Source organism: Python bivittatus, unplaced genomic scaffold (genome assembly GCF_059951505.1).
Source record: "Python bivittatus isolate LINGU-HERP-01145 unplaced genomic scaffold, Pbiv_v1 ctg000410_np1212, whole genome shotgun sequence".
NCBI classification, from domain to species: Eukaryota; Metazoa; Chordata; class Lepidosauria; order Squamata; family Pythonidae; genus Python; species Python bivittatus.
In genome coordinates, this window is record NW_028277067.1 from 7,277,821 (window position 1) to 7,421,999 (window position 144,179).

Consider the following 144,179-nt stretch of genomic DNA (forward strand, 5'->3'; position numbering starts at 1 on the left):
CAGGTAAATTGGCTCTCGGGATATAATCCTGTAATGGCTGCCTTGAGAAAGGCAAAAAAAGACATATTTTATCTTAAATACTGGTTCTTCCATAGCATGTTGTTGCCACACAGTGGGGATTTTGGAACATAGCAGTAAAAATGTACCATTCTGGAGTCTGATCTTGGAAGATTTGTGGGAAGGATCTAAACGCCATCGCATAAAGGGAGCAACTGAGTCCCAGCCCACTTAGCCATTGTAAAATAAGTAGGAGAATACTGTATAGGAGTGAATCCAGGCTTATTCAGACCCAGTTAGGATCTAAGTGACTTACATCACGAAGAATGCAATTAATCTATGAGTAAAGGTCCTTCCACACAACACTCTTTCCATATCCAGTCACTCCAAAGGATTTTCAAGCCAGCAATGATGATGATCAGTCGTTTTCTTTCCTGGTGAGGTAGGGATGTTCGAATAAGCAGGGAGCACCATAAACTCATCAGTGCCCCCTTCAGCTGACCAATAAGAGAAGGCAGAAATTAGCATTCAGTCACTGCCCTCTGCCTAAGCTTTAGCAGCTCCTGGAAAAACATAATCCCCCTTGCCCACGTTCTACCCGGAAAGGAATAAAAATGACTCGCTAGCCCTCTTCTTGTTTCTGGTAAATGTGTGCATTTGTCTGGGCACTTTGCAAAAATTATGAGTTTGTGAGTACAAGAGAAAGCTCCCTGGCCAACAAGACTTTGCGCTTCCTACATATAAATTCTCACTGAAAGCTGGGATGATGGCAGGACGCTGCAGTTTTGCCATGGGGAACTTTTTCAACAGCTTCACCACACCACCACTATCTGCACTTGGAAAGGTGCAGAATGAGAAATGGCTCTCTTAAGACCAAAGGCTGGGAGACGGGGCGAAGCAAAATTTGGGGCACGCTGCTTATATAAGCAAGGAAAATCAAGCCAGTTTCTTACCAAATTGTGGAACTTGCCAGAAGATTGAGACTGAATGTGCTGATAAGCTGCATATAAAACCTACTGAAGAGCTCCATGGAAGATGGGGTGAGGCAATAGCACCCCAAAATTGGAAAACAACGTACCATCATTCTGCAGGATTCCAGCAGCGTCACAGATTTAAAAGCATGTTTTGTCATTGCCAAAAACTGCTATTACTGAACCAAAAGAAACCATCTTAGATGTCAAAGGGGGACAATGCGGGAATGCAGCAGTTCAGTGCCAGTACTGGACTGGCAGAAATGTTGCAGGCAGAAGGCCCTGACTTGGCCTCCAGCCATTTTAATTTGGGCCTGTATTGTTTTCGATAATAAACACACTACCCATGGACATTAATAAGGGAAGGTCTGAAATTTGATTCCCACCAGAGTGGAATCATTACAAAGTGTGGGGTTCAGCTGAATACTCAGGTCTGTTCATCTTTCTTTTCAAATTCTCTATTTTGGTTCTGATTCAGTAACCACTTTTTTTAACTTGGTTAACTAGTCTGGACAGAAACATATCCAGTGCTGTATAAAAGTATTAGCTCCTTTGGAATTTTCTGAATTTTTGAATTATTTTGCCACTGAATGTTATAAGACTTTCATGTGGGTCCCAGTGGTTATTGTATTTCTCTAAACAAAAAATGGGGGAGCCCCTGCTTATGGTTGGTTGGTTGGTTTTTTGGTCTTCTGAAAAATGAAGAATAATAAAATGTAATTAGTGCTGCCACATTTAGAATACTCTTCAGTTTGGATTACCTGCTTCCCAAAAAAGGCATCTAATTCAAAAATCTGCACAAAGGCAAATTGAAATGGCATCAATGTCTCCATTCAGAAATTGAGAAACAAATTATGTTTTCTTCAGTGAGACTTTCTCCCAAATTTAAACAAACAAACAAAAAAAGAGTGCAGGATAGATCCTTGATGCCAGGATGGCATGAGTCCCACTTTATAATTGTCTATTTAAAAGTTGCCTCACCAAGTTTAAAGATTAAAAAAAACTAAGAAGAGAGAAAGCAGAGATTTTGGAGCTGCCTATCAATACAGAACATCCAGGCATTATTTTCTAATGATAGCAAGCATCATTATTTTAAATTTGCATCTATACATATCAATCAGCAAATGGATTTTTTTCCTGCAAATTTGCACTTTCTTTTGTCCTTTTGCTCAATCATGTGTAAGTGGCTGTCCTACAGATAAATCTATCAAATGCTCTGGCAGTTTAATGGATGATTCCTACTGAGGAGATAGTATATAAGAAATTTGATTGCAGTTGACAGAAACTAAAACTGAACCTTGGTAGCCTTATGTGATGAAAAGGCATTTCAACTGTCCTTGCTTTCACTTTTACCAAAATGACCCTGATGGATAAAAAACCAAAACAAAACCAAGTAAAGGTCAGTATTTATCTGTTTGTTCAAGTCTTGCTTGCTCTCTGTAAATGAGTAACATCTGAATAAAATTCAAGATCGCAATCTGAGTCAGCCAGGCTTTCCTGATACATGACCAGCCATTCTTTGTGTCATCTGAAATTGATATTTTTTAATTGTTCAATTCAACCCACAGTTATTAGCTTTACTACTTCATCTGAGAAAAAAAAAAACATTTGGACTTGGGATCAAGTGAATGGAGGCAGCAGGATTATTATTGGCTCCAAAACACTTCTCTTCCACCTTTCTGATCTTCAACATCTAATGGCCTTGCTGCAATTTGAACTGCAGGGAAAATGGGAAATAATGTTCCCCACGTTTCTGCCAGCTGTTATTTACCTGTAGTGTACTTGAAATGGTCTGGAGACTTATTCAATAAATGACTTCCTTACATTTGTACCTCAGCCAGAGTTAAGGTTAAGCATTGATAATAAAAAAAAAAGTCAAGCTGTCAGCTGCAATGGTGCAACTGAAGTTCTGCCTATTTTATATATGTGATGTACATAAAAAACAGAGCTCTGATAGCATCATCATGGCTGCCATCTTGACTTTTCTGACCACAGCCTGCAGACACTCTTGACCATGACTTTTTCTTGTTGCCAAACATCCCTCTGATGAAGAGTTCTGGGGAACAGAATTTTCTTCCTCTAGGCCCCACCTGTATTAGCCTGACCCACTGCTACCTTCAGACCGATGCACAGAAAACCAAATGCTGTGACCAGCCAGTAAAGGTTGTCTATCACTGCTTCAAATGTCCTCTTTCTTTCTTTTTTTTACAATTACAGGATGTGTAACACCTTTCAGGGTTAACAGTCTACTCAAAGTGCCTTATGCACAATATGTGCAATTGTAAATAGAAGCACAATAAACATTATTTTAAAACAATATCTAGAATCCTTCTCTCAGGGCAGCTGGTAGAAATGGCTGGGCGTGGGGAGCAGGGAAGCCACCTTTGGCGATGGTGGCTTTCTTCATCTTCAGTGTTTCTTCTTTCTAAAATCAGAGGGGGAAGAGATTGATCCCTGCCCTAAGTCTCCATCTTTTGAGGTAAGCCTCAGTTTGTTCAGAGGAGGTTAGGGTTGCGGTTTAGAGATAAATCCATGGTCTTTGTTTTTAATCAAAGGACCTCCCCCATTTTTTGTTTAGAAAAATGCAATAATCACTAGGATCCACATGAAACTCTCATAACATTCAGTGGCAAATTTTGCAAAAAATCGGAAAATCCTAAAGGAGAAAATACTTTTTCACAGAACTGGATATGTTTCTGTCTGAATGAGTTCTCAAACTTAAAAACCAAATCAAAATAAAACGTGTTACTGAATCAGAACCAACATAGAGAATTAGAGAAGAAAGATGAACAGACCTGAGTAACCAGCTAAACCGCAAACTTTGTAATGGGTGGAATCTAATTTCAGAACTCCCCTTATGATGTCTGTGACTAGGGCATTTATTACAGAAAATAAAACAGGCCCAAATTAAAATGGGCTGGAGGCCAACTTAGGGCCCTTCACCCACAACTTTCACTGAACTGTGTTCCCACATTGTCCCCTTGGTCATCTTGCAATAGGATTCCTGTAATTCTTGCTACGTTCAGCTGCCCTTGAAGACCATTCAATACCTGCAGTAGCCGATGTGTTTAATGGACTGTCCCATCACTGTATGTTACACCACTGCTATGGGAGCTGCGTTGGCTACTGGTGTGTTTCTGAGTGCAATCCAAGATGCTTGTCACTACCTATAAAGCCCTCTATAGCTTGGTGCTTGGGTAGATTGTCTGTCTAACTTGGGTGACCAGAGAGCACTTGCTGAAGGTTCCCCTCCAGAAACAAAGATAGCCCCTACTCTTAAGACCTTCCAAAGGATAGTGAACCCTGGCTCTTTTAAAAGGCTTTTGGAGGTGACTGTATACAGTACAACCATCAGTGCTAGCATGGTTGGTTTTTATGGTTACTGTTGTATCATTATTATACTGTTATAATACTTTGCTACTCTGTTTGCATTTTGTGCCCTGTCCAAAATCCTTGGATTAGAGAAGCTAATAAATCTTCTAAGTAAACAAGAAGAGGGATTCCCTTATCATATTAAGCCATAGTTTGTTTTTAATCATTGTGTGCTGAACAAACCATATTGATCAGCTACATATAATACTCAAAGCCATACACCCCCTTATATAAACTCAGAGCAGTTTTCAAACATATGGCATGGCCTAGTTGACTTGGAAAGCCAGACAGTCACTGCGTGCCTGGACATTTGCAGTAGCATCATAAAGATTTCCGGAAGTGTTATCTCTCAATCCATCTGCAACCATCAGTTATTATGACAAATACTTGGAAGATGCTTTAAGAGTTTACTCAACTTCTGTAAATCTAGCATTGCTGAAAGGTATCAGTGTGTGCAGTCTTAAATGAGTATGGGAAAAGCTAGTAGGACATAGCTCAGAAGGGCAATGTTGGCTCAGGATGGTGGAAATCATAGTCAAAGAGAATGCCTTGGAATGGAGAAGGGTATTTCAGAATAATCCCATGTAAGATTAAGGCTAGACCTCTTGATATGTCAAGCTTTGCAAGGTTTGTAGGAGTTGGTCCAAAACATCTGAAGGATGCTAGTTTGCCTTAATTCCTAATGAAGCTCATGCTGAAAGTTATCAGGCTGCATGCACAGGTTAACCATACACATGGAGATTGGATAATATTCAAAATATTGAAAGCAAATTTCAGGTGTGAGTGTAGTAGTAGTAGTAGTAGTAGTAGTAGTAGTAATAAAGAGAATATCATACCATTCATCTGCACACAAAATATGTACTGACTTGCAGTGATCTCAATATCTCACATAATATTTCTTAAATTCCTTAAAATGTATGGAAACGGGAAGGGGCATAGCAGAAAACGTAAAAATAAGATACAACAAAAGAAGAGCTGCATAAAGTTGGAAACTTTTCAGTACTAAATGTTTCTGTCCTGATTCAGACAAATTAGAAAAGGCAGAGAAGAGATTTAAGGAAAAAATGCAGTGAGGAAATAACAGCGAAAAAGCTGGAAGGAAACTGGACTACAATTCCCAGGAGGCAGTACGGCCAGCCCTCTCCGCCTTCGCACCTGCTGGAGGAGAGGCTTTGTTCTAGGGAAACAGAAAGGAAGGAAGAAAGAAAAGAGGAGGAAAAGTTTCTCAATGTTCCTTCTGGGCTGTATTTGCCAGTTGGTCTTGGAAGGACGAGAACATCAGAGGACAAAAGAAGTTCAGGTAAACCAGATTTGCCTGCAGTTGGCTATGTGGCAAAACAAGTAACTTGAGAATTCTGCTTGGGGGGCCGGAGAGGGATGCTTGTTAAAAGAGAGGGAGAAGGTGCGTTGCATGCTGACATTTTGCGAGTTCCTGCAACTTGGAGTCTCCTGTATGTTGTTCTTTGCATTTTAAGTAGGATCGTCTGCCTTGGGGAGCTTCCATGTGGGACAGAAATACAACAGGTGAAGCGTTTTGGGGGGTGGGGGGGGTACAACTCCATGACAAGCCACGAGATCTCTGCTCCTTGTGGCTGCCAAAGACGTGGGAAGTTATTTTCAAGAGAAAATGTGGCAGCCTCTTTAGAATGGCTATATTCTCAATCAAATTCTAAATAAAATTTAGAATGGCTATATTCTATATTCTAAATAAAATTCTGGGGATGGATCTCCCTTCCATTCTGGGGATGGATCTCCCTTCAGCCTCAGATTGTTCCTACTCTTAACTTTTCCTTGCAGAAGGAGAACAGAAGGCTGGGGGGAAACAGAATATATAAGCTTGAAGGGATCAGTTTGGCTTGGCTGCCAAACCCCAGAGCTGAGCTTCCATCCTTCCCTCCCTGCCCCCCAGCACTGCAGATTAGCTTGTCTATTTCTCCCTTTTGTCCCATGGAGAAATGGGGACCAATAAAAACGGGAATGGATGAGTCCCACAGTATTGTCCCCCTGCAAATTAAAACGCGGCTTTGGTTTTTATTTGCCTGATTCTACTTTTGAAAGAGGTACAGGAAGGAACGAGCCTGCTTCACTTTCCCCATTAGCTAAAAGTTAAATTAGCCAGGGCATGGTTAATAGCTTTTCATGGTTCATTAGTAGCATTCATAATCAGGCCCCCAGAGAAATACAGCCAGGCTTGCGTGCCAAAGGATGTTTCTCCAATGGCGGTAGAGGAGGAGTTGGAGGATTTTGGTGGTCTCTCAGCCTTACCGGCAACAGCTACTGTTTCCCACAAACCTGAATCCTTGGCTGTGCTATGTCAGACAGTGAGGCTGGAAAAGCATGTACAGATAGGTCTTGAGTAGTGCGGTTAATGAATCCCATGAAACGGTCACGTTATTCGAATTCGCCCTATTCAAACTGATATTTCTATGGAAAATATGGTAATTGCTTTCAGCTTGACAGAAATAGGCAATGAAAAGTTTTAAACATAAATGTTTATATGTACAGTAATGAAATATTACAGTAAAGGATAAAAAGAATATACTTATAACTTAAATGTATGGGTAACAAAGTCACAGAGTAGTCATAAAAAGCAACATAAAAGCAAAAACATTCTAGCGCAGATTCAGACATTCCAACTTCCCATCCTATTTTAGCATTGCTAAAATGAGTTGACCAGGTTCATCTCATTTAATTACATCAAATTTTTGTTCTAATGTAATAACAAGCCTGTTCTTTTTTAAGTGTATATTGTTTTCCTTGGTCAGCCTTACCAGGTAGACCAGACAGGAAACACAACCAGATAAACTAATTCTACTTTATTGTAAATTGCATTAACAGAATCTTCTTGCAGGTCTGAAAGTACAATTCTCCTGCCGTCTCCTTTACAGCTGGAGAAACTAGGGAGGGTCCCTTGTGAACCTCTTGACCCTTCCAGTATCCAGTTGTGGGATGCTGCCTCTTATCTGATCATTCCCTAGGCAGCATTTCTTGTCTCTGTCTCTCAAGGTCTTTCTCACATACCATTATATCCTCTAGCAGAATTTTCCTTTTCTCTATTTTGCACGCACGAAGATTAGCAGCGTCTGAAACTTCAACTGCAAATGCGCACCCACTAGCCTCTCATTAACTGAATTTTGGATCACATTAAACATGAACTGGTATCAATTTACAATTCTCACTAAATTGAATATTTGAACTCACACCAGTCACGACCTACTTGTAGTAAATCACAAATCACTTAGCAAATGCAGTTCATGTAAGTCTGGATTCTGCAGGGCATGGGAGATGTTAGTGAAACATATTTGGAGTCCCGAGACTTTCTTCTTTGTTTCTAGCCATTAGGGGATGGCAGAGAATCACATTAGTATCTTGTAGCAAAACCAACAGAAAATTGTGTTGCATTTTCAAGATTAACAAAACTATTACGGGACACATTTTTGCAGGTGAGGGTCCACTTTATCAGATTGATAGAAAGGTACGGTAGTGATCTTGCCTTGTGCGATCTCAGAATCAGAGTGAGGTTAAGTAGGATCTTCAGCAGACATGGTGGGCTTTCAGTGCACTATACAACTCGCCCTATTTTTCATCTTTGTTAGTAACTATCTAGACAAACTGTTGTTTTCTCACCCTCCCCGCTGCACCATTTCTTGTCCTGAGGTTTACAGTGTCCAAACATTTTGCTATGGGTGCAGTCAGCTTGCTAATGAGCAGTTGATTCCTAAAGTTGGCACTGAGACTGCTCTTTGGACACAGTAAATTTGGTTAAGATCAAGAAGGATGTATATTGAGACATCCTTGGGCTTAGTATAACATATCAGGTTAGCCCTAGGAGAATTAAAGACACAGGTATTAGAAAACATCATGTTCAGACCAATCTTGGCTAGTAAGCGACTATACAAGTTTCAGCAGTATAGTAGTTTTCTTCAGCAAAAGTTAAATCTTGACTGTAGAAGAGAAGCCAGCAATCTGGGTCACTCCATGTGTGTTGAACTCCCCAGTCCTATCAGCCCCAGGCCTTCATGGTTGATGGCAAAGGACTGTGGAATTGGAGTCTAAAATATATGCCTGCAAGCCTGCAAGAATTGAAAAGCTACAGCAGCTATTTCAGTTGCTTCAGTTGAATGATGGTCTGAAATCTTGTATTAGCTTGTCCCTCAGAGTATGGAGTACTGATTGATTAGATTCCTTTACAGTTCTGGTATTCTGTCGTTTGGTGATTAGGGTGGCCAGAACAATTAAAATGCAACTTTAAAATCCATTAAACAGTTAAAAACAACAATACAGTGGTACCTCGGGATATGAACGCCTCTACTAATGAACTTTTCGGGTTACGACCAGCTCCGGCCGCAAAAATTTACCTCGATGTGCGAACTCCGCCTCGGGGTACAGTCATTTTTCCGCCCTGACACGTGGTCCGCGGCCATTTTTCCATCCCTGACACATGGTCCGCGGCTGTTTTCCCGCCACGCTGCGCGGCGCCCGGCCGTTCTCCCGCCGCGCAGTGCCTGGCCGTTCTCCCGCCCCACTGCGCGCACCACGCCCGGCCGTTCTCCCGCCGTGCCGCGCCCGGCCTTTTTCCCGCCGTGCCGCGCAGCGCCCGGCCATTCTCCCGCCCCTGACGCGTCGTCCGCGGACGCCAGAACGGATTAACGGTAATTACATTGAACCTTATGGGAAAATTTGCTTTGGGGGTCGGCCAAATTCGGAGGGCGGAACGGATTAACCGGATTTACATTGAACCCTATGGGGAAATTTGCGTCGGGTTACGACCAACTCGGGATACGCCCAGAGTCACGGAACGCATTAAGTTCGTATCCCGAGGTACCACTGTATAACTAAAACCATGGGAGATGCCTTCAAGATCTTACGTGCAGTATAGCTATTTGACAGGCTCCCTATTTCCATGGCATCCCCAAGCCTGCTGATATGTCTGTTACATGTTATATGACATCTAATGTGTTATATAACATAAAACATATATAATATTTTATATATTATACATACAGGTAGTCCCCAGGTTAAGAACGCCTGGTTTAAGGATGACCCATAGTTACAAATGGAGCCTATTGTAGCAAAATTCAAGTTAAATACACAATGGTTCAAGTTAATTACACAGTACTAATTATACAGTATTATACTATAATTCTGTTCCGGTTTACATACAAATTCGACTTAAGGACAGACATTGGGAAGGGAACTCATTCTTAAACTGGGGACTACCTGTATATTGTAATATATTATGCCATACACACACACACACACACACATACATATGGCATAATATATTATATGACATGTTCGTCTTTTCAAATTAATTATTTCTAAAATTCCATCCATACTTTTAAATTAGCAACTCTTTCCAATTAATAATTTATTTCTGCTTCTCTAATTTTTTTTCCACAAAAGGTTTAATTGCTTTGGCCCATTTTCTCCTCTGGCTCAGTCACTGGCCTCCCTCTCCCAGCGTCTTGCTTAGGAACCTTACAGTATTCAGAGGCTGCCTACATGTCGGCCTAGTGCTAGTCTACGGCTAAACCCCACCAGCAGAACCTCTGAATCTCTACAGTATTAGCTTCCAGTTAGCTGTTGCCAAGTCTTGTCACACAAACTTCTGGTGACCAAAAAACCCTAATCAAATAAGCAATTCTGGGATGAGCCTTGGCCATATTGCTCTGTCATATGACTAGAACAGTGTTTATGACTGAATGAAGAATGGCCTGCCTAGTGTATGTTTCCATAGTCTAACCCCTATAATCCCCCAGCAACACAGTCATGATGGTGAAGATGATGAGAGTTCTGTTTCAAATACCTGAAGGTAGGTATTTCAAACACCTGAAGACTGAGGAAGGTGGGTGGGAGTAATCCATTTTAACAAATCTGTTCAAACCAAATAGCTGTGGAGATAAGCTCTGCTAGTTTTTTTTGAAGAACCAGGGAGATGGTGATGGCCAAAGTCTATATTTTTGGCTTTTGAAACCATTTGTTAGATAACAAGGGTATAAACCAGTGGAAAGTTTTGCACAAGCAATATTCTGATAATTAAGAACTGCAAAAGAAGGCTCCATTTCGGTAAGACCTATACAGGAAAAGCCTTCCAGCTAAACTGCAGAAGTAAGTCTTAATTGAGTTGTGTGTTTTTTTTTTGCTTTTGCCTGCCTTAACTGTGCTGAACATTGGCTACCTTGCCTCGCCTAGGCTTATGACAGGGCTGGCTCTCTTCCCAGACAGTTACTGTGCCAAGTGGGGCCAGATCAAGAAAAGCTGCAAAGCCACAGTAATTGAGCTTTGAGAACGGACTCGCTGAAGCTACAGGATATATGGAAAGGGAATCTGTGTTCTTCCTTCTCCTTCTGTGATTAGGGAAGGGGGTTGGAGATGGATGATGCTAAAGGTGTGTAATTAATAATTATTATTATGTGTTGGGGTGGCCAAACTAGCAGAGATAACTGCAGCTCAGGCAAGGGATTGTGTATGTGAGTTGCCAGCAGCTAGCTAAGATCTGGAGTACCCACATGGACTGCTGGCTTCTTGAATTATCTTTCCAGTTCATTATCCTAAATGTCCTGCATCAAAAGAGGGGTTGGCTGCCAAGCATTCTAGTCAGAGGTTATTTGGGACCTGCTTCAAAAACGGCTGCCTCTTTACCACTGTTGCTGTGTTTGAAGACAGGGAATTCAAAGGAATGCTGACCTGCTTGCTGCTTTATAGACTCTTTTGCTGTGGAGCTCCCTGATCTTCTTGGAGGCTTCTAGTCCTTGGAAGGATGTGGCTGGTAAGGTCTGGATTCCCTCAAGGGCTGAAATAGAAAAAAGTGAATTTTCAGTGGCTTAGAACGTGTGCACTCGTGTAATGCAGAAACAGGGACACTATGGTCTTCCCGATGTTACTGGGTTTCCTCTCCCATCATCCAGAGCAGGCATTGTCTGTGATTAGGGACAACAGGGGCTGGAGAGCCGCGTGTTCCCCAACTTGGCTATGAGAGTGCAATATATGCAGATACAGAATGTCTGTATCCAGATATAAGCTTTCTCTCCTGTCCTTGCACAGGTGTAATTTTTGCTGCTTCTGCAGCTACTTTGCAGCACCCACACAATTGTCGCTGTGATTTTTTGCGAAGAAATCTACCGAATACCATCCACATCAGTGGGCTGATTTAGAGAGCTATTTCACTCATTTCAGTTCTTTCTCACTACGCCCTACTCAGTCCCACGGGCAAGCCAGTGGTGAGCACGTGCACACAGATTTTGTGCACGTACAGTCTTTTAAATAGTTCAACAGAAATTCAGAATTGAAAAGCATTGCAAGTGGTCAGCATCCATTACAGAGTCCTTTCATTATAAGACTGTTTCAGTATTTGGTATTTCGTAACAGTGAACATTGTTCTTTGCAACAAAGTCTTTTAGCACAGCGTTCTTGAGATAGAGGAAGCAGATTAATTGTTCAGATGTTATCTGCTAAAAAGTTGGTAACTGCTTTCCATGCCTTCCCCCTCTAAATATGGGGATGTAGTTCCAGTGCATTTCCAATCCAGTCTGCTGAATAGAGCTGTGGGCTTCTCCATAATAGTTTGAGTGTGTGTTCAGTGAGGGCAGAGTTTCTGGACTTTGTAGGTTTTTTTGCTGCACCTTCATAGTTGCAATGACCCTCCCTTGTGTATCCATTTTTCTTTCACTCTCAATACCATTAACAGTTCTAGTTTGATGTTAAATACAGAACTCTAAGGGGACCGTGCGCACTGACCAGGTCCCTGGTGAGCATCACATGAACTGTTTTGCAGACAGTGTTTGGAATATGTGTGTGTGTTTGTGTGTCTTTGTGTAATGCCCGTTTTTTAAAAAATTTTGCCTTTGTTTCTGTTTTTCTTACATGGTGTCACAATAGGTGGTGTCCTTGGCCGTGAAAGTGGCAAGAGTGTTGGATTTATCTGGGGGTCTGTCCCACTCATTGGAAAGGGTGTGAGAACAGCTTAAAGAGCAAAATCTTCTTCCTGTTCAGAGTTCATCTCCCTGAAATTTCATTTCTTGAATTCACTTTCCCCCAGATGGATTCCAACCTTAGAGACTTGTCTGGCTTGGAAAAAAAGTGTTACTGGGAAGTAATTATAAGCATGGGAAATTCATTTCCTTTTACCTTTTACTTAGATCTCTTTGCCCCAGACCTCAAATCTTTTGAATATACAGTACGTAAGCCTTACCTCATCTTGTAAATTATTCTATTTCTCTTTGATTTGTTTAGGTGAAGATTGAGCAACACAGTCTTAACCAATCTTGGCAACTTTAAGTTGTGTGGATTTCAACTCCCAGAATTCCCCAGCCAGTCCACACACCTTAAAGTTGCCAAGACTGAGAAACACTGGGCTAAGACATGGGTTTAAAGCAGGCGACCCCCTTTTTCAGCCTTCAGAATTCCAGATAGCTGCACCACCAAATTTCAGCACGAATTCTGAAACAGAGCTGCAGAGCTAACGCTCCTCTACCCGCTGCCATGCATTATTTTCACCTTGGTCTCCTTTCTGTCCCTGATGCAACCCGTTTGCCTGCATGTTTGCTTGTAAATATGTTCTGCTGACTTTAGTGAAGTACAGGAGAATATAGCCACGCCAGGCATTTAGTGTGGAATTGCCACAACTTGTTGATTCATTTCTATGAGGCATCGTTACAACCTGTGAAACAAGCCCCTCTGAAACCACTGAGGCTTACCTCTGAATATATATACCTCAGATTGTCCTGTAAATGAAACAACGTACAATAGTTGGTGGAAACCCAAATATAAAAACTCAGTGCTGTTTCTAGTCACTACCATTTTAGCAATAAAGTTGTTTTGCTTATGTTTGTTTTAATTAAACATTTCTATACTTCTAAATCAAAATTACTATTAAACAGTTGTACAGTAGGCATCGGGGGAAAATGCATTTTTCAAACCAGTGCTATAGTGTAAATTAAGCGTACAATATGTTTTTAATTGGTTGGGATTGTTTTATGTGGCTGTAAGATGAATTATATTTTTCTACTTCTGCGGCCAGGCTAAACCCACTAATGTGGATGGAGCACAGCAAGACTTACTTCTGGGGAAAGCACAATGCCTTCAAAAGGGTGGGAACTTAATTGCCGTTCCACTTGCAGAGGAAGAACAATTATTAAATGATGTTAAGAGCTACTCTTCTAGAAGCGCCTTTGGGACTGTGGATTTAATAGCATTCAAACATTGCTATTTGCATAACAGAAAGCCAAACTCTGCAACAGTGAGCGAAAATAAGTAAAATAAATGGAAAACTACCAAAAATTCAAGTGGGAGATAGTGTTCCTTGGTTGTTAAATAATACATCCCACATACAGTACATCATGGCTCTGAATGGAAGCCAGGAAGTAGAAGGAGAGTAGGACAGATGTTAATTTAGATCACAGAGATACCAAGAGGGCTGCATAAGTGGCATATGTCACACTTGCACACTTCTCTATCATGTGCTTGTGCCAAAGGAGAAAATATCTTCTAGGGAGTTGCCCAGTTGCACTTTCTGAGATATAAACAGGATATTTTATTGCACTTTCCCAGATATAAACCTGGTAAGTGCGTGGAGGTAAGCACGCTGTAGTTCAGGAAGGAACCATTATACATTTTGGTGGAGGTTTTGCTTTGTGAAGTGGGAGAGACGTCATTAACGGGCCACTGGATCTGAGGATCTAGAGCTCTGTTAGCTTGAACATTGGGAATGATGGGAACAATAACTATATACATGAAAGAGAAAGGCAGCAGTCCCCTAAAAGCAAATATCAGGTTTGATGGTCTCCTTTTACAGGGCATTGGAGTTTTCAGGATCTCAGCACTGGAGCCTTAGATGAGCTGATGCCAGGTGTATAGTACTGTGTTGGAATTCCTGTACTGTATTGTACTCCCACCAACCTTTTTTTTTTTTTTTAAATGCCTGAAACCTAAAACGCTTTCAGAAAAACTTTTTGGTAACTCTGTTATGATCAAGGCCCAAGAGATGTTGCTGCTTTAGTAGTATGGAAAGAATTCCTTGGGCTTGGGGAATGGATTGGCCCCTTAACTCTGAGCTGAAGAGTAGACACCACCAGCAGCACAACATAGAAACAGCAAGCATAAGTTCTAGCTTGGTTTGGATAAGGACAAGGAAGCTGGTTCAGATTATTTGTCCTTCTAGCCCAGTCTCATCTGCTTTGACTGGCAGGAATTCTCCAAAACCCAGTCATTTGTTCCCTCCGTTCCCCTCTACCTTATTATTTAACCCACTCTTTTGCAGTCAGGAGACTACATGTCTTTAACAACCAAGGTTTGGCCTTCAAGGGCTACAAGGGAATAGTGGTGATGTAGGTGGCATTTCTGGGAAGGGATCACAAACCAAACCAAAAAGAGGGGGTTCGAAGGCGGTCCGTACTTGATTTAACTGGAAGAGCCAGGGATCAATGGCTCTGCATGTTTCTTCTGCACAACTCCTTTACTAAGGAACTCCGCATTAAGCGCATTAGAGGCAAGATGAAAGACCTGTCATCCAAAATCTAGAAACTACACAATGGAGAGATTAAGCTTCCCTAATAGCCATTCCACTGTTTGCCCACTAATGAGCAAAGGAACTGGCATCCCTAACATCTCTTCAAAAGACCAAAATAAGGACACTGGTTTACCATAGAAAGGAAAAATTGTTCCTGAGAAGTAGAGACAGCTAGAACACACAACATCCCAAAACACCCACAGGCCTATCATGCTTAAGCTCACTCACTAGCTGGAGTTTACTGTTTCCATCAGATGTTGCTTGAAGCAAATAAATATTGTAGGCAGTGTTTCTCAACCTTAATAACTTTCTCTTCTATTAACAACTTTCTCTTTTATTTTATTCTCTTTTATTTATTAACAACTTTATTTATTAACAACTTTCTCTTCTATTGTTAACAACTTTAAGATGAGTGGATTTCAACTCCCAGAATTCCCCAGCCAGCATGGCTGGCTGGGGAATTCTGGGAGTTGAAGTCCACTCATCTTAAAGTTGTTAAGGTTGAGAAACACTGCTATAAGGGGACAAAAGCATTTTGGTTTTAGACTAGAGTCTCAGCTCTTTCAATAATCCATTGTTACAAAGTCATAGAAGAGAGTATTACATTGGTACCAGCAATGCTTTACCCCAGTGCAACAGCAGCTGCTAAGTTTGGAGGGGGCACAAAAATGGTCATTTGTAGCAGGGAGAAAAGGGTTAACACGTTTTTCTCACTTATTAGCCCCTAATCCTGATCAGCTCTCCAGTGGTAGCCGTATTCAGGTAAATCATAGCTGGCTCCAAAATTTGCTATACAGATCCTATACCACCATAAATTAAGCCGTGCAACCAAACATTTGCATGGAATTGAGGGAGTCAAAAACTTGGGGAGGTCCTTTCCATGGAGGGCACCAGGCTGAATAAGGCTGCAGTTGTTCATTGAAGGCAACATTTTCTGTCTTTTGATTCGGATTATGACGCCACACCCTTGAGATCTGGTGACCAAGGGAACAAAGTTCATCTTCCTTCTGTGTGGCCACCTGGTGCAAACAAGCTGGTACGTGTTGTTTTACACATTGCATCAATCTTCAGGTGCACATGATACTATTCAGTTCCATTTTTCAAATGAAGCAAGTCACATGAGGATTGAGGGAATAAGCTCCAAGTAAGTGGTGAGAGAGATTTAATTATTTAGGATTTCTGGATCCAGCTATGGACCAGAAATGGAGTCTTAGAGATATTACCTTCCCAAGACATTTTGTGGTCTGGCACAGAGCAGCAAATTGTGCCCAGCCCCCATCAACGTTTATAGTATAAAGCCAGTGATTTACTTTGGCATGTAGGAGAGAAAATCCCACAAGTATTTTTTCTCTTCTCCAGCCATAAAAATGTGGTAATATCAAATAATTCTGTGTTGCCTGAGGCAGCTACTTCGCTCTACCTCATGGTAGGGCTGGTTCTGCTTTGTGAAGTAGGGCAAGGAGAATAGAACCAACTAGAAATCAAGACTTTTAAGATTTGGAGCTTTGTTATTTAAAACAGGATTATTTAGTTCTTATTCTGCTTCTGATAGGAATGCCTGCTTTTTTCCATCCAGGTGTGGTGCAGAGTTTGAATCCTGCTCCATTCAAGGCCCAGTGCTGTGTTTTCTGCATGATAGCTACATCGTCCCTGTGACACCTGCCAAACTGGACACAGCAGGACCAGAACAGGCACACGCAGGCTGGAGCCTTTCTAACAGCAGCCATCCCCTCTTTCTTCTCAAGAAAGAGCCAGCTACATCTGCCTCAACCTCCAGCAAGTTTCAGAAACAGCACGATGCCACCACTCTCACTGGTGAGTATTACTTTACTACCTGAAGACCAAGTTCAGCTGTATCTCCTGAATACCCGTCTATACTGTAGAACAATGGAGTTTGGTAGTAATTTCCTCTCCTTAGAAAATACTGGGAGCCATAGTCCAGCAAAAAGGGATCTGACTTTCAGTAAACTCCCAAGAATTCCCAAGATGCTCTAGAAGAAACTGTGGGGAATTAAACCCTGCAAGGTCAATATCAAGCTGTGGTGTGTAGCAGTGCCCTAAAACAGGAATGAGGAATCTGTGGATCTCCATATGTTGCTGAACAATTCCTATGAGCCCCAGCCAGTGTGAAGACTGCTGGAGGTAGTTTAGCAATATCTAGAGGGCCACGGGCCCCCTATTCCTACTTTTACAGATTTTAATATTTACATCTGAATTATGTAAAACCAAAATTGACTCCTTGTGGATTCATATTTGATTCCACAATCCTATAATGTTTATAATGCTATAATGATTTCAGAGGTTAATTTCCAGGTAAGAGTATGTAGGAGCCTTCCCCATCATGACATTGTCTCAATGTGTTGGGAAAAATAATGTATGGGAACGATTTAATTGTTATCAGAAATCAGAGTGCCTCTGATAATCCTGTTTTGAATTTCAAAGATCCTTCCAGTTACTTTTGCTGATTTTTAATATAGAATGTCCATAGACAAACCATGAATCAGCAATTAAAAACAAGAATGTATGCAAATAAAACTATCTTCAAAACAGCAGAATAGCAAAAAAAAAAACCCAAACAAACTAATCTGGTAAAGTAAATTAAAAAACGCCTAATATTAAAATGAAAAATAAATAAGATGGCATTCTAAAGATAAGATTGTGTCTCCATCAAAAGGGTTCAAAACATGGCCATGTTACTGCCAGGATAAGATGGCTCATCTTATGTAGCTGGTTTGGGTTATAATGGTTGAATGGCAAATAATTAATTATTTATTTTATTGCATTTTTAATCCCATTTATGAGACTGTCTGTTTTAGGTACAGAAATGCTGATGGGTAGCAAAGAAAAGTTAAGTTCAGTTTTCTCCAACAAAAAGAAATGTGTTCCATCAGGCAATTGTGAAAAGCTGATTGAGACTAATAGTTTAAGACTCAAGGGATGCCTTATTGTATTTGAATGAGCTTAAAACTCCAAGTCCAGCTGAGCTGCATCCGAGGATACTGAGGAAAATTGGCAGTAGTCTGGTGGAATGTTTACATACTATCTTTGAGAAATCCTGGAAAATTGTCTCAGTGTCAGTTGGCTCCATATTCAAAACAGGTGAAAAGAAGGACCCAAGAAACTACAAATCAGTCAGTTGGACTCCTGTACCTAGGATCATCCTAGAGCAGATAATAAAGAAAATAATCTATAAGCACTTTGAAATTAATACAGTGATTACCAAGAAGCATGAATTTATCAAGGAGTTGGCCGAACTAGATATTTAGCTATCTAGTAACTTCTTTAATAGATTGTGGGAAGGTTATAATTGCTATATATCTCAATTTCAGCAACACATATGACAAAGTACCCCATGACATTCTGATTTGCATGACAGTTAAGTATGGGCTAGATGCCATGACAATAAAGTAGATACATAGCTGGCTAGATAATCTTATTCCAAAAGTGTTTATCAATTCTTCTTCAAACTGGAATGAAGTGTCAAATGACATTCCCTAAGGTTCAGTCCCACGTCTTTTACTCTTCAATACTTTTATTAAACAGCTTGGAAGAAGAGGTGGAAGGAATGTTTATCAATGATGCAGATGGTATAAAACAGAATGACTAACAAATATCCTAGCTATAAAATTAAAAATAATCCTGATGGGGGTTGAAGAAATGGGCTGGAAGTAAGAACAAATAAAATTTAACAGAGGCAAAGTTATTTACTTAAGACCCTGAAATCAAATATACAAGTATGGGGTGGCTTGATAATAGTACTTTTGAAAGACAACTTGGCATATTACCTTTCACTATAGACAAAAGCAGAAGAGCAGGAATTAAGAACATCTGAAGTGTCTGAAGATTCCTTATTAAGGAATAAGGCCCAGAAGTGGGGTGTTGCAAAGATGGACAACATTGAATACCAGTCTGAAGTCAGCTCACTCTCTCGGAGCCCCAGAAGTATGGTTAGACACAAGCTCTGGGGAATCCGTGTTTGTACCCCCTTGCTTCCTCTAGCTTGAGGAAAGGTTTCTTCAGGGCTAGGCATAACATCTTTCCATCCCAGCTATTATTTGGCAGGTGTGCCAATGTTCCCGTATATCAGTACACATTTTACACCCACTGTTTGCTTTCAGGCTCAAACCACGAAACCGCCTACACCAGTGTTTCTCAACCTCGGCAACTTTAAGAGGTGTGGACTTCAACTCCCACTGGCTAGGGGATTCTGGGAGTTGAAGTCCACACCTCTAAAAGTTGCCAAGGTTGAGAAACACGGACCTACACAGTAGCCAAAGTTATTGTTGCAGCAGCTAAAACAAGGCAGCAATGAACATCAAATGTAACTTCATATTGTAATCTTTTCTCTTTCATTTTCATTCAACTGTTTATTTCGATGTGGTTGTTTCTGTTGCTGATCTTTGATTGTAAATAATGAATTTGATTGATTTATGCTATTTGTATGCCACCCATTCCCGAAGTCTCTGGGTGGCCAGAGGTCAAGGCCTATATTTTGAAGGATGCCTATAAGCCAAGGAACCCTCTTTGAGGGGGCTGAAAAGTAAAAAAAAGGATTGAAAAGAACAAAGGACACTCTGGGGCCAAATCAATGGCGGCAATCCTTTTCCAACTGATATTTTCTGCTAGCACCTCAATAATGTTTATTAATGTTTATCAAGTTAAAAATAAGCAAGACCCGCTTTATCAATCTTGCAAATTAGAGGCTGAGATAAGAATAATTTGCTTAACATTTGTGTCAGACCTGCAGCCTCCAGCAGGGATTTCCTGGTTCACAGTTTATTTAGCCTTTAAGTTGCATCATTCTTTCAGGATACTGAGTTAACTACCAATAAAGAAATAGTACATTATTTTATGGAGATACTGTACAACCTTTCTGTCATAGTAAGGACAATGGTAAGTCTAGCTCTCTACCTTCTTTAGCCTAGATCAGGGTTTCTCAACCTTGGCAATTATAAGATGTGTGGACTTGAAGTCCACGTGTCTTAAAGTTGTCAAGGTTGAGATACCCTGGCCTAGATCCTTTTTTACTTGGGATTAAAATCAATATGTATCATTTGTGTGTGTGTGTGTGTGTGTGTGTGTGTGTGTGTAGCGACTGGGCTGGTAGGGTTGCAGTGTAGTGGAGGTTAGAGTTGGTTTTGGATGTCTGGAGGTTGTTTAGTCTTTTTTGGAAGGTCCTCCTGATTATCTCAGTGGGACTTCGATGGTTGTGGCTTTGGTGCTGGGAGTTTTGAATTCCTGGCGGAGCTGGGCTGCTAGGACCCTGGATTGGCTCTCCAGCTGCTTTTGATTGTCAGGACTGCCTTCGGTGCTGGTGCTGATGATCAGGCTTTTGGGGAGAGATGGCTAAGGTGGAGCTGGGGTGGACTGTGCTGGTGGCATAGCTGCGCTGCAAGTAGGGCTGCCCTTCAGTTGAGGACTCCTGCCACCACTGCTGATCAGCTGTTTAGCTCTGGTGTTCACTATGGTGGCAACGTGGCAGCAACTCCATGAGACTACTTTGGGAGGCGAGCGAGTTGGAGCAGCAGCAACGATGGTGGGGCTGGTGGTGTGATGTCAGCGCTTTGAGGGAGACCAAACTTGGAAACCAAAGTTATGAATACTAAAACTACTGTTATTCTAGAATCTTGCAAGTCTGAAAGTGCCTCCCCTCTCCCTGCCTTTATCTACAAGAGAACTAGGGAGGGTCAAGTCTGGGATGCTTTCTCAAATTACATTTCTGCTTTGGACTCAGATTTCTCTTATCTGAATGTTGTCTTGGTTGCAGCTCTTCCTCCTCTTCCCCAAGGTTATTCTCACAACACATTACATGCAGAAGAAGCAACAGTGGTGTGTGTGGAGCTGCTGGCTGGCCACTGGGGAAATTCTCCTTTTGGCTACTTGGTGATACACCTTTCATGGTGGCCTCAAAGAATATTCTCCTCCATGCATCTGTCCGCTGCCCAGCTTGAGGCAATCATCTCCCACATTGTCTGGTGGCTGAACAAGCTGGCTAGTCTCAGCTAGTCTTTGGATGCCTGGAAGGCTGAACATGGATGAAGGTGGCATCGGTCTGTGTTTGGAGACTATGAAGCCCTGGATGGGAAAAAAACAAGTTGCAGCTTAACCCTGCCATGCCTGAGTGGCTGTGTATTCTAGGTCTCCTTGATCTGGGAACTGGAGTGTTCCCACAATTGGTTCTGGATGGGGTGGCACTATCCTGCCCCGACTTGGTGTGCAATCTGAGGGTCTTCCTGGATTCAGAACTCTTGCTTGAAGAGCATGTCGCAGCTGTGACCAGGTGGGTCTTTGCACCACTGCGTCTTGTGCTCCAGTTGCACCCATTCCTGGACCAGGAGGTCTTGCACATGGTCACTCACTCCTAAGTCACTTCCTGATTGGACTGTTGCAACATACTCTACATGGGACTGCCCTTGAAGACCATCCAGAAGCTTCAGTTGGTCCACAGTGCAGCCATGCGGATAGTTATGAGTGCAGTTTGTTACACCCATGTGACATAGCTACTGGGTCGCTTTTGTAATGCTTTGTAATCATTTTTTATGTTTATTGTTTGTTTTTGTTGTATGCCACCGAGAGTCATACTGTTTGAGTTGGGCAGCCCTATAAATCTGTTGAGTAAATAAATACCCTTGAAAGCAGATTCCATTCACCTGCAAGAAGGGGGGTGTTGCCAACTAATAAGAATTATCACCCCCCCCCCCATTCTTGATCTGAGCCTTTTACAGCATCTATTGAATGCATTTGGTGGAAGGAATTGGTTGAAAAGTTACCACTCCCCACTGCGGAATGGAAGACAGCCAGGCAATGAGCTAAATTTTCTTTAAAAAAAAAAGCTACGAGCCCAGCCAATTTAAGGACTTACTTGTCACATTAATTGAAAAACAGCTAAGCTCCAGGACCATGCGCAACTGAATGCCTTTTGATTTATTTCTGAATGGTAATGTACAGGATTGCACTGTAAATTTGGTTCCATCCATACTGTTGGTTTTTAATGGAGTTTGGGAAACAATAATGGGTGGAGTTTCAAAATGTATTAAGCAAGCCACTGCTAGCTCTGCAAATTCTTGGAGATAATACACCATTTCTGAGAATCTTGCCATTTGTTTTGCTCATGTTGGGTGAAGCAGAGGAAATGTTTACAGTAGTCCATTTGGAAGGAGAGCCAATTTTAAAAGCCTGGGCAATGCCTGTGGGATTGCCAAAAACCAAAGCAATCTAAACAAAACTTCTGGCATGTCACCACTTGGTGCAGTTCCTTTTCTTTAAGGATACCAACTGATATGAAGTCTAAAAGCATGGCCTATTTGTGGGAAGAGAATAATTGCAGCTTTACTATCCACTAACATCTGCTGGTGAAAATAAATTGAAGCCACGCAGAATCTTGTGGTGTATCAAAAACAGTTATGTAATGGGATAAGCTTTCTGGACAGTAATCTCTGGGCATTTTATGGATAGTAATCCACAAAAGCTTATGCCGTAATGAAGTTGTATTTAGGATGCTATAAAACTCTTTTATTTTTTTCAATAAATATAGCTACTGCTCTTGTAACCCCAAAAAAGCTGCCAAATGCAAAAATATATTATTATTATTATTATTATTATTATTATTATTATTATTATTATTATTATTATTCCTCCTCCTCCTCCTCCTCCTCCTCCTCCTCCTCCTAGAATATTCTTTTTTATTTCATTGTTAATTAGGTGCCAACAGAGACTGATTCCTGGTGACTGCACAGTGTCCAAGCGACTTTATAATTTCAGCCTCCTACAATGTGGTGTACCTCTTTGTGTGTGCACAATTGTTGTTGTTGACACCCCTACTAGCTCCCCAAAGCAGAAATTTCACAGGCTATTCTCCCTCTACAGAGAAATTCAATAATGGGGAGATTTCATCTATTGCATTTCTGCCTCTTATGTATCCATTGGCCAATAATAGAGCTTTGTCAAAATAAAAGGAAAAAAAAGAGGGGGCAAACTGGTCTAAAGGCATGGAGTTCACTCAAAGGTATTCCAAAAACTAAGTTCTAATAAGACTCTGTAAGACAAGTTGGCATGGACCATTCTCTTTCACGAAGAAGTTACTTGAGGTCCGTGTTTTTCAACCGTGGACATTTTAAGACATGTGGACTTCAACTCCCAGAATTCCCCAGCCACCATGCTGGGAGTTGAAGTCCACACATCTTAAAATGGCCAAGATTGGAAAACACTAACCTAGCTGTTGAGCACAATCTTTGCAAGTACAGGCCTGCAGTTCTCCAGGAGATTGGAGGGTGCCACTCCCAGGAAACAGATTGCTAGCCAACTTTGAATTGAAATGAAATAACTTGCACCTGAGTGGAGCCAATTGCAAAATCTTTCTGATTGCCCTTGTGGTTAGTGCTGGATGGCATCACTGTAGGTTGAGCTGACCTTGCATTTGGCTTCTAGCAAGGGGTGGGTAAGCTTGATTGGTAGTGTCCCAACAACTATTTGTTCCTCCTTTTTCTCCTAATCTTCTGCAGCTCCAATTATTTGGGTACTTCCAATCATAATATAATATCAAAGAACAGAATGGGATCTTGGAAGGTATCTACTCCAACTCCCAACATTGCAAGAAATACAGAAGCTGCCTCAGCTCTTTCTGAAGCCTTCTGGTGGGGGAAGATCTCACCTCTGCTGCTTATATTCCTTTCTCCAGGGTCCAGGCTGAATGCACATTTCTTCCGTTTTTCCCATAGGATTTGTTCTTCATATCCTTTGATTGCTTCCTTCCTTTCTTCAAATTTCCAAGGAGTATAGAGGACTCTTAATGATAATCTCTTATTCTTTATGTCAAATGCTCAGTAGAATAAGAAGTGTTTCGTATCTTCACCACCAGGAACATAATCTGACAAGGCAGAACTACTGCCTTCACAACTAAATGCTTTGTCCTCCTAAACTTATTGACCTGTGAATGCTGGCTGGAAATTTGGTCCAACATAACTGGGAGATGGCAGACAAAGGAAGGCTGTCTTGAAGCCAAAACGTTAGCCCATTTACTTTCTCTCTTGGGAACCGAGTCGCCTTTTAGAGAGTTGGAAACTGTTTAAGAGATGTTTGGTGTATGTTTCTTTTGTCCTGCTGTTGTTTCTGGCCATTCTTTTTGAAAGATTATCAAATTCTGCAAACCCAGTTTACTGGAATATACATGCAGTAACTCCTTATTCAAACCGAGAAAACCTCTATTTCTTGCTATGCTTATTTGCCCATGGAAATCCACAAGGGGGCAGCAGAGCTCTTTCTTTGCAAGAGCATTGGTGCTAGCTAGGCAATTCTGGGAGTTGAAGTCCACACACCTTAGCATTGCGAAGGTTGAGAAACACTGGTCTAGATCGTTTCATGATAGTGGTGGGATGAGCAGAGAAACAAAAGTAAATTCTCTTTGTAGATTAAGTTGAACTGTTTTAAGAGGGCTGTGTAGCTATTTGCACACAAGCCACCCATCTGGTTTTAAGTAAAATTTCAACTTCCAGTGATTTCATATCCATGTCTATATATTTTTTATGGCAACAGTACAAAAAGAGCTTCCCGGATTTTCTTCTTAAATTTCCCAGACCTGGTATTTCCTTGAGCTCTTATCAAAAGTGGGCAGATACAATTATCTGAAAAATACTAAAATTAATAATAATGGGCAAACGTAGTAGTTCAAATCACTTTGTTGTAAGCCACCCTGTTTTTTTTTTTTTTTAAAGAGAAGGTTAACAAATGATTCAAATGCCTAAGAGATCTCTAATTTTAACAGATCTTGTTTTTGATTTCCCATTACAATGTTTTGCAAATGTCTTTTAAAATAATCAAGTTAGAGGTGAATAGTGTTGTGGCCAAACCCTGGCTCATCTAAAGCAACCAAATCACTTTGAAGATACAACATAATTTTACTAGACATGCAAATAATACAGTGTACACTGGACTCCCAGCAAAGCATAAGCAGCTTGCTGGGCAGACCTGATCAAAAGCAGAACCACAACCTATATACCTTTGGGCTACAGGTAGTCCTCATTTAGCAACCACAATTGGGACCGCAACTTGGTCGTTAGGCAAAGCGGTTACTAAGTGAAACCACAACTGTGCTTATGATCTTACTTCAGCTTTTCTTTGCTTTACAGAGCTGCAAAGGTCATAAAAATTAGGATTGGCCATAAAGTTACTTTTTCATCACTGTTGTAACTGTGAATAGTTGCTAAATGAGGCAGTCACTAAATGAGGACTGCCTACTATATTTCAAAGATAAGACGAAGAAAAAAGACAGACACAGTGTAAATTACAGCATGATGTTGGAATGTTTTTGATTAAACCCATCTGTGTGACCTTATTATTTATCCCTCCCTATTAGGTCAGCTAGCTATACTGTCTCTGAGGTATAGCCAGTGAATATAAACAGTTTGGTTTACTGGGCCACAGGTTCCTGACTAATTCCTCCTCCTAATATGAAATTGGCTTAGTTTCCCTAACATTCAAGTCATGGTATAAATAGCACGCTGGCTGAAGTAGTGCAACGTGGTAAGCCGAAATCAAGAAAATCCAGTGACATTCTATGACTAGGCACATCTCTGAGGCAATTCAGCTTCTTGAGACAAAAGGCCTTGCTTCACTTTCCCCTTTGCTGATCGAACCATCTCTCTTTGTCTCTCCCCATATTTTCTCATCAGAGCTCTGTAATAGCACCAATGTGCCTGAGGTGGAAATCATCAGCCTTTTGGGGGAACAACTGCCCGTGTATCAGCTCCGGGCAGACACAGTGTTTGGATATGACCACAGCGATTGGATTCACACACCTTTGGTCAACTCCGATGCTGCTAGTTGCCTCACACCCAAGCAGATTGCAGAGACCCTGGAATATTTCTGTAAGTAACCTTCAGGGGAGAAGTCAAACCAATCTATGAGTATAACAATAATTCTTAGCTTTTAAGGAGCACTTTTTCTGAGTCCTTGGAGTAGGATGTACCTATTGTTTTGGACAATTGCAACTATTATATGAGATGGACTATTATTATCTGTGTGGTGCAAAAGGAGGAGAAGCTGGGTGTCAGCTGTGAGATGGCGATTTGCCTGCGGTTGTGCCCAGGAAATTCTCAGAGAACTTCAGCAGAGCATTTCCCACTTCCTAATAGCTATCCTCTTATGTTACTCAGAGTGACATATCTCTAGGGCAATTACAGCACTCAACTGCTGGGCTTCTTGACTTTGTGAATCACTGGCATGGCATATGTTACTCATGCGTATTTAAGCATTTTTGCTGTACTCAGAAGGACTAGCTCCTTGCCAATCCTTTTTTATTTAATTAAGCTTTTTTTTTAAGTCATTGTGATAAAAGAATGGGAAATGCTTCCCATGATTGTTGTTATGATTGGGAGTGTGTTAAAAGAACAAGAGTAAGACCTGATTTTTTCACAAGGGGAGGTAAGACTGCATTATATATATTTCTGTGGAAATAATTCCCACCTTGTCCAGAAAAATTTAGGAAATTGTCTAAGTTCCTAAATCTTCCTTAGGAACTTGCATACTATGCTAGTCTGCAAACTATGAGTACAAACCTCAACAAGCATAGTCAGGTTGGAAAGACTCATCATCAGCGAGCCCTCTAAAATTTCAGGCAGCCTTCACTACCCTTGCTCCAAGGTGCTGTATTTATGGGGCAAAGACTGTCATAAGGACTTACTAACCTCCTTCACTTGGTTCTGAATTGCCCATTTACTAAGAGTGCATCATATGTTAAATCATAAGGAAACTAAACACACTAAGTTTGCATTACGCATGAAGCCACAAAAAAACGGATTATTTGTGATATTTGTGTTGTGGCTAGCAAACCATCACAGCCACCTCTGCCCTGCTGCTTTGTGAAAAACCGTGTTTTTACATGGTTTGTTTTGATTTCAGCCTCTGAGTGCTAAGTAAACCTATGAAGATGCTTTCTAGTGAATTAAACGATTGAACTGTTGTTTAGTCCAGATTGATCTTCTGTGGGGAATAAAGAAGCCAGGGCCTTTTCTAACCTGCGTTATTTGAAATTTTCCAACTCCTCCAGAGGTGAACATTTTATGATGTACATCATTGTTTTTACAATGTTTTCAATTCTTTTGTATTTTACTATGTGTGTATGTATGTATGTGTGTATATGTGTATGTGTGTGTGTGTGTGTGTTTAATTTTATAGCATCACTTTATTTCGTGTGATAAATTCAAGATGCCTCACTTGGGTTTTTTTTTTTCCTTACCTACCTTTCCTTGCCCTGTGTCACTTTTGGGGATTCTGGCAGGTGAGCTTGACCTCTGGAAGAACTGAGTTTGGGGACTTGGAAATTTTCTGCAACAGTGATTTTTTTAGCACTGAAGGGGACTTTGGCCTGTCTCCCTCAAATACCTCTCTGCACCTGTGGGAGCTCCTTCAGCACCCACTTGGCAGGATGTCTAATTTCTACATTTTGAGAATTAAATTAACTGGAATTACTTCTAAATTTCAAGGAATGCACTATTTCTATTCTCCCCCCCCCCACCATGTGCCTGTTGTTTATCACTCTCTTTTGTGTTCACTGTTATACAATGGGGACACCCAGGTTCAAGGCCACACTCAGCTATGGAAGTTCACTGGGTGACTTTGGACCACTTGTTCTCTCTCAGGCCAACCTATATCACAGGGTTGTTGTTGCTGTGGGAAAAAATCAGAGGAGGGAGTGCTATGTACACTGCCTTGAGCTCCTAAATGAAAGATGAGATGTAATTCTAACAAATAAATGAAAATGTTTTGGCTTAAGATGTTGAAACTCCTCTTCCTTCCTCACCAATAGATGACTTCCTTGCCAGCTCTGCTGGCCCTCAACCAATATCCTTATTTCTCCTCTCTCCCTTTACCCTCAAAGGTCTCTGTGAGTTAATCTCATTTTAACAGATCAGCTCAGGAGATTTCTAGACCTCTGTAGAATATACTTGTATCTGAACACCAGAGTTTTCTTACTGCCCTGTTTATGCTCCTTTCTGTGTTTCTTCATTGGAAGACCTGAAAGACCAGGTTAGGGACAGATTGTCATGGAGAAAATCTATGTGGTCACTAAGAATCGACAATGACTTGATGATACCTAATCTGTGTATCCAGCTTCTATAAGCGACTCTTGTAATGAAGGAGGCAGCTTCATTCTTAAGGACAGTTTGACAAGCAGCTCCCTCCTTCTCAAGTGTCTTCAAAAATAATTTTTGAACTAGAAAGAGGGAGTCAAATCCATATTCATACTGTTGCTTTGGGAAGGATGGCCTGATTCCCAATGAAATGAAATGAAATTATCTATCTATCTATCTATCTATCTATCTATCTATCTATCTATCTATCTATCTATCTATCTATCTTGTAGTGGTTAGAACACCGCCTTTGATGCAGGAGACTGGGGTTCAAATGCCGGCTAGTGCCTACTTTACCAGTAGGGGTCCTTGGGCAAAGACCCCCTAACGCTTCACCTGGCTACCTCAAATATGAGAGTGACATGAACTAAGAGAGTCATGCTGGCTTGGACGCCACCCGGATTAACAAGGTCCGCGTCAGATGTTGGGGAATCAGGACAATCTGACGATAAGTGGGCTACTGGAACAAACCATACATGGACGAGACAAGAGAACTTGGAATTGATGGAATGCTACAACAGCAGACCTAATGAGAGGGGATATATGAAACGTGTGAGGGTACTATGGATAGACAGAAGGCCTACATCCACACTAACTGAGAAACAACTGGTTACCCAGTGCTTCAACATAGTGAAGAGGAAGCTGCTCTCACAACTTGAGATAGAACAACTCCACTTTACAACCGGGACTCAAGCAGACCTGGAAGAACAACTGGATGTGCAGCCAACACCTGAAGCTGGAATGTCACTGCCACCCCCTCCATTACAGAGCACAGCAGCTGATATGATTCAGAAGATCATGGATAAACTAGTTACAGTCAACCCTCGAGACCAATTACCAAGGCTCAGTGGAGAAGTACCATTGGATAGTATGCTAGAAGATGCCAATAGAGCCCTCCAGACAATCCCTACTATCACCATAACTCAAATCAATGAACTGGTATACGCTACAGCCACTGTAATCCTGGAAATGCTTGGCTACATGATCAAGAAGAACAGCAGTACATACCCCCCCCCCCCCCCCCCGGAAAATGAGATTGGAGGCTAAGATCAAGGCAACTTGGAGAGAAGTCAGTCAGCTGGTGGAACTACAGAAGGATAAGAGTCGGCTACTGAAAAAATATATGGGCCTGACTCCATCTGGAACCCTGGAGACTGCTAAACAAAGGCTCACAGCACTGGCTGCCAGACTAAGGAGATACACTACAGAAGCAGAGGCCAAGAAATTAAATGCCCTGTTCTCCAAAGAACCATCCAAAGTGTACTCCCAACTGTAGTGCAACCACACAGTAACAGCAGAGCCACCAGCAGCGGAAACTGAACGGTACTAGAAGAACATGTGGGAGAAAGAGAAGACACATAACACCAGTGCAAACTGGCTGCAGGACCTGAAAACAGACCACAGGAATCTCCCAGAACAGGAACCAGTCACAGAATCCAGCAGTGGGTCAAGAACATGAAGAGCTGGACAGCACCTGGTCTGGACATGATCCATACTTACTGGCTAAAGAAACTAACAGCAGTGCATGAATGCCTAGCAGCACAGATGAACCAGTTGCTAGCAGCAGGCTCCCACCCAGACTGGCTAACACAAAGAAGGACAGTGCTGATCATGAAAGACCCCCACAAAAGAACAGCATCCAACTACTGGCCAATAACCTGCCTCCCCACAACATGGAAAGTCCTATCAGGTATCATAGCTGCCAAGCTATAGGATCGTATGGGCCAGTAGCACAGCTCAGAAGGGCATTGAGAACAACACCAAAGGCTCAAAACACCAATTGCTCATAGATAGAGCAGTCACCCAAGACTCAAGGTCTAGACAGACCAATCTGAGCACAGCCTGGATTGACTACAGGAAAGCCTATGATTCAATGCCACACACATGGATCTGGGAGTGCCTGGCACTATACAAAGTCAACAGAGCACTAAGGACCTTCCTCAAGAACTCAATGGAACCGCGGAAGACAACACTGGAACTCAACTTAAGACATCTTGCACAAGTGGCCATCAAGTGCAGCATATACCAAGGTGATGCATTGTCCCTGCTGCTGTTCTGCATAGGCTTGAACTCCCTCAGCCACATAATCACAAGGACTGGATATGGATGCAAGTTCAAGAGTGGAACTATCATTAGCCACCTCCTCTACATGGATGACATCAAACTGTATGTTAAGAGTGAACGAAACATTGACTCACTGATCCACCTGACATGGATCTACAGTGAGGACATTGGAATATCATTTAGACTGGAGAAGTGTGGCCAGATGGTAGTAAAGAAAGGGAAAGTAGTTAAGACTGATGGGGTGGAACTACCAGCAGGCCACATAGCAGACATACAGACCAGCTACAAGTACCTTGGTATCCCACAGTCACACAGGAACCACGATGAGGAGGCAAGGAAGACAGCAACATCCAACTACCACCAAAGGATAAGACAGGTCCTGAGGAGCCAGCTCAGTGGGAAGAACAAGATCCACGCCATCACACATACACCCTGCCAGTCATCAGATACCCTGCCGGTATAGTGAGCTGGCCAAAAGAGGACATGGAGGCTACTGATGTGAAGACCCGGAAGCTCCTCACAATGTACGGAGGTTTCCACCCCAAGTCCAACACCCAGAGATTGTATACCAGCTGCAAAGAGGGTGGGAGGGGTATGATGAGTGCCTAAGCCACTGTCCTGGACGAAACCTGGAGCATCCAGGAATACAACAGTAAGATGGCACCCAAAGATGAGAATGCCTCAGGCAGCAGCAGACATGGGAGGAAGTTCAAGTGGAGGAAGTACCATGGCAAGACAAGCCCCTGCATGGGATGTACCATCGACAGATAGCTGAGGTGGCTGACATTGGGAAATCCTACCAGTGACTGGAAAGGGCTGGACTAAAAGACAGCACTGAGGCACTGGTCATAGGAGCAGAAGAACAGGCACTAAGCACCAGATCCATAGAAGCAGGGTCTACCACACTAGACAGGACCCAAGGTGCAGATTGTGCAAAGGGGCTTCAGAAACAGTCCAACACATAGTGGCAGGGTGTAAGATGCAGGCAGGAACAGCATATACTGAACGGCACAACCAAGTAGCTGGCATTGTATACAGGAACACCTGCACAGTGTATGGGCTAGACCCCCCCAAAGTCCAGATGGGAGATTCCACAGAAGGTTGTGGAGAATAACAGGGCTAAGATCCTGTGGGACTTCCAGATCCAGACGGACAGGCAGGTACTGGCCAATCAACCAGACATCATGGTAGTAGACAAAGACCAGAAGACAGTGATAGTGATAGATGTAGCAGTGCCAAATGACAACAACTTCAGGAAGAAGGAGCATGAGAAGCTGGAGAAGTACCAGGGCCTGAAGGAAGAAATAGAGGGGATGTGGTAAGTAAAGGCCAAAGTGGTCCCAATGGTGGTAGGAGCACTCGGGGCTATGACTCCCAAGCTGGGAGAATTGCTCCAACAGATCCCAGGAACAAGAGCAGAGCTCTCTGTGCAGAAGAGTGCAGTGCTAGGAACAGCTAAGATACTGTGCAGAACCCTCAAACTCCCAGGCCTCTGGTAGAGGACCCAAGATTGAGGAAGACACGTACCATCCATGGGGCGAGAGGGGAATTTTTATATATATATAAAATTTTATTATATATACATATACATACATACATACATACATACATATATATATATATATACGTATACATATACATATACATATACATATACATACATACATACATACATACAGTGGAACCTTGGGTTACAAACGCTTCTGTTAATGAACTTTTCAGGTTACGACCAGCTCCGGCCGCAAAATTTTGCTTCGGTTTGTGAACTCCGCCTCGGGGTATGTACAGGATACGTGGCCATTTTCTGCCCCTGATACGTGGTCCGCGGCCATTTTTCTGCCCCTGACACGTGGTCCGTGGCCATTTTTCCGCCCCTGACACGTGGTCGTAGGGAGGGGGACTCTCCCTCCAAGCAATAGCCGCCTCCCTGTCCTCCATGCCAGAACGGATTAATGGTAATTACATTGAACCTTATGGGGAAATTTGCTTCGGGTTGCGACCAATTCGGGCTGCGACCAGAGTTACGGAACGAATTAAGTTCGTAGCCCGAGGTACCACTGTATATATATATATATTATATATATAGAATTTTATTTTATATAGAGAGAGAATTTTATTTTATATATATAGAATTTTATTTTATTTTATATATATATATATATATATATATATATATATATATATATATATATATATGGTCTATGCCACTTTAGATAGCAAGTAGATGTGTGTATGTTTAAAGCTTATGTGCCATCAAGTTGTTGTCAACTCCTAGTGACCACACAGATACTGTAGTTCTTCTCCATGATGATCTATCCCTAACCTGGCCCTTCAGGTCTTTCAATGGAGTGCCCATGACCACTATAACTGAGTCCACCCACCTTGCTGCTCTCCTTCTCTTTCCTTCCACCTCTCTCAGCATTAGATCCTTCTCCAGAGAGAAGGTGCATAAGGTGTCCAAAGTAGGACAATTTGAGCCTGATGATTGATGGTTACTGCATTGAAATAAAAATTAATAAAAGTCCTTACTTATGTCAGAATTCTTCCTGACCTCAAGATTTCTATGTGCGGGGGCCTCTTTGTATATAAAGTCTATATAAGGACTTCTGGGGAAAGATGGTAGACTGATGTCTATTCTGTCACAGAAGTTCTGCCTACCTGCCATTTGAAGTTAGTTCACTAGGTGTAGCTGCAGTCCTAGGAACCCTTGTGCTTGTGAAGACAGTCTTTCCCAACCGTTGGTCCCTCAGGTATGTTAGGACCTCAGTTCTTAGCCAGGATTCAATCCACTTGAAAGAACAGACTTTCAGTCCTGCGTTTGGGTCAGCGGGAGTAATTGTGATCAGAGGTGCTGCAGTCAAAATTGGCCATGGCTCCATCCTTGTGACTGAAAGTTTCTAAAAAAAAAAAAAAAGGCCTAATGCTGGCCAACTCAACTTTTATTTCCACCCATTGTTTACTCACTCCTTTGAGCTGCATCCAGCTGCCATCCTCTAACTCTATCCTCTTCATTCCCTTGTTTTGTGCTTTTTGGAATTCTTTGGTGTGGAAGGCCAAGAGCTTTACCCAGAGGGCAGATGTTTTAGACCCCCCTACACAGAGAGACCCCCATCCAAAATACTGTTCAGGATTTATCTAGTGAATCAATTGTCTTTATTCAAGGCACTTAAATAAGTCAAAAACACCACTCCAAGAGTTCTTTCACTTCTTTGAATTGTCCCACACTTTTCTATTTACTGGGCCATTGACACCAATGGATAAAAATTACATAGGATTCAATAGAGGAAAGATTGGAGGATGGGGCCAAAATTGTCATTTTGCTCTCAAGTCTTCAATTCATAGAAATGTCCTGGAGAGGACTAGAATGTGGAAGGATGGTGTTCAACTGTGTAAATATGTGTTCAGTCATGGCCCCTTTCCTAAACTGTCTTGAGATCCCCTGGCAGGGTAATCAGATTATGCCGAAGGGAGAAACCAAAGCAGAACAGCTCATTTCGGAAGGCCAATGGCATGTGCTAATGTAGAGGGAAGAGGAAATGGAATGGCCTTGAAGGACAGGAGGAAGAGCCACTACCGAAGCAACAGTCAGATAAGCAGGGCTTAAGTCTGGGCCAAGAAACTAATTGGAGAAAACATTTCAGACAAGCCTCTCCCTAGTTCACAGCACATTCAGACTTGCAAGATTCTGTTACTATACCTGTTTACAATAAAAGTAGTCCTGACCTACATGGCATTGGTTCTTTAGTCTGGTCTACCTCGTAGGGCTGATAGCTATAGAGGACTTTCCTTATTTACTTCTACAGCCAGCTCAACAATACATGTCATGATTACAATCACATAACTTTCTGAGTCTCTTGCTGAGGGTCTCTGACCCAAAGGCAGCCTAGTTGTGGATCAAGAAGCCAAAGCTCGGGGGTAGTGAGCTCCGGATGCTATTCAAGGCAGGAGAATGAGAAACAAACATCTGGTTATTCAATTGTTTGTTTTTATTAAAGTTAGTATACCAGCCGTTTACAATCAATCATAAAATCCATATTAAAATCAGACGCCTGTTTAAAAAGATGTGGTTTTAGGGACTTGGTCCTTAGAAAAGTTCCCGTGCAAATTCTTGAAATGAGTAAAAACTGCAATAACCTTGACAGCTGAAGTTCAGGATGGATTGAATTTTTCAGATTAGACTACCACACCACTAGGGTTTTCTGTCTCTGCCACTAACCCATCTTACATTACCCTTTGCCTGGCATGTGTGACAGATCTTACCAGCATCTCCCAATTATTCACAGCCCTCTCAAAACCGAGGGTGCCCCCTAAATGACAAATACTGGTTTTGCTCCCTCTGCTTTGCCTTTTGTTAGCAAAAGTGCTCTTTGCACCAAAACATTCCATTATTAAAGCCCAAATGTCATTTATTTGCAGCTACCTTTAAACGTTTTTCATATTACCTGAAATGTCATGACTGCTAGAAATTTTGGCACTGCAGAAACATATATTAGGTGGTTCCATTTTCTTGGTTTTGCTTAAAAAACAACACACTTACCCCCCGGGAAACTTTTACATATTTCATTCATCCCTAAAGGCAAGATGATTAACATTTGGCTTTTAATAGCACACTTCCCATTTTTTTCTCTGCTAGCCGATCCATGTTCGTGAGTTAAAAAAAAAAAAAGGAAATGCTAATTCTTCGGGCTTAATCCTGAGAAAGAAGAGTGCGTTGGAGAAATGGCTGAAGTTGCGCCAGCCACCCTCCCATTCAAAAATACTGCAGAATGCGGGAGCTGGGATGGACCACTGAGCTGCATAACAATAGGGGGAGGCTAGCTTTACCCCCTCACCCACGACACCTTTGCTGTTTACATTTCAGCTCTACTATCGAATCCTAGCCTTCGGCTCTCCTATAAAAACCTTTCACCTTCATCACTTCCCTCTCTTTCTTACCCCAATATTGCGGGGTCAAGCTATTCAGCTATTTTTTCCCCCCATTCCTCCGTTTTGCCCGGGAAGGTGGATTCTTCCCAAACAGGTGGACCGCAGATTCTATAAATGTATGTAGGGCGCTGGTGGTGCGAGCGGAGGCTGCAATGCAAATTAGCGCGCCGGAGGAGAGCGAGGGTTTCTGAGCCGAGCGAGACACGCGGCTTTCTGACGCAGCTGATAGGCGTCTGCTCGGCTTCGCCTGTTCCTCCTCTCGCAAGGTGAACGGGCGAAGGGACCGGATCGCTCGTCCCGCGGGGTTAATGTTGCCCACCGAGGCGGAGACTTTTCTGGGCTCGCCCGGGATGGAATTCTGGATCAGCCCCGCCGCTTACGATGAAGTCAGCGGGAACGCTGACCTGGGCGGTAGCGAGGATCTCATATCCCAGGAATTGGAGGAGGGTAAGGAGGAGGAAGAAGGGGTGCTGTTGGCCTGGGCCGCGGTCTTCTCTCGCCCTTTCCTTGTGGAGGGAAAAGCTGCCGCGCTATCGTGTTCCTTTTTATCTTTCTCAGCTGTACCTCTTGACAGAAGCACGGCGCTTGGAAGGTGGTGTTTCTCAACCTCAGCAACTTTTAAGGTGTGTGGACTTCAGTTCCCAGAATTCCCCAGCCAGCATGCTGGCTGAGGAATTCTGGGAGTTGACATCCACACATCTTAAAGTTGCTAAGTTTGGGGGGGGGGGAACTGCTCTAGAGAACTTTCTTTTCAGCAAAGTTATCATCCAGGTGTATCAGACTATAATTTCCATCATCCTCAGCCAGCACCGTGTCTAATCTTGCAGTCCAGAATATTTGAAAGGCTCCAGTTTAAGAAAGGCCAGTCTAGACCTGCTGGTGAAATGCAGTGAATGCTCTAGGAAAAGAGGCAGGTGTATGTCTGGGGTAAACTCTTTGTAACCCACTTGCAGGACAATGTCCAGGTGAGGCTGCCTGCCTGGCTGTATAGAAGATTGCCCTCTTGTTTCTCTCTGGACTTGCCTTTGTAGCTTTGATGATTTACCCAATGTGTATAGATCTGCAGATTGCTGCTTTCCCCATCAGTTTATTTTCAAGGCTGTAATATTTTTCTGTTTGCCAAGGGTGTGATTTAAAAAAAACCCACAACTTGTTTAGGTTGAAAAACTGGCTCCCAACTCTGTTGATTTAATTGAGTCTGCACAGGATTGGTTGGAGATGGTGGGAATTGTAGTGTAAGACCTTGGGAAGGTACCAGCTTGGGAAGGACTGTTTAGTACTGGTTTTTTCCATCAATTCTTAAGCTGTCTTATCAGAATCTCATGGTCCTATATAGACAGGCACAAGGAAAAGAGAAATCTTGGACCCCACCTCTTGACTGTTGCATTCCAGCTGTATGAATGTCCTGTCTTCAAACCTTGTTTGCCTTTTTAACCTATCAAAATAAAACAGGAAATAGTAATTCTTGGAAATAAGTCCAAGCGTCTTCTTGAAAATTAGGTGAGGAGGCATGTGTGTGAGAAAAGCTTCATTTTTATGTTATTGCCAGCAAGTATGACAAAGAATAACAAGGCAAGTTGTGAGATAGTTTGATTGTGAAAAAATTTTAGAGAAAGGGAGCAGTAAATGCAAGAGTTTAAACTTTCTTGGCAATTATTGGAGGGATTCTCCTAGACAGATAATCTTGCTTCTAAAAAGGGAGAGAGGATCTAATGTCATTTTTCATATGTGCTCATCTAACTTAAGGAGAGGGGATGGAAACATAGAAATAGTTGAAATGTGCAGAGATTAGTCGTATAAGAATATTACCCCTTTAATTTTAGGGCAATCAAGGATGAAGCACATTTTTCATTTTCTTTTACATTTGAATGGATTTTCTTACAATCTGGGCCATTTTGAACTTTGCAGATTTATGTGTGACCCCAATCGTGTGTTTGGAATAAGTCCAGAAATGTGCATTATATAAATTGGCTTCCTGCAGTTTTTCTGTGAAGTGTACATGCAGTGATAATGTGTGCATGTTGTTTTGTTTTTGCTGTGCAATATGAAGCTCTTAGTTCATAGGAATGGATCCATATATTAAACTTTTGATTACTTGCCATAGTATTAGTTGCACCTAGATGTTTGTCTTTAATTAAAAAAAACAGGCAATGCAAGTAAAAGCTCTTACGAGCTTCTGATTGAAATGGTTCATTGATACATTCAGTACATGATGATATTTTGGCCTCTGAATGCTGAGCACACTCCTGCTGACTTGCATTTTCATTGTATGTTCTGTGATCCTTTAAGAAAGTGGACTATAACTGTTCCAGTTTAAGAAATATTCTGAAAGAAGGCTGACATCCTAACTATTGTGCCCCCCATGAGCAAGTCATCTGTTCATATGTGGGACAAAGCTCCACTGATTCTGCTATGGGGCCTGAGGATAATCTGGTAGATTACAGCCTCCTGAGCAAGGTGGAACAGCCTTAAAATAAATCCAGAGGTGATACTGTCTCCTAGCAAGATGTTCCTTCCATTTGCCTATATTAGTAATCATCTCTGGAATAAAAGAGGGAAATGTGTTTTTAAAAACAGCTGTTCATCACAAGCTCTACTTGTTTCTTTCAAGATACTTTCTTGTTGAGCAGGTTACTGAAATGTTCTTTTACCGTCAAGGCAGGGAACCTGTATAGCCATCTTATTTTTATTAAACTATTATCTCAGGATTATAATTGAATACATTTATTATCTGAGCATAACCATGTTATAGGAATGGCTGTAAAATTGGTTGCTTTTGTTTGTGGAGAACTGTCTTAGCTGTTTTCATAGAAAAGTAGAATGCAAAAATACCACTACAGATGTAAAATGTTACTTTTTATGGGGATGCCTAATAAGGCCACACCTATAGATCATCTTTTGGTGACCTGGCATATGGACCTGCTGGCTGGAGGTGATGGGAATTTTAGATCAGCACATCTGGAGGACACTGGGTTTGAAAGGCTGATCTGGAATATCCACCAAACCTTAAGTCAGCATCCCATCGGTTCCGTCTCCTGTAGTTTTTCTTCTCTTGGTCCAAATGTTTGTGTCTGAGAAACCTGATGCTGCTTAATAGGCTAAGTTTTGGATTGATTGACTATAAAAAAAGTGATCAGCGATAGTATATCACACCCCTATTTTACTTTGTGACAGATGCCCCTTGTACCTCATTTGCAGTGAATGTAATCTAAGAGTAAAGATTTTAAAAAGTCCATCCTTCTAAAGTATCCATGAGCTATCCATGCATTGTTGTGATGGAAATTAAATTCCTTTGAGAAAGATTCAATAGCTCCACTCTACTGCCATCATATATGGGGCACAGAGGTCACTTTCTCCCAGGTCACTGTGAATTGAGCTAAAGATTTTTTGGTTTGGTTTGTCCTACCATCTTGGGGGCTGTTGTCAACCTTGCGAGGGAGTCCAGACAAGAAGCACACCTAGGAGTACCAGCTCACTCTTTATTATAAGGTTACATTAACAGAATCTCACAAGTCTGAAAGTACATCTCTCCTCCCTCACCTTTACAGTCCAAGAAACTAGGGAGGGTCCCTTCTGAGACATTTGCCACACCCCCATTTCTTCTGCGGGCTCAACTGCCTCTGCCTCATCTGACTGCCTACTTTGTGGTTCTTCCTCCTGTCTCTCAAGGTCATTCCCACATACCATTACATATACTGAATGTTATATGGTTTGTGTGAAATATATGGAATTGTCTATTCTTGGGTATGGCTTTTTCGATGTAGTCTTGAGGAATTATATGTGCCTAATTCTGTCCTGAGACATGACTTCATTTTACAGACTGAAGGTTTTCTACTAAATCTACATGTCTCCCAGAGGCATCATTGCCCAGGCCTTGGTGGAACATTTAGTAAAATGATGTTCCTTGCTAATTATTTCTTTAAATGGCATTTTAAAGAATGGCAAGTGTTTGTCTTTTACATAGCTACTTCTTTCAAGAGCCTTGTGAGGTCATGCCTCTTCAATTCACATATAACAGGTAAGAATCCTGAGGATGATCTATAGCAGCCTTCCCCAACCTGGGGATGTGGTGAGATTTATCATGTCGGCTGGGAATTCTAAGAGTTTCCAACATGAAGGGCACTTGGTTGGGGAAGGCTGGCATATAATAAGTTAGCCTTCCCATAGCTTGGGTATCCTACTCCCAGAATTCTCAGCAATATACCAGCTGGCTGGGGAATTCTGGGAAGTTGATCCACACACTTTGGAGGTGTCCAGATTGAGGAAGGCCATAATAAATTATCTGCTTACCTTGTTAATGAAAGAGCATGATCTGGAATTATGTAAAATGAGCAGCATATAGTTACAGTGTGCAAACTATCTTCTTCCATGAGAATGAGAGCAGCAAAGTAAGGAATTAAAAGCATATTTCCATAGACCTTTGCTGTAGCATTTTCACTGAGTTCAGTGCAGTTCCTGTCCATAGTACTGTATTTATTCAACCTTATTCCCAGTTACTGGATGGTATAGAAAGATAACATTCTGTATAGAGTTATTAACCTGAGAGACATTCAGACAGAAACATTAGTTTAAACAAACCAGCAATTTCTCCCACCCCCCACCCCTTATTTTTATTTCCAGACTGAACTTGTTGGCCTTGTCTGAATTGGAAAAGATTGAACTGCCACCCCCTTTCTGAACTTTTGGGGCAGAAACAAAAAGGACAATAGGAGGGCTACCCATATTGGACAGATGCTCTGCATGGAATAGCCGGACAAAGATGGCTTCTAAAACTTGCATAGCTGCTTTGTTCATCCATGCTTTGCTGGAAAACATTCATGCTCTAATTATTTCCAATTATGGTTCAGTTGGATGCTCACTAGCCATATACATCCCCTATGGAGCGAGGGGGAGGTCTATTGACATGCAAGCTGGAGGACTGTCACGGTGTCTCTGTATAACAGGGTTGTGCCAGTCAGCACACAAGCAGAAAGGGAAGAAGGATTAGGTGGCTTGTTAGAACTGCAAGTGGATGGAATAGGACAGGATGTTCTGTTGACCTCTAGGACTGGGAATCATAACCACTTTGCTGTGACTTGGCTCTGCATTGCATAACATTCACCTCCAGGAACCACATAATAAGATTTAATGTCATAATTGATCTATTAATCTACTTACTACTCATCAGATAAGTAGTGATGGGAATTTTTTATTTTGCTGTATTTGTAAACTGCCCCTATCAATTAAGCATCTGGGCAGTGAACAGCAAAGCAAAATGGAAACAATAATAAATACGAACAACAGTGCAATGCCATCCAGGATGAATGCCTACAAGTGAGCTGAATGAACATTGGAATACTACAGTTTTAACTGCCTTGCAGAATGCAAGGAGAGAAAGGACAGAAATTGCCTCCAGAAGGAAGGGAGTCTCAGAGCATGGGAGCTACAATGAGTAAGGTTTGCTACTCAGCCCACCCTCCATACAATTCTCACAGGGAAGGGAGTCTTCACAGGCCATCTCTAGCAGTGCAGACCAGTGTTTCTCAACTTTAGCAACTTTAAGATGTGTGGACATCAACTCCCAGAATTCCCCTAGCCAGAATGGGGGAATTCCATGGCTGGGAGACTATGGTTGGGGGAGTTCTGGGAACTGAAGCCCATACATCTTATAGCTGTTGAGGTTGAGAAACACTGGTTTAGACTGTATGGGGACACTGAGTTCTGGTAAGGCCATGTCTTATGTGACCCAGTGCTGTGCCATAACAGGCTTATTTAGCCTTTAAGAGGTAGAATTAGGTCTGCAGATAATAAGCAATCCTTGCTAATCTATTAACCAGCCCTAGCTTTGGCTATGGGAAAGGGAGATCTTATTTAGGGTAATAGCTAAATCCCATGAGTTTTGGCTCTGTGATATTCCCCAGCTGTAGTGTGTTCTATGTGAAAACTGAAAAGAGGTTTCAGATAATTTTTTTCCAGAATCTCAGTGGAACACTTGAAAGGGTAAAAGGCCACATGACAGTCTTAGCAAATTCTACTTGAAAAAATTGGAGAATTAGACAAACTTTTACAGCCTAGTCTGGTGGCAGTGGTTGTTGTTTATTGCTTTAAAAAAAAGCTGAAGTAAACTGAAAAGTTAGAGATTCTTAGATTGTTGCTTATGTTCAATCCATAACATCTCCAGTTATTGCTGGGAAAGACTTCTGTTTGGAGAAATCTTGCCAATCTATGCCATTAATATTAAGTGAGGTGGACCAAAAGTCTGATTCTTAAGTTGTGCTTACCACAAGTCAGAGATAGATTTGCAAATCAGCAAAGTAACTATGGCTTGTTCTGCCAATTCTTGGTTTGTTTTCTCTATTTCTTCTGCCAATATCTGGAAGAAATATGGAGAATGCAAAAGCATATCAGTATTTTCGGTTTGGAACTATATATAAAATGATAAGCCATTTTACAAGGAGACAGGATTTGCAAACCATGTTTTCAAATTGTGGATTGAGGCTGAAAATATTTCTTTCTTGGGGTGGACTCATATATCAAATTGTCACTATGGCTTAGTGTGAATTTATAAAAGCTTCCTAATATTGCTAGCTTCCAAATAAAGTTTATATATAAAACTAATAAAAATGACTAAAATGTATATATCTTTCCATATGTAGGACCTTTCAGAAGGTCTAGTTTATGAATGAGAATTCGTGCTGAGATTTCAACTAGCTATAAACTGAATATTATTTTAAAAATTGGGTTGAATTTGGAAAGTTGTGATATGGGTGTTAGGCTCCTTCAGCATTTTAGAAACCATCAGGGTGGTAGCTGTTGCTTTTGATAATGTTGAAATGTTGGTTGATTGTGCCTGTACCTCATTAAATTACCTTGTTTACAAAGAGCCAAATTACAAAGAGCCAAATCTGTTTCTGAGTTAAGGAGCTTTGGACACCCTGCTGGGGGAGGGGGGGGGAGAGATAAATTATGAACATTTAATTGACCCTGACATCTGTCCTTGGAGGATAAATGGGACAAGGATGATGGCATGGTGTAGCTTTCTGTCCCCCCCTCCCCCCAATGTCTTTCTCAATTCTGTCTTACTCTGGTTGTGTTTTTCCTTTCCTTCTTTTCCAGCTTGAGGCAAGGTGTCTTTTGCTCGGTCTGAAATGCTTGCTCAGCAGAATAAAGCAAAATTTATCTTTGCCAGGAATTAAATTTAATTAATTAAATTAAATTAAATTCAGTGAGTCTCACAGTAAACTTTTTTTTACCTAGCACTAGAAACTCCATGGAATATTTTCTTAAGCTGTTAAAATATTGTTAATATTGGATGCCAAGTACTAATGGTTGAATTGAATTAATGTTCTACTTAGATGGCACTGCAAAGATGCAAACACAATTTTACAAGTTATGTTGAAAGCCCCTCAGAATTTCTCATCTGTAAAATCTGGGTTCAAGTCCATTTAGTGTGGGTCATCCTGGGTTCAGCATTGTACTCATTGTATTTTTTCAATGAAACATAATTGGCTACGTTAACATAACACACTAAGCCATAATCCATGGTTTAACAAATTACAGTGGCTGGTTTCATGCAGCAAAGGGAGCCAGACCAACAAACCACATTAGGATTTAATGTGATGTCTAAATTGACCCATGCGACCACAGAGCTAAAGCAGACTTTTTCGCACTTTTTCAGAGCTTGGAACCTGTTAGTTAAATATGATCAAGAGGCAAAGCTCTAGTGATAGAAAATTGGCTGTGATTATTTTCCCCTTAGTTTCTTGTGGAACCCTGTGGCTTTCCAGACCACAGTTTGAAAATAAACGCTGAGCTGCAGCGGGCGTTGAACTTAGCATTTTAAGAATCTCTATTTTTTTTTGTTTTCTTTAGTACTGTTTTTAAACAAATATTTACCTATTATGATATAGATATAAAATATGCTAAGCGCCTATTGAAATCCCAGTTGATTAATTTACTGTATACAATGCGGATGAATACAATGTTCTTATATGTACATGACACAGTTGCAATTTGCTTCATATCAATGGAATATTTATTCAACTCTTTTTCTCTTTGTTTTTCCATAGTACTTTGCTCTGAGCGAGTTGGCAGGATCACCAAGACATACCATGATATAGATGCAGTTACCACCCTGCTGGAAGAGGTATCTTTCACCAGTTGTTCTTTCAGAATCTTGAGTCAAAACATTGTGCAGCATGCTAGAGGTGGCACCAAACTCAAGGCTGTTTTGGGCTTTCTTAACAGCTGATCCTTGTGGCTGTTGATTATGGAATGGGCAGGAAAAATTCCACAAGGAGGGGCTTGGTTTAGGGTGGATGTGGAAGACACAAAGAGGAGAAGAAACCAATTACGGAATGGCAATCATTGAAGGATCCATGTTGTTGAGATGGTGATTATGGTAGAAACCAAAGCAGGTAGTATGTGTGATGAGATGGAAACCTGCCATGTGAATCTCTGCTTCCCTGTCCTCACAGAAGGAGCATGATCTGGAGTTAGCAGCCCGTATTGGGCAGTCATTACTCAAGCAAAACCGGAGCTTGTCTGAACGCAATGAGCTCTTGGAGGAGCAGCTAGAATTAGCAAAAGAGGAGGTAAGGAAGAAGTATTTTCTGCATGTGCTGTTGAACACAGAAGAAACAAATAAGGATTGGGGAATGGTAGACTGAATTCTTTTTTTTAAAAAAGAGACATTTGGAGAGCCAAGTCAGGGGTTATTTGAAGCTGATTCAGATTCTGAGGTATCCAGAGTAGCTGAATGATAGTCTAAGGTTTTATAGGCCTCTGTCTTGTTGTTTATCCTCATTCCACTGTTTCTCCCAGAGTTTTGGGCAGCCTATTGAGTTCTTCCCTGTCTCAAATTATTTTTACAATAGCTTGTGTACAGTTTAAGGCAGGGTTCCTCAAACTTGGCAACTTTAAGATCTGTGGACTTCAACTCCCAGAATTCCCCAGCCAGCATGGTTGGCTGGGGAATTCTGGGAGTTGAAGTCCACACATATTCAAGTTGCCAAGGTTGAGGAACCTTGGTTTAAGGTGAGAAAGCAGCTGGCTAAAGTCACAGTCAGTGAGGATTTGAATTTGGGTCTTCAGGTTCCTAGTCCAATATTCAAAACTAGTCATTTCCAACCTGTTGGTCGCCCAATGTGCTGGCTAGAAATTCTGGGAATTGGAGTTCCAGCACATTTGAGGTGCACCACTTTGGGGAAAGCAGGATTATATGGCGTAGTGCTTCAGGTGTTGGACTGGCACTGAGGAGACCCATCCTCATCCACAGAAGCTCCTTGAGTGAGTTTGGTCCATTCACTCTCTCTCAGTCCAACCTGCCTTACAGGGGTGGTGTTGTGTGAAACATGGGAAGAGGGAGGGCTGTGTGTACTTGTATTCCTGAACAAAAGATGGACTATAGATCTAACAAACGAATGTATGGCATGTTCAGAAGCAGCACAGGATATGCCTTCCACAGGAGTGTGCTGAAGTATACTTTTCCCTGTGGTTGAGTAAATAAAAATATTTATCTGAACTTTTTGTTGCTTCCCCCTCCAAGATAGCTCAGCTGAGACATGAAGTATCAATGCGGGATGATCTTCTCCATCTGTTTACCAACAGCACTGAAGACAGTGAACCAACTTCCATCATTTCTACCCCGTGAGTATTTAGGCAGGGGGGTAGGATACCTCCTCCCTCCACCACCCTCCCCCCCCCAAACCCAAGCCAGTTGGACTTGATAGCCCATCATCCTGCCAGGTTTTCTAAAGATCAGAGCTAACTGATCATATCCCTGAGAAATCTCAGTGAGAACTGGTGGGTGGGAGGGAGGAGATGGGACATACAGTAGCTTTCCAGCTCATTTAGGATATCAGGGGGTATCCTAAATGAATAACTGAATAATTATTGAATAATTGAATAATAATGTTGAATAATTCTCAGGGAAGATAAGGGGGGGAAGATGCCACATAAAGCACAAGGGGATAAAAATATTTCCCTTAATAGTAAGTTAGTCTATTGTAACCATAGGTTACATAGTTACATAGGTTACCTAGTTTAGTTTATTGTTGTAACTGCAGGTCATCACATATAATGTACCACAAAATACAATAAAATAACTCTAAAATTGTAAAGTATAGTAATAAAAACAGTGTCAGATGTAAAACAAATTACAGCAAGATAAAGCCAAAGCTACAGCTAAGAACTTAAGTATTTCTAAGTTTAAATGGCAGCAGAGCAAAAGTAGCACCTCGGTTCCTGACAGTTGCGAACATGCCTGCTTGCCTTAATAGGAGGAAACCTGTATTATTGGAATGCTTTGAGTGTTTCACAACGCACAAGGCAGATTTCACCAACCTTATTCCCTTTAGGTGTGTGTTGTCATTCCCTGCTAGCTGGCTGCAAATGAAGAGAGTATTGTATCACATACTTTTTTCCCTCCCCCCTGAGAATTCTTGACTGGGTTGTGAGGTTTCCCAGACCACAACAGTTAATTGGAACTGAAATGAAATATTGCACCATTGCAACCAAGTGTCAGAATTTAAATGTAAATGTACATTTTGCATGGTGATTTAAGCAAGTGGAGGGTGGGGAAAGGTTGCCCAAGTATCTCTTCCCACCTCCGCTCTCCTTGTCTCTCTCCGGGGATTAAGCAGGTTACTGCAATGGGTTAAGCAGCCATTCTAACCATCTGAGACAGAACTTGTCAACATTGTCAACTTCTCACTCAGCCATAATGTGGTTTATTTGTCATGGTCTGTGAACCCAAACATTATGCTATAAATCCATGATGCATGCATGAATCAAGCTACTATGGTCTATTTACTACATCATCTTTAAAACAAACCTTGTATCAGCTAGTCCCTGACTAGCAATGGCTCTCCAACCTTTTGGGCAGGTGGCTTTCTAGCTCTGTGAAGAGATGCTGGTGACTAAATCTTGGACTTTCTGCATGCAAAGCTCTGTGACACTGCCGTGGCTCCACCTCCATCCTACTCTGCTCATTGTTCCACCTTTTCTCCAATAGGCTGCGAAGGAATGAATCTGCCCTCTCTTTGCAGCAGTGTTTCCAGTATGATGTACTCCAGCAGAAGCTTAAAGGGCTGGAGGAGGAGAACCAGAAACTGCGTACTGAAGTGAGACTCAGCTGCCTTATATTGTTTGTGTGTGTGCACATGATCATCATGCATAGGTGTGTGGGGCTAGATGTAGCCCCATTGCATGAAGAAAAATGATTGGGGAGGGTTGCAAAGAGAGAATTAACAGCATTATTAGCCAGGTGTTCTATAATGCAGGATCAGGAGTTTGCTACATACTATAAGGTGGCCTGTTTCCTTCTAGTGTAGCTTTTTAAATAGCTATTATAGTTCTCTTGCGTAAAAGAAACTGACTTGTATGGACTTGAAAATAAATTAGATGTGCTTCCATATGGCTGGATCCCAGCAGCAGCAGTGTAAAATTGAACTGCAGAGTTTTTGCTGCCTTAGAATGCACAGATACTTTTATTAGAACCAACCAAAATGCCACTGAAAAGTGTGCAAGCTTTCAGTTCACTCGAATTCTCTTATGAGAGGCAGATTTCTGGAAAATTCAGTCTTGTACATTCTGATTACATATGCAGTGCCACAAAGTCCTTACATCTTCCCCAAATCTGGGACACAGGCCTTCAATCTAATCTAGGCCTAGGATCTAGTCCTATAATTTGGGGAATTCTTCCAAAAGTATTTGCACCAGCCTCCTATTTACCATCAATTACAGTATCAAAATTTTGTAGGGCTTTTACCTTAGACAGGCTAGATGCACTGCCCTCAGCAGTCCTCTTTGGACACTGTAAGAATATCGCAGTGCACCAGCCCGATGTCCATGTAAGGGTGGGTCAGTAGAGCCTTTGAGCCATCTGGTCCTCTGCTGTCGCCTTTACAGGGACTCCGGGATGACTCTCATCTGCCCCAATTGGAAGACATTTCCAGGCAGAGAGCACAACTTCTATTTGTCGCTCCTCTTATCTGATAAGGACCCAAGTTTCTCTTCCAGGTCGCCCTGTTTTTGCCTCTATATGTGCTATTCATCTTTATATTCTTTATTATTATTATTGATTAGCCATTAGGCCATATCAAACCATGTCTTACTTGAAGATTCTAATTCTCACTTCCTTACTTGTATTTTATGTTATTTTATTCTATCATTATTGCACATTTATCCTGGTACTTTTATATTTCATTCTTATTCCTTGTTATATATCTTAGTTTACTACCTGTAAATTGACGCATATGTATATTTATATTTGCTTACTTTTTAGGTTTTTATAGCACTGTTTTTTGGCCTTATGGCTGTAATAAAGGGATTGGATTGGATTGGATTGGATTGGATTTTCCCCAGATGTTGTACCAATAGTCTCAAATAGTAAACTTCTGTCTTTCTACCTCAGGCTACCAGCATTGCCACGGAAACGTATCAGTATGAGGAGCAGGAGCAGAAGCTGATGCTTGACTGCGTGGATCAATTTTGTAGGTTTTTTTTCCTGGAGAGGTGAAGGGTGATATTGGGGGAAAAATGGGGATAATCTCTCAACAGCTTTAAAGTGCTTCAGGTTCTGGTGTAAAGGACACAAGACAAGATTGATTATGACTGATTTTATGTTCTACCTATCTCCTGAGACTCAGCAGTACTTTGAAATGAAAGAGTGATTTCATTTCACTTTCAAATGCTCCCAATTGATTAATTCTACTATGCTTTCCTATCCTGTTTGCCTGTGGCTGCCCTGCCAAGGGATTTGAAGACTTGGCTCTGCCATCTGGTCTGGGGCGGGGAGGGAGGATGTCAGAAACGGGGTTGGCTAGCCCCTTAGCGGCCTGGTGTGGCCTCTATTGGCCTCTTGGATCTTTTAATCTTTTTTATCTCTGTAAGTGTGGTGGGTTTTTTATAACTTTTAATCATGTGTTTATGATTTTAATTTGATGTAAGCCGCCCAGAGTCCCCCATTGTGGGGAGATGGGTGGGGACAAGTTTACTAAATAAATAAATTATATTAATCCAATATGTTTGGAGGGAATTGGCTTGGGGAAAGTTGACATAGGCCAATCCATGAACAGTTTCTTCCATGTCTGATGTCAATAACAGTAAAATTATCTATTACTATATCTCTCTACTGATTTATTTATTTGTTTATGCATGCCAGTGCAAACATATATGCCTCACCAGGTGGTAATACCTAGCTGATCTTGCTGGACTCAGGAACTAAGCAGGGTTGGGCTTAGGCCCTAATTAGGATTCACATGGGATAATTCCAGGAAATACCAGAGCTGTCACCTAAACTAAGAAGCTAAAAGGCATCTTGGAACAAGGCAGTGAAAATCCACTTCTGTGGCCAAGAAAATGCATTGTTGTATCCATGTAGTCACCCAGAATTAATTTCAGCTTAAGGGCATCTTTACTTTTACCAGTAGACATAGATATAATGTCTACTGTAGTAGGAGCCTACAGTGACAAAGGTAGAAAATAAGAATGAACCTGTATTATATAATTATTAGTTTAATCCCATTGTCTGAATTTAACTGTGGCTACATTGGAGCCAACTTTACATGCATAATAAAAAGGTTTCAATTTCAGCAGGAATGCCAATTGCCTCCTGTGAATTTGAAGCATTTTTTTCCCAGCGTAATGATACCTTATAATCCTACGCATGTATAGCATGGAGTTAAGCATCAGGCAAGTGACAGTGAGCTCAATCTGTGTATTCTCCTGACAGTCTGGATGCTTGAAAGTGTGGTGGGGCTAGAACAAACAGCACAGGGCCGACGGAAATAAATTTGATCCACCGCTATGCAATGCGGAACATTGCTGAATACTTCAGGAGCTGCTCTTGGTGTTGCAGGCGGCTCCATGCGGCTCTGTATTTCGAGTAATAATATTCTATCTCCTCTCTCAGCTGATGCCAGCCGGGAAGTTGCCCTGGTTTCTGAGGAGCTGGCTCGCAAGACAGAGGATACAATCCGGCAACAGGAGGAAATAAGCCAACTTCTAGCACAGATTGTAGATCTGCAGCAGAAATGCCGTGTGGTAAGCAGAGGAACTGAACAATTTTGGCCGGCTTTCTTCTTTATTTGATTGATTGACTGATTGATTCGATTTATATAGCCCCCCATCCCAAATACAAGACTCTGGGCAGCTTATCTCAATTAGAAATAAAACTGCAAAGAAAATGCAATATAAAAACATATCAAACCATATAATAAACATAACAAACGGTATAAAAACTATATAACATATTGAGCAGCAGAGGTATAAAAACAGCAACGTTCAACATAGTCACTGCACAAGCTGTGCTGGACACCCAGATCCCCAAGCCCGGGGACACAGCCACGTCTTTAAGGTGTTATGAAAGCCAGTAGGGCCAGGGCCAGGGCCAACCTGATCTCTGGGGGGATGACATGCTAAGGGATGGGTGCTGTGACAGAAGAGGCTCTCCGTCCAAGTCCTGCCAGATGGCACTCCCTAGCAAACAGGATCCAGAGTATCTGCCAGAGTCATTAGCCCACTTCAGTTTTCCTGTGTCAGTAGCGGTTCAAGTTAGTCAGGCGGCATATAGACTTAATTAATAATAATAATCATTCAGGAAGAGATGGGTCAAGTTTTATGGGTTGTAGTGGAACACTTGCAGTATATGCTACCCTTTGCAGTCCTGAAGCCTAGATTCAGGATAATGATCTAGCACCATCAGCACAGAGGAAACACCCAGGCTCAGGGTAGACAAGGAAGCAAGTCCGAAATGTCTTGAGAAGTCTGTAAATTCCTTAGAAAGGAAGAAGGAGGCTCTTTTTGCCTTTTTTCCCCCCACTTCAAAAATCTATAGCAAGAAGGCAAAGTCCCCTGTGTGTACATGTGCAAAATAAGCTTATGTTCAGACTCACACATTTCCTTTTGTATTCCTCGTGTTAGCTTTTATTCTTCCTCAGTAAAACTATTCAACACGTATTAAGTTAGCACTGGGCTAGTAAAATAGCATTACTTTTGGTTTACCCCAATGAATTTCTGTAGCAGAGCTAGGAAGCTGATGCCAGATTTGGGGTTCAGTTGCCGTCAGCCCAGCCAGCTAATGGCGAGGGACTGTGGAATGTGTAGTCAAAAACATCTGGAGGCCCCATCCCACTTATCCCTAGACAACTAAAAGATACCTTCCAGTTTAAGCTGCTTTTATAATATCTGATGTACAATTTTCAACTAGACTAATCTCTTAGCAGCTTTGGGCTAATACGATTGTTAATAAGACTTGAGACCCATTGTTCTTAGGGAGGCATGTGTCCTGCCTGGCCACCTTGCCTATTTTTTGGAATTCATCAATGCTTTGAGAGCAAATCATGCATTTTGAAGTTATTATTCTGTAAATACTTTTGTGTGCATGGATTTTTTTGGGGGGGGGATTTGAGCAATTTATTACATCAAATGATTCAACTGAAAAAACGCATACCCCTAGCAGCATAAACCAGGCCAAGGGTGCTGGGAATAATCTTGGTGATGGTTTTTGTCTCCTTCCTTTCTCCCCCAGTATGGTTCTGAAATGGAGCAATTGCAGCAGCAGCTCACGGCGGCCAGAGAGACCCAACGGCAGCTACGCAGAGAGGTGTGTCCCTTAAGCAGCCAAGGGGGGAGAGGCGGCAGCTGCGTTTACCCAGGGCAACAGGGGTGGCAGGAAGCTCTGTGCTTCCCATCGATTAACCCACGTGGCTTTACGGGAATCTCTCAGGGTTTTCTGTACAAAGAGTGCAGCATTTGATGGGGGGCGGTCAGAGAGTAGAGTTGGCCATTGGGTGATGTTTGGGGGCCACACTTTTAGAAATAGGCAGTGCCAGGACAAAGCAGGCAGTTGGGGCCAAACCGAAGTATGATTTAATTTCATATAATTAAAATGACGTTAAATTCATTAACATGTGCAAACCCTGCATATATTTTTCCCCTTCTGCCACACCAGAAGTTACATCTATCCTATTTAAATTGGGGTAAAAATTGACTGGCAACTTCTGAAGGAAGAAAGTCAGCCTACACAAATGTACATCCAAGTGCCACAGAAGTGTACATACACAAAACAAACTATTCTGATAGTAATTGTTTACAAAATATACCAAGACGTCTTGGTTAGATATCTCGTTTATGCAGTACCCTGGTTTTCAGGTTCCTCTGAAAAGCAGAAAAAAATCATTGAACCAAGTTGTCTCCAGGAGAGACCCATCCCATAGCAAAAATGTCAGGAAATCATTGGTTACTCAGGTGACAGCTGGAAAGGATGACTCGAGTTTAATCACCTGCCTTACATCAGCTCAGTGGACAAGCAGCTTTCATTTGCTGCATGATTGTAGCTTGCAAAACCATTTAAAACAGCTCCGTGGCGGAGACCCTTGTTTTTAGTTAGTGTCTCCTCTTACGCGCTTGACTCGGCCCCACTGGACAAGATGGTCCTGACTTTTTTCTTCTATTCTGCGGTGCCGTTTCAGCTCCAGGACTTGCAGGAGAAATACACAGAATGTGAAGCAATGTTGCGTGAAGCTCAGGAGGACATTAAAAACCTCCGCAACCGCAGTCTGCCCAACAGCACCATCCACCACAGTTCCCCCACCTTCTTACCCCTGGTAAGGATATATAATGCATATATATATGGGGTGAGAGGGAATGAATAGATCAGTGTTGTCCAAACTTGGCCACTTTAAGATGAGTGGACTTCAACTCCCAGAATTCCCCAGCCAGCATGGCTGGCTGGGGAATTCTGGGAGTTGAAGTCCACTCATCTTAAAGTGGCCAAGTTTGGACAACACTGGAATAGGTAGGTAGGTAGGTAGGATGGGAGAAACCATTCTGGAGTGGAGGAACTATGGAGCAATAGAAGCAACAGATGATGGCGACAAGGAGTTTTATTTTCTCTGTCCCACTGCTCAATATAATGGAGAGCCAGTTTGGGGTAGGGGTTAAAGCACCAGACTAGAAACCAGGAGACCATGAGTTCTACTCTGGCCTTGGGCACAAAGCCAGCTGGGTAATCTTGGACCGGTCACACCCTCTCAGCCCTAGGAAGGAGGCAATGGCAGACCACTTCTGAAATCTTGCCAAGAAGACTGCAAGGCCTTGTCCAGGTGGTTGCCAGGAGTCAACACTGACTTGAAGGCACAAAAAACCAAACCAGACCTGCTCAATATATCTTTTAGGGAAGGGTAACCTCTAGTCTTTACAGAGGAGGGAACATGGGGGGAAAAGCACATCTAAGAATGTGATTAGAGTTTAATTTTGTCCAAGACTGAATCCCTGGAACTTGCTTTACAATGAGCTTTGGTCTTTGGATGCAGGTGTTAGAGAAATAGCATTTCTGAGTAATGACCAGGAGAGCAGTCGGTGACTCAGTTTCCACATCACACTGAGTCATGATTTCTTCAATTGTGGTTTAATGAATAAATGGTGGTTGATTGGGGACACAGAATGCTATGCCATAAACTATGGTTTGCAGAACTGGATTAACGCATGCTAAATTTAAACAAGCAAACGTATTATGGCTTGTGTTGATGTGTCTCTCTGGTGAGCGTTTAGGAGAACATCATTGGTCTGCTCTCTATTCTCACTTGAGGGAGCTCAACAGGAACAGAAGAAGGGAACCTTTAGGAACTTCCTGAGTCTACTACTTTTTGCTACCAGAAGAAAAGTCTGCCCATGGTTACTTTTTTGTTACAGGATTCCTTGGCTGCAGAGATCAAGGGCACAATGAGAAAAGGGATGGACAGCTGTGGGTCATCTGAATACAAGTGAGTGGAGTACAAGGTAACATTCACAGGGTAGCAAGAGGCCTGGATTTTAAAAAATGGCTCTGAGCCCTAGGGATGCACCATGATGATGAAGCAAGATGTAAAGGAGGCTCACCATCAGAGGTGACATTGTGAAGGAGGAGCTGGAGGAGGCACCAAACTTGGGGAATGTAGGCTCCAGGTAGTTGGGGCTTAGAATGTTTCTTGGGCCTATAGGCAGTGAAGGGTGTGATTTTATTAAAACAGCACTGGGAAACAATTAGAGACTATCAGCATTTCAAGGGTGTTATTCTTGAGTCTTTTGACAAAGAGAGTGACCAACCTTCTCTTTGATTTCTACCACTGATCACAATATTTACATCTGTTTTGCTTGTTTTTAGGGGCTTCCGGCGGGTGTTTGAGACAGTGAAGGCTGTGAAACAAGCAACAAAGGCCAAATCAGGAATGGCGTCACCACTGAGTCTTCCCCCGGGTTCTCCCAAAGTATCTTCAGTGATCTGCAGTCACTTTAGCACCCCACGCAACAGCCGCTATGGTTCAGATAGCCCCATTATGCTGGAAGAAAAGAGTGACCTGGCTCCTGAACGTCTGGATGGTGCCCAGTGAGTATCGCTAGGACCTGGACTCCTCTGTGGGAAAAACAGCCTTGCAAATCCTGTAGGAGATAACCTCATGGTTGGGTTAGCCCAGCCTTCCTTCATCTGGAAATCTTCAGATGAGTTGGGACTACAGTTCCCAAACTATAGTTCTGAAGATTATCATCCCAAAATATCCAGAGCATGCTCTTAGGAAGGCTGGGTTAGAGCTTAAAGACCAAATCTGCATAATTTCTGGCTCACCACCCATGGATTATGCCCATTTCCCAGGAGTTTAACAATTTTTTCCATCGTCATTCCTTGCCCATGGTAATTGGTGGGGTGTGAGTCTGTTCAAGCAGTTGTTAGGCCCCACACATTGCAGGGAAGATTGTTTGTCTTGATGGATCTCAAGCTTTCCAGACCACCTATAGTCCGAGGTGGACCCACTGAAAGAAAAACAGAATTATTTTGGGGCTGCCTTAAGGAGCATCAAATGATTCATCAATATTTTGTCCTGCTGGGCCTTTGGTGAAGAAAAAACAGTCAGATAACACGTTCCTGTCTCCAGACCTCACACTTGGAAGCAATTGGGGGCTGTGGGTTCTAAGTAGAGAAAGCCACGAAAAATGGGCAGCTAAAGAAATACAAGGCTATGGTCTCTTCATTCCCTCCCCACATCCCATTGTGTGTAGATGTTTCTGTAAGGGTCACAAGAGGAGTAACTATCACCACCCTTTTTCTTTAACTGCTATGTCTACCCTGACAAGTTTTCTGCTAGATTCCTTTTGCACTGTTTTTCCTAACTTTGATTTGCAAAACCAACATGGAACTGCTGATGTACCCAACAAGATCTCCTGTCATTCCCAGCGAACTCATTTTCCATCCGTGTATCTTTTGCCTCCACTGGAGAATGTCTTGGTCCAAGTCTTACTAGAGTGCAGTTGCTCAAAGGCCTGTCCTTGTTCTTAGTGAAACCAAGGCAAGGTTCCTCTGTTGGTTCTTTCTAATCTCTTATTGTCCTGCCTCCCCATCCAGTTTTAGTAATAAGTTCCTTGGGACAGGGATCTGTCTCTGGGAAAAGCCTGTTCTTTATCTGCCTGTCTCTCAATCAATTGATCATGATCAGTCTGTGCTTCTCCAAAGGTTGTTGAACTACAGTTTCCAGAAGCCCCCATTGTTACTATGTAGGTTGGAGCTGTAGCTCAGCAACTTCTGGAGAGCCAAGATTCTCCCCTCTGATGGTGCTTTGAGAATCAGATCAGCTTCACGGTTTGTTTTATTTTAGCCAGGGCGTGGCTGCTACATCAGGTACACCTGGCCACCATGTCTTGGAAGCTGCTCTCCAGTGTTTGTCTGCTCGCCAGAAGAACCACAGCACCGAGCATTCATTTTTTGAGATGGAGCGTGAATGCAAACTGAGGCGCCTGGCTCGGGAGGCGGAGGACTCGAGTGGGTTTCTGACCCCCAACGAGAGCATCACATCTACAGGGACCAACTATTCAGGCAGCTCTGGGGGTTCTGGCACCTCCTTGGGCTCCTACTCTTGCTTCCCTGATAAGCTTCAAATCATTAAACCCCTGGAAGGTTAGTGGAAAAGGGGAGCTCAGGACTCCTCATTTGGAGAAACAGCTTGTTCTGGTTTGTTCATTTATTGCATGTCCTTTGGCTTTCCAATCTAATTATTTTTAGAAGGCCTTTTCTAAATAATAGTAGAGTTCTGAAAGTAATCTTCTGAATCAGCAAAAGGAAGAGAATCTCTATGGGCCAAATTTAACTGGGAAAGGAGGGTACCTGCCAGTTGTTCCAAGATCTAGATGGGAAGAAGAATATTGAAGAACAATTCCTCCAGTTTTAATGTGGAGAAAAATAGAGTGCCCTGAGTACTGAATGTCTGGGAAACCAAATCAAGACTATGGTTTCTGGTTCAGTGAACTGGCAATAAAATAGATACCAAGGCACTGGGGGAGGGCAGCATTACTATAGTACACCCTAGAGTGGTTCAGTCTTAAAGGGTGCAGAAAGATCAGTTTCTGTGTACCTGATACTTTGCAGTCATTAGCACTGAGTCCAGTGCCTATTTTAGAGGGCAACGCCCCAAAGTTGGTGGCAGATGTAGAAATGAAACAGAGAAGATCAATAGGTAGTTTGCATAATCTACTGTTGTCCAGTTCCAGCATGACATATACAGGGGGTTCTCATTTAATGACCACTTGTTCAGCAACCATTCAAACTTATGACAGCGTTGGTTGCAATGTCCCCATGGTCATATGATTGCGATCTGGGTGCTCAGCTCTGGCTTGCGATTATGATGTTGCAGTGTCCTGTGGTCACGTGATTGTCATTTGTGACCTTTTTTGCTGGCTTTCTACAAGCAAAGTCAATGGGGAAGCTGGCAGGAGGTTGCAAATGGCAACCACGTGACATCCTTGCTTAATGATCTGCAGTGATTTGCTTAAAGATGGCAACCAGAAGTGCTGGAATTTCCATCCGTTGCTAAGCGGTGCGGTCGTGTGACGTCATGGTTTACGACTGCATCACTTAATGATGGAAATTCCAGTCACAATTACTGTAGTTAAGTGAGGACTACCTGTAGAGGGAAGTTGTGCAGGTTTCTTGCCTCAGACCTGGTCTGGCTGTTTGTACTGGCTGGCAGCTATTCTCCAGGTCTCAGGCTGAGAGAATCCTTCAATCAGCTGCTGTCTGGGAGATGTTCAGCTGCAGGTGTCAGGGAGGAGCCAGTGCTCTGAAGCCAGGAGCGGGCTAGCTTTTGACAATTAGAATCACGCTTAATATTTTTGGAAAAGAAAAGCTAAATGAGCAGTGCTCACTCTCTTACACACACACGTACAGCAGGTTTTTGGGGGGAGGGGTTGTTTCTGGTTTATTTTAAGCTGTGTTAAATTCCTTGTAAGGCTTATGTTGCAGTTTGTGTATTCCCTCTCTCAAAATGGCAGAAAATTGTGTGGCTGATTTTTGGGAATTGTTGTTAGAGAGTATCTGGGGGACAGAAAAATGGGTTTAGGGCCCTTTCCCTAAGTGAGGCAGGCATGTGTATAGAGTTTCTCCTCTCATGTCTGAATACTAGGATCACGGGCTAAAGCTGCAGCATATGAGTTTCTCCCTGCTTAAACCCAGAACCCATCCTTGGCCACTTTTCTTCCTGTGTGTGTCTATGAGAGGCTCCAATGCAGTCATTTTTCCTCCTTGTTTGGGATGGTGCCACAGGGCTAACCCTAAACATTTTGCTGCATGAAGGAAAGAACCAGAGGACATTTTGCTCCCATCTGTAAAAGCCAGTTAGACTGGTAGTTGAATTTGTTCGACTCCCATTTCTATCCTCGTTGAAGGCAGGCTAGCAATCGGACTGGCCATGTCAGAAGGGATTAGGGCATGCTGTTCTTTGCAGGTGTAAGATTGGACTGGGTGTCCAGCATGGGGCTTAAAACTTGCAGGACTGCCTCCTGCCTTTCTTGCATCGTCCGCGTAGTCTGGGAATTTCTATTTCTCACTGTAACTTCGGCTTGCAATTCCCCCGGCTTCTGTTTAGGCCTGCTGCAAATGATTTTTGCTGGGTTTTGCCCCTGGCTCCAGCAAATTCAAGGAGACCTCTGTGCCTTCTCTTAGGCTCCGTGACCCTGCACCATTGGCAGCAGCTGGCCCGGCCTCACCTGGCAGGAATCCTGGAACCGCGACCTGGTGTGCTTACCAAAGATTTCCGGCAACTTGACACTGATGTGGAGGAGGTCTACAATTTGAATGACTTGGAAGAAGATGACATGGATGCCAGCATGTTCCCTTCCCCTGCTACCTCAACACCTGCTAAAGCCAAAGAAAGGCCAAGCGGTGAGTGGGTTGGGCTGGGCCACTTACAATGGAGTACACAGCTTGTCTCAGCCTGCGGTAGCAAATCCTGATTTGAAAGTTGGCGAGCATCACCCCATCTTTCCTGCAGGGGAGCAATCCTGGTTTATTGCCAGTTGTGATAGTTAGTTGGAAGACTACAATATGTGCCTGTTGGTGACGTCCAAACTCAGCATTGCTCGTAGATACCATGTGTGTGTTGGTAGTGTTCCTGTAGCTGTGAATAGATGGGGTCATGAGACAATGTGTCTGGGAGGAGGCTTCCTATCCAGGAGTAACTTTCTACTGGAGAACCTGTAATCTTCTAGTTCAGTGTTTCTCAACCTCAGCAACTTTAAGATGTGTGGACTGGCTGGAAAATTCTGGGAGTTGAAGTCCACACATCTTAAAGTTGCTGAGGTTGAGAAACACTGCTCTAGTTTTGCATAACACAGTGGTTCCCAGCAGCTTCAGCCAGTCTTATCCACGGTGAGGGATGCTGGGAGTTGTCATTCACCAAAATCTGGGGGGACCACAGGTTCCCCACACCTCCTCTAGCAGGAGACAGTTTACTGTAAATCATTGCAAACAAATTGGGTGAAGTTTAATTTCCTGTTGCTGTTCACAGAAGCTTTTCCCTCCACTGTTCCCCTTGATGTTTGTCCGCCTCCATGACTCCCCTCCATTCTGCTCACTCATTAACCCTTTGTTTTCCTGTCCCATTTAGTTTTTCACTCCGTTAACAATCTGCCCCAGACCCCGCCTACTTTCACCATCACCACCTGTTGCATCTTGCACCCTAGCAACGAGGTTACCATGGTGACACCCAGGTAAGCATCCTATTGCCCCTCCCTTGAGCTTTCCAGCCATCTATTGTTCTCCTACATGGCGAGGCCATTTCCTGTATAAAGGATGTGTGGATGTGTGTGCGTGCACGCCTGTGATTTTTAACCTGTTGTCTTGCATCCTCCCCCTTCCTCATTGTCAAATCCTGACTTTTAGGCCTTTCTCCTGATACGGGCAATTTCTACAGCCCTGGACACATTGATGGGAGCCCTGAAGTAAGAAATCGTTGCTTGCTTCCTTTCTCTCTATCCAGCAGCAGAACTTCCCTCTTTGATCCATCTCCTCCTGAGTTACCTTGGCTTGGCGAAAAGGGGATCCAAGCCCACTGGATGATGGCTGGAGGGAGGAGCAGGGTCTTGCAGAAAACAGAGAATGAAAGTTGCTGGAAGTGGGAGGAGGAAGTTATAACTCTTAAGTGCTTGGGTTGACTTAAAAAGAGTTTTGGTGATCAAGCCTGTCCAGAAAGTTGACATGATAACCAATTTATATCTATTTTTTTTAAAAAAGCATTCTGAATGTGCTCATGCAGGGGCATTTTCCTTAACTGTCTGATGGCCAAAGCTGACTTGGCCCAGATGAAGCCCTGGCTAAGAAACTACATGCTGGGCAGCCCATTAAAAGTCATGGTGGGCTAATAAAACAGAGTAGGCACCTGCTTTCGGTCAACATTAACGTTTGCTGCACTTGCTAAAATACTTCTGCAGAGGCTTTTAGTTGCTCTGAGGCTATTCTCCTCTCCTCTTGTCTTCCCACCCATTTGCTACTGTGAGGGAGCCAAAGGAAAGTTTCCCCTCAAGGTTCTTAGCTCAGAGGCGTTGAATGAGCTGCCCTCCCCCACTCTGGAGATCTTCCGTCCAGGCCCTTTTCTTTGCTTGGTTAAAGTTAAGGAGGTTACAGTTTTGCTGAAGGATAATGAGTTGATGAGGATTTGGGGTGGCTAATGCCAGGGATAAGCAAAGCAGGTAGGTCTCCTTTCTCCTAAATAGGTCATCATAGCAAAATAACAAGGAAATGGATGAAGAGAGGGACTTATTTATTTAAGTCAGTTTTCCCCAGCCATTCACTGGAAAGTATTGGACTTCAGCTCCCATAATCTTGGGTTACCTGGAGATCTATGAATTTCTCCTGTAACATTGTGACTAATTGCACACGACAAGCTTAAACCCTCAACCCAGGTCAACAAAATCCAACTGCTGTGTCTGGATCACGGTATTAGGGTTTAATTAATAAATGGCGGGGTTTCCACAGTTTACTGAACCATATATCACTCAATCTCGCTATAGCCTAACCTATAGCAATTTGCAACCCCAGCTCCTCTCGGCCTTGATGGTTGGGATGGGCAGCTAGAGTCAGCCCCTCTGGGAAACCAAGATTTTAACCCACTAATTTTTTGCAAAGCAGACCTCATTACTAACCTCTCTGCTTTTCTGCAAACTAACTGGTATGAATTTTGTGGTGCTGACCTTCAATGCTGGGTCCTAAGCAGATCCTGTCCTCAAAAAGCTAGGGGCATGGAGAAATGGCTAGCTAACAAACCACAAAAAAATAATGCTATTGAGAGATTTTCCCAGAACAAAGGTGGGTAATCTTTGCTTGGCCAGGAACAACATCTAATATTTGGGCAGGGGGGCAAGGAGCCATTCTGCTGAGGAAAATGATGTCAGTGGGTGGTGTCACATCTCTGCCTGGGATATCCTCCATTTCTTCTTAAAGTTCCAGTGTTTCTTTGCACGAAACCTATTTCAGGCTTTATGTGAAAAACAACTAGAACCTACTGATAATATAAACAGGGTATACCAGAAGTCAGGCCCCATAGGCCAATCACAATATGTTTTATTACTTGATTTTTTAAAGAGAGAATATTCCTGTACTTAGGGATGTTCAAAGGTCATGGGTCAAACAAGTAAGGAAGTGCTTAGAAGAAAACATACATTACATTTAATGTAATTTATACAATACATTATCAACATGGCCTGACTTTTAGTACACCCTGTGTATGTATGTGTGTAAAAATATATATTAGTCACTGGAGGGGTAGAAAGAAAGGGGCTTAGTGGCCACCAGGTGCCCACCTGTGGCCTAGATACTGAAAAACAATTGGTAGTAATGTCAGGAGAGACTCCAGCTTTATTATTGGATGGTCAGAGAGCTTCTGTCCTCAACACCTTTTTCTATTATTTATTTTTATTTATAAATCAAATTTATACACTGCCCATCTCACTATCAGTGACTCTAGGCGGCCCACAAGTAAAAAACATAAAAACGTTGAAAGACTGCAAAACACATTAAAAGACTACAGACAAAGTTAATAGATGGAGAGAGCATCCTCAAGGCTATCAGGTACCAAGATGGAAATGTCTGTGTCTTGGCCTGTTCCTGGACACTATGAACAGGTACCTGATTTCAGAAACCAGGAATTGCTGCAGTCATGGCAAGGCGGGGGAATTCTGGGAATTACAGTCGCAACACGGCTATAGGAGACCAGGTTAGAGAAGGCAGTCCCTCCACTAGCACCATGGAAGCGTTAAGGAGCAGCGCGTCATGGCTGACATGGTCTTCCAGTTTTAGTACTGTTGATTTCAGACTCTGTGCTACTTTGGTCCCTTCTTTTGTTTTGCAGAAGACCCAATTAAAAAGAAATGAATTTGGTGGATTGGGCCTTAAAGGATCAGACCCTGTAGTTCTCAGCCAGCCTTAAGGGTACCACCAGAAGCAGCCACTGCCCATATTAATTGCGACAAGCCTGCCTTGGTTATCTGAAAGGGAACCAAGAGGAACCTTTTTTTTTTTTTATGCCGTTGATATGCTTAGGAAGGAAGGAACTCAAGCCCCAAAATATTCTCACTAGAACAACTCTTTCCCCATATGTGAGCAGGAGCAATTTGTAGAAAAGGAACACAAGTGACAATCTCCCATCCTCCAAGCCTTTCCTTCACTTTCACTTTGTAGACTGAACAGAAATGAGAAAGCCAGTTTCTCCATTTGGTTTGTCCATTATGTGCTCCTTTCCTGTTATATACAGAAAATTAGTATTTTCAGGGCCCAAGTAATCAGGGGCATTTGCACCTAGTTGAGAAAATACCATGTAATTTAGAAATCCCTCTAAATAGCTTTCTCTGAAAGGGACTTCCCTGTTGCCAGAATTTGTAGCCAGCACAGGTTGAGAGGCTGTTGTAGAACAAATCAAGGTGGGTTGGGATGTATGTATGCAATTAAGCACCTACCTGAAATGTATCCAAACCTTTACACTGAATGTTTCTGTTTTACTCTCCTCCTCCTCCTTAGTCTTTATAATACAGTTGTGCCCTCTTGTGGGCCCTGCACGGGGCTGAACCCCTCTTCCCCTCCTCAGCACCCCCTAAAGGAACAACCCAGGCAGGAGGAGGAAGAGACAGAATCTCCTCTTGGACTGGTGACTCTACTGGCAGAGCAAGGCATTTCTGCACAGAGCCAAGGAAGGGCACCCATGGCTTTGCCCCAGTTTATTAGAGATCCATCTCCTCCTCCTTGGCTTTCTCCTTCCTTGGCTTTACTGTGGCATGACCGCTGGGACAGCTTTGCTAATTGGACCTCAGGACTGTGTCGGCTGCAGTGCAGGAAACCAGAGAAGAGCCGGGATAGCATCTTCAGCTTGAATCTGGTGGAGAAACTGCAGCAGCTGGGGCTCGACAAGGTGTTGGCGAGAGGGGAAGCATCATACATAACCTCACGTCTGCAGGAACTTTGCCGGAGAAAGAAAAGTCTCTCTGGACTCAGCTGGCAGGATCCGACACCGATGGGGCCTCAGTGAAAAGGAAGGGAAGTCCCATTGCCTGCTTTATGAAAGATGGACAAAACTCAGATGTGTGGCTGGAGCTTTGGGAACTCTGGTGTGCTGGGATGAGGGGCCCAGAAATTCTGTTTAGAGCACTATTTTCTCCATTCTGTTGTTGGCATGTCTACTACAGGGGCACATTCCATCTCTGCATCTCCATTCTAGGAATTTCTTCTCCCTTCCTTCCTCCTCTCCACTGTTGGTGGAACACTTCTGTCAAATTAGAGTTCTGGACCACTGCAGAAAAGGCTGGACTGGGCAGGAGGAATGAGACATGCTTTGAAGCTGATACGTCTTTTGGACTTCAGTAGTATCCCTGCCCCCACCTCCATTTCTTCTGCCTTTTGTGTCAATCTTACTCTTCTACAGTCGCACAATTCACAGAGCCTTCTGGGTTAGGAGGCCTGGGGCAAAAGGAGAAGGCCAAACCCTTGAACATCACAGCTAGAAATGGTAGTAGACAAACTGAGTATTGGAAGCAGCTGCTGAAACAGAACTTTGTCAGGGACGAGAAGCAGAGATTAGCATCAGGGGAAAATGCATCAGCTTTTCTGCTTCACCTAAGCTCATTGTTTTGAAATTGGATCTCTCTGTCCCCTTTATAATTTCTCAGTTTCAACAGAGATGGCAGTAGATAATAGAGAAGCAGAGATAAGTAGAAATTTGGGTGGGAAGTTTTATTTATTTTATGGGGGGGGGTGATTGAGAGCACTCCTTAAATCCAGTTCTCTTACTACCAATACTGGTGTCCTTGACCTTTGTTAACTGTGACATGATGTCTGTGTCTTTACCTTGCTGAACTCTGAGGAGATTTTCTCGCTTAAAGACATAATCACAGTTTATTGTAAAAACAGTGAAGAACATTCATCAGGCTTTGGTTGCAGTTGTATTATACTCCCTAACCAAGGAGTTGTTGCTTTCTCTTTTGTTGGTGTCTGAGCATGTTCTTTTGGGAATATAGAATTCCCTACTTTCTATCCTTGTTGAAAATTTTCCAGCACTTTATTCCCCCTTCCACTCCACTGTAGTGTTAATACAAGCTGGATCTTTGGGTATGTTTCATCCATGCTAAAGCAGGACTAGATCATGTTCCTCCCAACTCCTCTTGAACTACGGTTCTTGTTCTTTTCAGAGTTGGGGCAAGTTTGCAATGGCGTCCACGGGTGTTGTGTTTTTCTTTCTTCTCTTGAAAAGAATGCCTGCATTTTCTCATTTATGAATGTTAAATTAAAAACTCAACTTCATCCCTCTTGGACCTGTCTAGTTCTCTGCTCCTTACATGCTTCTATATGTGTGCTGCACTAAAAGCCATTTGCACTCCTTCTCCAAAGGCCAGGATCACCAGTTTGCACTCTTCCACATTCACAATTCTCTTCCTGTGACTCCCTTGGTGAAATTAAATGATGTTGCTGTTGCCCTGAACAGTCTCGTGTGCTTTTATCTATATACACACATACATTTAAACATACAGACTCTTCTCCTGTTGGGAAAGCTGAGCTAGGTCATGTGCTTCACCCATTAATGTGGCTTGATTTAATTTAACATAGTGCTGAAACCACCCATTGTGACTTATAAATCATTGTTTATTATGGTTCAGTGGGATCTCTGAACCATGCTGACAAACTCTGGTTGAATGAATTATGGCATAACATGACCAATAAACAGAGGTGTCCTATTTTGATAAGACTAGATTTGAAATTTGCAGGTAGGAAGAGTGATCTTAGAAGAGATGTATAAGAAGCAAGGATATCAAGCTCCACTTCTTACATGAAAATCACAGCCCTCATGTGCTGGACACTTTTCAGGCTTTGGGCATTCAGATTCCCTTGTGGGAAAGGGTAGGGGGATAATGTAGAAATAAAATGTCTTGGCCTCTTCTATACACATTTCTTGACTATGCTTCCAGGTGATCCTGATATTTTAGTCCAACCTGTCTAGAAAATGCCACACTGAGAGGTTGGTTAGACAGTGAGGGGCTGCAGTTGTATGACCTCTCCACTGGAGGGCAGAATAGGTGAGAGGGAGAAGCAGGAGATGGAGTAGATGCAATTGCTTGATCTAGCCAGCAGAGGGCTGTAAAGATTCATTGTAGCAAAGCAAGATCCTTTGGTCCAGCCTGGTTGGATTTAACATCTTCTGACTTGGAATTATCTACTCAATAATATGAATACCAGCCCTTCCTTTGATTACTCTCTATGTGAGGGATCCCAGATAGCCATAAGGTACTAACTGCATATTTGTTCATACAGAGAATACCTTCATTTGAAAGTCCAGCAGACTTTCCAACAGGTAAGGGATCCAAGCATAACTTTTGCCCACTGGAGACTGTCCCTAAAATGCATTTTCATCTTCATTGCAAATTTAGCACATCAAAGGCAGTTTATGTTGGATTTAAATTGTCCTCACTTGGAACCTGCCCCCCCCCCCTAAGTTTGGCGAGACATTTTTTAAAACACATGAGATCACATCTAGGATCAGTCGTCATTTCTGTGAGTGCAGTTGTATTGGAGCCTAGAAGGTGAGTTGTGCTCGGGGGGCTACTGATAGGTTGAGATAATTTCCCTTTCCCTTCCTCCAAATGTCCAGAGAAGGGCTTAGCCTCCTGGGATGAGAGAGGGAATCCTTTGCTATGAAGCCTTATATTATGCTCCATAATACATCAGTCTCCCAACAGCCTCTTTCCAAGGATGCTCAACTTGGAGCTGATATCCCTGGAGCTTTTCACCACTTGGAAGTGGGGTCACATGCTGTAAAGACATTTAGAACTGGCCTTCAGGAAGGAATGAGTGAGCCATTAAGGGAGGACTTGTGGAAAAGATTATACGCTCCTGATGGAGGCATGAGAAAGAAACTCAAAATAACCCCACTTTGATTTTGTTTAATATAAGATGGGACAGAGAGAAACTTGGAAAGTTTCTCCCGTACTACAATAAAGAACATTTTTGGAATGCCTGCTGCTTGATCTGGCCTACCTTGAAGGGCTGGCACATGGATAACATTGTTTTTCTCTAAGCCTGATTTAAAAACAAAACAGGATACCATCAAACCTGCTTAGGAGTCATCAGTAATAGCATTTAGGAGAGGAATACTCCAATATTAATTTCAGCTTGGTTTGCCAATTCCCTTCAGACAGATACTGCTTACCTGCCTTGCAGTATCTAAAAGACCAGCTGCGGTCTCCGTGTCAGACCTGCTTGCCTGGCCCCTTCCCCAACTTTTCAGAGGAGCAATCTGATCAGAGAAAGGATGTTGCAGCTTGCCAGCATTCGTAAACCCCGGTCTCCATCCTGCCTCAGGTACAGTAATTAGCAGGCCCCCGGCTTAGTGGAAAACTCCATCAGGCCAGTCGAATGTTCCTGTTCCTGGCACCCTCTTGAGGATGTTAATGAAGGTGGCCCCTAAGTGGAGGAAACAAGGGGCTCAAGGTTTTTGGTTGCTTCAGGCACAGTGCGGTCCTAAGGTGCAACAGGCCTGATTGATTTGTCTGCCAGAACTTTCAATCAACCTGGGGTTTGTGCAAAAGAATGGCATGTCGAGAACCTGGTTCTGGAAGGAAGCCCCTTTTTCCTTTCTGCCTTGCCTAGAATACTCAGTTTGCTTTTGCTCCGCATGCTTAACCTAGCTATTGACCTTCCCTATGTTCTAGGTTTGTGTAATACATTGAGCTACAAACCCGTGTTATTCAAATTTGGCAACTTTAAGAACTGTGGACTTCAACTCCCAGAATTCCCCAGCCAGCATGCTGGCCAGGGAATTCTGGGAGTTGAAGTCCACAGATCTTAAAAGTTGCCAAGTTTGAAAAAACCATGTTATAAACTAAACAAAAGGCTATGTTGGTACCAGCTGAGCCACATTTAACTGAACCTAATCCTAAACTTAGCATGTTGTGCAAATATTGCCGCTAGGGTAGTATGTGGATGTACCCATGTCATCAAAGTAAGCTGTGGGAAAGAACCATCTCAAGGCACAAGCTGGTGTCCTTGTAGTTGTCGGTCAGGGGTGGGTGAGTCAGGAGCTCCTGATGGATTGAAGATGTTTAGCTCATAAGAACACTGTTGAAAGCCTATTGTATACCCTGAAACTTTGATAAGTGAAGGGACTATTTACAAAACATCTGCCATGGTTGCATGGCTAATATCTGTGTGAATATGGGTATCTGATGCCAGAGCTCCTAGAGCTAGTTTCTCAAGAGACTAAATTCCAATGGTTTGACAATAGCCATGTTTAGGTCTAAATGAAGTGGCTGGTGTTCTTGAGCAATAGTCATGGTGAGTCTAGCGCATGGCTTATGAAGTTCAGTTGAAATGACTTTTTGAGAGTCAGTTTTGCACCTGGTTCCAGCTGGTTAATCTTGAGGATCTTCTAAAAATCAGTTTAGATTCTGCAGGGTTGAAATTGGCCTTTCCCCTTGTCCCCCTGTAGTTGGGTCCTTATCTACAGAACCAAATAATGACCAAAATTGGAAAGCTTTTCCTTAACCCAGCCAACCCTTCTGGATTCTGGGTTCGTGTAGGACATTTAGCTATAAACTAAATAAACCCTTACGGAAGGCTGTTTAAACTTGGCTTTTCCTCAAGCATTAGGGTGAGGATTTAGGGAGCCCAATATATGTATGTTTGTTTTTATGGAATTGTTATGTAGTGCTTTGGTTATGTGTTTCTTGTGTTGACTTTATTTTAATTACTTTAGTTTTTTAATATTGTTTTTGTACAGACTCTTCACCAACCAGTTATGTATTTAAGATGAGCGGCTATATAAATGTTCTAAACAGAACATTCTTCCAAACTGTTCATTATCTCACTCCTGGAGAGGGTCTTTCTGAGACTCCCCCGCCCCCCTTTGATTGACAGTCCGTGTTTTTTATTAGTGGGACAGTCAGATTCTTATGGGAAAAAGCTATAGCTCAGAGTTTTCCATTTGTCCTTGTCATGCAACTACAGTAATTGTGGATCCAAATACATTCTTTAAAAATGTTAATACTTTTTCAAAAGTCTTTTCTGTGACACTTTTGGCTCAAGTCTTTTATTGGGGCATATTTACTCAAAGTGGTATAACAACCATTTCTTCTCTCCTGAGATAGATATAGATATAGATATAGGGATAGGGATAGGGATAGGGATAGGGATAGGGATAGGGATAGATAGATAGATAGATAGATAGATAGATAGATAGATAGATAGATAGATAGATAGATAGATAGATAGAAGGGGGGGAGAGGGAGAGAGAGGGGGGAGAGAGAGAGAGAGAGAGAGATAGGATGGGAGAGGGGGAGAGAGGGAGAGGGATATCAGCACCTTCATTATAATTTCTAGGTTACCCTGGCATAATTCAAATGGTTACAGTTGATACACGCCTGATGCAATGTTTGTAGGGTAGATCCCCTCTCCTTGCCTGGATCTTTAGTTGCCTGCAACTCTGCTCACCAGTTCCACTGTTTCTTTCCTTTAGTTTTTCTTCCGTCTTTTTTTTTTGCTTTTCATTTCCCACTTAGGAACTGCCCCCCCATCTTAATCAGTTCCACCATTTTGCATAATAGTGCACTACTACAGTTGCAAAATGATGCCTTCTGGGCCAGCATGTCAAGGGATGTATGACCCATTGTGTTGATTTGTTTTGTTTTGTTTTCTCCACCTGAATCCAGAGAGAGGGCTATCGTTGCATTTCTGATATAAATGTTTTAGAAAGGAGGGGACGCCACTCCAGTAGGTTCAGAATTCATTGTATAGATGTGCTCGGGCTGAAATGTGCCAGTTTTTAATCTGGTTTTATGCATTAAAATAATTACCTACCTAACCAAAAATAATTATGCACCCATCCAAAGCTAATCATGGCATTCCTAATCTGCTTTTCATTTAAAAGGACTCGAAATTTCTTTTCAAACATTTGCATGTAATTTATGATCAATGCCATAGAAATGTTCAGATACAAAGGTCATGGTAACTCAGTGTCCCATTTTGTTTATTTTTCTCATATCAATTGTACTGAAGCAAAGATTTAGAGAAATGAGTAAGGCAGAGGGTAGGGAATTGGGGAGGGGAAACAGGCCAGGAATGAAGGGGAACCATCAGGAAGGTGACCCAACAGCGAGGAAAACAAGCCTCTAAGGGTATAATTTTCATAGTGGAAGACAAGGAACAGTGGTGCAAATTCTGCTTGAGATATAGCTTCAGAATTCCTCTCCCACACAACTTTTAAAGGTTATGATATGATTTGCATGAGGATTGCAGTGGGGGAAGAATAGAGTGTGTGTGTGTGTGTGTGTGTGTGAGAGAGAGAGAGAGAGAGAGAGAGAGAGAACAAGTGTTTGTGTGCTTCTACTCCCAATTCATTTGTATTTAGACAAATGGAAAGCAAATGCAGGAACTAAGAGGTACAGAGAGGAGGATGTCTGACTAACAAAAGATGAAAATAGTATTAAAACGTGAAGGTTTTTTTTTTAGGAGTCAGATGATTTTTCATAAACCTCTCCTTAGTGAATAGTGTTTAAAATCACTCTTTAAGAAGCCATCAAGACAAGGACCAACCTTTTTGTGGCAGAAAATCCCAAATGTTGATTGAAGCAGACTAGGATGCAAGATGTGGAACAAGAAGAGATGTAGATCATGAAGGGGTAAATGGGAGAAAAACAACGATTTTGTAGAATACATAATGGAGAGAAGGGTTGTCTGTCCCCAGTTGGGTGGAGCACTTTTCCTGTTGAATTGGCCTTCCTCATCCCTCACAAGGCCAAAGTTGATCAGTGGCTATCAGAATGCAGCCTTAATGAAATAGCTAAAAAAATCAAGTCATAGAACTTAGAAACAGAGGTCTTTATAGAGTATCACAGAGCTACCGTATTTTTCCGACAATAAGACGCCCCCATGTTCAAGACGACCCCCACTTTTCCAGCCCAAAATTAAAAAATCAATATTTTAAAGATAGTGCAGAACATATTTTTATTTAGTAATTAGTTAACATTGACCTGATACACTTGGTGGGAGGAGGTCCAAACCGTCTCTCTGCAGCTCTATTTCCAGGCTCTTTTGCATAACTGATTACATTCAAGCACGAGTGAAACTGCAGATAGCTTGTCTCTGCAAACAGCCTTCCTCTAATTGGTTTGTTCAGCATCAGCTGACATCAGTTACATCAGGCTCATGATTGGAGGAAGTCTGTTTGGGAGACAAGCTATTTCACTCGTGATTGGAGGCTAGCAATAGGAAGAAACCTTTCTGCAGAAACAAAGTATGGGCAGTTTTGCAACCGCACGATTCTCGGCTGACTTCCTTGAATAAGACGCCCTTCAGTTTTTAGGGTAAGGATTTTAGAAAAAAGTATCGTCTTATAGTCGGAAAAATACAGTAATCTAGAAGAAATGCCCTCTTTTTTGCAGCTATCAAACGTGCCTCTTTCTGACCTAATTCCTAACCCACACCCCCTGCTTCACACAAACATTGTTACCACCATCCTTTGCTTGGCAAAACAACCTTGTTTGAAAACCATTTTTTTTTTTATTATGGTGAGGTGGAGAAGAGGCTCCTCCACTGAAGGTCTGCCTTTTGGTCAGCGTTTCTTTCCTTTGCCTCGAGACTTGCTCTTCCGCCGGCTCCCCCAGGAGCAGGATCTGATAAGGGAGAGGAGCTTGCTGGGCTTCCGGGATGAGTCTGCAGAGAAGCAAGGAGACCAAAAGAAGGTGCTGCTTCAGCCTCCCAAGAGGTGTTAAGGGCAAGGGCAGACCCCCCTTCTGTGGCTGGAGGTTGGATTTTTTTTTTAAAATAAGGCCTCCCAGGGTCATGGGGTAGGGGATTAACATGGAAGCGAACCACCCCTGGGAATGCCAACTGTTAGGGGGAATGGATGGTGCAGGAAGAATGTGAGTCTGATGCTGGCTATCAGCTGGAGCAGACCTCAGTGATAAGCAGCCAAAGGACAGGGGCATTTGGATGAGAATTAGCCTGTCCTACCTCTCCGGGGTGATTTCTTTCTGCCTGCTCTGCCGCTCTTACTGGTTTTCCTGAAAGAACAGTCCCCAAGAAACTCTTTGAATCTCCTCAAACTCTCCACAGGAAGCACCTCAAGCTTTGCATCCTTTAATCACATTGAAAGTCTTGCTTTGGGCTGAAGAACCCGGGCTGCCAACCTGTGCTCTCCAGCTGTGTGCTGGATTGTAATATTCAGATTCCCAGCCAGGTGGCTACTCAACTCAGTGTGCCTTATACATTAAGGAGGAATGCAAAAAATTGTGCTAGAAGTCCCACCCAGTCATTCTCAAACCTCTTTTGCATCATCTGTGCCAGAGATGCACAACTTTTGTTAGGCTGATGGCTACACTTGGCCTTCGAGATGGAAACAGAACAAAATCTACTTTTTTATATTTGGTCAGAGTCTGTACTCGGTTCAAGCTCCATATAAATCAGATTTATGACTGAAACTTAGTCTATTCCCTTTCTTTACAGTAAGCTTTCCTAACTGGTGCCCTCCAGTGTATTGAGTTACACCTCCAATTACTGTCTGGAAACAATGGAAGCTGTGGCTCAACACTTCTAGGGGGTATCATATCAACTGAGGACATCATGGCTGAATAGAAATGTGAACCTAAATCTTTCCAGTTCTAGTTAATCAGGAACACTGAGATGGGGAAATTACGAACTTTCCAGATGCTGCTGAATGCCAACACAAAGCATCTCCCAGTGTTGGCTGTGCTGGTTGAGTTGCTGGGAGCTGTCTTTCAGCAGCATCTGAATGACAGCTCCCAGCACAGACTCTGTACAGCACCAAGTACAGACTCAGTACAGCACCAAGTACAGACTCTGACCAAATCAGCATGTTCCACTACTAATCAGAATACCTCACTTGCTTTAGCAGCTATCCCCATCCCATCTACCACTTCAGCTATAGATTGTTTTGTGGTTTAGAGCTAAAACCCTACCAAGAAAAAGCAAGTTCTCTTGACCCACCACCACTTCCATCAACCTGACATCCAAGTTCTTTTTTTTTATTATGGCAGCATAGAAATATGGTAATAAATAAGCCAGATACCTGGTTGAAGAAGGACTGCTTCCAGCCCTCTCCTTCCTACTGCCTCGGCTCTTGCGACTGGGAGGTCTTTCAAAAGGCTGTGGGGACCTCCTTCCCTCTGAAACTGGGAAGCTGTCAAAGTCAAATGCCTTTTCTTCACTGGCAACGGGAGACCAGCTGGGTACTTGGGAGCTTGGCTGGCTCCCCATGGACATTATCAGACTTTGTCTGCTCATGACGTCTTCATGGATAAGGCTGGGTGTTTCAGATGCTGAGTAGATACTCTGGATGCTCACTTTTTCTTCTAGAGTGAAGGATCCTGGTGGACTCTAGAACAGAGAAGGAACAGAAAGGTTTATGGTTAGGATTAGGTAAGAAATAAATCTTACTTGTGTATCATTTTTGGAATGCTTTCCAAGCAATACTATAGCCCTAAGTAGGCGTGGGAAACACTCCTGTCTGAAACCCTGGGGAGCATCTGCTAGTCAGTGCCAATAGTACTGGGCTAATTGGACAAATGATCTGGCTTAGTATAAAGCAGCTTTCTATGTTCCTTCCCTTCCCTCTGTTGACACTTGGACTGTAAACGTCTTGGACCAGTATCCTTTGTGCTTATATTATTCTATGACATGCCATTCCACTGATGATATGAAAACAAATAAGAGATAGCAACAGAAGGACAGTACACCTTTGACCTGTAGGGTGGAGTGGAGCTATCATGTCTCCCGAGGTCTTTGACCCTGCTGTGAGATTTTGTGCTCAACTCTGAAGGTGGCCGCAGCATATTGACCACCTTGACCCACAGGCCAAAGACATCTTCTTGGGTGCCAGGCTGGGGACAGAGCTGCAGGTAGAAGGTACGGCCACTTGCCAGCTTGAATCGCAGCTGCTTCTTCTCTGGATTGTGGAGTGAGATCCTAACCAGACACAGAGGGAAAAGCCTGCAAGATGGAGAGGAAGACAAGGGGCATATGGAATACGGCTGACACTTGAGTTACACAACTTTTTCATATTTATAGCTATTAGAATACTAGCGGATAATGTGACCATTTGAAAGTGATTGTTTTGCTCAGTACATTTATTCATAAAATAAACCAATTTAACAATCTTTAATAATATACTCTGCAATCCCTGTCTGAGTTAATGCAATGGCCAACTGAAATAATTAAATCATCACCTAATGAATGAGGGAAAAACATTCAAAATCTACAGTTGGCACTAAGTTTATTAAGACCATGTAAAATGGCACTAAACATATAACGTGAGAAAGAGTGACAGGTCCAAAGTTTCCTAGTCATGACTAGATCTAAACATGGACTAGGACTCGGGTTTCATCATTTGCTGGGCAACATTTTAATGACTATACCACACTGGCTTAGTCTATTTGATTCTTAACCCTACAGAAAATATATCATCCCAGCTAATAAGAGATGCCAATCTATAGTAGATCTGAGAAAGATGAGAATACATCTCAGCCTCTCCATTACAGAGAGAAAAACTAAACCCACCTGGTGAGCTCATATCTCTTAGCTGGGAGGCGGGGATGGACGAAGGATTTAAGCTTTGGAGGCGGCTCTTCAGGGGGAAAGATGGGGCGAGCCAGAAGTAATACATTGGGGACCAGCAGACTGGGACTTGTGCAGGCTACTGCAACAGTAACCGTCTGGACTTGATTATGTACGTCAATCACTTCTCCTCGCTTGCTAATCTGCAGAGAACAGGACAGGATTAATGCAGAGGCAGCCCTTTTGTGAAGGCAAGTAGGCAGGGGACTCCTCCCTCCAGAATTTTAGGTACCCTGGTGAAATAACCCTAAATAGGACTTCAAATTGCTGAGCTTTTTTATTTTGTAAACATTTCTTGGTGCTAGGTGACATCAAATAGAAATGATGGATTTGAGATTCCTGTTCAGATGTTTAAGCTCTGTACATCCATCTAGGCTTGCTTTATAGATTGGCTGTGGTGGGGAGGAGGTAAGCCTCCAGTGATTGCCTTCCACAGGGAACCAAACTCCAGTCAGTTTCAGCCTCCAGGGACTGGGAAAATGGGAGTTTTAGTGCCAATATATTTGTAGAGCAAGCATTTGGGAAAAGTCAGCCTGTATGACAGTTGTACAATTTACCCTCCTCTAGTCTCTCACTGTTCCACTCTGTTTTCTATTAAACAAACCAAATCAAATTCTAAATTTTGGCATCACAGTTACCGTAGCATCTTATCTAATTTGGTCTTATCTCTTCAAGCTGACATCGGGATGAGCAGGAAGAGCTTTGACTCTTCCTTGTTACGACTGCAATTTTTAAATAGGCCCTCTTGCTTGGCTTTTATTAGCTACTGTACTTGCTCTCTGGGTTATTATCAGATAGTAACACTTACTATAGCCAAATCATTACAGCTTCCCTTGCTAATTTATTAAAATCAAGACTGCTGTTAGAGGCGCAAAAGCTGCCTTCACTATTTATTTGTTTTTACTGCCATTTGGCAGGCTTGATTGTTTTCTCATGCTCCCAGGAGCGCAGAGATTCCACAAATTCAGCTTTTCCTGGAATGTGAGAGAGCGAGGAGAGGAAGGGAGACATATGCCTTATCTTCTCTCCGGAAGCTGTGGCATAAGGATTGGGGTGCCATATAAGAAAGGATAGGCAATCTACCTAAATGTTACCAACATAATTGGTTGGAGAAAATTGATCCCAGGAAGAGGAAGAATCAGCAAGTTTCAACAGTGAATGTTGCTCTTGACTGATAAATAGCATTGCATCCATTTAATTCATCATAATTCTCATTTCTAATTAAGGGTTTGGAAAGATGGGGGTCCTACTATTGCCATCCACTTTTCTTGTTACTCTTACTTGCTCTATTTTGGTACCTTGAATAGCAGCCTGGCATGTAGGAAATGAATCATCCTGAGCTCTTATCACCATATTCCAGTGCCAACAACGACAACCTTTCATCTGCTAAATTTCTATATGGCGTGATAGAGCTGATAAGACACAGAAACAGCTGTTGTATTGGATGTCTTGGATTTATTCTCCTACGCATTTTGGATAGTTCCTTTATCAAGAAGAACTCTATAATGTAAAATGCCGACCCAAAGTCTTCTTTTCTCAGCAAAAAAACTTTGGTCAGCATTTTACATTATAAAGTTCTTGAAAGAAGTGTCTAGCATGTGTAGGAGAATAAATACAGATGGCCAAGTCAATACCTGTTCTTAGAGGTTTTTTCCCCTTTGCTTGTACTGCTGTTTAGGTCCCCCCCTTTTTTTCCTTCCAATAAAACACAAACATATGTGCACACACAGTTGGCAATTCTGATGAGCCTCAGGAATACTATCAATTTAACCTCCATATTTCTTACACGGCAAAATCATCATCCTTCTCTCACCTGCTTTTTACAAAATTTATTACGGTAGGTTGAATATATCATGAAAAGGCTCGTAACAGAAGAGTTTGGTTTCCCTCTAGCGCTTGTTTTTATGACCAATTTCACTGAGTGTGACTCTAGTTTTGTTCCAGAGCAAAAGGACAAACTGGAGGAGCACTGAAAAGGACACCCCCACTTTATACATTTTTTGATGATATGAGTGGATGGTTTGGAGGTCCCATCAGGGGTATCTGAATGGCCATCACCGACTCAGAAGCTATTTCTGGTTCCACTGTTGAAGCATATGCAATTTGATGTTGCTTTGTTCTGCTATCAGAAACTTAATGTTAAAAAGGATGTTGTTGTTATAGGCACTGTTGGAGGCAGGTGACAAAAATAACAAACACCTGGCAATCAGAAATCATCCTCAGACATACCTGCACAAAGTCACTTTCCAACATGGGAGCAAACTTGAGTAAGTCATATTCTCCATGGCGGAGCTGGTTTTGCAAGGGTCCCATTTCCCTATCGAAAAGTCCTTTGCCATAGTCGCCTCCCGCTGAGATAATGGGCATCCGGGACCGTAGCATCTTTCCTCATCCTAAACCAACATTGTGCATAGAAAATTGTGAGAGTCGGACCTTCTGTGAGTTAATGGCCCTGCAGGGTCAAGTGGTTAGATGACTACGTAAGTGCAAGTTCAAATTCCATAGCTACCAGAAAATCTACTCCCATGTTTGGAAACAGCTATCCAGAAAGTTGCAGCATGACTCTTGCAGGGAACTATTAAAAGGTGCATAAAACTCCCTTGTTAAAATAGCTCATATTGTCTAACTCTCTGTTTGTAAACCAAATTCAAAATGTTGGTTAAGAACTACACAGTGTTTTGCTAATACAGATGACATTTTTTGAAAGGCAGTGTTCTTTCTTATGAGCCTGCACAGATGTAAAATTTTGCAGAAAAGGCTCTTCGGTTGATCTTCCCACTCTTCGAGATGTGTTGGAAAGAATGGAAGAAACAGCCTTCCTGAGAAATGCCCTCCAGGTTTTGGAATTCATTGCCAAAGGAAATGAGGTTAGCTGATTCTCCATTCTTTCTGCAAAGACAAAAACATTTTTATTCTGGCCAAACTCTTCATTTTATCAGTGCATTTTAAAACATGTTTAATGATGCTTTAAATGCATTTTATCCCTGCTTGTATGATAAAACACACACATATACATAACGTGCATGTGTGTGAGTGTCTTGTATTTTGTATAAAATGCCATTTCTTAGTAGAAAGGCTGGGCACCAATTCAATAAACAAATGGTACATGAAGATGGAACATGGTCACCATGATGCTGTACTTTGGCCTCATCAAACTTGGGGCCTTGAGGAGGTCTCGGAGTATAACACCCATCATTCCCAAACATAATGCTAGGTTGGGGTGATGGAAGATGTAAACCAGCATTTCTGTAGAATACCAGGATGGACAAAGCTGGCATGCAGGCTTTTCCGGAAGTAATTTAAACAATTAACAGAATTAACTAATCTAACTAACTATTAGTTTATTTTACACCTAATATCTCATAGCCTGAATCTGTGCTTTCCTTAAGTATGTAGCAGATCATCAAAAGAGCAAAATATGGGATTCAACAGACTTTTGGTCTGATCCAGCACTCTTATATTCTTAATTTAGAACTGCAATTTTAAAACCAGCAGCATACTCAATATTTTAAAAATTCAGCACAGCATCTTAATTAAAAGCAGCTTGGAATAAATGAGATTCAAGGCTCAATTAAAAGCCTAATTTATAGCCCTTGGCAGGGAGTTCCGCAGATAAGGGATATCCATTGCAAAGTTTTCTGCTTAAACATAATAGTAACTGCGATACCATCAGGCATTTCCCATAGGTATGGTACCATTTCTATGAATGGTTCCTATATGCACATTTACCATTTACTGACAGGAAAGGCAGCCAAGGAAGTGAATGGGCCACAATTGATCATACATACTACATCCATCCATTCATCCAGCTTGCATCACTTCAGATTCAAATTTTTTATACCGAGTTGGTTCTCATAATCAGATCTTATTCATATGTGATACCTAATAATCAAATATGTTCATGCATGAGTATGAAGAACCATTTAACAAGGAAGGGCTTCTTCAAAATAGCTTTTGGGTACCCAGACCAAAAGAGCAGGACAGAAAATTTGGAAGGTCTGTTAATTGTCTGGGGACATGGAAGAAAAGCTCAACTTTTGCTCATCATTTTTTTTTAAGGCTTCCTTACCGTTATTGGATGTGACAGCTTCTGCTCTTAGATAACTGTTTTTGGTAGCAATTTAAGATGACTTCAGCTAGACAGAACCCCTGTACCCCACCCCATATCTGTGGGTCTAGGACTCACTGATTGTCTTTATGGAGCTTGTAATGTATGTTCTTCAATGTTTACTGCCCAGAGCTGCTGGATGTATGCCTTCTCTCCTTTGGCTTGGGGGCAATTTTGTGATGTCACCATTGTCTCTATGACCTTTTTAGCCCAAGGCTGGGTGGGTAGGGTAAACAGGAAAGAGTTGGTGGGAGCAAGTCTCCACTCACCTATCAGCCAAGTTCAGGATATAATGAAGTTCCTTCATCCCACATCAAGGGGCTTCCTTGTCTTCCCTAGTGAAGAACACAAAAGAAAGGTGAAAAATGAGTTTGAAGCGAACTTTGGAAGCATTTTTAAAACATGCTGTGAAACCCAGTCCCCTCCATTTTTCTTCTGTCTCCATTATTTCTCAGTTATCTTTCTTCTACCATCTCAGGTTTCTTCTCACTTCAGCCAATAGTAGGTGAAGCTGGAACCATTAGCCATTGTCTCCTTCCCTTCTATTATACTTAAAGATGCAGTACCATTTCTTAATATCTATCTGACAGAAGTAGGAATTCAGCAACTTTTTGATGGCCAGGTAGGAACCTCATAATGTTACCACATTGGGTAAGACTGGAACTTTCAAGATTTTTCTTTCTTTTGGAAGATAGATGTTGAGAAATATTTTGGAGGGATGAACATGCAAAGCTTAAATGAAAGCTGACACATCAGTTTACCTCCACCCTCTCTCTCGTTCTCTCTCTCTCTCTCTCTCTCACACACACACACACACACACACAGAGGGAGGGAGGAAGAGCGATGAGAATTATGCTACTATTTCTTAGCAGCTTGAGGCTGAAATTTCCAGGAACTCTGGGGACCTAAAAATAAGATTCGATGTTAGGCATGGCTTATGAGGCCTATGGTGACCAGGACTATTAGAGGATAGACTGTGGCAGAGGAAATAATGGGAAGCCGGGCCACTCCATCTGGAACTTAAGGCTATTTTAACACTTAAAGCATTCTGAGCAGCTTTTCTGACTGCAGTAAAGGACTAAAAGTCTTTCATGTACTTACAAATGTAACTAGATGTAGCCTTTCTCTTCTAGAGTACAGGGCGAGGGGGGATATGGTAGGGTCACCAGCTGCAAAACTCTAGACAACCACTAGAAGGGAGTTCAGAGATACAGAAAACTTTGTTGACATCTGGGCTTCCAAACTTTTGCAACCCAGATCTGGAAGCTTTAGCTTGATAAACTGAATTTGGGAAAATGCAGGTCTGTTTAATAGATGCATACACCGTGGGACTACTAGAGCTGTACTGCAAAAATCCAGAAGATCACCAGATGTCTGCCATCTAGTGGCGTTCTGGATTTCTGCAGCCAGATCTGGCCTGATAGGTAGGTGGATGGGAATGCAGCTGGGGAACGGTCTAGGAAAGAAGATTGTGAAGAGTACAGTTGGAAATGTTTTAATTTAGACTCTTACAGTTGGTGCCTGTCAATATATAACTTCCAGAATTCACAGCCAGCATAGCCTTCCTGTCATCCGCAAACAATAGCTATATTGTCACTGCTGCCAGCTGTCACACACAGCCATCGGAAGGCTTTCTCTCTTGCCCGATGTCATGCGCTCCCTTCTGCAGGATTGAATGGCAAATATGAAAAAGTAGTATTGGCAAAAAAGCTCTGCCCGTGTGATTCTGGAGAGGTGGAAACCACAGAACATGTTCTTCTTTGTTGCTTGTTCTATAGAGACATTCGAACCAGATTTATCCTCTCTCTGATCAGCAGATACCCAGATCACTCTGACTGGGCCTAGGCCCAGATGCTGCTTACAGACAAACCGCCATTTATTGCCACACACGAGGCTATGTTTTGCGCAGCAGCATGTAAGATCCTCCAGACCGTGATAGGGCAAGCTTCTGTTACACAGATATATTTTATGTAAATAAAATTTATATAATTTTAGGTATCATATCTATATTTCAGATATCATCACATTTTTATAATTTTAGATGTTACAATATTTTATGTAATTTTAGATACTACCTCACTTATAACCTAGACATAGACTGCTCCTTCTGGACTTTACTCATGGGTTCTAGTCAGATTGTTTTATAGATGTATTTTAATTTTGTCTCCAATGTTATTTGATTTCTTAGATTTTCAAGTGCTCACAGATCACTCACAGACTCGTTTCTTGCATTGGTCTAAGACTGTAATAAACTGACTGACTCTACTGGCTGGGATTCTGGATATTGAAGTTTTGACACATCTGCAAAGTGTCATGCGGGGAGGCGGCTGCAATAATACATAGTTATGACCCTGCAAGTTATTTCAGACTTCCTTTCCTCTTACATCATCCATTCCTTCCCTACTTGTTGTGTTGCACATCACATTATTGGTTGCTAACAAAGAAGTATAAATGTGTTGATGAGAAAATAAGGGAGGGCAAGATTGGCAGGCAGATGTCTCTAGGCAGAGGTGTAATTGACCTGGAATTGAAAAAGATGGCTGTGGGCTTGGTTAAAAAAGACAGGCAAGGCTGAGCTGATAAATTTGATGCCATGGAGGTTAATAGAGCGACTCAGGAACAATTGCCAGCCCAGAATACCAAATGGTATTGAAAGAGATCCTGCATGACTTTTCAAATGGGTTACCACTTTTTCTTTTTAATAGGTAAAAATGCACCTTGTCTTTAACTTATACACCTGTATAGGCAGAGAGGGATTCATTGGGTAATCTCTTTGCCTGGAGAAACAGTTACTTCTTGAATTCTTGCCTGTTTTGTAGCTATTACACATCCCAGACCTTCCATACATATTAATGAGAGCATATTGAACTCGACCTCACTGAGACTCAGGGACATGCCTCCACTCCCCACCTCTCTCTGTATGTTGCTTTTGTAAGCTAGGTTATTTTGATTCTAGTAGTGCTACTGTAACAGGAAATGAAAAACTAAATGAAAAAGAAACTATTACAGATGGTCTTACCTCCTAACAATGGTAAAAGTACTGTGGTGGATTTTATTAGTTGTAAGTTATTATTTCTCACCTTCTGCACAAGGGATGTGTGACCTGAAGTGCTACCAACGTTAAGGGCAACCTTCCCATAACTTCCAGCTAGCATGGTCAGTGGTCAGATTACGATAGCTGATGTCCAAAACATTTTGAAGATAGCAGGTTGCCTTTCCATCTTCCCTCACCTCAAAATGATTTTGGCAATCCACATGCTTGTTTGGAGCTCACACACACATGCCTGAAGCTCACAGAAATGAGGCTGTGGTTAATAGGAGTACTGCATAGTAGTGTGGCCTCTCTAATAAACGGTAGAGTAGGTTTTCCCAACCCAGTGCCTTCCAAATGTGTTGGGCTTCAGTTCCCAACATCCCATAAGACATTAGGGGATGATCAAAGTTAATGGCCAAACTGACTGGGATTATGAAAGCTACAGCAAATGTTGGGGACATTTGAATTAGGATGTGTGGAGAAGACAGAAAGGAAGCCAAAGTGATTTGAAAACAGCAGACAACATGATGCGTGTTCAGCTCCATCCAGAAATGTCTTCCGAACTTATCCATTTGACAGCACGGTGTGTCGACCAAAGCAATATATGAGACAGATGCAACTCTGGAAGATGCCAAATGAGACACAACTGACAGTTAACAAGCCCCATAACAGGATACACAATCCTGAATTTTATTTTTTTTAACTGAAGATTTTTTAAAAGGAAGATAAAAACTAATCCAAAGTAATATAAAGTGAGAAAAAAAAAAAAAGAAATCAAAGAGAAAGCTAAGAGTGCAAAAAAGTAAAAGAAAGTAAAAGAAAAATAGAAAAGAGAGAGAAAAAAACAAAGAAGTAGTAGCTTCTGGTCGTCTTTACAGCAGTTATAAGTACAATTATAAATTTACTTCTTACTCTATGGTTACAACATAGCTCCCTTCTTTCTATAATCTATTCTGTCTAATCATCAAACCATAAATCACAAGTTCCTTTTTTTCTGTTTCATGCAAAAAGTCTATAAAGGGTTTTCAGTCAGCAATAAATGTAGATATTGTCTTTTCTCTGATCAGATAAGTCAATTTAGCCATCTCAGCAAGTTCCATCATCATCATCAACTATTCCTCCATTGTGGCTAGTGCCAAATCTTTCCATCTTTGTGCATACAATAACCTTGCTGCAGCTATCATGTACAAAAACAAAGTTCCATGACTTTTTTCTGTTTGTCCATCAGTCCCAAAAGAAAAACCCCTGGTCTCAATTGTATATTAATCTTTAGCATCCTCTGAATCAGTGTATGTATTTGAATGCAGAAATTTCTAGCTTTTTACACATCCACCAAACATGATAAAATGTCCCTTCTTGTTGTTCACATTTCCAACATAAATTTGAAGTGCCTTTATACATTCTAGACATTTCCTCTGGTGACATATACTAACGGTAAATCATTTTATAAAAATTCTCTTTAAGATTACAACCTAGTGTAAATTTCAATCTTTTCAACCACATGTTTTCCCATTGTTCCATATGTATATTAAAACCAAAATTTTTAGTTCACTTTATCATACGTTCTTTCACTTATTCTTCTTCTGTTTCAAATTTCAGTAAAAGTTTATACATTTTAGCAATTACATGTTCATCATTTGTACACAATTCTATTTCAAACTCAGTCTTACAATGTTCAAATCCATAAATACTTTTGTCTACTTTAAATCTTTCTAATAATTGTAAATAAGATAACCGTTGACAACTATATTCCTCTGCCACCAGTTCTTCTCTTGATTTTTACATTCCCCTTGACAAAATTCTTGTATCTCACAATAAGTTAGTCATTTGTGTTTGCCTATTACTTCTCATCTATAAAATGCTTCTTGTGCTGAGATCCACAAAGGTGTTTTTGGGCACAAGCTGAGTTTGTATCTATTCCATATTCTCAATATGGCACGTTTAACATAACAATTCACAATCCTGAGTTTCAAATATGGCCATAAAACAGAACATGTGCCATTGTAGTAGTTGCTGCTGCTACAGTTGTTGATTGATTTTACTGTGCATACTAATTGGCTAGGAATCTTGGCAGAAATGTTATCAGAAAAATCAAACCTGTTGACAAAATGCAGTAAACAGCTATTCCTAACAATACCACACAAATGTGTGGAATGCATATGTTGTGTGGCATGATTGGCTACAGGTTACTCTCATCGGAAACACTGTGTCTTTCTGAATATACAGTACTGTGCAAAAGTTTTAGGCAGGTGTGAAAAAATGCTGTAAAGTAAGAATGCTTTCAAAAATATATATTGTAATTGTTTATGTTTATCAATTTACAAAATGCAAAGTGAGCAAACAGAAGAAAAATCTAAAGCAAATCAATATTTGGTGTGACTACCCTTTGGCTTCAAAACAGCATCAATTCTTACACTTGCACACTTCGTACATTTGCACAAAGTCAGGGATCTTGTAGGATTAGAATCAGGTGTATGATTAACCAATTATACCAAGCAGGTGCTAATGATCATCAAATTCATATGTAGGTTGAGACACAGTCATTAACTGAAACAGAAACAGCTGTGTAGGCTTAAAACTGGGTGAGGAACAGCCAAATTCTGCTACTAAGGTAAGGTTGTGGAAGACAGTTTCATGTCACAGGTCATACATGACTGATATGCAAGACTGAGCACAGCAACAAGATGCAAGATAGTTTTACTGCATCAGCAAGGTCTCTCCCAGGCAAAAATTTCAAAGCAGACTGGGGTTTCAAGATGTGTTGCTCAAGCTGTTTTGAAGAAGCACAAAGAAACAGGCAACGTTGAGGACTGTAGATGCAGTGGTTGGCCAAGGAAACTTAATGCAGCAGATGGAAGACACATCATGCTTACTTTCCTTTGACATCTGAAGATGTCCAGCAGTGTCATCAGCACAGAACTGGTGGAAACCAGTGGGACCCAGGTACACCCATCTACTGTCTGGAGAAGTCTGGCCAGAAGTGGTCTTCATGGAAGAATTGCGGCCAAAAAGCCATACCTCTGATGTGGAAATAAGGCTAAGCGACTCAACTATGCATGAAAACATAGGAACTGGGGTGCAGAAAAATGGCAGCAGGTGCTCTGGACTGGCAAGTCAAAATTTGAAACATTTGGCCGTAGCAGGAGGCAGTTTGTTCGCCAAAGGGCTGGAGAGTGGTACAATACTGAGTGTCTGCAGGCAACAGTGAAGCATGGTGGAGGTTCCTTGAAGTTTGGGGCTGCATTTCTGCAAATGGAGTTGGAGATTTGGTCAGGATCAATGGTGTCCTCAATGCTGAGAAATACAGGCAGATACTTATCCATCATGCCATACCATCAGGGAGGCGTGTGATTGGCCCCAAATTTATTCTGCGGCAGGACAATGACCCCAAACATACAGCCAAGGTCATTAAGAACTATCTTCAGCGTAAAGAAGAACAGGGAGTCCTGGAAGTGCTGGTTTGGTTCCCACAGAGCCCTGATCTCAACATCATTAAGTCTGCCTGGGATTACATGAGGAGACAGAAGGATTTGAGGCAGCCTACATCCACAGGAGATCTGTGGTTAGTTCTCCAAGATGTTTGGAACAACCTACCTGCTGAGTTCATTCAAAAACTGTGTGCAAGTGTACCTAGAAGAATTGATGCTGTTTTGAAGGCAAAGGGTGGTCACACCAAATATTGATTTGATTTGGGTTTTCCTTCTATTTGCTCACTTTGCATTTTGTAAATTGATAAACATAAATAATTACAATATATACTTTTGAAAGCATTCTTACTTTACAGCATTTTTTCACACCTGCCTAAAACTTTTGCACAGTACTGTAGCTGCCAAGGAATACAAGTGGGTAACACTAGTAGCTTTCAACTGATTGGTCAAAAGACCCGTACCAAACTCAAAACACAATGGGTGATACAGTACTGCTGTACTCAGTTCCTGCTTATAACAAACTGATAGGCCACTGTGGGAATTGAATGCTGATTCAGCATAACTATTCCATTTAACACGTTTCCTTGCACAAAGAAAATCAGATGTCAGGGAGAAGCAAAACTCGCTCCAGAGGAATTGCTCATGCAGGAGAACATTAAGATAGGACTTTTTCTCTCTCTCTTATATATACAGACAGAGAAAGAGAGAGGGATGATTCTCCTAAAAGAAACCACAATTTTTTGCCTACTAGCATGCCTTACATATACCAGCTTAGGTAGGTAGACATCTTTCCCTGGGATAAGTTCCTTTTAGGTGGAAAGTTCTGGAAGGATGCTGTGCCGCAGAATAATTACCATAATTCTCCCTTGGAAGATAGCCCCTTTCTCCCTGCGCTTGAGCTGTAAGTTAGGGAAGAGATTCTGCTGCTAAGATTTATTGCAAAAGAAATGTTCTGCTCTTTGGAAACACAACCATATTTATAGGCAAGGCCCAATCAACATGCTTTGTTTTTTTTCTTGACTTGGCAAGATTGGAGAATTTTGTCCCTTTTTTTCTTCCCAGGGTGCTATTGCCAGCTGCCACAGCTGGCAGAATTTATCACACCTGAGCCAGTGCAAACAGGGTGGCAAAGAGGCAGTCTTACCTTTGCAAGCCAGGAAAAGGACTTTTTGATTGATGGCTGCAGCTGCCTTGCTCAACTTCAGGCCTTTTCTCGACAGTCTCCATGAATTCAGCACTGAGCATTCATTGTTGGGGAAAGGAAAGGATAGGTTTCCATCCAACTTTCTGGGATGAACATACACCAAGTGCTTTTCTGTCATTGATCAGTCACCCAAGTTGGATATTAAGGGCATACTTTTACTGTCCCAAGCTCCCCACCTCCACCCCAGTGCACATTTAAGTCTTGCTACCATGCGGGGGACAACTGTAATATGGAGTTGGGAGTCTATGTCAAGCTGAGAATAAGGCGAAGAGTGCTGTTTCTTGCTGTTGGCAGAGAAGCTGTCCCTTCTCAGAGAAAGGAAACTCTCTGCCCAAGTGCTAAAAGAAGTGCAAATGAGATGAAGGGTCAAGAGATCTGCAAGTCCTAGGATCTGTTAAACTGGACCTGGGAACAGCACGAGGGAAAAATTGCCACCCAAAGAAAAAGAGGGATGGAAATAGTGTTAAAATAGGACTAAAAAGAAAGTAATGCAACCCCTTAAATGCTGAACAATTTATATGTCTCTAATAAAAATAAAAAGTGAAAGCTAGGCGGCCTTGGGCCAGTCACACTCTCTCTGCCCAGGGAAGGAGGCAGTGGCAACCGCCTCCAAAAATCTTGTCAAGGAAACTGCAGGGACTAGTCCAGGCAGTCGCCAGGAGCTGAAAATCTGACTTGAAGGCACAAAAAGAAAAAAAAAGTGTGTGTGTGTGTTACTTGTCTAAGGCTCATACTTAAGGGCAAAGGCAACATTTTAGGGTCTGGGCATCGCGCTTTATTGTGGGAGGTGGGAGATAGCTTTGCATCGGAAAATCCCACTGAATGGGACATCACATTGTGCGCTTAAAGGGGGACCAAGATTTTCCAGCACTGGGAGTGTTGCTTACTGATCTCCTCTGCATGGCAAGTAGCACATACAGATGTGAGGAAGGCAGTAAGCCCAAGCAAATAGTCTGAAAAGGGGGCTCCAAAACTCCATCCCCATCACTACTCATCAGTCAGATTCAGTCATTGCGTTTTGCTTTTAGTCAACAGTTGTGGTTGACATCTGCACCCCTCTTTTTAAAATTTGGGTATGGAGAAAAAGTAGAAGGCCTCTCTCGGAATTAAACATCCCCAGGCTTGCCTCTCATATATTTCTTGAGCCTTTAGATTTCTCCTCCTTGGAAGAGATTTGAGGCAGGCAGTTGCTGGCAAATTGTCAGCCAGAGAGGAAACGCTTCTCTGGCAGCATAATCCCAAGGCTGCGTTGCCTGGGTTAATTAAAACTAAATATAGACTCTGCCGGCTGGATAAATTGCAAAGAATGTTTCAAAGGGTCTGGGTGTTTTTCTTCTGCTTATGTTCACCTGGAATGGCACTTTTTAGGAGGTTGTGGGGAAAGGCAGAATGGAGTAAACTTCCTTTCCAAAATCATCACAAATTAAAACAGTGCTGAGATCTCTTGCGTGAAAAGTACTAATGCTGGCATTCTTGGTGTCAAATCTTATTCTCTAAAATTTGCACACTGGTCTTCCAGTTACCAGTTCCAGTCAAGACCTTCTTCCTCCTCCTTCTCCTCCTATTTTTCCTCTTCTTCTTCCCCCCCTCCTCCTGGCAGAGTCCACCCTTTCTCTTTCTCTCACTTCTGCCCTTCTTTTTGGTCCCCTTTGTGCAGGCTGCTAGTGGAGAGATAGACTATTTCTCCCAGTGGCCCTAAGTAATTGTATGCCAGCTTAAGCACCATATTTATCATACAGGAATGATTTTGACCTAAAAGGATATACATGAAAAGCTTTCTAAGAATACTTTTTAAATCCATAGACATCTGAAATACTACACTCCAGAAATTTCATCGTTGCATTAGATTATGTTTAACATCCCCACGAAAAGCTAGGGTGCTACTGACTGGAGTAGTGGTGCTGTAGGGGTAAATGTTAATATTGGCAAGATGGTAGATATCAGTGCATGAACAAAAGGTGAAAGGCTTGTAGCACAATGCTCCACCCACCATCTTGCAGATTTTGACTCCCCTCCCAGAAACCACTGGGTGACACTTTATTTTGGCCTGACACTTGAACCACCTAACCCAGGGTTGGGGAAAGTTTGGCCCTCCAGATGTTGAACCTTAGTATTCCATGCTAGCTGGAGCTTCTGGGAATTGCAGTTTAGCAACAGCTTGAGAGCTACAGTTTCCCAGGCCTGATCTAACATTTAAATCAGTGAGGGATGAATGTTCATTGAAGCCTAGTTCAAATAAGAAAGATATAGTCAATCCAGTTAACGGAGAAATGTTTGGCCTGTTTGCAGTAGAACCACATTTCCCTCAAGCAAAAGTATCAATCTTTTTTTCAGTCATTGGCTGCATTCTCTTGGGAGTAATGAATGGGGTTTGAGCAAGAATTAGTGGAGCCAGAATCAAAACAGGTAGGAGCCACCATTCTCTCATTTTGATACTCTTGTGTTTTTCCTCACCCCTTTTTTCTTTGACACCCTCTGACAAATTTCACTTGCCAGAAGTCTGACTCACTTGCTTGCAAAGGACTTCTGAAATCAAGCAGTGATTACACATCCACTGAGCACCCAGCAGGTAGTTTTAGATACTGCTGGATTTGACACTTTCAGGATATCTACTATAGAGAGTAGCTGCTATCACCATGGCTTTTTCTCTCCTTTTTTCTCTGTGTGTATATGCATACATATGTGCACGTGTGGGTATTTGTGCGAGAGAGATCACTGAGAACGTAAAGACAGCTTGTCTAGCATTTTGCATCTTGGTTCTCAACGTGATCTACCAGATGTCCCCAAGAAGTACTCCACCTACAATTTCATTCCACTGCAGTATTAGTTAACCCACAAAGCTTACCAGCGTGATTATAAGGTGGTGACAGCTACCAGAACTTTTCACATACCGTATATACTTTTCAAGATGTGGCTGCTACTGATGGGCAGGTTTTTGCAACCCAGATACGAGGACCAGAGGCTTCAAACTGTGGACCACAGGCCCCCCGTGTTGTTGCGATAAGCCTGCAACATGCTCTAAACGCGAGGGGGATAAAACACAGCACTTCTGCCGGCACACTCTCTGACCAAAATATGCTTCGCTGCCTCAGGTGAGCTGGAGAGAGAAATAGCAATGTTGGCCAGGATGGAAAGGAGATACAGTCCAAAACGGCCAGGACTCTCCCTTCCAGCACACATAACAGATACACAGATTTTCCTGCCTGCGCCACTCTTCTTTTTTATGCTGGCTGCAGTTCTTGTAAGTTGCTGAATAAATGTTTTTGTTTTGCCCCATAAGCAGCAGCCCAGCTGCTGTTCTCTATATGCGCCTTCTTCGCTGTCCCTGTTACCCAAAACTACCCAGCCACCAACCCCACCAGTCTTTTTGCACATCCCACCTGCCACAACCCTCTTTCATTTTCTTTTTCCCATAAGTTTTGCCACACGTCAACATGGGTGAGCAGCTTTCCCTGTTCCACGTTCCTCAGCCCCCAGGGGTGCCAGCGGCTTCCCTCTAGCCTCATTTTTCAGTCCGGGAAGGGCGAGAGGGAGAGTCAGCACCGCAGAAGCTCCGCCGCCCCCTGCGCCAGCATCCCCACAGCTAAAGGCTCCTCGGCCCACCTGGCGGCTGCACGCCGTCGCGCGCGCACCAGATCCGCCGCGCGCCTCACTGCGGCCCAAGAGCCCACCGGGCCTGCGCGCGCGCGCCCGCCTGCCTCGCCTCCTGGCGGGAAGCAGAAGGGGGGCGGGCCGCTTTCTTCTCTGAGTTCCGTGGACTAAGGATATAGGTGAGAGGGGGCCTTGTAAAGTCTTTCCGGATTGTTTTTACCGTCTTTTATTTATCCTGTTTTGAAAAACGCACATAGAGGGGAAGGAGCGAATGCAAAAGGGGACCCGGTCATTACCCTTTTGGATCATTTTAGTAGGTTGCTAGAGGCTTCCTGCCTTGAACCGGAAAGTAGTAATATATTTCTGTAAACTGGATAATACACGTAAAACTATTTTAATTGTATGTCAATGCTGTGATTAATAGAAATTCATTTGAAAGTATGACTTGTGCTTGGTGAATCTGTAATAGCTTTTTGTTGTTATGTTTTATTTCAGAACAGATATTAGACGTATAATGACTATTCTGTGATGGTCCACAATCTTTTTTTCTTTTACATTAAAAAGGAATCCACGGACTCAAAACGTTTGGGAACCACCGTGGTAGTTATATGATTGTGAGTTTGTTCATTGGCGTGTTGATTCATTATGATAATTCTTGCCCTACCAGTCATGAAGATATAAATGAGATAAACCCAAAGCAAATACCAGCCTTCAGTAAAATTGCTTCAGCCTACATGAGCTAATTAGTAAAACGGGCTTCTAGATTTCTTTCCATCTAGAGCAGCCGTAGGTTTGTGTGAATGTGTTTACTGGGGAAGGGGGGGGTGTCTTTATACATTTCACATAACAGGAGGGAGGGGCTTAGAATGCACCAGTCACCAGCATTCTGGGCAGCTGCCCCACCACATAGAGATGCCTTGGAGGAAGAGTTTTTCTCCAAAAGTGTTTTTTCTCTGCATCCCTCAGTTACATCCAGCCCATTTTGTAACTCAATCTGCCTTTTGTTGGCTTCTCCCACTGTACCAAATTTGGTCCCATTCTATTCAGTTTTCGGAGAGTTCCCATGGTGATGGACAGAATCCTGAGCCTTTTGTACAATTTTTTTTCAGTGTTCCATCGGGTGAGAAAGACCACAAAGGTAAAAATTCCTTTGAATCAACTTAGTTCTTGGTGACTACATGGATATGTCCATGTAGTTTTCTTGGCAACAACAGGGAAGAGGATTGCCAGTGCCCTGTTCTGGGATGTTTTCTTGACTTCCTGGCCTAGTTCATAGCCTTGGGATTTCCTGGTGGTGTCCTATCCAAGTGCTAACCAGATTCCAGCACTGCTGAGCTTTCTTAAAGTCAGCTAGGTATTGCAACATCCTAAAGTGGCTGATTAGTACCATGCTGAATTAAAAATGCTCATCTGAAGACTACAAAAGCCAATAATAGAGGAGTCATCTCAACCTCATGGAGCAATGGATTCCACAACTTGTGCCAGCAGGGAGAAAACCATACTTCTTGCCCTGCCAACTCTGTTTCTGCCATCAGTGGAAGAAAAAGAAGGGCTTCTTCACTTCCTTTTAAGCAGTAGGGTAGCTCACATCCTATACACAGGAGTGATTCTTTTCAGAGATTTGTAATTGTCAGCAGTCTTTCAGATTCATTTTGTCTTGAAATGTAGGACTGAAATGCATTTTAATCAATCAGTCTTGGTGATGGGGTTATTACCTAATTCTGGAGCTACAGATGGCTAGGCAACTTGGTATGAAAAATAACCTTTTGGAAGTATAGTATCTATTGATGTATTATTAGAGAAGGCTCTTCAATCTTACTTATGGCTGTCAATGTATACATTTATTTATTTGCATCAATTGGAATTCTGTGAAAGGTACAGTGTGATTTCTAGTGTGACTGTGTGTATATCAGCTTCAGTTCTGTATTACAGTGTTGTTCTTGAAAAGTTTCCTATACCAAGATTTGTTTAAAGTAAATCTAAGGGTCATTAACTCCATTTTACCACTCCAGATTACAGTCTTACTCACATTTTCTTAAGGTGATCTCTCCCACCATTTCTTCAGACCAGCCTTTCTACACTAGCCCACAGGGTTTATGTTTAACAATGCACTGAGCCACCAACTAGCTAACTGCATTTTAGCTTAGTTACTCATGTGAACCCAATCAGTTTGGTTCATTTGTGATTCAGTGTATTATGTAAACTCATAATTAAGGTAACTGAATAAACATGGTTACGTTAACTGTAAATAAGTGTATTTTGTGAATTTAGTCAGTGAACGTTGCAAGGACTGGATTACTTCTTATAGAAGGGCTGCTGGAAAAGATAAAGATCTTATCTTATTCAGCTCTTACTCAGGCATTTCACATTTTTAAGACTGAACACAGCCATAATGCATGGCATTCTATAATGGAAATACAATAGATCAGTGCTTCTCAAGCTTGACAACTTTAAGATATGTAGACTTCAACTCCCAGAATTCCCCAGCCAGCATGGGGTATAGATTATGGCAGGGATTCTCAAACTTTGCTATACTGTGACCCCCTGGAATGATAAATTAATTTGTTCAGTACCCTCATGAATAAAACCAAATAATACAAAAATAATCAAATTCTTGAGATTGATGGATTGCTTTGACAGAGGTCTAACTCAAGGTTTAGACCTCTCTCAAAACTTGCTCTGTATTTTGCTTCCTTTATTTTGCAGAAGTGAGTTTTGATAATGTACAAGCTGGATCAGCTTTAACAAAGCATGTGCATCTCTCCTCTAAATTGCTTGTGACTGCTTAGGAAGCCACAACCCACAATTTCAGAATCCACTGGACTATGAACTTGAGATCCTGATTTAAATGCTTGTAGCATTTGTTTTGGAGGTCTGACCTTCACTAAATACTCATCGGACACAACATCGTTAGATAGGCCATTTAGTGCAACCCTGTGGAAAAGAGTATGTATACATATCTGGGTCTTGCCTGAATTCTTTTATTTCTCCAGGACTAAGCACCCTTTTCAGTTCTGTCCCTTCCCAAACTACTGCAAATTGCTCAAAGAATTGCAAAGAGGTTCCCATCTATATCCTGCACATTCCTCCTTTCAGTTATAGTATTTTTTCTCTCTGACTGTCTTGACAGAGGTCCCCATATTTTCTGCCCCCCCCCCATGAATTGAAAGACGTACACACAAAGTTCAGACTAGAAATTCTCAACTTCTTTGGCCCATTGGGTACATTTGGAATTTCAAAAGCACGTGATGACTGCCAGTTGCCAACATGCTGTCAATACATGGGGCCAGTTACAAACCACCTATTTACCAACAGGCAAACTGGCAAGGTTCCTTGAGTTCCTACTATCTTTTTTATCCATTCTCAGGATGTTGTCTATCACCTCAGTTTGCTTTTATCTTTTTTCTGGACATGTGAACCCAAACTAGACTACAGCACCTTGTAATTTTCATTTTCTAAAAATAACTCTCAATATATTGTTAGGACTGTTCATGCTTTGAAGATAATTTGGAAAAAGTGCTTTGTGTAAACACAAACCAGTACATTTCTGCTATTTATTAAAAATGCTGTTGTTTTTTGGGCTTCCATATAAGCCTAAAAATAAGTTGCAGCTGCTTTAAAAATTCCATTAACTTTAATGAGTGGATTCCTTAAAACAGCCATAACTTTTTTCAGGTCTAAAGCACTTTTCCTGAATTATTTTCAAAGGATGCACAGTGGGCCCCAAACATTCATGGAAATGATTGTATTGGGTTGTTTTCTTTGTAGCAAGCATACTTCCCACTATTTCTTAAAAATTAAATTAATCTAAAAATTAAAATGGGTATGGCTTAGAACAGTGATGGTGAACGTATGACGTGTGTCAAAGGTGAAACGCTACGTTTTGGGTGACATGCCAGCATTCAGCAACATCCAACAACTATTCTCCCTGTTTGAGTTACCAAAGAAACTGAGTTTGTTTTACTCATATTTCATTTTTGTAATTATTTGTAATTATTTATATAATATATAGCACCACGCATGATTGGATTGTATTTTTTTTTAAATAAATGAATATGTAAAGAATTGTTTCTCTTTTGTTCGGGGGCTGGGGCTGATACGCCAGCAGTCAAGTTAGGTATTTTCCAAATTTTTGATAAGCCAAGCCCAAAAGGTTCACCATTCCTGGCTTAGAGGCTATCATGTACCAGGGGAATGTTGATGGGCCTATTGGGGCTGATGGGCACTATGTTGAGGGCACATTTGTTAGAAGATATGTTTGACAATGCTCTGGATTTGCTTGCAAGAAGATGTGAATTATTTGCATAAATAGTATGCATTTATGAGTATTGCATGTGGGTAATATGAATGGAGAGATTATTTAAAGGAGTGGATGTATATGTGTTTTTATTTATTGCTTTTAGTGGTTTAAATAAGATTGTTATCCATGCAGAGAACAGTAACTGTGTGGACCTGAAGTACCGCAAACCATAAATAAATAATAAACCAGCCCATATTCTAAAGTTAGTTAACCCTGTAACTCATAGGGAATGGCTAAAGAAAAATTGTTAAGGTAGGGGTGGGCAATTGGCTCTACTCATCTGACTCTCAACCTTAACCCTGTAGGCCTAGGATTTGCTAGGCTTCTTGGTAAGAAATGACTTGGAGTAGTTTTTCTTTCCCTGTTCTTGAAGGTTGTTCAGTCCTGTATATTGTGTCTTGGATTTCACACTGGAATCAGCATTTGGGACTGGAAGTGGTAAAACGGAGGGAAACAGAGTGTTCTCTCTGGCCTGGAACAGCTAAAGAATGCCCATCTTGAACTGTGCCCCAAAAAAGAAAGGGGGCTAACCACCAGCTTCCCAAGGTACTAGCTGCTCAAGAAATTTTGTCTCTCTTCCAATAATCACATTCACCAAGCTATAGTAAGAGAAAACATCTTTGAATATGAATCTTATTTTCTTTTTTCCACCCCACCATCTTTTTCTTTTCTTCCTTGTCTTTTTAATTGTAAGATCAAGGGCAAGTATTATTATTGATCTGTAAACAGCATTTGGAATCTGCAGGGTTTAAATATGTATTATTAATACCGTAAGGAAGGAAGGAAAGAAGGAAGGAAAGAACAAACAAAAATGGTTGCCAACTTGAACATTTATTTATTTACTAATTAGTCTCTCCCCTGCAGCCCACTCTGTTCTTCCATTGAAATTGTTTATGCAAATGATTTCTGTAAGAATAGTAACACATTGAAAGAAAGCAAAAGCACAGTTTTTCTTAGAAAAACTATAGTTGAGATGTTTTCAGTTATAGTGACCTCTAAGAGGCACCACATTACCAATTTCCTCCTTATTGGGAATTGTCAGATGCAGATAGCCAGATTTTTTTTTACAGGGTTCAAACACTCTACCAGGAATTGAGCTCACAGACCTTTGTACTTTAGATCACTACAGGTAGTCCTCATGTAGCGACTGCCTTGTACAGCGACCGTTCACAGTTATGACAGTGATGAAAAAGTAACTTTGTGACCAATCCTCGCATTTATGATTTTTACAGGTCTGTAAAGGAAAGGAAAGCTGGAATAAGAACAAACACAGTCATGGTTTTACTTACCAACTGCTTCACTTAACAGAATTGCTGGTCCCAATTGTGGTTGCTAAATGAGGACTACCTGTATATACAGTACATTAGCTTTAGGAGCTGCCCGGTCCCGGTGCTTAGCAGTTGCAAGAAGAGCTATCCAGAAGCATTTTCAGTATGGGGAGTGAAGGAATAGTTGCTGGTTTTCATCTTTCCTTTGTGGCAATCTGATGGAATGGCAACTGCTAAATGACAGAGTCACATATGAGAAGATAAACATTTATTTCTGTCTCCACTTGTATTTTAATGCTTCCATTTAGATCATATTCTTAAATGATGTCTTAAAAATATTTGTGTTAATAATGATAACAATAAAGCTGTTATATCTAAAAGCAAAAACACAATGAAGCTATTTAAGCTGCCTGGTCTACAGCGGAACAATATAATGTAAAATGTCATTATTCTGCTCTCTCTGCTGAAATAATTTGTATGCCCTGCCTGATTTGTTGCTGACAGCAGAACAAAGGTTTGCTTGCAGGGAGGTCTGTACCACTTAATGTAATCCTTTAATAAAGGTGCTGAGCTCTTGGGAGTGTGACAAGAACCAATTCAAGGGGATCAGATGTCAGACCTAGGGTGGCCTGCATCGGAGATCAGAAAAGAGGTGTCCATGCTGGGATTTCTGTCTCCTTCTGCTCCTTTTTCCTGGGGATACATGGCCAAGGATGGTGCAGTTCAAGAAAGACAGGCCAGTGTGATGCATGGAAACATTCATTCATCTCAATAGCAAGTAAAGGCAAGTTTTCCCCCACTAGGGAACGCCTGGGTAATTAGCCCAGAATCTTACGCATTTTTAATTAAACACAGAAGTTCTCTGATCCATCTGCTTTTGTCACATGTTTGCTCATGAGTCAAATCACTAGAGTGGGAGCGGAAGGAGAATCTGTATCTTTTAATTATTTCTTTCAGAAGAAAAAAACAAGAAAAAGTGAAAATCCAAATCCTCTCCATGCTTACCTGGGGCCAGAAGCACTCATCACAGTTCAGACTGGAATATTTTGATTTTGTTTTTCAATGTTAGTGGTCTTTGCTGGAACAAATGAGCTAAGAATGAGGAGGAGAAGTCTTGGCACATACACAGAGGACCTTTTATTCCTATTAGCTCTGGGGTCTCTATACATGTAGGATTAGAGGCAAGAGTTTATAAGCTGATATCAAGCAGGCTGGAACCATCCTCAGACAGCCTTGGACAAATTCATGGAGGATGGGTCTATTGGTGGTTGCCAGTCATAGCAGTTATGGTCCTTGTTTACTAGTAGACTTTTATATGTCAAGGATATAATAGGTGGCAAAACTGAATACAGGAGTGGAGGGCTCTCTGCAAAGCACAAGCTGGTGGCAACCCTCTTACTTCCTCCATGGCTGTAAGTTGACTTGGAGGGCATGGTAGATGGTTAGGTAGCCATTTTAAGAATTCTCTGCAATGCCCCAGAGCACATGGCAACTCTTCACTCCCGGGGCATTGTGGGAAATTTAGAATGAAGACTTCCCAGGGTCAGAGTTCCCATGCAGGAATCAGCGACAGTGGGTCCTGCCTTAATTCAGGCGAGGGTAAAGGCTTGAACATCTTGTGTGTGTGTGTGTGTGTGTTTTTAAAAACTAGAGTTGCTGGGGGCTCTTGCAAAGGTCACCATAGTATGGTCAGCATAAAGTGTAGGTCCGGCTTTCTTCTACTGTGATGGAGCCATGGAGAATGGCCCAAAGGAACATGGGAAGGTGGATTCTGCTCTTGCCTAATAGAGGAAAGAGATGAAAGCAATTGCTTACTCACATTGCCTTGAGTATTCCAACCCTAACTCTCTTCCCCCTCCCCGCTCCCCTGTTTCTGCTGCATGCTTAGCTGATCTCTCCATCAATGAGAAGCAGCTCTTTTCTGGCTCAGTGAGGCAGCACTCACTGCGCTAACACGCTCCGGCATGACCTTTGCATTTTGTATTTTTATCAGGATGTTTTTTCATTATCGTATAAGATGGATATTGCTATGGTAACCCTTCTAGGCATCATGCCCACAACTTTGTATACACCTTACAAGAACAGAGTCCTGTGGGATTAAACCAAGGCTCCTTCCAATACTGTTTCTGGCATTCAGCTAGGCCTAAAAAACATATATCCCTTATTTTTTCACCAATTTGATTATGAACATGGTGATCGAAGTATGTTTTTCATGGGCCAGCAAGAGGAACCCACGATGGACATCAATGTATCTCTTGCCATCTCTGTTGAGGCCCACAAGACACTTCCTCAGTGCTGCTTAATCTTTTTCTCAGCGCTGTTTTCCTGACATGTATTGTCTACGCATGCATGCATGGACACACGAACACACATCACTGCTGTTGACCTAAAAGGTTCAGATAACACCCTGGCAGCAAATGTTTCTGTTAGAGAGTGCTTTTCCATGGCAAAATAGAAGGGTGCATGTGAAAAATTAATTCTCCTCTCCCACACCCCATTAATTAGGAGTTAGACTTAAAGGGTGAAAGCATGGGACTTCCTCTGGGCCAGAAGAAAGAGAGACCTAGCATCCTGCAGGATCTCTGGAAAAGATGGCAGAGAAGGGTAGCTGCAAGGGAGCATGGGCAGTGCTTATTCTGGCTTTATGTGTTGTTGAACCCAAAGAGTCTAGACCAACATGTCCCAATCTGGTATCCTCCCAAAATCTATAGGGCCTATTATCCCCAGCAGCAAGCAGATGCTATGTTTTCTATAAAGCGCACGATATAAGGACATGCTGGGGCATGCTGATGAGTTGCATCACCCAGTATTCTGCCTTCCAGGATGAACCAGAGGGTCCAGTTAGGACTTGCTCCAAGTTCACAGCATCTCCTAATCACTTATTTTACCTAAAAATAAGACTGCTCTTCTGACCTTCTATGGACAAGGGCCAGGAACCAAATTTTCAGACTTGTAACCTGTCTTTAATCTTGTTCTGTGCTCATGCTACTTATATAATCATTGTTTTTATTGACCATTGTTTGCCGTTTAAAAAAGCTGCAGGATAATGTAATGCTGTCATCAAATATTTTAATAAAAGCACATACATTTAATGAGATTTGTTTCACTTTGGTCTACACGTAGAACTAAGATCATTGCAATCAGATTTAATAACATTCAATAAGCAGAATGTTTGTCATTTGCAAAGAAAATAAATAGGTAGCTTTTTGCACTGGGGGAATATGAGATGGGTTAAACTTTTGGACGAATGAATCTGATACCTCCGTTCCTCTCTCTCAGCAGATTGAAGGGTTCTGTATATAATTTTTAACAAGATGGGTCTGATTTTCTATATTTTTCTCCTCTGTTCACATTTTTCTCTTTCTCTCATGCTTAAAGAAGAAAATTGCTGGGTTGTTGCTGATGATCTACCTAAAGACAGAGATGGGGGAATACACCAATCTCTGCCCTTAACAGGTGAATAAAGACAGCTTGTGGAAGGTGAGGATTGCCAGCGGGAGCAGCAAATGCTATGCCAGTATAGTTTTCTGCTAGCTCAAGGACAAGTTGATAGCATTTTAACTTGGGTGTGATGAAAAGCTCTGAGTTTCACTGTACAATTGCACCAGTTCATAAAACCATTTTCAATTCACATGCTAGTTCTTGTGATAAATAAACCTTGCTCCCAGTTAGTGCTAATAATCTTGAACATTATCCAAAACAATGTGTGACTTACTTAGCATATTATACAAATGATATTTGCATATTATTATCATGACATTTGCACAAACTTCTCAAACTCTGAATCACACTGGACTCTGAATCAGGGTAAACTAATCTAAAAGAATATATACATAGCAAAAGCTTACCTTGAAAATACTTTGTTTGCTGGTGTATCACAGAAGCTTAAATGAAGGGTGGGGAGGAGGAAGCAATATTAATAATCTGAAGTTAAGCACACTTACTCTGGGCCCATTCTCAATCTCTGTTAATTATATGGAAGCTGCTTGCTGATCGTGTCTTTCCATGCCTCCGGATAAGAGCTAACCAATTAATTCTTCATCTAGCTAAAGCCGAAATGTTCTTTCTGAGGGTTGAAGTGAAGTGTTGTTGTTCATCCTATTCAAGAATGTCCCTAAAGAATCATATAAAAGGTTTGCGGGTATTTATGGCTCCCGTGCTGCCCTTGGAGGCTGAGATGGCCTTTATCAATCAGAATGATGGGCTAAGAGTGATATAGCTATAATGCCCCACTTGGGCAGGATTAACTAATATTCACATCCTGGTACTGTCCTGTTAGGTCTGTTGCAATAGGACTAACTTTCACAATGGTCCAGAAGTCTCAGTTTGTTCAGAACTGGGCAGCTAGATTGCTACTTGAGACTGTTTAACCATATTACGCCAGTGCTTTTGCATCTGTGTTGACTGCCTGTCTATTTCTGTTCCTGATTCAAACTGCTTTTATTAATCTAGCCCTAAGTGACGTTTTTTTAAAAAAAATTATCCCACCTTTATTATTTTTATAAATAACTCATACTACTTTTATAAATACCTAATACTCCTTCCTCCTATTTTCCTCACAACAACAACCCTGTGAGGTGAACTGGGCTGAGAGAGAGTGACTGGGAGAGTTACCCCAAAAGAGCATTTATTTCTATATTTATTCATTGTAATCTCTTCATCGAGAAACCCCAACTGTAGGGAATCCTACAGGTTGATGCGGTCTCAGAGAGAAACAGCTTTTTTGACAATGAAGCTACTTCATATTTATAATGCCCTCCCCAGAGGGGCACTGTGGCTTTTCAGTGCCAGGAAGACCTTTTATTTTCTCAGCTTTTTAAAAATTAATTGTGGTGTTTTAGAATTTCAGTTTCTTTAATTGCTAGTTTATTATCACACTTTTATGCTGAATTTATTGCAATTGTTCTTCCTATTGCTAATTTTATCTTGTCCATTATGCTGTTGTTTATTGTTGCTTTTATAAATATTATTTTTATATATTTTTGCTACTATCTCTATTTAGTTTTATTCTTTAAAAAATAATTTATTGCAACTGACCCAGGGAACTCCTGTTATTTGATGGTATAAATCTCAATAAAGAGAAGTTAGTTTATTTGTTTATGATCCAAGACCGATCATTCATTCATATGCACACACACACACACACACACAAGCCTGAAACAATAATGTAAGGAAGGCACTAAATAATTTCTATAAGCCATAGCTGTTAATAGAAATTCTGCATCCTTCTTGGAGGTTTTTGGAAATTGGCCACATAAAAGGATAGTGGTAACATCTGATCATAAGAAAGTTAAATTTTCTAACAATTGGCATTATGACATCCATTCCCCATTGAATGTACAAGGGGTGCTTTAGCAGTACCTGTGATACAAATTCAACCTCCATATCAGAACGTGCACAAGTATGATTTTCATAAGGGAGGCTGGCATATCTGTCCTAATGGATAGTGCATCACTTCAGGCTAGGGAGAAAATTCTCCTGTATGGAATACATAAAATGTAAAAAAAAAAATTAGGGGTAGCCCAGGAGGGTACATGGAAAGACTATGTTGCCCAAAGCCATGGCAAGGCTATCAAGACAAGACTTTCAGGCAGAAGCCCAGGGTCCCATTCTGCAGAATGAGCAGGAGGACCTCTAAATGCACTACCCCATTTTTAAAAAAAGAATATGCAACATTTATTTTTCAAAAATGCCATGGCCTTGGTGTATTGGGACTGTTTCAGATAGGTAAATGTTCTCAGTATTTTTTCTCTGTTTACCTCTGATGGGCAACAAGCGAGAAGAGGGAACAGAGAGGGCCACATGCAAATGCTGCTTTTCTTGACCCCAAGGCTGTTTTTGTCCCTCACTATTGCAAAAATCACTGTTGGTTGCACAGAAAGGCAGTGACAACACTCTACTGTCACATGTACATCATACAATACAGATACTTCAGTTAGTGTGCCTGCTGCTGCTGCTTAACCTTGTCTACCTTGTCCTTTTCATTGTTCATCATCATTTGGGAGCTGATGGTAGCACAATGGATATGAATTTGTCTTTCCAAGATGGATGTCAGCTCTTTGAGGTAGGCCAGGTTAGGAAACAGACACCACAAAGATTCCAGGAATAGTACTTTATCGTTGTAGGGTATGATAACAGAATCTTGAAAGCCTATCAGAGCTTCTCTCAATCCATTCTTACACCAAGCAAAATCAAGGCAGAGTACTTTTGAGTTTTTATCTCATGCTTTCCACTTTCCCAGCACTGAGTAACCATTTTACCTCCCTTAATGGTTCTTCCATTCCAAGGTCATTTCTCCATTCCTTTATACCAGGGAATAATACAGTCTGCACGGAAGAGATGCTGGCAGGGTATCATTCTCACTACCTCATCTTTTTTGAATTCCAGTAGGCATACAGGACATTTCAGCTCTTTACCTGCTTGTGGTGTAGTAACCTGCACCACAGGAAGGTTTAAGCTTGCCTAGCAGGCAGTGGGGCAAGCTTGGGGTCCGAGTCGCTACTCTCCAAGGAGCCCATATTAATCTTCAGGCCATTGGAGAGAGACTCAGGCAGTTCCAGCAGGGCCTGGTCCAAGGCATGGGATCCTCTTGTAGTCATACTCCTCAAGACAGGACACCATTGCAGGTGAAGGGGCACCGCTCCAACATGTACCCAGCCAGGCTGTGACCTTGTTATCTAATTTTGAAGTAATATACATTGCCACATAAAGCTAGGGATTTTGGTAGGTCCATTTAATCCAGAGTTTAAAATTATCATCATAGAAAAGTCCATTGTCCAATTGTCTCTTAACTCTAGAGCAGAATCAGTTGAATAATTCCATTCCACTCAGGTTGATTATGAATGGCAAATGCTCTCCCATTTGACCTTGTTCAGACAGTTCTTGCATTCAGAGTTTCATGGAAGAAAGCTGCAGGGAATAAGCACCTTTGTTACTGACAATAAAGAAGAGTGGATTGTTTAAGATAAGGATGCTGTAGCATGATTGTCCCCTTTCATTTAATGGCAATGGCTCCTGCCCTGCTTTTCTCCTCCTTTGCTCCCACAGATGACACCCCAAATTCACTGTGTCTCATGCTGCAGCCACCTCTGGGGCTTAAACCAGTTGATAAATAATAAACGAAGATGAATTCAGGCAACCTCAATTAATATGTAACGCAGTATGCTGAGTTGCATAAATCAGTTCCGTTCTTTTTTTGCATCTTTGTAACCCGTTGGTTCATGTTTGTTCATTTATTTGTTGTGTTCTCCAAGAGAGAACAATTAATTTTTAATCAGCCTGTTATTAACTTCCAGCACGGATCACTCTTTAAAAACTTCATCCACAGTCATATGTATCAGCAATTATTAAACACACAGCAAGCCAAGAATGGAGACTTCTTGTTACTTTTTTAGTCTTGAAACAAATCTGTCTTTTTGTTCAAAACAAGAATAAAGATTGCTGGGTAGACTTAAAGCAATAAATGGGTAAAAATAGACATTGAGGAGACAGAGGCAGCGTGTTGGCATTTTGGAAGGGAAGGGAAGGAATATCCTTTATGGTCTGTCACAGTGGCAGGTTCTCGAGTTGATAGGCAAGAAAGGGAAAGTGAGTAATGTCTCGAGGGAGGTAGAGACTTTGTATGGGAAATTTCCCTGAGGCTTGACAGATGTTGCTCAAGGCCTGTGCAAGTCACTGAATTAAGCAGAACACACTGTGGTCTAAACTGGACAGGCACAAGATCATAGCCCTCCATCCCAAACTGCTAAAGTCAGGATCCCCCATAGCTGAACCTTGGAATTTGTATCTGGATGCTCTTCAGCAGGTGCAGTGTGCCTTGTGTTTACAGTGGAATAATAATAACCACAGAATAGATGGTGAAGGGCTAGTTTCTGCAAACCCAAAATAAACAGAACAGGCTGAAGGCAACCTTACAGTACAGTTTCCAACAAAGTATCAGCGTGCAGGTAAAGATTTAAGCACCCCCTCCTCTTTTCTGCAGCTGATTCTTCCCTTTACACCCCAGATTGTCTGGGGGAAATAATTTCATATTAAGGAAAATTGCCCCAATGTGCAGTTTCTTCTGCTTACAAAATGGAAAGTTGTGTTTGCCTTGTTACTTTGCTCAGCTAGTGCGAGAAAAGGATTTCCAAGGGTGCTGGATATGCCTTATAAATTTAAGAACTATTTCCTGAAAGCGGAGTTATTAAATCTTGGTAACAAATTTGGCTTAGCCCTTCTGTTATATGCTGATGGATGTCATATTGGTAAGCAGATTGAAAGCAAAAGTTTCCTCCTCGCCCCCAGGTGCTGCTATCCTTATATGACAGTGGCTCCTGAAATGGATGATGCCATCCATCCGCTGAAGGTTCTTGCTTTATGAACTTCTAACTCTCTTGTGTCCTTTCCATTCATCAAAGAAGAATTAGTGAGAGGCAGGCATGGTACTCAATTTGGAAAAGTGCAAGCTTCCTAAATCCTGCCCCCCTCCCATTGTAGGGTCTTGAACATGTTTGCTTCACTCACTCAGGACTCATGGATCCTCAATGAATGACAGCAGCAACGTCAAATCACACAGCACCAACCCATGTCATGGAATTACAGAAATGATCATGGCTGTGAAGCCAAATTCCTACTCACGTCATTAGCTTACTTGCAGGAGCCTCTTTAAGGTAATGCCCAAGGTAGATCATGTGGAGGTTGCCTCCTCCTGTCATATGTGCCAAAGTAGCCATGGGAGATGGAGCACCAGAGACCATTTCATGCCATATTCACATCTGCAGAATTGGGGATAGAATGGGCACACTGCCAGGACATTTATTGATTCCCAGTTGTGAACCAGGAAGCACTTGTACTCCTGATATAGCTTCACTTTCACCTGGCACCCCATTTCTGAGTGAAGGTATGTATCCCTGCCCATGTAGTTCCTTCACAACTTTTATTTTCTTTATTTGATTTCTATAGCCGCCCATCTCAACAAGCGACTCTGGGCGGCGTATATTTTCCCCAAAGGTTTATATTGCAATGGTTGAATGGGAGGTCTCATTGTCCCTGTGCTTTATCTCAGATTTCAAGCAGTGCAATTGTTTCAGCCCATACTCCTTTGCTGGTACTTTGTGGACTTCTTCCCTTGTTCATGGAAAAGAAATTGTTGTCTATAGCCTAGGTGCAAAGAAGAAAGGCGCACAGAAATTATGATCAAAGTGAGCAAATGAACACCCAAGTTCTGCCCATCAGTAGTAATGCAAGATAATGGTGGACCAGCAGTGAGTGACAAAGAGTCCAGTTCTGATCTCACAGCGGGGGCAGAAATAGCTGGTAAACAACCAAGGAGAACCCACGCTAGGGTGGAGATCCAGAATCACAAAACTTTGATTGGCCTATGCATAATAATAACAGCTATCAGCATGGCATCAGGTGCCACCAAGCTGTAATGATGTAGAGCAATATAAATAACCTCAAACAGCCAAGGGGACAGCAGCTGTATGATTGTGGTCCTGGGAATGGTAACTGAGCAAGGCTGCAGTTGTAGCACTTGGGTGCAAGTCTCAGGAACAACAAAAGTAGCATAAACAGTAGAAGATATGGCCACCGAAAACCCTTTGCTAGCAGAAGTAGTAGAAAACTGGCAACGCACCTAATGGAGACAGCACTAGCCACGCACATTGGGCAGAACCAGGCTTTCTTTTTCTATCTTAAATTGACTTTCTGTGGACCACAAAACTAGTTCCTTCTGTTTATAAACACTTATACCTGTGTTTAAAAAACAAGTTTACTGCTTTTTCAAAAAGTGCTGAATCTGAGTTTATAAAAAGCCTGCACAAGATCTGAGACGCCTAGGGTTCAGTCTCCTCTGAGGCCCAAGCCAAAATAGCCATGAAGTGCAGGGACCAGATGGAAAGGGATGTGTCCACAGCAGTCTAAAGTGGCCAATAGGAGCTGGACAGATCCCATCTTGTCTTGTCAGTGAAACATACCAGCTCATGACCATGGCAAAAATTGCATTTGGAAAATAAGGAAATGGACCAGCTAAGGAAAACTTTAAGATACTTCAGTTGTGGGCTGTGAATGAGACCAAGGCAACATCAGGAGGACATTTAATAGAATAAGGGTTACCAGGTATGTTTGTGCTGGACTTACGAAACTATGAGAATGACCTCATTGAGGAAGCCCTACAAGTGACTCAAGGAAGTGTTGAGGCCCAAGGCCACTGATGGGCATTCTACTTAGAGTAAACTATGTACCCATTAGGCAGAGATTGTTCCTGGGTTGGTGTACATGAATTGCACACTTGCAGACCTTCCAACAGAGGTAGCTTGGGACAATATTTTATCCTAGGCACTTGCCATACAAGGCATGACTGAGGGCCCTGCTTCTTCACAGTACCTCCAGTATATCCTAAGTGCTCGGTAGGCATCCCTTTGCACTCTCTTTTCTTTTTTGTGTGACAGGAGCGAGAGATGGGAGGCTATAGAAATTGAATTGAATTGAATAAATAAAATAATTTGGGCCTTATGAAAAACTGAACTATACTTAAGGATTACCTCAGAGTACAACAACATTTTGTGTACATGGAGCATACATACTTCCTTTCCAACTAAAATTTATGTCTATGTAGAAATCCTCAATGTGCATAGTAGTTTACAGTGAACAGGTCTCTCAGGTCTTTCCTCATAGGACTTGCAATCAGAGAAGAAATATATCAGGTATTTCAAATTGGACAGTTGCCTGGCATCATTCAGTGAATTCTTCAAAGGGTTCAGACATCCATTTGCAAACTTCCTGCTGTTTCTTTCTGCTGAAAATCTGTTCAAGAGGAAAAGATGGAATTACTGTAAACGGAATTTTGATTCTTAGGCGTACAAACCCTGCACTTGAAAGTGCCCAGTCAACAAAAGAAAAAGAGGATGGTGAGATAAAGAGTAAGAATACTTTTTTGTGTGTGTGTGTGTGCTTTGTTTTAATAGGGCAAGGTTAGCAAGATGTGGCCCTCCAGGGTTTGGTGAACTCCCAAGTTCCGTCAGTCCAGCTATCACAGCCAGTGGTGAGAGATGGTGGGAATTGCTATCCAACATCTGGAGAGCAATAAGATATTGCGGGCATAGGTAACTGTTTGTAGTTGGTAGGTATACAGTAGTTGGAAAATGGCTGACACATAAAGTGACCTTGCCTATTCACAAACTGGATTCTTCCACTTCTTCTTGGTCCCTGGGATACTGTTTAGTTTATCTTTGATCTTTTTTGGTTAGGTCAGCATACCTCCAAACAAAGTGATGAATTGCACCTTCTTCCCACTGTCTATTTTCTAGGAATGCTTCTAGTGCTTTATGTGAGCCCCAAAGGCATTCTTGCAAATTAAAAAAATGATGCTAGAGTCTAGCATTTTACTTTGCAGCATGCTGACTTTCCATTTAGTTGTTGTTGTTTTTTTAAGCAAAACAATCTTTTAAAAAATAATTAAAGCCAGACGGGTCAGAAACCCTGACGAGGTCTTTAGTGTGGGCATCCACAGGGGACTTCATGTGTAAAAGATGTGGATAACTTACTGTATGCGATTTCCATTAGGATGTCATGACATAACTGAGGCAAATTATGTCATTTGTGTGATGACGTTGTGACATCTTTGTGGCTCCTACCAGATCCCTGTGTCTACGGGTACTCATTCTGGTGTTGGAATTGGTATTGAGATAGCAGTTAATAAAATGTTCCAATCCCTTCCATGCTCTCTTTCTAATGATAGCCGCATGTGGCTACAGAAGCTTAATTCCTGTATCTGCATACATGGCCAGAGAGCTTTTTAGGTATTGGAAGGAAATAACTCCATCCCTCCAGCATCTTAACCCTTTTAGACTGTCATTTTTCCTTCCAATCATAGGACCACCTCATTTACAAAAACAAACAAAAAGCAGTTCTGGTTTCCGAGCCAAGCTAAGTTGCCTCTGGCCATTCGGAGAACAATAAGTTCGGAGAGGAATGTTCCCCAATTAGTATAACCGAGCACAATCCCTAGTAAAAAGCATAATTCTTCTGATGGGATAATCAAAAGTATGGCAGTAGGCAGGAGGGGCCCTGAATGCCAAAGCAGAGGAAGGACTAATGGAAACTGAAAAGGGCTGTTTGTGGCATTCCCTCCCTTGGATGTCTGGGTTGCCTGAGGTCCTGCTACGCCTCCTCTCCTATTGTGCAGGGTCCTGACATTGCTCTTGTTCCATATCATGTCTTGCTTCTGGGGCTGGTGGGTGGCCTGGTCTGGTCTCCTGAATGTGGCATTCTCAGAAAGGTGTATATTAAGATGTGATTTGTAGCTCAGGTTGCTTCTGAATGCAGGCAAAGGAGCACATTGAAGATTGGCTTGGTAGGTGTTCTCCCTGACATCTGCTTTGCACAGTCTCTTTCTCCCCCCCCCCCTTTCTTTTCCTTGCCTCCACCTACTTGCCCTTGAAGTCTTCTTGCTGACATCCAGTCTTTTTACCTGTAAGAAGTGTGTCCTTTGCCAAGTTTATTCTGCTACTATCATCTCAACATTTACTCACAGTGCTCCATTTCCAATATTGTTTTCTGAGAGATTCAACTTAAAAACCAACCACAAGGACAATAACAATAATAACTAACCTGACTTAACTGTAGATCTGTGCAGAAACATCAACTTGCGCTGACTGTACAATTTTACAGTGAAGATGGAGGATTTCACAGGATTGATTGGTCTTCAATTTAAAAAAAAGGTCCTTCTGGAGAAAACGTATAATTAACATAAGTAGTAGAACCCAGGAGAATTGTACTACTTCATTGAGAGCTAGATTTTAGCAGGTAGGTCAAGCAAGGTGAGGCTTAGCTGAAGGAAGAATTAACTGATTGCCTGAACTGGAGTGAGCAAAGTGGAACATTAGCCACAAAAGTGTAAAACAGAATGTTGGATATGACCGAGGTATATACAGATCACTATTTCTGAAGCTAGGCTCAGAAAACGCTCCATTGTTTAGAGCCATTTGCAAATAATAAATAAATTTCACAGTGCGAGCAGATAAAACCTACAAACTGAAAAGTTCATCAAGTCACACAAGGAGTTAAGCTTTGCTGGATATAATGGAATTCTGAAGCAATAAACACAGGATTACTGTACAAAACATTAAAACTAGATAGTGAAAAACTTTTCTAGATTTATCTTGATTACTGGAATCTTTGCTTTCCAAATATAGATGCATTTTACAACTTAGAAATCTATAACAATAGATTTCTGTTTATTCTGTTCTGGCTTCCATAGATTTTTTTCCCCACTCTACAATAAAAAAAAAAAAAAAAAATCCCAGCTCCACTGAGTCTCTAATAGTGCTTTCTTTCTCAACTATATTTGTCTTTTTTCCTTTTACCCCATTTAAAGTATTCCTATCTTTCAGCTGAGACTGACAAGCATTTGAAGCAGGGGCTTTAAGGGAGATATGTGATTTTTTTTTTGGTCTGCTTGTTTATCTCCTCTTGGTTTTGTAATAGAGAGGATCATTGAAGCAAGAAGCTGCAGGGCTTTGAAAGATCACTGTTCAGAGGACTCCTCCTGTCATAAGTGCCAAGATGGAGGGGAGGCACCTCTTAAAATCTTGGACAATATGCAACAGTTTGAGATTAAAACAGGTCAGGGCAGCCCATGGCCATTTTCCCTCAGGAGTAATCCTTGGGATCCTGATGTTCTCAAGATCATCACCGTCCCACACTTTTTCTCTTAAGAACTTCAAGAATGAAAAAAACATCCACGGTGAAGAAAGGATGGTTTAAAGAAAGAAGCAGTGTTTGCCTTATCATCACTCTACACTGGACTAGGAATGGGGAGACTACAGAAGCTCACCTGAGAGACCTCACAGGGTTGCTATGAGGAAAAGGGTTGCTATGAGGACGGAGTACTGTGTTCATCACCTTGAGCTCCTGAACAGAAGACAGAAGATAAATCTAACAAATAAATAAATGACTTGCACTGATTATGTTACCTAGTTGGGTAATAAAATGTCTGCAAGCAAACAATCAAGCTCAGAGAGCACCAAGGATTCCACAAATACATAAATAACCAAACAAAGCCAGGTGTACACAGAGGGATTACTGACTTGCATGCTGAAAGATCATGGGAATCTGGAAGGATGCATTTGGGAAATGACAAATGAATTTAATAGAATTCATCACCACTAAGAGGTTTTTTTAAAAATGTATTAATTTATTTTCTTCGTTAGATTTATGCCCTGCCTTTCCTAGATGCCATATGTAGAACTGCCTCCTCCAGTTTTATCCCAAAAGAATGTTGTTTCAAAGTAGAGAGGGCAGGAGGAAAACAGATGAAAACCACCAAGTGACTTTCCATGGCTTGAGTGTTCAGTTGAATTTAGGCATCCCTAATCTCTGTGTCACAATGGCTTTCCAGCTGTCACTGCCTTAGATGGATATATAGTGAGCGAGAGAGAATTTATGGAGTTTGGCTCCTTTTTGAGGAGGGAGAGGGAGGAAACTAGCATGGAAATTTTAACATAGTTATATTGTAAGAAATTTTAAATGGGTTATTTTTTGCACCTATGATTTAGAATCTTCTTTGCAATTTCTCACACATTTTCTTTCCTATGAAAGAGGGTTCTGTTTTTCTACCTTGCTTCTTGAACACTTTTAACATTTTTTGAGGGTATTTTTGAGTTTACTTTATGAAGGCTCCTACTGTCTTCCTTTGGGATTTAATGAAAGTCTGAGAGCCCAGGGATGCTGCAGATGCCTGTACAGATTAATGTAGCCTAATGAAAGATGGGGCATTCACATATAAACCTGGACCACTTCTTAGCTAAACAAAGGCAAGAACACTTTTCCATCCATGAGAATTCTACCATTATTCCATTTTTATACAGCAAATGTATCGAATTAAATGAGAACTGATAGAAGAAAATGCAGGGGAACATTTGCGCTTGGCGCTGGATATAAAGGCCATCTTATGATTTAAACATCTGTTTTGCATTAAGTAGACAAAAGCTCATTTGCATTTTGCGGATCTCAGCAAAGAGTAGGAACGGGAAAGGAAGTCTCCACAACAGCTGGTACAAGAAGTAAGGTTTGCCTTCTGCTCTGTTCATGACAGTATTATGCCTTTTCCTTATAAATCCATATACCTTGGCTGATTCACCAAAATCAATTAACAATCCAGTTTTGACAAATTTTATTCTGTGTTCATTGTGATCTAAACCTAGCATCCTCCCATGGGAAGACCCTTCCACCCATCTTCTTTGCAGCTATTTTTGACTACTCACAATCATTTATAACACAGCCTGGATCTGCAGAGCCACATTTTGAAGTTACAGCTCACTGATTTATAGACAACAGGGACTCCTTTGGAACCTGCAAGCAATTTGGAATTGCAAATTGTGATTTAGGGCAGAAGATCATTTCCACAACTGGATGATATGGAAAGATTTATCTTCTGTCAGAGGCATGGCTGGTTAATTTTAATCTCTGGACTTAATCGTTTTATAGCAGACACTCCCATTCCCACTCCCACGCCATTTGAGATGATCATCTGTATTACTTCACTGGCTTCAACATGAGGAAAGTAGTCCTGCTCCACTGCCCCTCTCCTCATCCTAATGGGCTCTAAATTTGTAAAGTCCTTTCTTACTATTCATTCACAATCCTATGGTTTGTGTAAAACAGTGTTGTCCAAACTTGGCCACTTTAAGATGAGTGGACTTCAACTCCCAGAATTCCCCAGCCAGCATGTAATCTAGGAGTTGAAGTCCACTCATCTTAAAGTGGCCAAGTTTGGACAACACTGTTGTAAAATGCAGGCTGAAATATTAGGTCATAATCTTTGCAGCTTGCCTAAACCCGTTGGCTTCTGGTTGGGTTGATATCCAGACTAAGTTCTAATTGGAATGGTTAATAGTAATCCATCTCATTTATTCCAGTGAAATCTGAATTTTGCCCCTTAACAGCCCTAAGAACTTGTATATGTTTATACCCCAAAAGAAACAGAATTAAGTTTAGTGAATTTATTCTGAGATAAAGGAGCAAAGGACTACAGTTTTTGTCTGGATCCAGACTATTGATTGTAATGGGCATGGCGGTGGTTGTTTTCCAGGGCGTTCTGGTGGACTTGTGAACATGATTAGAGGATGTGGCATGCCCTGTTTCTCCTCGGCTTCCAAGGCACTGGCCAACTAAGTCCTTTTTTCAGCTAAATCAAAGGAGCCGTCCAAAGACCTTGTACAGTGCTTCACCTGAGAAGCTTCCATTTGCTCCCCACTGAATCCCAATAGCTGCCCAGTTGATTTTTCCCATAAGAGCTCCAGAAAACGGCTGTGCAACTGGGAGGTTGTGAGAGCCCTGAATGCTAAACATCCCAAGAAGCCTCCATAGAGGAGCACTCTTAACATAGTAACCGGCTGTCCCGCCCCCCCCCCCCCATGCCTCATTCTCTCTGTGCCTTCCCGTGGAAATCTCTGCTCTGCGTAACTGGCCAGGGGCCTGGAGCACAAAGGGCTGCAAAGGGACTCTGCTCCTTTAATGAGTGCCAGACGCTCTGCCAGTTTCCATCCTTGCTGGTGGCTGATTAAGATTTATGCCTCTAAGCCTCTCTATCAAAGCAGCAGGGAGTGAAACTGGTTGTCTGGGGGAAGAGCCAGCCGGGGAAGCTAAAAACAAATCCTGTAGCCCTTATCTGACAAGGGCTGAGCAGGCTTTTCAGTCACCCGCATCTGAAGAGAGACACTTCTGACTTCTGAGGCCCTCGAAGCATTTGCATGATAATGAGACCAAGGCTGGCATAAGGAAGGCAGAGAAGGAGAGAAATAAAACAGCTTGTCCAAACAGAAGAAAAGAAAAGGCAACTTGCATTCCACTAGATGGGAGCGGAGAAGGCGCAGCCATCCAGAGCAAAGGCCTCAACCAGTTTGGCGAGCTTTGGGGCCTGCACGGAAATAATCAGAAAAGAAGAGAATCTCTCTGAGCATGTACAGATTAGGTTCTGATTGCCACTTTAGGATAACTAACAACTCAAGCTAAGAACCTGATTGGTGTCAATAGCGCAGAGTCATTTGTTTGTTTATTTGTCATATTTATATAACTGCCCATATCACGGATTTGTGACTTTGAGCGGCATACAATAAAAAGCAATCATAAAAAACTAACCAACCCCCCCCCCCCATCAGCAATTAAAGTTACCAAGAATGGAGTAGCAGAGAGACATATTGCTATGGGCAATAAAGCCATCTCACTAGTTCACCACCGCTTTGAGATCCCCATGTTTTAAGGGACTTCCTGAAGGATATCAGGGATGGGGCCAGTCTCACCTCGGGCGGGGTGGGTGGGTGGAATGATGTTCCACGGGGCGGCTGCCACGGCAGAAAAGTCCCGACAAATGTAACTCCTTAGTGGACAGGATCCGCAGCATACCGCTCTTGCCAGATGTAATGGGGTGGGCAAATGTGATCGGGTGGAGGCGGTCCCTCACATAACCCAGTCCCATGCCAGGAGGGGCTTTAAAGGTCAACACCGGCACCTTGCATTGCACCCAGAAGCAGACTGGTAACCAATGCAGCTCACGTAGCAGAGGTGTCACAGTTGCTGTTGATAAAATACATTATATTTCCAAGTCCCACACAGCATCCCTTTGCTTTTCCCCTACCTGCCACGTGGCTTTGGTCCTAATTTTTCTGTGACTGTCACTTGCCCTTCTGCAAGTAATCAGCTTTGTACTAATAGCTGGCCCAAGATATTTTGCTAAGCAAAAAATAAGAAGGAAAGCAGTGTACAAACATATCTAACAACAATAACCACAACAGCACTTGGATAGCTTAGTAGGAACAAGAACAGAACTGGATCCCAAGTTCAATTGCTATCAGATTTTATGAAATCAACTTAGCCTGCTTTTGAATTTTTATGAGAAGCCGACAGGCATTATGTTAGCTACCTTTGCGATATAATCTCAGATACACCTCCATTACCACTCTGCAAGTTAAAACCTGAGCTCCTAAATTCAAAAGAGTCACCCCCAAAATGGTTGTACTTGCGCCCCTACTCTCAAAAGACCCTGCCCCTTTCTGTAATCTACTTCTCACCACATCTCTTTTCACAGCACCACATCAGTTCTCTTTCCAAGCCTCCAAAGTCATGAAGGTGTACACTGTTGTAATACCACCAGCAGCAAGAAACAAACTAAACTGAGTAACAGGAGTTCCAGTGTATGAATAATATTTAACATGGACTGATGTGTCTTCTGAATGCTCAAAGGGTTTCATGTGCATTGTGAGTTGTCAAAAGTCACAGAAAGACTTTATATGGCTGGGAGTGAAAGCCTCTCTTCATTCGTTACTTACAACAGCCTGCAAACCCCAGTTTTAACCCATCTTCACAATGCTGCACTTGTCTCATGTCCTGGCTATGAATTACACAGCCTTCTCTGCTGATTTTTTATAGTGCCAAACATTCAATCTTTCCTCCTTAAGCTGCCGTGGTTCTACAAGAGTGCCATGATGCAGAACATTCATGGTGTGCTTCCCTCATCTGATAGGACAACTGTCCTCATCTCTGCTGAATTCTCATGACCATGACCGCATGAGAGAGGCGGTCATGGTAAGATGGGCTAGATATGCCTCTGCGTCAGCCCTTGGAGGTGGGCCCGGTCAGGAAATAGACACTCCAGTAAATACTAGAAGTCTGCTTTATTGCCATAGGCTATAGTAACAGAATTTTGGAAGCCAGACAGTGCTTCTCCTTCCATCCCTCTTATACAAAGAGAGTCAAGACAGGGCAATCCTGAGTTTCTTTTTCATGTCTTCCTGTTTTCCTGGGCTAAGCTTGTATTTTACTAATGGTTGTTGCATATTTTCTTCAAGGCCATCTCTGTGCTCCTCTACACATTGGCTAATCTTCAGCTCATCAGAATATTTGCTCACCGGGCAATACAACAACACAATTTGTTTTCTGGCTGCAAATCACAAGATAGTGATAGGACAACGGATCATGATCCTAGCAAGGCATTGTACTGCCAGAGTAGCATCTGTGATTCACTACGGTTTGTTACGGCTGAAAGATTCTGGGACTCTTTCTTCAAGTAACTCCACCATGTCTCAGAGAACAACCTTATGGAAAATGACAGGCAAAACTGGGTTTCTATTTTGCCTGAAACTCCGTCCCTAAAACTGAATCTAGGCAGTGAGGACTGCATTGAGAAAAAGACACTCTGTGCAATGCCACGGTCTTGAAAGCACATTACTGTAATTTTAGAGAGAGAGGTTAAAATGTAATTATACTTATAACTGCTGTGAAGAATATCGGAAGCTACTTCTTTATACCTTTATATCTTTTTTTTACATTTCTCTTTTTTTCCTACTTTTTTCTATTTTTTTCTTGCTGCACTCTTAGCTTTTTGGTTATTTTTCTTTCTTGTTTTCTCTGTTCTAATTTAGTTTGTATTAGTTTTTATTATTGCTCTTAAAACTTTTAACTATATATATATATACAGTATATATATAGTTATATATAGTTATATATATATATATATATATATATATATATATACACATTCCACCCACAAATTTGCTTACTAAGATATCTATCTATCTATCTATCTATCTATCTATCTATCTATCTATCTATCTATCTATCTATCTATCTATCTAGAAAGAAAAGAAAGAAAGAAAGAAAGAAAGAAAGAAAGAAAGAAAGAAAGAAAGAAAGAAAGAAAGAAAGAAAGAAAATTTGTGGGTGGAATGTCATTCAAACATCACCCTGTTGGAAATGGAATGATTCAGGAATGTTTTACCACTTTATTTGTGTAAATGAGCTGTGAGTTACATGTGCTAAGTCAGCTGGTGATGAACATCTATACAGCCCCCCAGTCCCTTTTTAGTAACTCTTAACCCAGATGACACTGCAAAAACGTGAAGGCAAACTGCTGAAATTTGGCAGTGTGATTTTTCACTAAAAAGGGAAGGGAAGGGAAGGGAAGGGAAGGGAAGGGAAGGGAAGGGGAGGGGAGGGGAGGGGAGGGGAGGGGAGGGGAGGGGAGGGGAAGGGGAAGGGGAAGGGGAAGGGGAAGGGGAAGGGGAAGGAAGGAAGGAAGGAAGGAAGGAAGGAAGGAAGATGATGATGATGATGATGATGATGATGATGATGATGATGATGATGATGATGATATTTTATCATGTAAGTCACTCAGAGTCATCTGGAGCTGGGTAGCCTCTAAACTGAGAAAGGGAGGGAGGGAGGGAGAGACATACTGTATCTGGAATGCACCAATTTGGAGAAGGTTGTGCTTTACAAGAATACATCAGAGTTTGATGATTCAGATGGCAGGCACTTTACACATACCACAGATAACACTTCCTTATTACTTCATGTATTCTGGGACTGAAATTTTATACTGAAAGTTTATCTTGCCAGTTATGTATTCCCTGTTCTAGCAGGTAAGGGGTAAGTTATAGGCAGTTTGAAAATTCTCAGAGTGCTATTTAAACATCACTTAATCCACTGACCTGGATGGACTATTTGGTTTTAACAAGTAGGGTTGCTTTTTAACATAGAAAAAAAATGGTGAGATGATCAGTCAGTTGAACCTACCTGATAAGATTATTGTGTGGAAAAAAGATGGGAGAAACAAATGAATGACAGAAACAGATGAAAGGCCATGAACATCTTGGACTAAGATGGTATAAAATCAATTTTACTCTATACATACACACCTAAATGTTGCTGAAAAGCAAAGCAGGAAAAAACACAATCTCCTTTTGGTCGCCTTTAAAAAAATATAATTGTTGGCTGAAATTTGATAAGCCATCCAGGTAAGGCAAAAATGGATAGTTCCTTATTTTAATAGTATACTTTACTGTTTTTTTTCTCTTGCAATTGACAATTTAATGTAATTATCAGTTCAATTATGTTTTTTTTAATGTAGTTCTATGTTTTTAATGCAGGGAATGGTTATATTTTTAATAATGTTACCTTTTATTGTGGACTACCTTTAGTTCATTCTGGAAGAGAGACAGGAGATATATACTGTAGATAGATGATAGATCAATCGATTGATCGATAGATGATAGATAGATTTCATTTCATTTTAAAGACTGTGTATATGTATATGTACATATTAAAGAAAACAATCCTTAAAATGAAATGAAATCTATTCATCCAAATGTTAAGGAGAGAAAGGCAGACCTGTCAGTAACTCACTATCAAATAGGGGAGCAAGAATCACAAACTCCATTTTTAGTCATAATCTTTGTTTCTAACCACAAATGTTGAGGACTAACATCCGTGAATGGAGATCAATGATGCGTCTGGCTTCTGAATCTCCCCAGGGTGTGTTTGTGAGCACTCTCGAAATCTAGATGCTAAACTACAGCTGAAGTGGCAAGGCAATCCCTGTGTTCTGATTACTCTTCTAATAAAAAATTCAATTTATCTGTCTTGGATGGATCTGCAGAAGTGGGCTGTTTTTCTTTTTTCTTTTTAGCTGTAGGGATTCCCTACTGGTAGCTGTCAAGCTCACATCAGGTTTCAAAGCATTTTTAATCTAGCAGATTTATCAAATTGTATTTCAGATGCGGTAAAAATAAAACTCAAAGATTGGTACCAAATTCAGGCCTGAGGGGGATCTTGGGCATAATTTCTAGTGCAGGCCTTCTCCTTTGTCAATTGCAGGGGCATCCATGAGGGAGTCAAGAAATTAAGTTGAAGGCTATATTTTCATAGGCAACAGTTGTAAAGAAAGAGCTTTGATCATGTGGTTGTGGTGGCCATATTGACATTTTTTACCTCCCCCAGTGGATGCCCCTGAAATCTGTAGATTTAACTTATGAGAATGGCATCCTGACAAGCAATGCTGGGTGCCTGGCTGAAAAACTAATGGCCACACCACAGCTGTAGTGTTTGGGGATACTGGAGTTGGATGGCATCAAGTTGTGTGCAGGTGATCCAAGAAGTTCTTTCTATGAATTTTCTTGAAATAAGAGTTCCTGAAAGCAGGAAGAACATTCTGCTATATTGTATTTTTATTATTTTAAGCAGGAAAACCCATATTGTCTTCATATTCTCACAGGAAATCTTTTGCTGGTCTTGCAGCCACACTGAGACCTAAGAACACTTAAGGCTAAGCTTTCATTTTGGTAAAGGCTGACATTCTTGGATATTGTTCACCTGAATGCCATCCTGCATCTTTCTCTATCCTGCATCTAACATACACTACCTTAAAGTATAAGGTTGTAATCCAAGCATAAAAACTTTTGTCTCATGCTCAGATGAGCCATTGCTTGCTTGGGCAGCACACATCTGAGTATTACCTAGTTGTGGAAAATGTTTCTGTTTCCTTTTTTTTAACCTCACATAATGTAGAATAGGGTAGGCAGTCATGCTGTCCAGATGTTTTGGACTACAGCTCCCATAGTCCCACCTCATATGAGTGAAATTCCAATAATTTCTTGGATTTTCAAGCCTCATCTCCACGTGGAGGAAGGCTGGGGGGATCCAGAGAAAGTAAATGACTGTCAAAAGTACAGGCTATTAACCTAATTCCTCCAGTTAGAGCCTTAGGCCTGGACACAGTCAATTTCATAGTTATTTTATGAACCTGACACACTTAATACATCACTGGCATAATTATCCCACATAGTGCAAGTGGATGAGGCCATTCCAGAGCAGTCTTGACCAGAAGGAGAGGGGTTTACTCAGCAGTTTTAGGCAAGCATGGAGCCAGCAGTCAAGCAGATGTAATTGCAAAAACAGAAAAGATCTTGCTGTGCAAGAAGCTGGAGAGATCATGCTCTGTTAAGGTCTTTGACTTGAGATTTAATAGCCAAATTTTCAGAAGACCCTGTGCAATGGGAAACAGTTTAATAGCATCAAAGAAGTCAAAAAGCTGGTGACTAATATTGTATAAGGCAACTTTATGTCAGCATTTTAAAGTGGCTAGGATGTTTTCCTTGATCTAACGCTGTGCCTCCCTCAGTTCAAGGAATATGGTACCCCATGCTAGTCAAGTGACGTAGATAATGTTGTGAGAAATCCCCAAACAGCTTCATTTGGGAGTAAACATTACACCTTTATACAAATGGCATTTTGAAATTCTCCATCAAATGTGTGTGTCAGACAAATTGGGTAGATGATTTTTCTAGGGGAAGGAGACATTCCACAGCAATTTTTCAAGGGCAGAACTCTACTTTAGTAATATCAGTAGCCCCTCTGCAGAAGAAACCCCAGTGGGAGGCATTCTGCCATGATGTCTTCCCTTGGAATTGAATTGAATCATGGGAAACAAGGAGGTTGCAGACTGTTGGAAAATCAATTATACAGTAAAAGCTAGGACACTCCCATTTACCCTTGGCCATCAAATAAATGCATGAACCCCACCCTCTCCATGAAAGTTCTCCAAAATTCTCTTCCTTTGAAATAAATGCTCAAGCAGATTCCCTTTTATCAAATTGAATGAGACTGGTTCGGGGGGGAAAGGCTTTTTTTTTTCCTGTCAAACACTATTAAAAATCCAGCCACATTAAATAACTGCCAATTATCTGTCCTTTCATCATGCCTAAATTGTCCTTTCATCAAGCCCAAACAAGCCCAGAGGAAATTGGCTTCCTTTTGCAAGCCATTTTTTCTCATTTGGCTGAGGTGAGGAGACAGGACTCTTGGAGCAGAGCACATGATTTGACTGGTGGCCAATAAGCAGCATTGCTTCTTTGGAACACAGTTCCCCACCCTCACCCCCTCACCCCCATCTCCCTTCTCCCTATGAGAAGCTTTCTTTGGCTAGAGCAGAAGTATCAACATGATTGGGTGAGTCAAGAACCAGAATGAATGTTTCCTGCCAATGAGGCTGAGCATTGTTGAAGGTGCACATGGATTTTCCTTCCGCTTTCTCTTGAAAATGAGGCCATTTAGCTAATAGAAACAGAATTCTCCAGACAAGTTCTATTAATATTAATCTGTTTTGACAAGCTGAGGCAGCTTACTGCAAATCTGCTGCTCTCTGTTAGTACAATTCAAATTGCAAATGTAATCCCAGCCCATCTAACAGAATAGACATCTTATGGAGGATCGCCGGGACATTGGGATACCTTGGATCAGGTCTGACTGTGCTCCCAAGCGGATTTTTTTAAGGGAAAACTCTTTGGTGGTTAGGTGGTGCCCTTAAAAAACAAGCAAACAGACTTTTCTAGCTCCACAGGCTGCAGAGGATGTGGTTGTGATGCCACCCAAGGGGACTGGAAAGTTCTTTTGGCCCTATATTTTCCAGTTTGGGAAAGGTTTGATAAAACAGATGATTTTTTCTTGCATTGTAAAAACAAACAAACAACCCAAAGCAAATTAAATGAATGAATGAGCCATCTACTCCTTCCTTCCTCCCTCCCTCCCTTCCTCCTTCCCTCCCTCCCTCCCTCTCTCCCTCCCTTTCTTTCTCTCCTCCCTCCCTTCTTCCCTCCCTCCCTCCCTCCCTTCCTCAATGTAGAGGCTACTTCCTAGCTCCAGACAACCCTGAGTGACTTACATGATAAAATAAAAGAAATTAGCAACAGAAAGAAAATCATGGGAAAAAATCCTAAACATTCAGAAAGACAAACAGAACACCCCAAGGAAAAACCAACAGGGGCTCAACAGGTCTGGGAGCAAAGCCAAGTTTTCAACAACTTCCTGTATACTATTAAGATGGCAGTCACATGGATCTCTGGGGAGATGCTATTCCAGGCGCTGCAACAGAGAAGGCACACTTTCTGATAGATGACATTGTTTAATTGAAGGGACCTGGAGTGAGCCCACTCTGTACTTTCTTACTGGGTGGGCAGATATTGTTGGAGATAAATGGTCTTCAGACAACCAGGCTCTATGCCCTGAAGGGCTTTATAGGTGATATCTAGCTCCTTGAATTGTACCTGGAAGCCAACTGGCAACCAATGCAGCTCATGAAGCAGCGATGACACATGGGCGTATTGTAGTACATCCATCACTGCCCACACCACTATATTCTGGACCAACAGTCCAAGGGCATCCCCGGTCACCAAAGTCACCAGAATAGTCTGTCATTTCTATACTGAATGCTGTTGACTAGGACCAAACTTCCTGAAATACTATGTTCTCTGACATGGAATCAATCTTTCTATTCTAGGAAGACAGTCTATAGTCATGCATTTGTCTATCTATTTGAAGGAATGCACTCCTCACATAATTGGAGGCACTCACTTTTTGTATTATTTACTGAGTATGTTCGAAGGTTGTACCTGGGCACTGAAAATCTAAGTCCTGACAAGTGCAGATGGAAGCCTGCCAGCAAATAATATTAGACCAATCTTAAATCTGATGGGTGGAAACCGTGTCTGGGAGCTGAGCAAGGAAAGCAGTCTTATTAACTGCACTGGTTGGGAAAGAAAGACAGAACACTTATTTATAGAAGTTTTCCCCCTTTCTGTTCTTCAAGGGTCCCAAGCATAGCCTGAGGATAAATGTATGTTCTAAATGAATCAGACATCTTTGGAATGATTCCTTTGCAGAAGGTGATTAAAATCCCCAGCCTTCAATGCTGTGTCCTCTCTTTGCATTTCTTGATATTTTTGCAATAGAGATTATTTGGCTGGTTGTCCTTTAGACCATATTGCTGAGCCCTTGACGCCTGATGCAACGTTCTCCCCATCCTTTCCCCATAATAGGAACATTGTTACGAATAGCTTTTCTTCTTTCAGTACTTAGCAACCAACTGTAAACAACACCCATGCACTTGCGATATACATATATTTTGTAATATTTTAAAAAGATGCCTAAGTTCTTCAGGTTTGGCTATTTTAATCTCTAGATTATTATCCACTATACAAGAACCAAAATTGGCACTGGTATCTGCCTTATCTCTCTTTCTACTTGATCTTTTTAGAAAAATGAAGTTTATAGGCCAGAAGGAAAAACTGTAGATTGTGGGAAGGTGATTGTATCTATCCTCAAAAAAATATGTGGTAGTAAGGCATTGTTGGAACCTAGACAAGTTGGCAAGATGACTATGCTCTCAAGTCTGTCTTCTGGCAAATGAATAGTTTGTGACTGGTTTTATCTAACATGGCAGCCATTTTATGAATAATCAACCTTCCTATGGCAGCCATTTTGTGAGAGAGTGCTCACAACTCACAGTATCCTGTCATCATTCAAAATATCTTCTAGACCAAAATGTTGTCTATTGATGTTTTAATCCCAAATAATCATCTTACATTCACAGATACATATGAACTTGCAGGCATATATGTACATGTGTACGTGTATGTACTATATGTATGCACACACACACACAGAGAAGACAGTGCAAGGGAAATATTCATGTACCTCCAGGTTGTGGGATTTATGGGATGTAGACAACAGTATGTTGGTTTACAAAATACTCTCTGCCTTGCACAGAATAGTGTGAGAATGCTTGGGGTAAAATTGGCTTTGACTGCATTTGGGGCATGCTGGCCAAAATATGACAGAATTGACCTGCACTGTCTTTATCATTCAAAGAAATGCTGCATGTGGCATAGGTATGATTAAGACAGGTAACTTAGTCTACACCTTCTTTACTAAAAAGCATCATGTGAAAGTCTTGACCAAAGACATGGTGGGCAGCAGAGATCAATATCTATAGGTTCATCTGGTGATGACTCTGGCATATGGAAAATTGTAACTTGCTAATTCAAGCTTTTCACCATTCTTACATTCCAAGAAGAGTTAATAAAGAGCCTGAATTAGCAAATGAAACAAATGAAATAATAGATGTGTGTTTGTGCATTTACGAAAGTAAGAGAAGGAGGAAGATTGTAATAGATCTGAATTAAGGTGGTCTGATCTTGGGGAGTAGTTGATGAATACATGCAAAGAAGTGAAGGCATCAGTTTAATTATAAGCAAAAGAGCTAAAATATATGTCACAAAGTACAAACTAATATCATCCAAGTTCTTGTGAATGCATATGAAAGTAGGAATCCATAGATTGGGGATAGCTGCATGTTATGCTCTCATGAATAATAACCGAAGTACCAAAGATTACTTATATAACATTCTGAATGAATCCAATCTATGAAAAAAATATATTTTGTAAGGTGACATGAATGGATGGGTAGGAATGAGACAAAATTGTTCAGAAAGAGTAATTTGACCAGTTGGAGTCCCAAAAATGAATGAAAATGGTGCTTAGAAAAAGGTATCTTTATTTCAGACACATGGTTTAGGTATATATCTATCCATCCATCCATAGGTCAAAGAAATGAATGCTATCCTAAAAGCTTGATTGATTTGTTTATGTTGAAAGATCGAGATAATTAGTAAAGGATACAAGGGTGAGAAAAAATTCTCACTGTGGGACAGACCATTTTCTGGTATTATCAAGAGTGGATCTTGGGAAAAGAATAGACAGGGAAGGGAAGAAAAGAAAAGAGAAAAGTAAAAGTAAGGACCATGAAAAGAGAAAGTATGAATCCTGTATGAGAAAGTATTAGAAAAGAGATTACTCTCCCAGCAGAATGAATGGAACATGGACAATGGGAAAAAGACTGAAAAGAATTTTTAGAGTACCACAGAAGTGTGTGGAAATGTACTAAACAAACATATGAAAATGGATGATGAAGTGAAAGAAGCTGTGGATGAGAAAAAATGTAAATAAGAGACCGACTGTTGCTAAAATCTGGATAAGAAAAAGATACTGTATAATGTGTATAGAGAGAAAAGGAGAGTTGAAAAAAACTTAGTCAAACAGAGCAAGGAATAATTAAGATGAAAAGAGGCAGAGAAAAATACAGAAACAACTTTTATAAAAATAAAAATCCTTTTGGAAGAGGGTGAAAAAAAGCTGAAGAAAAGGTTTCCAGCTGAGTGGATGAATTTAAAAATAAAAGTGATGAAATGATTTGGGATGAAACTGAATTGAGAGGGAATGCTGGAAGCAATATTTTAGAGATTTGATAGCAATATTTCAAAGAGTAGAATTGAAAGGAGTGCTATAAGTGTTAGTGTCCCCCCCCAAAAAAAAAGCTGAAAAAGAAGTCATAAATGCTGTGAGAGTATTGAAAAACAGTAAAGCTGCAGGAGTACGTGATGTAACTTGAGAAATGTTAAAATATGAATGTGGTCTTCTTATGGAGTGGCTGTGAGATTTGTTTAACACTGGCGTGAAGACTTCATCTGTGCCTGACAATTGGAAGAATGCTGCTATTGTTTCCTCATACAAGGGACAAATAGCAAGAATGGATGCAGAACTATGCGGGTATGACCTTAAGCGTGCCTGAGAAGGTGTTCAGTCAGAATTCTGACTGAAAGGATACAAGAGGTGGCAATAAACAAAATCTGGAAGTGCAGTGTGACTTTATACCAGGCAGATGGTGTGCAGACCAGATTTTTTGCTCTTTAACAGGTCATTGAGAAATGTCTGAATATGAGAAAGAAATGTTTATTGATTTAAAGAAAGTGCATGATAAAGCGAGTAGGTTTAAGTAATGGAATGTTTTGTGCAAAATATAGAGCTGATCAATGTTTCTGAATGCTATAAAAGTGGTATGTAATGGATGTGAAGCATGCATGAGAATAATTGGAATGCTTAGTGAATAGTTCAACACAGAGCAGGATACCGGATAAGAATGTGCAGTGTATCCTTGGTTATTGAATGTATTTGCAGTAAATGGATAAGGAATCCTTATGGTGTTGGTAAAGGTGTATTAGTGGGAGAAATTAATGAACATGTACAGTACTTTTTTGTACAGATGATGCCATGTTGCTCTTTGCAGAGAATTTACAGAGAGTATTAGATACTGTAGGTTGTACTATACAACAAGGAGTATGAATCTGAAAATTAATGCGTCACAGACTAAGTGAGTTGTGTTTAACAGGAAAAGTTGGGTAACAATTACAAGATATACCCAAATGGTATGTAAAACAAGATCAAGTAGATGAATTTGTGCATATTGTTAGAATGTTTACCAAAGATGGGGGAATGGATGGATAAATTTTAAAGTGGGCAAATATTGATAGAAAGATAGTGTATGTAGTCTGCTGAAGGAACAAGTATTTTTCCAGATAAATTAAATGGCTATGAATAAGAGTGTTCCTGCCCAGTTTATTGTATGGAAGTCAGAGCTGGGTTTGTTAGGAGAAATATAAAGTAAGTTGGATGCAGTGCAATAAAATATGCGTGGTAAAATAAGAAGAGATATGGTCAAGAATATGCTAAGTGAATATGCAATGAATACAAAAACGATCATTACAAAACAAGTGGTTCAGTCATACAGGTAGTCCTCAACTTATGACCATTCTTTTAGCAACTGTTCAAAGTTACAACAGCGCTGAAAAAAGTGACTTATGACCAGTCCTTGCACTTATGATTGTTGCAGCATTCCCACAGTCATGTGATCAAAATTAGGGTGCTCGGGAACTGGCATGTATTTATGATGGTTGCAGTGTCCTGGGGTCATGTGATTGCCATTTGCAACCTTCCCAGCTGGCTTCTGACAAGCAAAATCAATGAGGAACTGCATGATTCACTTAACAACCACAGCGATTCGCTTAATGATGGCCGCAAAAAATGTCATAAAATCGGGTGCAGTCATGTGATGCCTTGCTTAATGACTGCACCGCTTAACAACAAATTTTCTGATGGTTGTAAGTTGTAAGTCAAGGACTTCCTATATAGAAAGAATGAATCACAAAACAAACATACGGTATGAAGGAAGAGTGAATGGGTTGAAAGGAAAGGGAAGTCTGAGAACCTCACAAAGGATTTGAGAAAATCTTGAAATAGAGCTGAGAATTTTAAAGAATAAAAGCCAATGTATGAAGCAGTGTATGGGTGTGGTGGGAGCAAGGATGGTTTGCAAGGATAGACAGGTAACATTACTTTCAGGAGAATAGTGAGATGGGTACATAAGAATATTGTTTCACTAAACTGGAAACTCCTGATTAATTTGCTCAGACCTCTTCTCGTATGCAAGCAAAGGAAAAAAAAATAGCCCATGAAAATATTGAAATTCACTAGGTTTACAAATTTATTTTGCACGGTCCAGCAAAAAACACGGGGAAGCAATAATTCACCTTAAACAGGAGAAAATGATTTGATTTGATAGAGTGAGGAGAAACACCAATCTTTATAAAGAGGAAAAGATGCTACTAGGGAATAATCTGCAGACTAGCATTTGGTAGAGTAGTAATGAAGGCCTTGGAAAAGATATTCAGATGTATCTATACCTACAAGTTCGGAATAGTGCAAGCAATTGTATTCCCTGTGACACTCTATGGAAGTATAAGTTGGACTTTGAAGAAGCAGGACAGGAAGAGTATTGATGCTTTTGAAGTTTGGTGTCAGAGAAGACTCCTGAGAGCCAAATCAACCCAGAATTCTCATTCAACGCACAAATGACCAGGCTCAAATTACCTTACTCCGGATACATTACGTGAAGAACTAACTCTGGAGAAGGCTTTAATGCTGGGAAAGGTGGCAGGAAAGAGGAGAAGAGGATGATCAGCAGCAAGGTGGATGGACTCAGTTACAGTGGCGATGGGTGCACCATTGGAAGACCTGAAAGACCAGGTTAGGGACAGACTGTCATGAAGAAAAACTATCTATGTGGTTGCTAAGAGCTGACACCAATTTGATGGCACACGATCAATCAAAGGGAATAAGCAGAGCTGAGCTATGTTTGTTAGGGAAATCTGAATTGCTGGGGAGCATAAGAACAAACTGGTTAACTGCAATCCAGTGGTCACTTTGAAAGTGTTGGAGTTCTTTGTTGCAGTTGGCATAAATAATTTCTCTTCTCAGACGAGAATGTTTTTTTAAAACAACAACAATAGCAATAACAACAAAAGCTGTGACATCACAGCCCTCCAGAACTACAGGTGGGACTGCCTTGTCAGACATGAAGAACGGAGGAAGCAAAAGTCATTTATAATTACTTGTTCCAGGAAAGGAGAAACACAGAAGCCCTAATTTCCAGGTTATTCATGGAGAATTAGTCATAGAGGCTATTATAAAATCTGAATTTTATATCATGTCTTTTGTACTCTGGACATAATCCAGAGTAATTTTGTTTGGAAAGAACCACAGAAATGGCTTGGCTAAACAGCAGATTCTAACAGTAATGATGATGAGACTGAGTGGAGCCTAAAATATTTAATAAGGCGCTTGAAACCATAAAAAAGTCTGCAGATATGAAAACTGGATCCTGTTAGGTACAGAAGTAACGTTTGGTTCCCATTTGCACACATGCAACTTACTCCGGTACCCTTTTGAAGAGCTTTTCCAGACTGCAACCTTCAGCTGCCTGTCCCCCATGGATAAACTAACTGGAAACGAAGCCACTTTAAGAAATTCTTTTTCGGACTTCAACCCCTTCCTCCTCTTCATGCATAGTGATGGCTGGGAGTTCTGTCCCTGCAGTGGAGATCATGGATAGATGGATTCCCCTGCCTCTTTTTCCCTCCCAGCTATGCCAGGAAATTTCAGGGGTGTCCTCAGGGTCTGGTCAAAAAAGTCAAGATGGTGGCCATAACTGCAATCAAAGCTCTGCCTGTTTTTTTAATGTGTACCACATAAAATGGGCAGAGCTTCCATTCCATCCACTTTTTTGACCAGCCCCTGCAGACCCCCCTGCACTGGCTGCTTTCCTCTCCTTGGGTAGGTCTTTTGAGGACCACTGATAAAAATGAAAGGGCCACACTTTTACTGCTCCTCCTGACCTTTGGGCTAGATGGGGAAATTTGGCAGAACTCTTGCCAATTTCACCCATTTCAAAGAAGACAACAAAGAAGGGTCCAGCAATCCAGGTGAAGGTGTACCTGTGGAACTGGACAGCCAATTCAACTGAACTTAACCAGGGTTCAGCCTTCTGTGGCAGTCAGCCAAGCAGCTCAGTGCAAAATGGCCATCGAGAAGAGAGAGCAGGGACACATGTGTGTGTGTGTGTGTGTGTGTGTGTGTGTGTACCTACCAGAGCACACATCAGCCAATTGAAATGGAGCCATTGAGTAAGATGGAATAAAACACAGTAGGCAAACCAGACTGTGTGGCTTGTTCCATGAGAGGGGGTAAAACACTCCTTGACTAGTCGAGTAAAGTTCATCTTTCCAGAAGCTCAGGCACAAGTGAGGACGATATTATTCATGTGGAGTCCTTGGTGCACTCTGAGCTTGGTTGTTTTCTTGCAGATGTTTCATTGCCCAACTAGTCAGGTAACGAAACGTCTTCAAGAAAACAACCAAGCTCGGAGAACACCAAGGACTCCACTGTTCAGCCCTGAGCTACAGATATTCTCTTCTATTGATATCATCCATTCTTGCCCTCCTGAAATGGTTGGTGGCTTGCCTCGCACCAGGTGTGGATCAGCCATAAGACTTTAGCCAGAAGCAATCAGGGCTTAAGCAACCTCCATATTTCCCTTTCTTTATTCTTTTCTGAGGTTTTAAACATTTTCCTTGATGAAGATTTTGTGGAAGCTCAGAAGCTTCCATATTTTTACTGGGCTTAATATGGATTTTTTTTTTCCTATTATGTAGTCACCATATCTGTGTTTGTTTTTTTGCATTATCTTGTAAAACTTTAACAAACATGTATGTTAATAATATTATTGTTCCCCCACAGCAGATGGAGGTGGTACCTGAGAGCTTGCCTAAAGCCACCTACTGAATTCATAGCAAACATGAAAATCCCTTCTCCTTCCTGTTTCACATTTAAGCCTCCTAATCACTGTGTTACACTTTTAAAAAAAAGTTTCCCTCCCCTTACAAAAATTTTAAGAACCTTAAAACCAGACAATATCCAAAACTCAATAACAAAATCCTTTAGGACATTTGTAACAAAAATGTCACTCTTCCAGTTGTCCCTTGACTTCTTTGCAAGGCTTCAGCAGTCATGGAATTTTCATATTTTTCTCTAATCCTAGAATGGGAGTGTTCAGAAATGTTTCCACCCACCTCCTGTTTGGCACAGCTAGCTAAAGTTAGCTGCTAAACATAAAATGTTTCTGAGCAGTTCAGACATATAGGAGAGGAAATCTCTTTGAAGTGCACAGAAATCCACCAGATCACCAGCCAAATAAAAATTTGAAAATAAAAAGTCGATAGCAGAAAATGGCAATGAGGTGCACAAAAATACTTGTGTATAAATAACAGTGTATAAATGTGTGGGTGTGTGGGAATGACCTTGGGAGACAGGAGGGAGAGCTGCAGACTGGACAACTGGCATGTAAAAGATGTCTCAACCTACAGAAGGAGGGAGGGCGTGGGAAACATTTCAGAAGGGACCCTCCCTAGTTTTCCGGAGAGTAAAAGGAAAAGAGGGAAGAAATATTTTCAGTCTTACAAGATTCTGTTAATGTAACCTTACAATAAAAGTAGAGCTAGTATTCATGTTGTGCTTCTTGTCTGGACTACCTCGAAGGGCTAACAATAAATGACGCTGTTCATCAGCTTCATCACATCCTGCTCCAAAAAACCCGGCTTAACTAGATTCTGATGCTGAGTAGCTGCTCTCCTTCCAATACATTCCCTCAGCCTTTCACTCATTAATTTGGAGAGTTCAGTTGGCCAAGGATGCCAAGAAGAACAAGCATAACAAACATTTTGAATTTCCAGAACAATGAAGGGCAACATGAAGTCCTCAGTTCAGTTTTATGCTATTTAAGTGAGATGATTTTGCATGCAGCTGACTGATGGGCAACAGTACACCCGGGCAGAAAAATCATCATTGGTGAGTAATTATGATTACTTCTACAGGTGAGAATGGACGAGGGCTACCCTTACAGTCGGAATGAAGCTGGCTGGTCGATGTGGAACGAAGCCTCTCTCCCAGTCAACTCAGAGAAGTTTTTCCAACGCAGGATAGGCACAACCTTTTGCTGTTTCCCCGAGGCTTTTGAAGCAGATACCTTGTCCCTGTTTGGTTCCTGTTAGTTTTTCCATGAATGTGTTTTGGCATTTCATCAGAGAATCAAGCCACAGCCTCCCCCGCCCCCGCCCCCATCTTTTATCCTCCTTTTTGTGGATAAAAATGTATTGCTTGTAAAATGGTCAGTTCATTGTGGGATGTGAATGTTTTGCTGTCACCTCTGCTCCCGGTTAATAGCTGATGAAATAAAGAAAATAAAGAGATTGAGAGAGGGAGGGAAAAAGATTGAAGGAGAAAGAAAGCCCACTGCCTGTGGAATGGCCTTTGCAAACACTCAAATCCCTTGGATTCTTGCACGGCAAAAAGCCCTCCCATCAATCTTTTTCGGTGGGAGGGGGGCAGTGGCATTCTGACATATAACAACCTCATAATTAACCTGTGGGAGATCCAGGGAGAATTGCTGATGAGGACACGCGAGGGAGGGGGAAAGTGGAGGAAGGCTGAAATTCTTGCCCTCATTCATCATTTCATCTTATTACACCCTCTCCTGTATTCTCTGCAGCCCAAGGTGGGGAAACAAAATCCAGCTCAAGAGCCAGATTGTCCCTGCAGCCAGAGTGCCCAGTCAGGGGGCTGAGAGATGCCAGGGGATAAGGCTTCATAGAAGGAAGGCGCAGCTCTTCTATCCCTCCAAGCCCCCCACCGTCCCCCAAGAATAAATCCCAGGCACCAGGACTGTATTCTTCCGTGCAGAGAAGGTGAGGAAACAAATGCATCTTTCTGCCCCTAGAACAGGAACCCTTTCTCCCTGCAGAAGAAGGAAGCCAGGGCCAATGCAGAAAGAAAGGGGTCCCCCCCTCCAGGGTTTAGAAACAGCCTGACTGCTTCTTCTAGTTGACACAGTTTCTTCCATCTCACGGGACATAAATGCATCTTTTAGGGTAGATTTTGTGGCAGACAAGTGGTTCAACGATAAATCAATTTACATTCAATTTTGGGTGAAGAGTTGGGCCCAAAGTGGTAACAGTCACTTGATTGCTGCTGGGACAAATGCTGCAGTGTCATTTTCTGCAATTTGCAGGAAGGACGCTGCATTGCAGCCAACAGCCATTTCTGTTTGCAGGGCTGCGGGGGGGGGGGGGGGGGTTCAGGTTCAGAGCTTTTGGACTCGGATACCTTATCCCTCTGTGGGGGTGACTTTTTACTGAAACAGCCCACTGCCATTTCTTCACGGAGTAAAATTATTTCCGGCCCTACCCTTTCTGTTTCTTATCCTCAGCATGTATGGTGTTTAACAGCACAGCACTTCTTCTTTTTCCTTGAGACAGCAGCTGTTCGAGTCAGCAGCTGAAAGCAAGAACAAAGCAAACCCACTTGTGTTTAAGGATTTGATGAAGCCTGGATATTTGGATTGTTAAAGTTTATAAATATTGTTGATGCCTGTCTCTGAAATCAAACAAATACACACACTCACACATACAGTCAGTTTTGAGGGGTGGGGAGACGAAAGCATGGTTTCTGTGCCTCTAAAGAAAAAGTGCACAGGTTTTCAGGACCGTAATCCACGCCTAGATCCCTAAAAAAAACAAAAAAACAGGAACAATCCAAAGGGCAATTTTAGAAAACAGAAAAACAAATACTGTAGTAGAATGTATTTAACAAGAAGGTGTAAAGAGGGAAGGAAGCAGAAAGAGCAATGTGGATGGGTATACCATGTAAAGTTTAGGCAGGGCAGGACAATCCCACCAGTGCTTTTAGAGAGTCCTGACTTTGGAGCCTCCAAGAAACCTAAGCTTTGTCAGCGTGATGGAACTCACTGGAGGTCCCCTTCTGCCCTTCCTTTTTGGGAGAGAGAAATTCTGTAAACGTGCTCCAGGACTGTGAAAAAAATAGGGGAAGGGTTTGGAGTCTAAAAGAGCTTTGAATCCAGCAGATCCATAGCCTTTCCTCTTGTATGTCTTCTTTTTCATCCTGTACAGCACCAGAAAGAACTGATCTTGGAAATGCTACAGGAAGGAAAGGTTTCCTGACATTGGGTTTCCACTCCAAGCTCAGAGATTCCTTTTTGACCTTGGAAGGTCAATGCTGTGGTCTCTGCAATGTCTTCTCAGGAATGGTAGGACTGTATACTAGAGCACAGAATCAGAGTTGATGGAATCCAATAACAAAATCAGAGTAAGGAGTATCTTCAAAGACTCTCATTAGATTTGTTTCTGGATTCATGATCAGGTCATACTGGAGGGTTAAATAAATATTTAAACATGTTTTGACTTGCCATTTTGTACAGTGTGACAGGGAGTGAATGCTAAAAAAATGGTTTCCCTTAGGAATGCATGGGAAGTTCAATTAGCTTTGTGCCAGCAGATAATTCTACTGAAATGTTGCCCTTGTGATGATTTTTTACCCTTACTGTCAAACAGCTATTGTACTATAACTTTTTGGTTTGCAATATTTTTTCCCCTCTACTAATCTATTATTAAGACAGAAAATTGGGGTGTTCTTTCTGAAAAAAACAGCCATCAACTGGCAAAAGGATTTAAATAAGAATAAGATTATAAAGGGTTGAACTCTTGGTTTTGAAGTGAAAGGACTTAATCTTCTTATGTGGGATCACAGGGAGGTAAAATGAAGTGACAGTTTACAAAGCATCCGGCAGTAATGTTAACAATTAACTTAATTAGCCTAATTATGATTGCTATAAGTTACACGGCTCTCCAAACTATTCATTTATGTCTAAATACATTCAAGGGTATATCTGTTTGCCTATTAAAACGTAGGTTTGTTAGTAAACCTTAAGTGATTTATATAATTTAGTTCACTGTCAGAGTGCTTGACCTCTTTTTTATAAGTTACTTTGCAGTATAATGTTAAAAAAGAGTCTCTGAGGAAATAGTCTTTGTATGCTTTATTTTAAATAGGCAAGGAATAGGTTATCAGTAGAAGAAGCTCCCAAGAGGAGTGGGCTTTGTCACATCCTGCAGGTAGAGCTGCTACTAAAAGAAATGCTATTCCATGGTGCCTCTGCTCTGTTCTCCAACTTCATCTTTGACATTTACTTCCTCTCTGGGTTCCTTCTGTTTTCTTTCCAGTCTTCAATTCTCCTTAGATCTCCTTCAGTCTCAGCTAGATGTGAAGGGTTTGGCAAGATGAAATTTTGTCTCCCAAATCAGAGCTTTTTCTCTGATGTCAAAGGAGAACCAAAGATTCCAGGAATCCCTGGGTCACATTCCAATGACTGGAGGATTGCATTCTTCACTTTCATACAGAGTTTTAATGCATTTGAAAAGCATTTCACACACCAGGTGGGATCTGAATTTAGTTATGCATATAGCTGATGGACTGAAGCTACAGGGGGTTCAATTAAGCTGTTAAGGTAGTGTTTCTCAACCTTGGCAACTTGTGTGGACTTCAACTCCCAGAAGGCTGGGAGGGGAAGGCAAGGCTGGCTGGCTGGGGAATTCTGGGAGTTGAAGTCCACACATCTTCAAGTTGCCAAGGTTGAGAAACACTGAGTTAAGGTGTTGGACTAGGACTGGATAGAGCCCAAGTTAAGTCCTGGCGTTTTTATCCAAATATGACTAAATCAGAAGCTAACTCATTATCATATTGTTCTTGCAACAACTTTGAAAAGTCATTCAATAGCATGTTCTCCATATTGGGCTGTGTGTTTGAGGCCAAATTATTCCTAAGTAAATGTATATAATTGCAACCCTGTGATTTCATAGGAGAAATGGAATTCATATCCAAGATGTTTTCTATTTAGCCAGTAGACTACTGATAAAGGCTGTAGCATGAATTAACCCTTAGATTCCTCCCTTCATTTATCCCCTAATATATACATCACCTGCTTGGCTTCAGACCTACCTTTAGGAACCATTTTCTATAGTTTTTAATGTTCTTGGACAAGGATACATTAACTCAAGCTTGTTGGCATTGTGGTTGCATAATCATTCTCTGTTGCAACTACACTGTGACAAAAGCTTTTTGCCTTTGTAACTGCACATTACTCTGGGGGCCGTGCATCTTGTCCTAGTGAAAAGAGGAGTGAGGGGGAAGAAAAGATTCTATCAGGATCAGTAGGATTAGGAAAATGGACTTGACAGTTGATGTACAAGCTTCCCAGAGATAATAGGATGGGGGCTCTGTTCCAAGATGCAATTTTTAATTCCATCCATAACCCCACCCCGTTTTTTAATGGCGGGGGGGGGGAGTTCCACTGCATTGGAGACCATTCTGGCAAGCAAGAACAATACTTGAAGAATTAGCCTTTTGAAAAGCAAGCAGTTTTTTTCAAGGAATATATAGAATAATTTTATTTTTGTTTTAGTTTTGCCAGTTAGGTTATGATAGCATGGTGTCAAGTTTACAGGATCTGGCCTGGCAAATAGAACAGTAACCTTTCGGCAACATGCTGAGGCAATGTGATATGTAAAACGCCTCCTTCCCTAAGCAAAACAAAAGTTTGGTGACAATTCTCCAACGCGCACACATACATAAAATTATTTTCAATTGTATTCTTCGCCCACTCACCTTACACATTTGAGATGTAGAAAAGTCTTGTAAAACATTTCAATGAAACAATGCCTGCCATGTCTCTTGGGAGACACCACTGGAATCATCTTGCATCTGACAATGGAGGCTTTAGTCTACACTGCTTATGCAAAACAACACATCTGCTTCTTTTTCATATGGCATAAGGCTCCTTGCTTTTTTTTGTTTGTTTGTTTAAAAAAGTGGATACTGCTATCTGCCTATAGTTATTGCTTTGTCTTAATCAAATCACTCCAGCCCAGCGTATTTGTAACTGATGGGTTAGTGAAGGGAAAAAAGGTAGTTTTAGATTAAACAGGTATATTTCGAGGGAATTTGCAATAGATATGCAAGGATCTCATACTCCAAATATTTGGAGAATGGTAAGTAAATCTGAATATTAAAAAGTTATCTAGTATAGCCAAACTTTTGGGTAATCACTTATTTCTCAGCCTAAGTATTGCTCACCTATATACCGTATTTTTCCAACTATAAGACGATACTTTTTTCTAAAATCCTTACCCTAAAAACTGAAGGGCGTCTTATTCAAGGAAGTCAGCCGAGAATCGCACGGTTGCAAAACTGCACGTACTTTGTTTCTGCAGAGAGGCTTCCTCCTATTGCTAGCCTCCAATCACGAGTGAAATAGCTTGTCTCCCAAACAGACTTCCTCCAATCACGAGCCTGATGTAACTGACGTCAGCTGATGCTACAAACCAATTAGAGGAAGGCTGTTTGCAGAGACAAGCTATCTGCAGTTTCACTCGTGCTTGAATGTAATCAGTTAAGCAAAAGAGCCTGGAAATAGAGCTGCAGAGAGACGGTTTGGACCTCCTCCCACCGAGTGTATCAGGTCAATGTTAACTAATCACTAAATAAAAATGTGTTCTGCACTATCTTTAAAATATTGATTTTTTAATTTTGGGTTGGAAAAGTGGGGGTCGTCTTGTACATGGGGGCGTCTTATTGTTGGAAAAATACGGTAATACAGGTAGACCTTGCTTAACGACTGCAATTGGGACCGGCAACTCTGTTGCTAAGTGGCACAGTCGCTAAGTGAAACATAACGTAACTATGATGGGCTTACGAACTCACTTCTGCCATGGTCATTAAGCAAATCACCTGCAGTCATTAGGTGAGACATCACATGACCACAACTTGCAATTTTATTGCTGGCTTCTCCATTGACTTTGCTTGTTAGAAGCTGCTGTGAAGCGTGCAAATAGTGATCATGTGACTGCAGGATGCTGTAAATGCCCACTGGTTGTGAAGCACCCAAATTTCAATCACATGACTGCAGGGACACTGCAATGGTCATAAGTGCAAGGACTGGTTGTAAAGTTACCTTTTCAGCGCCGTCGTAAATTAAACAGGGCTTAATCATTAAGCGAGGACTACCTGTAAAGCTATGGTTTTCTTAGAGTTGTTTTTTTTAGCTCTTCCATTAATAGTGATTTATGAATTCCTGTTCTATAACAAGAAAGATATAGTTCTTATTTACGGACGTTATGAGCATGCTAGCTTCTCCCACAAGCCGCAACTTCACCTGATTCCACCCCTATAGCATCTATTATTCTGCCCATCCATAGCATAGTAAACCATAACAGAAAACTACACCTGCAGTTTGAGGATGGGGGGGGGGGAGGAGGAGGAGTTTGGGCAACCAACAGAGAGATTGAATTGGGCTGAATGCTTGTAGGTATGTGTAGACTTCATATACTGTATCCTTGGCTTTATATTGGCTTGCAGGATAATCTCTAGATTAGAAATCCTAGCTGGCATAGAATAGCATAAGCCTGCTTGGGGAAGGATTGGGGTTTGGCTCCACTTGTGACATATTAGTCAAAATGTGCCAGAGCTGACTAATACTTGTCTTTACTGTTAGCAGGGAATTCTGCATGTGGCAGAGTTATGACTAAGGCTGATAACCTAATCTAAACCTTCTCTATGTTATAAAAAGATTTATGTGAAAACCTTGATTGACCAAAGCTATGATGGGTGGCAGAGGCCAGTATCTATGGGCCCATCTGGGGATGATTATGGCATATGAAAGATCACTACTTGGAATGTAAGGGGAATACATGGTAAGTGATTTTAAGACACGCAAATTCTAGAAAAAAATAGTAGGTTTCATGTGGTTTCTTGCAAGGAATAAATGTGGAAAGAAGTGAAAAAGGCTATGTCTAGAGCATACTTCTGCCCCTTTGATTTGATGGAAGTAGAGTTGGGTATAAAAGTAAATTTACTGCAGCAAGAAGTCTAAGTAGTAAAACGAGAAGAGATACAGGCAGACATAAATAGGTACTGAATGAATGTACTGTACAGGTAGTCTTCACTTAACAACCACAATTGGGACCAGAATTTAGGTCTCTAAGTGATGTGGTCATTAAGAGAATCATCACATGACCGCTTTGCTTAGCGACCACAATCCTGGCACTCCTGGCTACTGTCATTAAGTGAGAATTGCAGGTCGTTAAGCAGATGGAGTCCCAGGTAAGGAGCGCGGGGGTGCCTCAGGGGGGTGGGGGAGGCCCAATGCAGGCCACATGTGAGTTGGGCAGGGTGCTGCAGTGTGGCACAAAGCCGCAGCTGTCCCTAGAAGCCTCAGCTTCCCCAGCCTGGCCCAGCAGTGCTTACAGGGCCTGAGGCCTTCAGCAGTCTCAGCCATCTGCCACCATCCCTAGGCCTCTACTTCAGGCCCAGCCCCGCCACCACCACCACCAAGTGCCACTGTCCAGGGTGGCCAAAAGGGGAGAGATGGGGGGAGAGATGGGTGGGGAGGAGTTGCAGTGCCCCTGTGGCCATAAGTGTGGGTGGGCTGCCAAGTACCCAAATTTTGATCATGTGACCATGGTGGTACTGCAATAGCTGTATTATTGGGCATGGGTCATAAGTTCATTTTTTCAGCATTGATGTAATTTCAAATGGTCATTGAATGAATAGTTGTTAAGTGAGGAGTACCTGCATATTTGAAACAAGTGTGAATGATCAGCATAAAAGAAGAATGTTGAGGTGGTTTAGTCACAGAGGGAATGAATGAGGACTTAATCACAAAATAAACATGTGAAGGAAGAGTGAATGGGTTGAGAGGAAAGGGAAGACTGAGACTCTCATGAGATGGACTTGAGGAAAACTCAAAACCCAGAGAGTTGAGGTTAAAGAAACAAGAAGATATATGAAGTGGTCTATGGATGTTGTGGAAGCAAGGATAGTTTGCAAAGATAGAAAAGATATGGAGAGGTAGAATGAATGGTATTGATATAAATAGATTTAGCTATACTTCCTTTTATTTCTCTTGTCTTATGCCTTTAATTTCTTTGACTTACTATTTCTTACTCCTGTTTTGCACTTTGCATAAAGATGCTTACCCCCAAAAGAAATAACGTGATGTATATGTATGTATGTATGAATTAATCCAGAAGTATTTCTGAATAATCATAGCCATGTGATAATTTTGATTACTGAATACAACCATTTCCAATGAATTCTAAAGTAGCTTGTATCTATCAATGAAACTTCCAAGGATTGTCATTTAAATTTTCTACTACACTCTCAAAGAGATGATATCTCAAGGCACCTTGGGTCCGAATAAGAAGTCAAAATGGTAATTGCACCATATTTTTTTTTTCATCAGCAAAAAGTAGACAAAAGACAAGCAAGCATTACTGAATGGGTTTCCAAGGTCCAGTTCCCTTCCTAAAGGTGGCAGAGGTTGATGCTAGCTATGTCTTCTCTTTTCCCATAACAAGAACCAGCCCCTTGTGGTTTTTGCATAGAATCATCTGTTCATATCCATGGCCCTTGAAGGAAATATATAGGGATTTATGAGCACTATCCTATTTTTGACACAACATTTCTGTCATGCAAACAACGTCTCCTTTTCTCTGCTATTAATCCTGGCTTATATCTAAATCAGTTGATCCAGTTCAGGACCCTGGAGAGCAACTCACATGGTGTACTCTCCTACAGAATTTTTTTAAAGCCTTCTTGAAACCTGCAGTTGCTGGAAATTTTCAATTACAACTCCTATCATTCTCAGTCAGTGTTACCAATGCTTATGCTCACTTGGATGATGGGATTCGGCCCAATAGCTGTGAAGGCAATGAGACCAGAGAAGACTGGAAAGCAAGAACCAGTGTTATGAATACTAGATAAATAGTAGTGAGTCCCACGTTCAGATCCCCACTTGGTCATGGAGCATTCTAGATAATGTAAACCAATCACTATCTCAGCCAAACCTACTTTATGGGGTTGTTGTTGTGTAGTAAAATGAGTGTCAGCTTCATTTTGCAAGATGAAATATAAAAAGCATTTTCTAGATAAATAGTATTTTCTGTTATAAGAATGGCTTAACATGGTGTTAGCCATAGCAACCATGTGATATCTGTTTTCTTATAGAAGAAGAGAAAAAAGCCTTTTGGAGGGAGAATTTTGAAATATATTTGTGACATAAATTTATATGCCATTCAAAAATAAAAACAAAGACAATTCAGAAAGCAGCTTCAAATAAGCAGGAAAGAAGAGCAAAATGACACAGAAAAGTGGAACTTTTGGAATGTGCCTTGAGAATACAATAGACACTGTCCAACAGTCAAGCCAGTACAAATATTACTAAAACCACCTTCCTCAGAGCACAATACTTGAGAATAGTTGTGTTTCTTGGAGCAAACATCACATTTGACCATAAGTGTGACTTCATACGTTGAGTTTGCTATTAGTAAAGAGCAATTATCTCACAAAATAATGGGGAGATATTATCTAGGCATGTTGGTAAATAGCAGCCCTATATCCCAAGATGCCTCTCTACCTATGTGAAGACATAAAGCATCCAATTATGTAGACATGCATTTACAGACACTGTTTTTTTCCATGAGATCTAAGTAAAAATCAGAGTCAGCTGAAATGCCAGCACTGAGGTGTTTACTCTGTCCTTTCCTTCCTCTGTCGCAAGTACCATCATTTCAGGCCATATGTTGCTTCCTTCTCTCTTTGCCTTTACACTACAAGGCATCTTCCTACTTCCCTCTTCTACAATTTTAAGTCAACTAAGTAATCAGAAATAATTGGCGACATGCACAGTGTTCCAACACCCATTTTTGCATCTTGGCTACAGATCACGCCATATGCAGAATGACATAAACTCTGGAATAACCAGTGGAAAAACCATCTTAATTGTAAAAGGTCAGGCTGAAATGGGACAGGGTCCACGTGATGACTAGATCACTTCCATATAAAATAGGTTTGTCATTCTGAAGTTAGCCCAAGATGAAAAAATGGCATAGAAAAACTCCTGACCTAGGTTTCTTCTATGTGAGAAATTTAATTGGTGTAAATACATTCCAATCTAATAAATTCTTATTTATTAGACCTAAAATAATAAATGAAGAGAATCAGAAGAGAAATGACTTTATGCAAGTCTTCTTTCTAATGTCTGAACTCTCTAAAGTTGCCACTGCAGGTAAGAATGTAGTTCATGATTTCTGGACCTGGAGAGCCAGAAAGGCAGTCATTAGATATGCACATGAAAAGAGAGAGAAATCAGTTATTGCCTTTTCTCCCCAAATCCCTAAAAACAAGCCTATGAATTAAAATGTTTTGGAACATTTAACAACAATAAAAAACCACTCTGGACTCCAGAAAAGCAAAGAGAATGGTCTGAATCCTTGTGATAATTTAGCTGTGACTCAGTCAGTTGCCTTCGGGGCGTGTGGGGGGTGGGGAACTGTGGGAATCCACAGGGAAATTGCTTTCAGCTCTTTCAGGCAAGTGTGTATGTGTCTGAGAGTGATAACCCCAAGGACTCCACAGTTCAACCCTGAGCTACATATTCGCCTCTATTGATAAATAATAAATTAATTCTAAATAGAAGATCATCATCCTCATAAAGAGCAAAGAAGGGTTGTGCTAGAGGGCCACTTCAGGCAAGCTGTTTTCCTGGACTCTGCATTCTACAAGCAAAAGCTCACCTTGTTATCATGAAGAAGGTTGCACAGACTCCACGCTACAAGAATAATTCACAAGCTGTAGCTGAAGATGCAACTGTGATTTCCTCAGGTGATTTCCAGGGTAAGAAGGGCAACCAAGCCCTATCATCCAAATGCAGACACAACTGTGCACTCAGTTGGATTCATGAGATTAAAATAATTAAAGCTATCAAAATAATCCATAGGGAAATACTGACATTTAGCAAACTATGTTGGACCTTTACATGAGATAAGCTTTGGCCTTAAGGCCTGTAGTTTCTGTTAGTCCTTTTGCTCTAGGAGTAATGGAGATCCTTTTATAACCAGCCTACATTCACTACTTGCTGGGTTCACATGTCATGTTCTAATTTGTACAATATATTGAGTCATAAATTAGCCAAATGTGCTGGGTTTGCACAACATACTAAACTACTGTCCCCACCAAAACCCTCCAACTAAAGTTAAAACTAACCAGGATTTGATATTGGGTGAAAGCAGTTACTTGGTTTGCAGCTGACCTAGTTAAATAAACTGTGGATACATGGATGGGAACGTTCATTGGGGGGTGTCAAAAAAGTCAAGGTAGTGGCTGTGACTGAAGCTCAACAATGCATGAAAAACGGGTTGGGGCTTTGATAGCACAGCTGCAGTCACTTCCTTGACTTTTCTGACACCCCCAGTGGACACCCCTGCTACTGAGTAACAGCTGCAAGTTCCCAGGCATCAGGTTGCATGAAGCTTCAGGACGAGCCTGAGATCTGACAATTCCATTTGTATATTTTGGACCGAAAAGAAAATCTCAGCAGCGAATGGCATCACATCTGAAACAGGAAGATAGATCCAACCTCCTGCCCATTTCCCTGCAGAGGACATTCCATGACCTCTGTTACTGTTGTGGTTTAGTCATTCAGTCACTTCAGACTATTGGTGACTCTGAGTTCTTGGGTGATCAGGTGATATCTCTTGTTATCCAAGGGCAAAAGCCAAAGCCATCCGCTGAGTCTTCCCTGAGGAGAAATGTGAAAATGTGGGTGACCTATTTTTCCCCCCGTATCCTGTGATGTTATCAAATCATTCAAGGAAAATTATAGCATGAGCACATTGCTGATGCACTCTAACAGGGCTGTGTGGCACTTTAGTTCTGAAGGGGGAAAGGGGCACACCTATCCACACCTTTGCCCAGGATTGCCTTTCGTGCAGCCCCAGGCCGAGACGAGGCTGCTTTGAGGCGTTCCCAGCAGGTGCGACCTGAGAGCCTCCAGAAGCTCAGCAGCCCTTTTTACCTCTCGAATCCAAAGTGCTGCCCAACCCTGTTGGATATCAGGCACGGTAAGGATAAGAAAGAACCTAAGATGTCATGCCCACGAAAATCAAGGAGGGAAATGAAAGAGCATCCAAACAAACAGGCATCTTTCCAACAAACAAACACAAACAAAAAACAGTTCTGTGGTCTAAGCAATTTTCTGGAAGCTGGACTGTTCTTAACATTTAATTTATAAAAGTTATTAAAAATTGTTGACCAATTCACTGAGGGTAAACTGCACCCTATGGGTTCCCTGTGAGCCACCCCCTTCTCTTTTTTTATGCAGCTCCCCGAGCCCTCAACATTGTGCCACCAATTCAGTAGTAAACAGCTGTATAAAACAGTGCAGTTTCCTATCAAGTCTCCCAACTGAGCGTTGGTGGAGAATGAATTAAAGTAGGTACTGAGCCTCTAGCAGGACTGATACACCTTTCAGAAGAAAAGGACAAATAAAAGGAATGACGTGGGACATAAGGTGATGCCCAACCCACTGTGCTTTTGGCACAGGCAAAAATATATGCTTTTGAAAAGAACTGAAGCCTCAGGCCACAAAAAAGTTCCACGGACATGCCCCGGCATCCCCAGCCAGCACTGCAGTTCATATGATCAATTTCACTTTGTTGTAGGTACTGGACTGAAGATGTAGTGCACTGGTCTGAAAATGTTGGTTCTCTTGCGCTTGCTGCAAGAAATCCACAATGGATGGATTTCTCCTCATTACTGCTAATATTATTATATAAGATTGATGATGTATTGAGTTGTTATTCTATTGATGCTAACGGATCTCAGTTAATTATCTAGCCAGCATGCTAGGGACTATTCAAAATGCAGAAAACAGGCCACCTTTTTCCGGAGACTTGAAATTAGAATGCCTTGTTGGTGACAATTTTGTATCTCAAAAAGTACTGTGAATCATAGACTGCAAAGTACTTTGAGATCACCTATTAAAATCTGCATTTCCTAGTCATATAATCCCACACATGCCACCCAATGCCCACACATCACACCAGTCACCTGAAAATTATCTTATGTGTCACATTGAGCCATCAAGACAGACAAGAAACAAAATAACCAAAGGCAATTCCTTAAGCATTCCTGCTTCAGTGTATATAAAGCAGGTCTATATATACCCTGCGTTAAAAAATATGCACTAGCGTAAGCTAAACTTCTCCCAGGAGAAGTTGAATTTTGCAACCTATAGTCATTATGGAAATTATATGTTCGCTTTTTGCCTAATATATTCTGCTGCTGTTAATTGTTAGGAGGCAAAACCCCTGAAGCCTTATCTCCTGGCCACATCTTGGCTACCTCCTCGGCTTCATAAATTTCATCAGATATTGCCAGCGTGTTTTCAAATTTCATAGCCACTAAGGGAGTTGATTACCTTCCCTTTAATTCCTTAGCTTGGTTTCTCCTAACCTGATGGCATCCAGATGCATTGGCTGGGAATAATGGGACCTGAAGTCCAATAAATCTGGAAGGCATCTGTAGGAACGGTGGCTGGGTTAACTAATAACTAGGGATATTTATTTCAGGGGTGCAGGTAGGTGGAATATGTTTCTATGATGGTTGATGGCCACTGTCTAACAAATGCCACTCATTTCAGGATAGAGATGGTTAAGTACTGGAATGGAGCTGGGATAAAAGTTAAGAGTCTGAGTTTTGAAGCTGGTTGAGGATGCCAGTGTTGATTTCCCCCCCCCTTTTTTTTTAGGGAATGTATGATGGAATTCAAATATCATTCAATATTTAGGCCTAGAATTTTGTATTTAAAATGAAGGGGACGAAATAAATTGCCATTTTTCTAAGAATGTTGGATTTGGCATTCTGCCTTTTCGCAATCTGTGTAATAAAAATGTGTGTATTCCTTCAAAGACCCGGGATCATGAGGAAGTCAAGGCCTCCCTTTTTCACCCCATGCATGCTGTGCCATGGAGTCTAACACTAAGCATGACAAATGGACTGATTTTCTTCCTCTTTGGGAGCGTTATATTTTGCCTCTGCCATCTCTGACAAGTTGCATTTTGCTATAAATCCCTTCAATTAAGCCTCCAAAACCGTTCTGCAATAATTTCCCTGATATATGGCGATGAAATTAGCTCAATGTCCCTGGCAACCAATTCTTGGACTAAAAATAGTTCCTGAGTGTTTTCTATTCCCCCCCACAACCCTTTCTCTCATGTCTCTGGCTCTCCCCCTTGCATTTCACAAGAAACATGCCACAGGACAGCTCCTTAATCCTGTGAGAAATTGGGACAAACTGTGGACATATGCCAGGTATCAAACTGAAGGAGAAGGCCAGATGGGAGAGACCTGCAGCATGAGAAGTACATCTCTCCACCAAGTCCCTTGTTGTAAATGCAAGAAGGAAACAATCGAACAGATACTCCGGGAAATAATGACAACCCTTTGCTGTTTTAAAGTCCTGGAACTGATCGGGATGAGAAAACTAACTGGGGCTATGACTCTGTCCTTGTTTCTGTCCTGCTCCTGAGCCCCATGTGTTCAGGATTAGACAAGGCAAATCTTGGGAAGAGAAAGGACTCAATGAGAACTCAAGGCAATATATATAAGGGATGCCTGCCCCCATGTTTCTTCCCCAACAACCTTATAAGGTAGGTACTGTAAACGCTTTTCCCAGAACTGTAATGTGTTTTCCCCAGGAGCTCAAAGCAATGTTCCTCCTCCTCCCTGCCATTTAATCATCACAACAATAAGATAAGCTGAGAGACGGTGACTCACAAAGTCATGCAGCAAGCTTCATGGTGAAGTCTTCAACCTGAATCTCTCTGATGCAAGCCCAACACATGCTAAGTACTAAACCAATACAGACTTTATAATACCTTCCCAAAAGCTGAGTATACCCCCTGAAATGTGTTGGGTCTGCAACTCCCAGTATCTTCAAGGCTATTCCGGTTGCAGTTCTGGTAAACTGGAGAGCCCTAGGCTGAATCTACATCCCCACAAAGCAAGCTGTAGATGCTTCTCCCATACTTGGGCAGCTGCCAAAAATCAGGCTTCTGTCTCCTTTACTGGCAAACCTCCACCTTCAGAACAGTTGCCTTCTAGCCACACATTATTCCTAGCCTCCATCCTTCTATGTAGTAGGTATGATCATACCTAGTTCAATAGTTATTAGTTCAGTTTTCTGCAAAAAAATAAATAAAAGCCTAGAGAAAGATCCTGTTGGCACCATATAAAAACAACTTAGATTTTGTTATATTCAAAAGGAGTGTGTAAGCAATCTCACCATAGACTCTGTCCTAATTTCAGCGTGATACATCACTTTTAGAAGGTAATGATCAGCTATTGCCAAAATGTTATGAACGTGTACTCTGATGGTAAAAGATAAACAGTGGAAGTCCAGCTTTGCTTGTCTGCTTGGACTCTTGGAGCTGTCCTGTATTCAGATCTTGAATTATCCCTCTGGTGTTCCTGAAGTTCAGAAGTGAATGCTATTGCATATTTTGCTCAAAGAGAGCATTCACATTTCATAGGCTTGGGAAAGTTGGAGAAGTATAAAAAAAGGCATGCTCATTGGTTACAGAATGATGACTAACTCTTGAGAAAAAAACATTGGAAAGTTGGAATTAAGAAGAATAGATTTTATGGTAGCCACACCTGTATGTCTATTAAAGCCCACACTATTATCCCATTTGATCATGATTAAGAAGCAGTGCCTGGCATGAAACTACGAGGAGACTGGCTGGAAATAAACGAGCTGACTCTAGCCCTAATTCAAACCTCTCATTTTTGCAGGATGGTTTGCTTAATACAATCTATATATTTATAGGCAAGCCTTTGGGGGCAAACTTATTTACTGCCTCCCTCTTGGGAGGTTCAGCCTCTGCTAAAAAGTGCAGATGGCATGCAGAATGTGTGTTGCAGTACTGGTAACAGCTCAATATGCTTTTTGTATAAACTCTGGTCAATATGAATTCGTTTGGCTAGTGTGGCCTAAAGAAAACAGGGGTGCTTTCTGACAAGGTTTTTCTAATGCAAAGAAAGTAAAAACATGCAGTGATTCTAAAGACACCCCCCCCCCCAAATATATTCTTTATTAGGCCAATGGAAGAGTCACAAAATTATGTTGCAAGCCTGGTTGCCAAGGGCTCTTCATAAGGAAAGAGAGTTAAATGCCCAGAAAAGAAGGCAGAATAAAAAAAGGGGCCTATGCTAGTGTTTAAGCTATAATTTACATCATCTGATTGCCAGTCACTCTCTCTCAGCCCTAGGAAGAAGCCAATGGCAAACCACTTCGGAAATCTTGCCGAGAAAACTGCAGGGACTTGTTCTGGCAGTCACCAGGAGTCAAGACTGACTCGAAGGCACAATAAACAAAGAAATAAAACTCTATTTTACAGAGGTTCCCAACATTGTTGGCTTGCATTTGTAATTCCTCCTATTTTTTTCTATCTGGTTTGTCCTTATTTTTTTCTTACCAGAAATAAAAAGAAAAGACCAAATAGGCTTTGAGCACAAAAGATTCAATTCTTAAGCTCCAAGAAAAACTCCATTTCAAAGGCCCAGAAACATGGTGCCAAAACTATCTAGATCAGTGTTTCTTAACCTTGGCAACTTTAAGATGTGTGAACTTCAACTCCCAGAATTCCCCAGCCATCATGCCAAGGTTGAGAAACATTGATCTAGATTGACAAATATAAGGTGGTTTCTTATCATTCTGTGATTGGCATCACTAAACCTTTACTTCTAGAAATCACCAGGACTCTCAGATACCGAAAAAAGGGCCTGTAGTGATAAAATGGGCCCATTTTATGTTGGCAAGAATGGAAAAGGGGCTGTATCAAAGAGGCATAAAACTTGGAGAATAGAAGTACCTTCAAATCCACTAACCTTTAAGTTTGATTCTTTGCTAAAATATAAAGATTGGGGATATACCATATTTTCCAAGAAGACTTGAGAAGGTCACAATAAAGCAAGGTACCATTGCATGTGGTACTGTAGTCACTAATTTCTTTTGCTCCCTTGTTGATTCTGGTCAAGTCCAAGAGACCTGCTGCTATTTGTAGTACTGCAACCCCTGCTAATTCTGTTGATAAAAAAAAAATAAATAAATACTTGGAGGAGACTTCTGGAGAAAGTACAGTAAATTGAAGATGGTTCTGCAAAAGTGGACCCGATGACTGTGGCAAAGACCAAGGAACCTGTGAGTAGACCGGTTCCTTGGAAACTCTCCAGATAAGGAGAGGAGGGGAGATTGTCCACATGTACTCCAGACAGCTGCTTCTCACAATAAGACCACAGGACAGTAGTTTTCTGTGGGTTTGAGCA

General features: G+C 41.6%; 2 protein-coding genes across 4 annotated transcripts; one reads left to right on the top strand and one right to left on the bottom strand.

Moving 5' to 3' along the window:
- Nucleotides 1–15,925: 15,925 nt before the first annotated feature.
- On the top strand, nt 15,926–63,308 carry LOC103064172 (trafficking kinesin-binding protein 1-like). Of its 3 annotated transcripts, XM_088143445.1 has the most exons (18): nt 15,926–15,994; nt 16,427–16,665; nt 25,518–25,712; nt 43,016–43,092; nt 43,424–43,540; nt 44,494–44,594; nt 45,961–46,069; nt 47,362–47,440; nt 48,862–48,992; nt 50,479–50,553; nt 51,422–51,556; nt 52,644–52,714; nt 53,095–53,316; nt 54,578–54,876; nt 56,917–57,135; nt 57,860–57,962; nt 58,135–58,193; nt 61,264–61,353. In XM_088143445.1, the coding sequence occupies exons 1-17, from the start codon at nt 15,969–15,971 to the stop codon at nt 58,145–58,147; spliced, it is 2,211 nt and encodes a 736-aa protein (XP_087999571.1). In that variant the 5' UTR covers nt 15,926–15,968; the 3' UTR covers nt 58,148–58,193; nt 61,264–61,353. The 3 variants fall into 3 exon arrangements, with proteins under 3 accessions (XP_087999571.1, XP_087999570.1, XP_007443640.1); XM_088143444.1 differs by lacking the exon at nt 58,135–58,193 and having other exon boundaries at nt 15,927–15,994; nt 61,264–63,308; XM_007443578.4 differs by lacking the exons at nt 15,926–15,994; nt 16,427–16,665; nt 25,518–25,712; nt 58,135–58,193 and adding an exon at nt 35,191–35,414 and having other exon boundaries at nt 61,264–63,308.
- A 6,026-nt stretch (nt 63,309–69,334) lies between these two features.
- On the bottom strand, nt 69,335–74,737 carry LOC112540736 (uncharacterized). Its single transcript, XM_088143285.1, has 6 exons — nt 74,584–74,737; nt 72,298–72,497; nt 71,478–71,730; nt 70,811–71,118; nt 69,736–69,785; nt 69,335–69,435 (listed from the first exon to the last, which is right to left on the bottom strand). The coding sequence occupies exons 1-6, from the start codon at nt 74,734–74,736 to the stop codon at nt 69,335–69,337; spliced, it is 1,065 nt and encodes a 354-aa protein (XP_087999411.1). The 5' UTR covers nt 74,737.
- Nucleotides 74,738–144,179: the final 69,442 nt, after the last annotated feature.

Excerpts from the sequence above, each read along its gene's own strand:
- LOC112540736 (XM_088143285.1), bottom strand. The coding sequence starts at position 74,736 with ATGCTACGGTCCCGGATGCCCATTATCTCAGCGGGAGGCGACTATGGC. Across the intron at positions 72,498-74,583 it reads TGGAAAGTGACTTTGTGCAG|ATTAGCAAGCGAGGAGAAGT; the intron begins GTATGTCTGAGG and ends TGTTCTCTGCAG. Across the intron at positions 71,731-72,297 it reads AAGAGATATGAGCTCACCAG|GCTTTTCCCTCTGTGTCTGG; the intron begins GTGGGTTTAGTT and ends TCCATCTTGCAG.
- LOC103064172 (XM_088143444.1), top strand. The coding sequence starts at position 15,969 with ATGAGGATTGAGGGAATAAGCTCCAA. Across the intron at positions 50,554-51,421 it reads AACGGCAGCTACGCAGAGAG|CTCCAGGACTTGCAGGAGAA; the intron begins GTGTGTCCCTTA and ends GTGCCGTTTCAG. Across the intron at positions 57,136-57,859 it reads AGCCAAAGAAAGGCCAAGCG|TTTTTCACTCCGTTAACAAT; the intron begins GTGAGTGGGTTG and ends TGTCCCATTTAG.